The sequence below is a fragment of the Bombus pyrosoma genome, linkage group LG11 (genome assembly GCF_014825855.1).
Source record: "Bombus pyrosoma isolate SC7728 linkage group LG11, ASM1482585v1, whole genome shotgun sequence".
Lineage (NCBI taxonomy): Eukaryota > Metazoa > Arthropoda > Insecta > Hymenoptera > Apidae > Bombus > Bombus pyrosoma.
In genome coordinates, this window is record NC_057780.1 from 14,888,569 (window position 1) to 15,032,747 (window position 144,179).

At 41.3% G+C, this 144,179-nt stretch overlaps 4 protein-coding genes and 1 long non-coding RNA gene across 10 annotated transcripts; 2 read left to right on the forward strand and 3 right to left on the reverse strand.

Annotated features, from left to right (window-relative positions):
• Positions 1-9,474: 9,474 nt before the first annotated feature.
• On the forward strand, positions 9,475-94,392 carry LOC122572441 (one cut domain family member 2-like). Of its 4 annotated transcripts, XM_043737392.1 has the most exons (6): positions 9,475-12,211; positions 25,324-25,431; positions 59,689-59,761; positions 77,452-77,475; positions 78,152-78,261; positions 85,074-85,207. In XM_043737392.1, exons 1-5 carry the CDS (start codon positions 10,108-10,110, stop codon positions 78,258-78,260), a joined length of 2,418 nt encoding a protein of 805 aa, XP_043593327.1. In that variant the 5' UTR covers positions 9,475-10,107; the 3' UTR covers position 78,261; positions 85,074-85,207. The 4 variants fall into 4 exon arrangements, with proteins under 4 accessions (XP_043593327.1, XP_043593328.1, XP_043593325.1 ...); XM_043737393.1 differs by lacking the exon at positions 25,324-25,431 and having other exon boundaries at positions 9,477-12,211; XM_043737390.1 differs by lacking the exon at positions 59,689-59,761 and having other exon boundaries at positions 9,492-12,211; positions 85,074-94,392.
• Positions 94,393-94,706: 314 nt separating this feature from the next.
• LOC122572450 (glutaryl-CoA dehydrogenase, mitochondrial) lies at positions 94,707-98,293 on the reverse strand. The gene is made up of 8 exons (XM_043737408.1): positions 98,061-98,293; positions 97,867-97,899; positions 96,760-97,128; positions 96,336-96,465; positions 95,932-96,157; positions 95,337-95,566; positions 94,984-95,144; positions 94,707-94,884 (listed from the first exon to the last, which is right to left on the reverse strand). Exons 1-8 carry the CDS (start codon positions 98,131-98,133, stop codon positions 94,817-94,819), a joined length of 1,290 nt encoding a protein of 429 aa, XP_043593343.1. The 5' UTR covers positions 98,134-98,293; the 3' UTR covers positions 94,707-94,816.
• Positions 98,294-98,449: 156 nt separating this feature from the next.
• LOC122572455 (caveolin-3-like) lies at positions 98,450-102,933 on the reverse strand. Of its 3 annotated transcripts, none has more exons than XM_043737418.1 (3): positions 100,745-101,339; positions 99,698-99,877; positions 98,450-99,066 (listed from the first exon to the last, which is right to left on the reverse strand). In XM_043737418.1, the coding sequence occupies exons 1-3, from the start codon at positions 100,898-100,900 to the stop codon at positions 98,869-98,871; spliced, it is 534 nt and encodes a 177-aa protein (XP_043593353.1). In that variant the 5' UTR covers positions 100,901-101,339; the 3' UTR covers positions 98,450-98,868. The 3 variants fall into 3 exon arrangements, with proteins under 3 accessions (XP_043593353.1, XP_043593351.1, XP_043593350.1); XM_043737416.1 differs by lacking the exon at positions 98,450-99,066 and adding an exon at positions 102,259-102,933 and having other exon boundaries at positions 99,073-99,877; positions 100,745-100,833; XM_043737415.1 differs by lacking the exon at positions 98,450-99,066 and having other exon boundaries at positions 99,073-99,877.
• Positions 102,934-107,892: 4,959 nt separating this feature from the next.
• LOC122572396 (suppressor protein SRP40-like) lies at positions 107,893-108,824 on the forward strand. Its single transcript, XM_043737321.1, has 3 exons — positions 107,893-107,901; positions 108,113-108,479; positions 108,691-108,824. Exons 1-3 carry the CDS (start codon positions 107,893-107,895, stop codon positions 108,822-108,824), a joined length of 510 nt encoding a protein of 169 aa, XP_043593256.1.
• Positions 108,825-122,011: 13,187 nt separating this feature from the next.
• LOC122572457 lies at positions 122,012-125,597 on the reverse strand. The gene is made up of 4 exons (XR_006318459.1): positions 125,380-125,597; positions 124,879-125,162; positions 122,277-124,814; positions 122,012-122,147 (listed from the first exon to the last, which is right to left on the reverse strand). It is a non-coding gene; the product is annotated as an uncharacterized LOC122572457 (long non-coding RNA).
• Positions 125,598-144,179: the final 18,582 nt, after the last annotated feature.

The window sequence follows — 144,179 nt, forward strand, 5'->3', positions numbered from 1 at the left end:
AAATGTCAATATCGGGATATTCTGCGTATTTTAGCACGGTATTAGGTACACAAGTTCTAGACAAATTTTACGAATTCTTATTGTAAACTGCAGAACCGAGAACCAGGAAAGGTTGATTTCTATTTTAAATACAATCTAGGTCGCTGTGGATTGAGTTTTCTAAATGGAAGATCTGCAGAAATCGAACGAGATCATAACGCACGAAGCTATTTCGCACCGCGAGATGCGTCATTCAAGAAATGAAGTTTAAGGGGTGGGCGGAATGTTCTCGATATTCCATCAAAGGAAGCCAGGAATTTCAATAACAGCAAACAACTACGCCGAAAAAGTATGTTAAAAATAACCACAACCTTTTTTCCAACAACCACATTTTATCATTCTATCTCCTTTAAAAAACGAGAAAGAAACCGCTGTAAATTCGTAGAAGAAAGATGGAAAAGGCAACGCTAACACGAGTTATTTATTTAAAAACCGACGCCAGCTAGACACGAAAACATCCCGCGGACAATTCTAACAGGAAGATAGGTCGATAAACCGATCGAACTTTCGAGTTTTTGCGTGGTAGCAGCACGAGCGGTGTGATTCGCTGTTTGCGGCACAGTTTCAGAAAATTTCAATGGCCGTCGAGGGTGTAGGGCGCGTTCATAGTTCGCGATGACCACCGACCGACGGTTGCCTGTAATGGCCCGTATACGTGTGCCTAAGCGTACGTACGCGTTTCAATCCCCACCGTGCATCCCCTCGCAGCGTTGCCGGCCTCTCGGTCTCACCCGTTTGCGGCTATGTACAAATTTCACGTTAGGTACATATGGTTTCCCTGTTTGCGTCTTGCTTTCTCTCAATCAGCGACACCTACAAACGTGTTCTTCGGAGGTTCTCCCTTGTCCCTCGGCCCCTGTTGCCCTCTTCGTCGTTCCAGCCCCCCTCGCGTCCTTTCCGTCTCTCTGTCGTTCCATATACTTGTGGTCGCACATACTTGACGCGTATGTGTTAGCAACTATCTGCCTCCCTTTCCCTTCGTCGCTCTGCCATTCTCTTTCGAGGGACACGTACGGTTTCATAAGCGCGTCGGCGTTGCGCTCAACCCTCCTGCCAACCGTACACAAATTTCTGCCTTTCTTCTGTATCCCATCTTTGCATCCTTTTCGTGTTTTCACGTTCGCACATGAAATTCTTCTTCCATTTTAGCTTTTTTACGCGCTTGTACCTTGTTGAATTTATGGGCTGTATTTTTGTATGGCGTAGGGTATACGGAGTTATCCATTTTATTTCGTTTATTCTGTTCTCTTCTTCGTTTATCGCTCTTTTAAATGGTTAAGTGCAAATGTTATTTGAAAATGTTTCACATTATTTATTATCTTCCTCGCCCTTACGAAGTGAACTTTGCACGAGTATCTATCATGCAACGGACAAGCTTTTATTTTCCTCTCTTTCTCTCTCTCTCCTTCCCCCCCCCTCTCTTCCTCTCTCCCTTTCGCTTTAGAGAGGTGGGCACGTGGATTTTACTTTCACCTTTTGCCTGTTCGTTCGCACCACGGCGATACCCAACGCTCTCTCTCCGCACCCCCGCCGTTTTCACACATCGCCATGTTTATATGGAAAATCTGCACAGAGTTATTATTAGCCGGCCTTCGTTTCGTCGTTTGTATACCGATCTTACGCCCACGCTCGTCCCTTTTTCCCTCGTCCGTTCTACTGTTTCGTCATTAGAGACAAGGTAACTCTAAACTATCATTATTTGCCCACTATATTCACACCCTTATCTCTCTCTTAAGCCGGTATGCAAATTTTATGCTCGTGTGCTGCCTCTTGGTATATTTATCTTGAATATACTGACCATTTCTTCTTCTATCTTTATATTATGTATAATAGTCCGTGGTGGTGAAATAGCGAGGTCGTACATTATTGCATTAAGCGTTGGTATCGATCGATGTCGCAACAACATCGATTAATTCTGTTTTATCTGCTCAACATTTCTTAAGGCGCCATTTCAGCAATTTGTGGAAAGATTTGTAGTTTCGTGCTTGATTAATTTTACGACCTTTTTGTTTTTATCTTATATTCCTTCAATTCTCTATTTTCAAGGTCCATTAGTCGAAATCTACTAATTTACCGATGCTTGATATTCGATTTCGAACTACGTTCTATCAATTTCGAATCTACACTCTGACCAGACTTGTTCTATGATTGAACACATGAATTATCTATTCTCGTCTGTTATCCGTATGAAAAACTCTTTCTCGCTCTTTTTCATTTTATCGTCTTTCGATTCCTTGTTTCCGAGATGAATCAATCGAAATCAATGAATTTACCACTCGATATTTCCCATCCAATTCAAAACTACGTTACATCAATTTCGAATCTACCTACCTACCTACCTACTACGATCAGTGATTGTACTTTACGATTTCCACGCGAATTATTCGTCCTTGTTCGTAAAAGTGTTTTTACACCCTCGCAACCCTTCTTCGTTTTATTTTAATATTCCATTCTTCGTTTCCAAGATTCACCAATCGAAATACATGAATTGTCACGAGTTAATTAATCGATCAATCTAAATCTACGAATTCATCAATCTCTCACTCTTCTCACCCAATTCCAAACTACGTTCTATTAATTCCGAATCTGCCCCTTACTAACCCGTTTCTACGACTTCCGCGCGAATTATCCATTCTCGTTAGCCACGCATACGTACGCAAAACTCCTTGTCCACGTTCTCACCCTCGATTCACTACCCTCTGCCTCGTTTCCGTGTTTATGACAGCATGCGTTTACGTGCATAGGCCGGCCGCTCTTCCTCTTTCGCCCTCGCCACCTCACGTTCCTCTTCTCTGTCTCTCTATCACGGTTCGCGTGTAACCACACACATAGTGCCTGGTATATAGGAGTCAGCCTGCGCTCGTGTACCTCCTCTATGTACGTACGTATATAGTACGTAGGCGCTTGGTACATACATATCGGTCGTGCTATCGATTATTTTACCCATGTGGAACTTTCCCCTATCCTCCGGTCGCCCCACTAGGCGTCGCGACGCCCGGTATAGAGCGTGATATCGACGTTACATCGCTGCCTGCCCCTCTCCTGCCTCCCCTCCACTGGACTAGTCTCAGGAACGGCGAAACTGGACGATGCTATCGTGCCCTCGTTTCAAGATCGACCCTCGATTTTTCCACGTTTTTTTCTACTCGCTTCGTCGTTTACACGATAAAAGTTCTTTGATCGTTGTTATTATCAAATATTATTCGCGATTAGATATTATTTATTTATGACCAGACTATAGACTCTTTATGCAGATTCATACTTTTATGGGAACGATTGCGAAGAAGAAATCTAAGCAGAGATTTGTTTAACACTGAATATTCTAACGAGAAATTTACTTTGCGAATGTTATCTATCTTTGCGTATTACGTTGCATATTAGTTGTGATATTCCTTTTGAGAGCAGTGGATCGTAGGGGAAAGTTGGATTATGAAATTTTTTAGCTTTACCCTTCATAGAAAGCGTGGACTTTTTCAGAGGAACTTATTGTCACGCAAGGTAATTTATTAGTAATGACAACTTGTAATTTGTTACTTGTTAAACTTTACTAATGATATTCTAATCTGTTTAACCGTATAATAACTAATAATTTTCCAATAGAGGCTTTGAGATGAATTTTCCTTTTGACAATAAATAAATGTAAAATTTGATCAAATTTAAAAACAAATAGGACCTTACGTTCTAATACGATTTCATATTTATTTAAAACTAAATCAAAATTGCCCCTTACAGAACTGCAGGGAAACATAAGACAAGTGTACATTCTAATTAAACGAGCCAACCAATGAGAAATCGAGTCGAGATTCCTCGAGATTTCGCAAAAAGTGGCGTTTCCTTTCTCTAAAAATTGACTGCTACATCGAAGGGAAATCGAGCGGCGGCTCGCGAATCGTGTGGGGTTTCTCTCTGTCGGATTGCTGGGGCGCAACGCGTTTTTATTTCTCGCTGTTCGACTTGACTGGCCGATATCGATTTTATTCGGTCGCGAACGCCGATGGATTTCGTGCGGATTGTGTTCTCCTCGCGTGGCTCGAAATCGGTCACAGGTGTGTGACCATTTCGATTCCACCGATCGATTGGGTTACCTGTTCTGTCTCGTGCGCTAGTCCAGCTCTTCGCGCGGGAAAATATCCCAAAGTTCGCGCACGCTGCTTACGCTGCGGAAAAGTTCTGTCACAATTTTATCAGTAATTTTGCAATTAAAATATATTTTGTCAAAAGTAAGAAGAATATTTTTGAGCAATAGCGTAACATGTATTATTAATATTTCCTTTCTACACAAAATAATCGTCAGTATTGGCGATAAAGGATATTTATTTTCCAAATCGTTTATTTCGAGATTTTCGTTACTTTCGTAGAGGACTTGTATAGGATGTTTGACCGTGAGATTTATTGGACGAGATTGCTCGTTGTTGTAATTATAAATTAGTATACAGGCTATAGTCTCCTAGACGCTCGTACAGTGTATAAGTCGTAAAATAGGATCGCTAATGACTCGTTAGTTAGATCGATAATTCGTTGATAACTGGTTGATAACTGATCGACAACTGACTGTAACTCTTCCTTGCGATCGCGTCCGCTTATTTATATTGGTCGGGGGAGAGTCGGAAAATTTTAATTCGCCTTTGTTCGACGGTTGCACGTAGCGACGACATTGTTTTGCTCGGAGTTTATTTATTCTTTTATTACGTGTATCCATCAAAGTGGCAATAATGTGTAGTCATAAGTTGCAATAGTTTGTAGGCATAAGTTGCAATAGATTGTAGTCATTAGTTTTAGATGCTAGAGGTAAGAATATGCTGAGTGCAATACAAGAAATGTAAGGATTGTAAAATCGAAAGGTCGTCCAAAGCCGAGAGGCATCTTGATACTCCGAGGCAAAACAACAACATGATTTGAATTGTCCCCTAACTGATGTGCCGCTACACTTTATTATATCATCAGACAGTTAAAATACATAGCGCTATAGAGAACTGAATTGTAGAAGTTGGCTGATATATTGCAACAGGGTAATTATTATAAAATAAAATACGTTACATAACAGAGAGTTGACTTGTCGAAGGTTTGAATTGTAGAAATTAGTACATGTATCACTCATTACACGCTAATTACAGTCGGGTTAATTGATTCGAATCTACCTAAGCGTACAACGGTTTAGTTGCTTGTTAAATGAGATCTGCCCTTTAAGGAACAAAAATAGCCGGTTAACGTTTGCAGCGGTACAATAATTCACACGAAACGTGAATCTACAAAATGTCGAGCGACTGTCTTTTGTCGTAGAAACCAACCAAAACTTCAACAGCAACCGACTCGATATCAAAGATAACAATTCTAGCAATGAAAAAATATTGCTAGTGATTTTTCGGAGTTCTGTTACAATAATCGTTGTACATTCGTCGTATTACTTTAATTTTCGTTTTTCCTGTATCAACGCCTGCTTCTTCCTGTCCGCTATATATCCTTTGCCCTCCAAAACTTTACTCTCCTCACTCTTTTCTCTGATAATTGATTTCTTGATGTTCATATTACAGATACTTCCAGTTAATTGAAGCGCTTAAGGGAAATAAAAAAAAAGTGTATGTATATTTTGCAAAAACAATGGCTTTTTCTATTCAAACGCTCGCCACTACATTTCCGTGACAAAGTACACAACGAGAATAATAAGGACAACGAGATGACGAAAAATTTCATCAGATAGCGAAAGAAACCGTCGCGTCGTAATATTCAACAACAACGGATGAAAACTGCGCAACGGCTGCAAGAGGGCAGGTTTCCCTTGGATGAGCATTCCTTAGGCCGGGGGTACTAAGAACGGTCAGTCAGTCCCTGAGCCACCCCTTCGTAGCGTTTCGACCTCGTCCCGCTACCCCTTCCGACCCGTCCCTCCTCTAGACCCCTGCGTATCGAGTTCGTTACAGATCCCCGTCGCAAGATCTCCACCCCTCTTTGTTCCCCACCCGGTAGACCCCTTCTCGTCCACCTCCCCGCTGGCCCTGCTCGTCGCGAAGGACGCACGAAGCGGCTCGTCGGCACGTAGTAGTCGCGTTCGCGATTTGCGCAACTCCGTGCTCGCTTCCTCTTGTTCGAAAGCGAGCGGATTCCTCTCGCTCCCTCCGTACTGGGGTTGGAGCGCGCGCCGTTCTCTAAGCCGCGGCTAACACACTTGCGATTGTATCTGACATCGACTCGTTAATCAGCTAATAGTTGACTGCAGCAAGGATAATCGTAAAGGAAGGCAGAAGGTTGAAATATCTAAAAATTCTTTTTCGAGATCTCGAGGCGGAAGATCGTGTTGCCGCGAATTACCACGCAGTTTCTTTCCTTCTTAGTCCACCGTTGCAGGGGTGGCACTCGACGAAGGGAGGATAACAGACAGAAAGAGAGAGAGAGAGAGAGAGAGGGAGAGAGAGGGTGATAGGGAGAGAGAGAGAGGAGGTGGAGAAGGACGGTGAGAAAGTGTGACAGGTTCCGAAGGGGTGCGCGCACGCGTGCGCGTGAATGCGCACCAGCAACGGTACGGACAGGGATCGCGAGTCGAAGAGGATCACGGTCGGGGATGTTCGTTCCGCGTGCTTCCAATCGTCCACGATTCAACGATTCATCGACCGATAGGCTTTGCTCCCCACCGATACGGCATCATCGCGGTCGAAGCCGTTCCTCGACGGCTGGAATCGAACCGGGAGAGTAGAGAGTAGTACGTACGGTCGCGACGAAATCGATCCGCCGTCCGCGCGACGACGCCTCTTACCGCCACCCCCGCCATTGATCCGACCTATCGACGCGTTCTCTCCCCAGGGTCTGTCGCGATTGACACGCCGCTTCGACCGATCGCTTCGAACCGATCGCGTTCAGACTGGCTAGACCGTGAGCTTTGCCACACGCACAGGGGTCGCTCGCGTTCGAGAAGACTCCGGGAAGAGGACATCTCTGCTCCCTACCCTTGCAGGGACGGGGATGCGCGTTTCGATCGTGTAATTGCGTCGAAACCTGTGAACGAGACGCGCTGCTTGCGACAATCGCTTCGGCACACGTGGAGGAACGCTGATCGATAGACCGCTGCTGTACAGAGTGGTTCCGCGGTTCGATTGTCGATTGATCCGAAGATTCGGTTCGAGACTGCGAATTACGCTGTAGTGTACTGGTGGTTTTATCGGAGGATCGAAATACGTTCTGATCCAGATCATTGTTTCGCCGGGAAGTATATTTAAATCGAAGATTATCCGGAAAGACTAAAAAAATACGAGAAAACACCGTAAAGATTCTACAGAGTGGAACAGGTTGAAAGAAAGAAGAAAAATGTTTAGAAGATCACACGCAGAGACGTTCGTGTAATATCTGAAAGGAAGTAAGTACGACAGTGGCACCGATGAGCTTTGGTTTCGTGGAGAAAAGAAGATCGAGGTGGACACTCGATAATCGGATCGAGCTCGGAGACAAGGACGCGCTCATCGGTCGAGGATAGGTCGCCGGGTAGTCGATGTTTATGCTCGAAGTATCGGCGCATCGAGCAACGTTGGTCACGAGGTATCGGAAAATCGATAGAAAGCTGACTGACGCCAGAGCGGTAGCGGCGGCGGCGGCGGCGGCGGCGGCGGCGATGCTGGTGGTGGTGGTGGTAGTGGTGATGGTGGTGGTAGTGACAATGTCGACGGCGCGCACGTAGCGGTCCCTCGCATCCACGACGACGAATATGCCATCGTTGGCGACATAGACTCCGTTGGGGGTGGCTCCAGTCGCTTCTTTCTCGGCCGGGAGATCGAAATATTCCGCGGAGACAACTTCACACCGAAGACAATTTCACGCATCTTTGAGACTTTGCGTTCACGGAACACGGCGGACGCGTACTTTGGAGAAGCAACAAAGAGAGAAAGAGACCGAGAGAGACAACGTGTCGTGGAAGAGGAAAGAAACAGAAAGAGAGAGAGAGAGAGGACGAACAAAGGAAGGAAGGAAGGAGGATAAGAGAGGTCGCAGAATATGCGACTGCGTTCAGCTGGTTAGTCGAAAATCGGAAGAAAGATCGGCTCGAATCCCGCTCGTGCGAAAAGGGGGTTAGGTTTTCACGTGGTGATCCGCAGTGTCTCGGAGGAAGAGGGAATCGCGCAGGTACGCTCACCGGTGGCTCGCGAGAGACCGAGTGGTGGTGATGGTGGTGGTAGAACAGGGGTGTACACGTCGGTGGCGCGGATGTGCTCGTAAGCGCGAGATGAACTGAGGGACACGCGAATAGAGACGATCGGAGGGAGTCGGAGCGAAAGAGAGGGAGAGAGAGGAAGAGATCAGAGGGTGAAGAAGAGAGAGAAGGAAGGATATACGGAGTGGCACGAGTGGCGAGTCGCGAGGACGAAAAGAGGAGAGGATATAGTAGTACGGTACGAGTCGCACCTGGACCCGGAGGAATCGCGCTTAGAACGTAGCACGCGTCAGGATTGTCGCGCAGTGAATTCGTAAACCGAACTTACGAAAGACCGAACGAACGTGTATTAGCGCGAAAGAAAGAGAAAGAGAGAAAGAGAGAGAAATAGAGAGCGTGAAGAACGCACGAGCCCGCCGCTAAAAGCGTGTAGAGTGAACCAGGTGGTAAAACAGTGCTACTGGTGGTGGTAGTGGCTGGTGGTGGTGGTGGTGGTAGTTGTTGTTGATGGTGGTGGTGGTGGTGGTGGTGGTGGTGTTACTGGCAGTGGATCTGGTGGCGGCTTTGGAGTCAGAAGGGAAAGGGGCGGAGTGAAACGGAACGGAAGGGTCCCTTGGACAGCTCGGTATACCGGCGGCCACCTAGGGGGAGCGAGAGAGAAGAAGAGAGAAACTGACGGAGCGAGACGGATAACAAGACTCTCGTTCCTACCCCCCTTCTCTAGTCGGTTACCCGCGCTCGCTTTCTCTCTCTCTCCGTTTCGTATGCTCTTTTTCCCTGGCACTCTCTCTCCCTGTCGCTCGACACGAACTAACGTATTCACTCGAGCGCAGAGTGTGTGTTCTCACTCGCTCCGCGTATGTCATGGGCGCACGGTGGTCGCCGCCGCTGTGGTACCGGATCTCTATGCCGATCCGACGTGCTGAATGTGGTGGAGTAACAGTAACAGTAACAGTAACAGTAACAGTAACAGTAACAGTAACAGCAACAACAACAACGGCAACAACAACAACAACGTTTGATTCATCCACGTCGAAAGGAGTAGTGGCGGGAACAGTAACGGTAGTAACAACAGCAACTGGCAAGTCGACGGTGTCCTCGTGCACGAGAGACGTCGTCCTCAGTCGCGGTCACGGTGGCACGACGATTCTGATTCGCTCGAGGTATCCGAACACGAGGCAGTGCTCGTGCTGCTGTTGGAGGTTTGAATCTTTGTCCTCGTTGCTCACTCCACCTTTGTCTTCGTCCTCGTCGTTCTCGTTCTCGTCGTCGTCGTCGTCGTCGTCGTCGTTGTTGTCACCGTCTTCGTCGTCGTCGTCGTCGTCGTTGTCGTTGTCGTCGCCGTTGTCATTGTCATCGTTGTTGTCATCGTCTTCGTCGTCTTCGTCGTTGTATCGGTGTCCGCCGCGATCGTTCCTTCGGTGCTCGTGAGGTAACGCAATTCGCGACTAGTCTTCCGCTGAGTGACACGCCGAGACAGTTGTGCCAGACGCAGACCAGAATTGACAAAAGGGAGAGAGAGAAAGGACGAAGAAACGAGTGGTGGTGTGATAAAAACTGCGACGCGAGAGAATCGTGTTTCGTGTACGCGCGTGATTATTCTTACTATTACGAATATCGATAATGTCGTTATCGTACGGTTGATAATAGCAGTATCGCGGAGGACCGTGACAACCAACTGTAGAAAACGACCGATCGAAAACGAAAACGAAAACGGGAGTGGTGAAGAAGGAGATTTGTTGGCCGCAGGAATACGCGAAGAATACACGACACGGAGCTCGCGAAGGTGCACCGACGACGCACAGCGAAAGACAGAGAGGAAAGTGCGCGCGCGATATTCTCGCGGTGAAACGATCGTATCCCCCGGTGTGTGCACGCGGTGTGTCCGAGCACGGGAGAGCGAGTGCGCGACCACCCGAACTAGATGTGCGTAAATGGAAGGTATAGGGGACATAGCCGATCATCAATCGCATAGCGAGCAATTACTGGACTCGGTCGATTCCCCGGCGGCGATTTCTACGCATGGCCGGGGAACCAGTGGGGGTGGCTCGAATGGGAACTGCGCAGGTGGAGGAGGGAACGGAGGTGGTGGAGGTAGTAACAGTGGTGGTAGAGGAACGGTGGTCGGTGGGGGTAGGCATCACCATCATCACCACCACCATCATCACCACCATCACCACAATCAACAGCAACAGCAACATCAGCAACATCATCAACAGCAAGCAACGATTCGTCTTCATCCCCAGCATCATCATCATCATCATCAGCAGCAGCAGCAGCAGCAGCAGCAGCATCAACATCAGCAGCAACAACATCAGCATCAGCACGAAGGCAGCGGAGAAGGAACGGGAGGTAGACACATCCTTGTCGGTGGAAGTGGTAGCAACGGTGGAGGTGGTAACGCAGAGGGTATGTCGTCTTCCGCGTCGCAAAGTCCCGACATCGCGTGCGCGAGCTTGCCGCTGGAACTACTGGCGGCTGGCGCGCTCGGCGTCAAGGAGGAGCGAGAGCTCGTCTCCGCGGAGGATTTGTCGTCGTCCCAGGAGCCATCGGGAGGCAGCAGCAGCAGTAACGGAGACGCCGGTGGCGGTAGCAGCGGCACGAGTGGTGGTGGTGGTGGCGGCGGCGGTGGCGGTGGCGGTGGCGGTAACATTGGCGGCGGTGGTGGCGGCGTTGGCGGCGGCGGCGGCGGCGGTAGTAGTGGTGGTGGTGGTAGTGGTGGTAGTGGCGGCGGTGGTGGCGGTGGTAGCAGTGGTGGTAGCAGCAGCAGCAGCAGCAGCAGCATTAGCAGCAGCAGCAGTGGCGGCAGCGGCGGAGGTGCCGTCGGTGGCGCCGGTGGTGGCAACGGAAACGGCGGCGGCGGTGGCGGTGGCGGTGGTGGCGGCGGTGGCGGTGGTGGAGGTGGTGCCGGTGGTGGTAGTAGACAGAACGCGAGGGAGCCCCTGTCGGTGATCGTGCCACCTCAGGACGTGGACGTGGACTCGCGCGACGCCGACTCGGAGCTCCTCAGTCCGGGCAAGCTAACGCCGACGTCGGGGATAAGCGTCTCGGTCGCGAGTATGATCGACGCGACGGACTTCAGGGCGATGCAGCCGGAGCCGACCTATCAGACACTAACCTCGGTCGCGGAAAGGATGTCACCGCCTGGCTTCAGTCCGGGTTCCTCTTACGCGACCCTGACGCCGTTACAGCCGTTGCCGCCGATCTCGACGATGAGCGACAAGTTTGTATACAGTGCACACGCGGCTGGCGGCGTCACCGGTAGTTTCGCGGTCATGCAAAACAACGGCCTCGGTAACATCGGCCTCGGGATGGGTAGCTCGCCGTACGCGTACGACAAATTGCCTTCGATGAGCATGTCGCCGCCGCACAATTATCCTTCTCCGGGCGCGGGCCTCCAGCCGAGTCCTTTGTCGCCGCAGAGCGCCTACAGTCAGAGCGGATTGAACTCGCCGCACAAGTCCGCCAGTCCTCACTACGATCCGGCCTTTTTGCCGAGGTTGCAGCAGAGCCCAGCGGCGTTGAGTCCAGCTTCGCCGGCGACCGTCTCGGCGACGGCCACTTTCGCGCCTTCTCATCATTCCCCGCCCACGCATTCGGTGCCCGCTGCCTCGCCACCACCTATGCAGGCCCAGCTGCAGCAACAGCAACAACAGCAACAGCAACAGCAGCAGCAGCAGCAGCAGCAGCAACAGCAACAGTCGATGCCGCAACAGACGATATCGCACACGCAGCACGTGCAACACACCTCGGTCGTTATGAAGACCGTTCCGCCACCCGGCAACGGGGCCGGTGAGGTCGAGGAGATCAACACGAAGGAACTCGCGCAGAGGATCAGCGCCGAATTGAAGAGGTACAGCATACCGCAAGCGATATTCGCCCAGAGGGTTCTGTGCCGTAGCCAGGGCACGCTCAGCGATCTACTGCGCAATCCGAAGCCGTGGTCGAAGCTCAAGAGCGGCCGCGAGACCTTCCGACGGATGTGGAAATGGCTACAGGAGCCAGAGTTTCAGAGAATGTCAGCCTTGCGGCTAGCAGGTTAGTCCTTCAGTCGAAATATCTCCTATGATACAGCGACACACTCCTTTTCTCGTCACCTTTATCTTTGCTAACCTCTCTAACTGGAACAGTGTCTGCAAATATACTTATAATTATATATTATGTCTATATTCTAACCAAAAAGAAGAAACAAAATCGCGCTATCGTCTCGAGCGCGCGCGCGCGTCTAATCCGTGAACGCGGTCTAATCCCTGATTTACGGCTTTCACGCGTATATCGTTGTCGTTCCCCGCGACGCGACGGATCCAGCGTGTCGCTCGCTTCGGGAATCTTTTCGTTACGATTCCCGCCTCGAATTTCGCCTTCTTACTTGATCTTACCTTTGCCAATCGCGAATGCGAAATGCTTGCCAATCCGCTCAATAGATGTACATATACCACCTTCTCAAACAGTAGCTCTATAGCTCCACGTCGAGTCGCGTTTTGCTCGGATATTTCCAAGCTACCCAAAACCTCTCGAAGTACTACGTCTCCGTAGAAAGCTAGTTTATACTGTTCGACAGATTCTGTTCGACTCGTGTCATAATTCTATTCTCCCTTGATCCCTAAAACGTTCAGAAGATCCCAAGATCGAATGTCGATCGTTATTTATTCGTTATCGTTATTTTATATCGTTATTTGGAACGACGAATACGACAAAGGATAACTGTGATATACGCTGAAGGATGTCCGGGTGACAAGAGGACGTGGTGGCTTCGTGAAAATCACAGAAATCACGGACAGTCGGAGGACGGACGGATAAAGAGAGGAAGCAGGGCGGTCTCCGTGTTTTGGAGACGGCCAGACGAAATCGGACGAGCGCGTGCACGCGCGTAAGAGACGCGGGCGGAAGCGCACACGTGGCACCCACGTGGAGAGGCGTTCCCTTCCATATCATTCAGAGATAGACGCGCGGAATAACACTTTTCGAATTCAACATCCTTTGCCCCGGCACAACAGCGCGTACAGGTATTGATCGTGGTCACGCGGTGTTCGCGGCCAGGCGCAGACGCGACCTCGACGACGCCATGTTCGCCATGCCGCCGCCACGCTGTCCGCCATCCCTTCTCCCGCCTTTCGACAACCCTTGTCCCCTGTCCAACCGAGAAGCGTGTTATCTTCTGCTCTGTGTGATTTCGCGCCGGTGCGTGCGCCCTTCCGCCACTTCTTTCACACTTTTACTCGAACAAGTCACTCGATGACAGAATTATTTCTATCGTTTTAAGATCTTCCATTGGTCGTAAATGTCTCCTTTCAATGGTCTTCGATATCGAGATTTCACGATGATGCGTGAGAATTTTTTCTTTACTATTATTATTTCACAAAAGATTTCTTCCCTTCGTTTCGGTTAGGGTAAAATACTTGTAATTGCAATCTTGTATAGCGGCTATTGGAAATTCCGGTGGGATTTCAATAGGAGATGTTGACGCAGGGTATTGGTTTCTCGGTCTGTTTAGGTAACGAGGTTTAATGACCCGGCGAATCGTTGATTGATGATCTAAGTTTCAGCGGCTCATGGTTTTAGTTTGTACAATTCGAATAGGTTCTCTCTGACTTCTAATCATCTTCTTATAGTGGTATATATATATATATATATATATATATATATATATATATATATATACGAATATATATATATATATATACCATGTAGAAACCGTCATCTTCTGATTATAAGGGAATAGGAGATGAACAGAGAATAAACGATAGCAGTAACATCTGTTCCAACATATTGACCATTGTCTATCTTCTCTTTATAATTACAAGTATTTTACGATAACGTACGAAAACGAAAACAAAAACGTCATCAACTTTCGAATCAACAGCCACGATAGCAACATTACTTATTGTTATATAATAGACGCAACGCAACGTAAACGTTAGTAATAGCTGTGTTGTTATCGACTGAAATTTTCTCTATCCAGCTCCTAAATCTTTGACCCTATTTGCTATCAATCCCAATGACCAAAACGAGTCGCTATTTCAGACGAGAAATGACTTTTCTGATTCTAACTGTCGCGTATATAGCAAAGAAGGTCAAGACACAGAGATGGCAGGGGGTCAGAAATAAGAAAAGCAAACTCGCGTACAGGGACGACAAACATTTCTCCCAAGCAGCGGGCTCTATTCTCATCCTCTTTCCGTCGTTCCTTTTGTACGATGGCAAAGGCGTAAAGATAATGTCGAGGAGGGGCCAGTAACTATTCTGTAGCCAGTCGAAGCGCTTCCTCCATTCTCCCTTTCGCTCCTTAAAGCCTCGCATAAGGGTCGCGGAAAGGCCAGGAGCGGGGAGCCAGAAGAAAGCGTGGAAGAAAAGGTGGCAGTAGCAAAGGGTTCGTCGACGAAACAATGCTGGGAGAAGAAGGGTTCGATCCAATGCCCTTCAGATTAGAGTCCCCGCCATTGTTTCTCACGTTTCTTTTTCGCTCCGTTTCCAAGTGTCTTGGTGTCGTCTCATTAAAAACACGTTCGAAAGTGGCGCGCGCGCGAAACACAGGCGGTCACCCCCTTGGGAATCCTCAGGATCTCAGTCATCCCCTTTTCTAGGAAGACAACCCATGGTAAAGGTTATTCGATTCCTCGATCGATTCTTCTTGTCATTTTTCTTGCAGAATTTTGTGTGCAATAGAATTCTATTTCTATTTGTGATCTGTACGCATCGAGGCAACGGTTTATACAACTGGGCTTCATATAATACTGCCATTCTAAAATAAAATATTCTAGTTTCAAGATACATATTTCGAAATATTTCAAGTTTCTCGTGTTTTTCATCTGTTCTTAAGTAAGCTTATATTATATGTATAAGTTGTTGCAAACTAATGACCAATATTTTTAATTGTTTCTTCAGTTTCGGAGTGGTAGATAAAGACATTTTAATCAAGGAGGGCAGGACAATAGCAGTTCATGTTCTGATAAATAAATTCAACCGGCGGCTCATTTAATAGAACAATAACTAAATAATTTTATTCCAATAAATACACCGTAGATGATTAATGCATTTATGAGAAGCAGGTGCCAAAATATACAAAGTGCATATAATATCCAAAAAACGCATAAAATATTTAAAGTAAAATAATCTTTATAATATATAATAGGTGAAGTAAATCTCCCGTTTAGCCTCTATTTCCTTAGTTGCGTTCATAAAAATATAAAATTGTATAAATATTCGTATGTTTCCAATAAATGGAATTCCGATAAATTCAGTCACACTGTCAATTACCAGAATATTCTTCTTCTGTAAATACGAAAGTATCGTGTCAGAAAAATGTAACAAATATCAAATGGAAAGGTATAAATTTATCGAGAATTATTCGGGGCAGATATTTTGAAGTTTCCGTTAGTCCAAATTTTGGTCAGCTGATCCGACGGCATAAATATTTGACTTTGCTTCGCATTTTCATCAACGCGTAGTTTTCTCAGAACTAGGAGTTAAAATTTCCTCAAGGAAACTACGATTGTTACAAATGAAGAGGACGACTGTGATACCTAAGAACGCTTTCGTTTCGCGGCAACTCGTGCATAGCCGTTATGTATACGGCCTCGTAAATGATTCAGAGCGAGGATCGATGGGAAAGCGGTGCTAATTCCAGTCCCCGTATCTTCGGTTTGTACGCTTGCAATAATGGACGCGCGGCTGTAGTAATAGTCGTATCGATCGTGCCGCGAACTCCAAAGCAACAAACGTTTCGCATTCACCAGCTTTTTCCTTTTTCTCAACCGTACTCCAGTCGAACCTTCGACGCTGTGCCAACCGAATCTTCACGAGCGAATTCAATTTAGACTTTCGATCGGTCTAATTTCGATACGAAAATTCGGTCGAACATGGTTATAGAACGCGGTCGTATCTTTTTTCATCCAAAGACTCCGCTTTTTCCTAGCGTATCTCTTCGCGAATCCATAACGCGATGCAACGTTTAACGGGAGAAAAGGTATCGTTGACGACTCGTGCTAGCGCCAAGATCGATTGTTCTCTCGATTGTAAAAACACATTCGACGTGTTTTTTTCCTTCGTTTTCCGTGCTCGATCTATTCGTAGATCGCAGAAACGTCATCGGCGACCTCATTACCGTTCAGCCTGTAACCTTGAGGCGACTTTTTCCTGAAAGAAGCAAGCCCCTAATTTAAACTTCATTAACTATGCCTGTAACACGCGTGCTAGGAGGAAACAGCATCGACGAAAATAATAAATCATTTGGCGGTAGATGAAACCTCTACTAGGATTCCATTCCTTCAATATTCACAAGAATATAGTAAAATATACGAAATTGCATAAACGCCTATAATCTAATGCGATTTACGTAGGTGGGTTTTGGTTTCACGAACAAGTAGACGAATGAAAGGATCGCTGGAATTTATATTGGAAATTCGTTTTTATCGAAGTCGTGGCAGCTACTGATCGAAATTCATTCGATAATGACTGTCTCTGACTTGCCTCTGACTGTCATTTGCGCTTAATCGCGTTCACCGGTGTTATCGATCGTTAAAACGGGTCAGGTACATTAGTTACAGAGCCAGCGGGTCTCTCCTGTCCACGTATTTACTTTTCCCCACCCTGATGTGTCATTATCCGTCCTCGTAACTGCGTCTCTGATTTCGGTTTCCGTGATCGGTGCTCTTTCAGCTCGCGTGCCAACTTTCGCCCAGGGAAAATTGCCAGATTCGTCGTCTGAGCGGTTCCCGATTTTACAATTAACTTCGCTGTTTCAAGCATCGATATGCGACGGATTTCTAATTTGTTTAGATCTTTAGATTTTGGGTTTTTAGTTCGTTCAGATTTTGCGGTATCTTTGTGGTACAAAGTTTACAGCTTCGAGGTTACGTTTATTTGTTAGTATCTCTGTGATATGAATTTTTGCATATTTTCCTAACTTCGAGAACATCGAAATCTGGGTATTTCAATTGACTCAGCTAAAAGTCGGTCAAAATACTCAAGCTAAATGAATTCAGAATTTTTGTGCAACCAGTCGTCAAAGTTTCAAAGCCAAAAAATTTGATCGGGCTAGATTTACAAATTTGAGCTTACTTTCAAGCTTATTGTTAGATAGTCCTATGCCGATGATCATGCAGGCATGCCAGCAGATCCCAGCCGGTTCTAATCGCGGCTACGCGATGCTCGCGCGCGAAAGAAATTACAGATGCGAGTGACAGCTGGCTGGAAAGGTGTCGTTCGCAGGCCCGAAACGCAAGGAATAAAGAAATGGCGGCAAGAAACGAAGAGATATCGAGAATAGGAGGGGAAGGACGAAGGGGGAGAGAGAGAGAGAGAGAGAGAGAGAGAGAGAGAGACAGAGGAAACGGTCGTGTAAGCAGTAACTGCCGTAAGCAACGGGGACGAGTGACGTCACGGCCCCTCGTGGTACCCACATCATCTGTCGTCGTTGCTTCGAGAAGCGACAACGAAAAAGAAAAAAAAAGATAAAAAAGGAAAGGAAAAAATATTCAAGAGGTTTCGTCGCGATCGGCGCCTCGTTTCAAGGATGCGTTCTCGTACGCGTAAGGATCACTTCCTGTGAACCTCTCCTCACCCCTTCCTTTTGTCCTATTCTTTCGCGTATTTCTGTTTTCGTTCCCCGTTCACGATCTGCTCCATAAAATCGAAGGTGGATCCCTCGAGTCTCTCTCGTGCTCCCTTGTGACCTCGATTCCTCTGCTCCTGATAACGCCCTCGTGGCCGTTTGCTGGCAGCTGCTCCCGTTTTGATTCTATTCGATTTGGGCTGTTGCGAGTTTGCCACCGTAGTCCTGTCGAGAGATGGTAATTTACCGGTGAAACTTCTTCGCGTGGAAGGGATGTCCCGGTGTATAGATTTTAGGTAGTATTTACTCGGAGTTACGACACTGTGTCAAAGCCTCTACGATAGCATGGAAATTCTCGTCTCTTAAACAGAGACCTAATTGTTAGTCGCTGTGATCGATCGGAGGGCGATGGGAGATGCAGAAGGAGTTCTTTAAAGTGTTCTTTTAATTCTTGCGATTGAAAAAAAAATAGCGGGAAAAAGTGATATCGAGAGAAGATTCATCGTTGGCGTAGTGAAAAATCTCGTGGAAGCACGTGCGTTGGTGCTCGAAACGCGTTTCCTCTCGTCACGGACAATAAAGAGCAATCGATGCGGGCTTTTACGCGACGAAGAGGACGCGCAGCGTGGTGACCGCCGCGGTTTCCGGCCCGTAGTCACAGGACAATTATTTTCAACGTGCTGGCTCCCCTGTTCCCTCGCAAGATTCCTCCTTTTCCAAGTATAGAATGTCCCCTATGCGCATGGCGACCGCTTCGTTTATTAATAACAATCGAAGACGCCGAAACCCGACTATGCTGGGATTTTTCATAAAACTCAACTCTCTCCAGTATAGAAAATTTTTAAATCCAGTATAGAAATTTTTAAGTACACACATTTGAAGTATAATTCGAAGCATGTTGCACGTGGTCACGGTGAGACTTTTTATAGTCGAAAGTTTCGGAAGGAAAGCAATCCTTGTTCGCGTTTCTCTTCGTCTAAAAAAGCGAAAGAATCCTGTGATATCTTTAATCTCGCTGTGCCTTTTAGTAATTTCCGACGTGATCAAAAGATTGGAGAATGACGTAATAATTTAATCACTGATTCGCATAATCTAGTCCAAATTGGCATCGTTATTCGCTAACTTTGTCTGACCGGATTTATCTAATTTTCAAACGACTCTAGCCCGTGATAATATCGTTGGGATGAACATAGAGGTTGAACGAACACAGGAGGAAGATGGCAACGGGTTCCAGGTAGTCGTGATCGCAGCACGCGCCGAAACACGACACTGATCGCTCAAAGAGGCCATACATGCGCTCGCATGTGCGATTCGTACGTGACGCTGACGCATGGCCAGTGAATTCCGCGCGTCTTGAATTGCCTATAGGCCATCGTTTCCGTGGGATATCCTGCCTGGCTTCGCGCGAACTCCGTTTCCATTTTCTATCAGTAAAATTCAGGGCAGATGTTTGTTTCGCAAAAATTTAATTATTTTAACACGATATTTTCGAAATGCTCCATGCGAAAGAATATCGTTCATTCGCTAGGTATGTGACACGACCGAGAAGAATAAATTTCATGGGAAATCTGCCTAGAATGAAATGTTTGAAATGAAAAATTATTAACATCAGGAACGCAAATATTTTATCTCATTGTAATTTTCACTGGTGATTATTTTAGCTTCCTTGTTTATATCTACTTTTTAGTTAAATTATTTTCATTAGTTTCATTAACTATTTCTCGTTGAAGTACCGAATGTACTCTGCAAACGAATCATCTATTCGCTCGTGTTATACAGAATTTTTAACAATTGTATCGAGTACAATACCTTTCGAGTCTCGAGAGTTTCTTAAGCGTTAAAACAGCTGCCTTATATAAACATTACAATTTCATTATGTAATTACGACATTCCCATCTTAGTAAACATCTCATTTATAGAGTTAGTGTTTAAAGATTTCTAGAACGAACAATTTCAAAAGTGTATCACCTCCGTGGAAAACCGATGATATTGCCTTCAATTCTCTGTTTAACTCCGCACGAAGGATTATCCCGTTACACCATGAATTTTACCTCGATCTATATATCTATCAAAGCGATCCTTTTAAACAAAAGGTCAGAGGTATTCTTTCACAAAGCTCGGAGCTTCGATTTCTTCTCTGGAAACCTCTGTTTTTAACTATGGATATATCAAAAGATTGGAAACGCAATGATAATGTACTCTATTTTCGTTAATCAAAATTTGACCTTTTACAAAAAAAAAAAAAAAAGAAAAAAGAAACTCTAACCTCTTTGACTCAGTATATAGCTCAGTATATAGCTCAGAGAGTATCTTTTTTATCCATTTTACATTTCAAAACTATCGATCGGTGATTCTGCAATTCGAAGAAGCAACGTTATACATACATATAACATCGCGAGCACGAGGGCAGTCACGATTCAAAAGCGGCACGAAATCGATCGATGGAAACTGCCTAGACTACCGAGGGCATTAAACATCGATCCCCCTGGGAAAATCGATTTTTTCCAGAGCCGACAGTGCACGCGCCAGAATCGCGTCCCGGTCGAGCAAGTTTGTTTTCGGATAGCCGTCGACCGAAAGAAAAGGCTATTCGGTAAATAAGCGGTGAATGGCCGCCACAAGGGGAACCAAGGTGCAGATGTCACGTTGGGGAACACCTTTTCTGGAACAGCTGTTACGTCGATCTACGGCCTAGGAAAATCCTGACCTTCTCTCCTGACCACCTCTCGTTTCACCTTTTACGACTCTAACCGATTATTAAATCTAAGAATTCAATTCTGAAAGAGGAGCCGCTTGTAAACGTCGAATTCTCGGACATGTAGTTTGCTAGCTCGTAGTCTGACTACTTGATAGCTGGCAAAAACTGTAATTGCTCGTTTTGTCGGTTGATTGAATTTCTGAATCGTGCTGGAGCTTTTGTTTCGATCAGGGAATTCCTATGATTCTTCTGGTCTCGATTAGGGAATGTGATTTTCATTGTAATTGTGATATAACGAAGGTTAGATGTGCTTATGGCTTTTGTCGCAGTTCATGGCGCAGTGAAAAGATTTAAATTATCCGATTTCCATTAGGGAGTTTTAGCGGTTCTCGCGGCGATTCTGTTAAATGTTCTTTCAAATTTTGTCGCGATTTGCGATGAAATGAAAAAATTCCAATTTTGCCACAAATGTTTAAGATTTCTCCGATTATTTTATGTAAATAGCGTTGCGATGAAAGCGGAAGGCACGTGACAAAGTATAGACGGATAAAAAGACAAAATAGATTTGTCGACTTAGTCAGGTAGTAAATTATCGAACGAGTATCAAAAAATCGAGCATGTCCGATCATGGTCAAAGTAACTCTCTAAATATCGAAGAGGAAGAGCCTCGGTGTATTTGTTCCTGCTATGAACGTTGATTTTCACGTCGCGTTCTCGCGAAGGCATTGTCGCGGTCGCTGGAAGCGCGGCTCGAATTAAACTTCACTCAGGTCGTTGATAAACGAAAGGCGACACTGGTATGTTTTACGATAAGCCCGATCTCCTCGAACGACACGGCTCGGTAAACGTTAACAAGAATTCTTTCGCGTCGAACCAAGAAAAAACGAGTGCCATCGACTCCCGGTGATCGTCGCGAGTCACGACTCTCGTTCCGATGTTTCAGAAGCGACTCGCCTTGATCCAGAGCGAAAAACGTCGAGTCTTGCCCGTTGTTTACCAGAGCTCATTCGAATTTTCTTTCCGCGATAACTTTGAGCAATCCGCCTGACTTTTCGAAATATCGCCCTCGTATCATCTTCCCTCGAATTCGTAGGAAGATTTTAAGCTTCGAAAGTTCTTTGAAACCTGGAAAGCAACAAATTCCGACGATTACAAAATATCGTTCATCCCGTAGAATCTTCAATAATTTACATACGTACCTTCTACTCTGATAAAAATTTCAAAGATTTCTTCAACCTTCTGAAACTTTCAAAGGGACTCCATATACCCTGATTAAAGTTACCTAAAACGAAAATCTTCGACTTATCAACAAAAGAACAAATAAAAGGAGAAAAAGGAATAAAAACCTTAAAGTATCATCGAATCTGTTCAAAGAAGCTCGCTAACGAAGTCGATTTCGCGACGAACATCATCAAATCTCCTGTCAAGGGTTGGGCGTAGGAAAAAGAGAAAAAAAGGAGAAATATTTCCGGAAAGTTTCGTGATGAATTCTCCCTGAAACTGCCTTCCGCAAGCTGACTCATCCTCCACGTCATGCATGCGGTATATGTCTATGTACACCACACGGAACACGTATTACACAAAGTCTCTTTCTCTCTCTTCATCACATTTGCAACAGACACACACACACACATACACACACACACACACACACACACACACACACCGAAAAAGAGAGGGAAAAAGAGAGAGAGAGAGAGGAAGAGAGAGAAAACTAACACACGTACGCAGCCACGAGGTTGTAGCGGCCCTCCTTCCTCTCTCTTTCTTTCTTTCTCTCTTTCTCTCTGTCTCTCGCTTTCTACCCTCCTTTCCAGCATGTAGACGTAGCGTAACAGGGTTCTCAGTGGGAACCGGCTTACTGTTACGAGGCATACATGTCAGTTTGCTACTGTTACGTACGTGACTCGCGTATGTACAGGCTGGTACCACCAACGTGGAAGGGGGATGATTCTTCGCGAAGGGGCAGAAGGGAAGAAGGAGAGAGGAAGAGGGGTAACAATGAGAAGAGAAAGAGGAAAGGAAAGCTCGCGTCGGCCCTCGACTCTTTTTGCGGCACCGGCTCGTTCCCGTTCCGTTTCGTGTTAACACTCGCGCGCACGGTTAATGATTAGTTCGCGCCGCGTTTCGCCGGATCTACCAGCCGCTGATGGCTGTTATTCAACGTCGAGATCGGGACTCGAACTTGTCAGTCGTAACCCTCTCCACCCCTAGGCGACTCTCGTCGTATTCAGGTTTTCTTCGATTGAGTTCGAGTGCCTCGATGGAAATTGTTTATTGCGACATCGAAACGACAATTTCAAGTGGATTTCGTGATCGAACATTGGATTCTAGGGGTGAGTTTAGGATAGTCGCGTTTCTCAAGGGTCGTAGTTCGTTGTTTCGCGCCGATTAGCCGGCTCGTTCCTTAATAAACGATTTCTATAATTATAATAACGTTTCTGTAATAATATTTCTGATTAGAATCTGTGTGTTCTTCGAGACGTCAATCTCAATCATCACGAGACTAGTTTTATTGCCTTTGACTTTTGTCTCGTTTCTTTTGCTTGTTATTCTATTTAACTTCGATAGTTATCGATGAACTCAAAGAAAAAGGCGAGATGTTTCTTCATTCCGAGTTTTCAGCGCGAACACAGACTTGAGAACAATTTACAACTTTGTATAAACATTTTATCGTATATCCGGATGATTATTCAATACTGGTTGGTGAAATTGTTCGGGACGTTCGTTGAAGACACAGTGGGGGATGATCGAGCGTCTTTCAATTTCGTCTGAAACGAAGAAACTTACGAGGGGTGACTTGAGAACGCACTTCTTGAAGCGGTATAAATACTTCGTTTAGAGACTTATTTTTCGAATTTCGTTTAGTTGGATCCGAGTATCCTTGTCATCGATTACCATACTACTATAGATATTATCTGGTACGTGAAGAAACATCCCTTGGAGAAATATCTTCAACTTCCGCAACATGACAAACCCTTGTAAACAGGAGATTTATAGTCGAATTTCACCAATTAGAGTCGTATGTAACGCAGTTAAAAGCATCTCGGTCATTTCTATACAGTTGCCAAAAGCATCAGGAAATTGTAAAAAGATTTAAAAATGCAATTTATTTTCTTCGAGATGATCACTCGCCTTTCCTCCTTACATCCCATAAAATAAACCAACGAGAATCACTCGCGAATGCCCCCCGTCATCATTCGAAGATCGGAAGTCTACACGGAAGATCGCAGCGAGCTGGTCTCAGAAGAATCTGCAAAGCTAAAAAGAAAAGACAAAAAGAGAAAGGAAAAAGAAAGAAAAGACGAAATTGTAAAGAAACACGCCTGGTCTCGAGGCGTCAAGCGTGAAATCGATATCTCGTGGGGTTCATCGAGTCCCAAACAGCCGGAACACGTTTTTCCGAATACCTGTTCGTCTCGAGCCAGCCAAACAGATAGACAAAGACACGCACCACGAATCGATCTACGTTTCGCGATATCGGCAATTGCAATGGTTTCGTTCCGCGTTTCTTTCGCCGACTTTTCCTTTCAGTTTGCCCGCGAACACCTCCCTTCTCTTTCCCTTCGATCGCTCCCTCCGCTTCCGGTATCTTCGATGGAAATTCGTTTTCTACCCTTTGCTACCTTCTCCTTCTGGTTTTTTTTTTCTGTTCATTTCTCTTACCACTCTATTGTGTTCTGTTGCTTCTATTTCTTTTTTTCAGTTTTACAGTGAACTGTTTTTTGGAAAGTATAATGTCAACCGGATGGTGTCTTCGAAGTTGAGGTCGGTCATGAATCGCGATAAAGAGATGATATTTTATCGCGATGGCGATGACAAGTTAGTCAATCGATCTTTGGTATTGATAGAATCTTTAGAAGTTTTCGAGTAACGAATAGGACACGCGTGGAGATGGAAGAATCTTTTGCATAACGACGAGCCAAATGTAATATTTTTAGATCGATATTTTGCAACGACGAGCGTAGAACATGTTTGATTTTATAATTATAAGCCACCTTTTCGATAATGAAATAAGGATCGTGCTTCGAAGACGCCCTCAATCGGCCAACCTTTAGTTTGTATCGATAAGTTACCGAGTACCTCTTAAGCGAACGCGTGACATACCCCTGCTTTGTGTTTTATGATTTCTTTCTCGGCACGTTTTGTCTCTTTTCCCGATTTTCTTCAGTTTGTTCGAACAAGGAAACGGAGAACGAAGTCACGTACTACGGGAGAAAGAACGATCGGAGAAGAGAGAGAGAATCGAAACGGTCGCGCCGCACCGCTCTCGATGATTTTCGTCGTCTCACCCTTCCCTTAACTGTACCCCGGCGCGAAATAAATATCTGAATCGTTTCCTGGCGTCTCATTAGTTCTGCAATCTTTTCGTTCCTTTCTTGGAAGCTGAAGATTCGCCTCGTAAATTTGGTTCTTAAGCTTATTTAGAAAAGAACACTTAGAGAATTCGAAATTCCAAGTGTAATTTTGGAAATGTAAATACTTGGAATTTTTGAAAGTTGAAAAACTCGGAAATTTGAGAAGTGGAAACTTTGAAAATCGTATTTGAAATTATGGGAACTTGGGAATACGAAAATTTCGAAACTCGAAAATTCCAGCGTTAGATTTCCAATATTTGAAAATTTTAAACTTTGCACGTTGAAAAATTTGAAATTTCGAGTGTTCGATAATTTGAAAATTCAAAGAAAATTTGACTCGGTCTTTAACTTTGATGCAAAGAAATTCAACTTTCACGCATGAAACGAAGGGCAAGGGAGGCGTCGAAAATCAAAGCGCGGGTGTGAGCGAGACGCGAAAGAAATTATAAGGCGAGGGTATACCGCGCTATGACGGAACGTCACCAACGCAAACTGATTTGAAGTTTAAACGCAAGGTGTGTGTCTATCGGTTTGGTTTTAGCCCTGAGCAACTGCTCTGAAAGCGGAGGCGAGCCGGAAGCCATGCTGGATATCCACCACCCAGGAACCGGTCTCGAGTCTCATCACCAACAGTTTCACAACTCATATGGTAATATCAAAATACATCACTTTAATATTTTACTTAAATTACACATCTTCCATCGTCAAATAGATAGACAGACAAATAAAAATATAACTATGTAGATTATCCCAAAGAAACCTTCCCTCTTCGTCGAGGGTTCGATCTTTATATCGCAACAGAATATTCCCTTCACCGCCAATGAGCTGATGATAAAAGTAGAAATATGTTTTATTTAAATAATTGCAAAAAGGACGTAGGAATCATTTCTAATGTTTTTATAATAGCGCCTTAGAAGCTGAAAATTTCATAAAGAATAGATTATTGGTCGAAATCGCGAGAATTTTATTCTGATGTCCAATCACCTCTGAAACTTAGCAATTATTCACGAAATCTTGTCCTCCTAAATAGTTTTAATAAATCTAAAAGCTATATAAACGATTACATCCTTAGCGTAGCCATTTTAAAGCCCTTTTAGACTTATCATTCAGCCATCTTAATAGTAGATTCTCGCGAATGCTTGATCCAGCGTCTTATCGGCTATTGATATCTTACGTCGCGTCGCGTCGCGTGGAATCGTGGGTGAAAGCTTTTGGGGAACCAAGGCATATCGTTCTCATCCTTTATTTTTTTATTTTTATTGTCTTTCCTTTTTTACTCAACATATGTATCATTCATACAGATTTGTCGGTCTAATCGGTATTTCAAACGATCCTTGCCGCGTATAATCTCAGGGTAACCATTTAATAATTCGGCAGCTGATAAATTGGGTCGCGAATTTTCGTTCTCTGAAAAAAAGGGTAGGAATCAAACGAATGCTGTCCCGTTAGAAATTAATCAGTGTTATTTGGGTTTAGAACGAGCTGTCTGTTCGCTTTCCAATCAATTAAGGATACATAGATTTCTATATACTAAATTTTATAATGCATCTAACATTATTCATTTTTTCAATGAACTTATATTCCTTGTAATTCGTTTTAGCTATTGAAAATGTTAAGACTTTCTTTTCATCGTATCTCACGATAAATATAAATATTCCAAAAATTATACAGGGTTTAATATTCCGATAGTCTGTGCACGATAAAAGTGAAAATATATACAGATACAACCGTCGAAAAATGTTAGAATGGTCATTGTTTCGGCTTCCAAATGGGAAAAAATTAAATATATAATAAAGATACAAAGACATGGTTATTTGCACGATAAAGAAAGTATATATATACGCTTCTATTATATTAATGTTTTTATAAAAACATGCGTGCAATTAAAAATTCGCAACGTACGCGAAATGTCAAGGCACTACAGAAAAGGAGAACATTAAGATAAAGAGAAAACCAAACTTCTAATTTCGAAAATATTTAAAATGACGGATGAATGATATATAGCTTTCTTTTTTTTTTTTTTTTTTTTTAAAGGAAAGGCCATTATTTCATTTTCCTTATGAAATTATTTGTATCATTCACATTTTTATCATTATAGATGGAATCACTGTCAAAAATTATCGAAGTAACACGTCTTCGTTTCGTGAATCTAATAACGAGTTAGCTATAGGAAAAAATTGCACTTTTAACGTTCAAAATTTCCATAAATTTGCGACGAAAATTATATGATCGGCGAAAGGAAAGAAAGAAATCGAGATTATATTCCGTAGATTGAAATATGCGCCAAAAATTCAAATTCGGAGAGGGGCGCGCGCGATTTCAAGCGACAGAAGGAAAATCCGCGTTATCTGGCACAATTGAATTAATTAATCGGCCCCCGTTTTCCATCGATCTAGTCGTCATCGAGGCGTTGTGAATAATGCGAAGCTCCGTTGGGCGTGCAGTATTTTGATCCCGCGAATCGCTCGAGTTCTTCGGATCCTCTCTGAAAATATCGCAATCGATCATGCCCACTGAAAATTCTGACTGGTAGCTGCCATCGATCGATCTTCGATCAATCCTCTACCTATTAACTTACGACTTATCAACTTACGAAAAATTCCACCAAAAAGAATTCGACATACATTTTTACATTTACTATTAACAAATTTAACCCTGCTGTTATCCTCGAATTTTTATATGTCAGTTGCGTTCTCGTTTTGACAAAGGAAAAGATTTCAAGAAAATTTGAATACTTTTTTAGCATATAATTGAAACGAGGAATATCGTATATCGATGATGATTATAATATGATAACACTAAGCTAACGAAAGTTTTTAACGATGGAAACGTACAACTAGGTTAAAAGTGATGCAAAACGCACAGCAAGATTAACCCTCTATAGCACTATTTAACTTGCAATGTACATGCCTCCATCGATCTTCATATTGGAAATTTTATTTCATTTGTCCTTTATTTAATTAAAATCCGTTTTATTTATATGTTATTTACCGTTTTAATCAAAGTGAGAGCCTAAGATCCATCGTGATCTTTGTCTTTACAAGTAAGCAAAATTCCAGTTGTAGGGGGTTGTAAATCTCAATATGCGAATATTATCATCATCATTACCATCGCCATGGATTTAAATACCAATATTAAATCCATCTATACGATTCTTCACCTCCGCGTTTTGCAATCTAATCACCGATTCATCGTCTATGCCGTCATTTACTCCACTCGAAAATCCAAATTCAGCTCCGTGCAACGACCGGCAACTAGAGAAATCTCTCAAAAAAAGAGCATCGTTCCCTGACGACCAATTCGAACTTTCATTTTTCCTCTGTCGTTGTGATAGAGAACGATGCCAAAGAAAAGCACAGAGGAGGGCGACTCAGGTATGGGTAGAATAAAATCAGACTACCGGATACGGGCTCAAAAATCCAGCCTTCTCGTCGCAATTCGCGGAAGGAACGAGTCGGAGCTTGCTTCGATTCGGCTTGTAAGAAAGAGCCGAACGAATGAGAAAGTCTAACGTGCTCTTCTACCCTGCCGAAGTTTAATTAGGTGCGCCTGCTGCCTCTGTGTGCTTTTGTGTGTCTGTGTGTATATGTGTGTGTGTGTGTGTGTGTGTGTGTGTGTGTATTGCACGCGAGCCGATACACCACGGATTGCCAGTCTGTATCGAGGGAAATGGACGCTCGACCGGTGCGGTGGATACGCCGTCGGAAGAGGGTAGCCGGCTTAAAAGGACGGCTGTTGGGGGTGGCTCTCTCTGGCACACGTACGCACTGGTACATGTACATTACCGCGAAAAAGTTACTCGATGACACACAAGCTTCGTTTCGTCTCGGGCTCGATGGATCACCGGAGGTAGATTTGAAGTTTGTATTTTTAACACTATAGCTAACAGAGTGACCAAACTGAGCAGTTGATAATTGAAATTTGATAGATTTAGAAAGGTACATCTGGAGGGATTTGAATGATTTTTGAATAAATGTTTGTTTTCCTCCTTGAACTACGTACATTTTTAGTTTTACATTATTTTTCAAAAGCATCTGAACATTCGCTTATCGTAGACGAGATATATTTTAATTACAAGACCAGGGGTAAATCGAACTGCGATCTGTGCACATTTTTGTAACGATACAGTTCATACAAATGCATAAACGTCCTTAATCCAATTATTAATTAATAAATTATTATGAAAGAGAGCTGATTTCACTACATGCCAACATATCGTTCTTTCCAAACCACCTGCAAATCTTACCCGCTAAACAAGCCTCGCCCGTTTGCTTCGCATCCGATAACCTTTCCTCCATCGTACATGACCACCATAATCATCGTCGTCTCCCTATACGCGAACTTTTGGTCGGCAATGTACCAGCGCGCGTTCGAGTGGCTAGATTCAAATGGACTGGTGCACACGTGTGCATCGAGGATGTACGTGGGCGATGGGGTGGTCCGGAGGCGGAGGATCACAGAAATGGACCGTTGCCTCGAGCACGAGTCGCTGCTATGTCACGAGGAGGCGGAAGAGGAGGAGGAGGTGGGAGGCGGAAGAGGAGGAGGGGGTGAGAGGCAGCAGCGGGGACGGAAGGGCTCGACTTTTGTACACGTCAGATTGAAATTTAGCGTAGGATTTGAATGAGGCGGCCGAAGAGTAGCGAGATTACCTTCCTCGTCCCGCTGCTTCGACGTGCCTCCTCGACGTTTTTCGTCCGACTTAGCCGTCGTTTCGACGCCGATCGATCCCTTGCCTTATACCACTCTCCCGATTCTCTATTTTCTCCATTTTCCCTTTTTTTACAGCTTCTATCCGTGGCTGTCGTATTTTTTTTATTTATCTTGGTGGAACGTTGGATTAGAGACAAGTCGTCATTGGGAGCTGGAGATTCATTTCCTTTATTCGTCACCTTGTTGTTTCCGAGAATGGTGGAATTTTGTGAAACAGGGTATTTTGGTCAAGTTTGAGGTGGAAAGTTTTTTTTTTGCAACCGGCTTGTTAGGTGTTTTGTAGGGATAATTGGAGATATTTTATTTGGAAAATGGAATATCCCATGTAAAAAAGATTAAGTCTGAATGGTTAGTTATTATGTTAAGTGCCACGCTATTTTAATGATTTCCACTTGTTAACCTTTTATTTATGATAAATATGACGATGTGCAAGATCCATGTAAGATACACGCAACGTTAGGCATATTATCCAAGTATCTCATGTAAAATTCCAGCGTTTAACAGACCGAAAAATCTCCGTGTGTTCATTGAACTGTTCACCGTATCTTGGAAAATCGCGCTTCGTGCATTTCTCCTTTATTTATTTACCAATCTCGTCAGACCCAACAGAAATTCGGTCAAATTTTTTCACTTCCTTGACAGTCGCACAGAGATACTGTCAGCCGATCGTCAAGCCTTCCAATCGTAAGGTACCGGTAAATCATATCGGTAGCGCTCCTCGAAAATATTCGCTCTTGCTGATAATTAGTTGATTACTAATGAAGTTAATTGCTATCGCACGCGGTTGCTACCCAATCCGAGCTCGCTGCGAGATATCGTCGGACATCGTTGACTAGTGTCAAACGCACGCCGCGAGCTACCATATCGCGCGTTGCTCACCGTGCGACCGCGAAAATTCCAACCCCTTCCGCCCCTTTGTACCCTTTTTTGCCGGTATGGTGATGCGAATACACGCGGAACAAATTTTTGGCATTTAGATAAACCGTCGTACGTTGAAATTCTTGTCTTCTCTTTTCTGATCCGGTATTTTTCGATCGCTGAAGAGGAGTTAGTCTCAAAATGACAGTCCGCGCTCGAAGACGAGGACGCTGTGTACATAAAATATTTAAACATACATAAAAGATTGGTAATATTCTAACGTTAAAGTTCACCTTGCTTATCTTCGTCTAAATGAAAAGATTCGTGAGAATGCACTATGCAAGAGGATAAACGCTCTCTAAGCGGTGCGACCGAAGATCTCGAGAGTTTCCTAAACTTCCCACGAAATTTCATCGGTGTCGCGACTCTTTTAAACTGCGCCAATTAACGCGGTGTGTTTCGAGGCAAAGTTTCGTCGCCCGTGAGGGAAGAGAAGGGGTGGAAGTAAAGAGTTTAAGCGGCCCTTAATTCGCGGGGTCGATTGTACGAAGGACGACGTGGGAATCAGGACGGATGTCTGGCGAAAAGTTTCGGCGGAGGGACACTTGTCTAATCAGATCAATTTTTCGATAATGAAGCGTTGTTCCCTTTTGTGTCCGCCGGGGTGGACACTCTACGTGGGGTGGCGGATCGGAAATCCAGGTGGGACGCCTCGTCTCTGTTTTAAAATGTGTCTCGAAAGTCGTTAATGCCTTTAGAGCCTCTTCGTGTTTCCTAGATATCCGATGACCAATAGGGATGAGGTTTCTGACTAAGGGTAGCTCCCAGGATACGGGGTAGACGGAATTCCCTTTTGTCTTCTTCGTTTTCTAATTCTTACTAAATGCTGTAGAAACAGTTCTTTCATTTACCTTCGCAAATAAATGAAGATATATACTGTATCTATTTTCATGTAATCTCTCCTTGAAACTCGGTTGTAATTAGAGAGAGCGCAGTTTACACATTTTTATTAAACGCTTTATATCTCTTAAATATTAGGTTACAGCATATGAAGTGTTTGCTGTATCGATCTTTTATACCTCCTTTTTTATTAATATCTTTTTTTTTTTGCAACGATCAAGTCATGTTCTTAGTCAGATCGTAGTTCTGTTTCAATGTGATTTATACATTAACAAACATTTTTACAATATCGCAGTTTAGAAGACACGGTACAGATACCAGTAAAATATTGTATAAGATTGTCTCGATCCAAATCTTTCATACTTAAAAAACTTTCCACTTCAGAATCTTGTTTTTAGCTTAACGACTTCGAAAGTTTTCCCATTTTACAGATATTCTTCAAAGAACAAGCTTTCCTGTCTTAGTTTGACCATCAATGCCATCCTTACAAAAATTTCGACGAATTTTATTAAATTATGCTTGACGTAACATTTAAACTTTCTTCCTATATTTTTACCTTTCACTGGGACTGTAATCGCGGATGATTCCGTTCAATCGAAGAAAATAGCGGTATTCCCTCTCTCGGCGCGCGTCTCTCTATAATACGAGGAACAAACGTCCCAGGGAAGATATCAGTGATTTTTCACGCAAAGGGGAGGCGACTTACCTCGCGGCCCACTAAATAAATGCGGTGGAAGCTCTTCGAATCAATCTTAAACCGTGCTCGCGGATTGCTTCGACGACGTTCGAGGGTTTAAGTGAGTTTGAACGACGCCCCCTCCCCCCGAGTTCCCAACCCTTCCCTCGACTTTCGTAACCATGAACGTGGGTACGTGTGAAATATTATTGCGACATTTATCTCGCCGACACGGAGGCATTTCCGAGCAGAGATTCCAGGAGCGTAGAATTTTCTACGACGTGCCCCGGAATCTTCGATCAACTTCTTCGAGTATTTACGGAGATGGTAGTAACTCGAAAGGTGCACACGAAACGCATCTAGATTAAATCTATACGATATGCCCAACTTTTAAAGAAACATCTGTGGAAAAGATATTTTTTGATAATTCTTCGTTCGTCCGTGAAATTATAAGTTAAGTTAAGAACAGAAAGTGACAGAACGTAGTTAATTGTTTTCAAGATTGGATGGGACGTTTCGTAAACGTTCTTTTACAAGCTTCGCCTATGCGTCTAAATAGATTAGTCACAATTTCGTACTATCCTTAGTTAATTATAATAGAACTTCAAACAAAATTATCTTGCCGTGTTAGAAATCTGGTTATTTTGTTGCACGCGATCATTCATATTACAAGGAAGTGCTCCATTCAAACAGCCCGATACATTTCCCGCTATTTCGTCGGAACTTGGAAAATTGACAGTCGTTATTGGACACGTGGAAACGGGTACTCGATAGGCGAGCAGGGTCGGTCGAATTATTTAGTTACGTTGATTACAGAATGGCCGCGTTAAGGTCCGTCGAAAATGCGCGCTGATTAGACGGCTTTGTTATCGACGTTTCGAACGCTCGATTAACTGCGCTTCGACGCTCGAAAAGTTCGCATCGTGAAAATTGCACGACGCCCAATTGCCCAGCTGCCTTTTTAACACCCGGAGTATATCCCATGGAAACTTCTTTGTTTCTCTCTCCGTGTTCGATATAACACCTTTGCTACTTCTCTCTCTGTCTTCCTCGATCGTTTGACGGATCAGCGAATTCAAAAGGATGAGTTTAATTTATCGATCTGATTATCGGTACGATCATTCATTCAAGATCGATTTACTTCGTTCTATTATTTGATAATCACGAAATGAATTTCACTAAATTATGCACCACGCAGCAGCTTTTCGCGTGTCTTAATCATGAGCAGACGTCGATGTTGATTGACACTCTTGTTCTCTCGTCCGATTGATCAGTCTCGTGAATTCTCTATTTGGTTCTTCGAAGACCAAATGATAAAAGAACGATCGCTGTTGCTGTAAATTCGTTGGATTGGAAGGTTCCAAAGTGAAAAATTAATCGGAGCAGAAGATTCTACACGGAGATGTAAATATTTGAAATATAACTGAAACGAAGATAAGGTTTCCAAAGTAGGAAAGTTTGATTTTTATGGAGATCCTAAACTCACAAAATTTCAATTAACGTTGGTAGCAGAAACTTAATAGCTGAAATCAGACGAATCAACGCCACTGAAAATCGCCGCTCGAGGAACTTAAAGAGGCAAATGGAAGGCAGAAGGAAATGATTCGTGGAGGCAAAGCGAGTATCGCGAGCGTAGGGTAGAAAATTCCGTGTAAGTAGGTACAACCAAATAAGACAAAGTTGTAGAGGGCTGAGTGGGATGGTGTACGAGCTGGGGTGGACGGGGATGGTGCGATCTAACGGCGGCGACGTAGTTGCTTCTACCGAGTAGTTGTGTAACGGAGGCCACAGGGACGGCGACACGGAGGATCGGAGGGTGCTGGCGGGGGTGGTGGTGCCTTTGTAACGGCGCGGGGCACCGTGCATGTAACGAGTTTCCAATAATGGCTCAGCTGCGTTACGCCATTGGCCGCTAGTTTCGTTGCCGGCACACAAGTCGAACCAAGAAACCTTACCGTCCACCCTGTTCCCTCGACAACCCTCTCTGAATCTTCGATCTTTCGCGATTTCAGCACTTTGCACGACTTTTCGACCGTTTCCCCCTCCGTCTCTTTTATATTTTTCCTCCATATCATGGTTGTAGGTCGTACCACGGCCGATCTCACTCTCGTTGACTCTCTTCTTCGTTGCCCTCCCTTTGTCTGTTTATTAAATTTGTTTAAACGAGCCAAGAATTTCAAGGAGAGGTTTGCCGTTAAACGTTCGATTTAAAACATCGATTCGGTCTGATTGGTGTTTTTCAGCGCCGAAGCGGCGATTCCTTCCAATTAGGAGTTATAATTTTTGTTCTGCAGTCGAGTTCCAGGATCCCGAGCCACCAACCCCTCTTTTCATACTCGCTTCCTTTCAGACCTCGGCCACCCTCGACTCTTTCACCTGCCTTATTAGACGGCAGTCTTTTCTTTACTTGACGATTCTTCCCCGGCCGTTGCTTCTAACCGGCAATTTTCTTCCTGGATCTTTCAACCCCTTTTCGAACTAGCTTCGACGTAACTTCGGCGTCGATAGATCTTTTCCGCCCTCTCTCTCCTTCCTACCTTCATTTCACTGCCATTCCTCCGTCTTTTCCTTCATCGAATTCCGTGGTTCGATTCAATCCACTATTTTCGTTTGTTGGCAATCTTTTCTTTCAGGATATTTTTCTCTCTCTCTCTCTCCCTCTCTCTCCCTCTCTCTCTCTCTACGTTCTATTTCGATCTTGACGAATCGATCGTGTTCCTCTCGCGACTTAATTACTCCATTACTTTCTTTCTACCAAGGATTCTCGTATTGTATGAAATTTTTCCGTTTCGGCTCTTTGATCCTTTTGTGTGTTCGTTTCCTCCACCGCGACTTTCGTCGAGTTCCTCGACCAGACTCCGCGCTCTCACTTCCGTTCTCCAGTGCCTGCTAGTTTGGATCTAGACACGCGCCGCAGAGAGTTACGGTTGTTTAAATGGTTCCACCGCTCCTCGATCGATTTTGTGACTCGAGTGCAAGGTACACACGCTGCTCTCTTAGCTTGTAACAACTGGACGCAACGATGCGGCTAATTTTCGACAGCAGACCGGTCTTTGACTTCGACGTGAAATCGCCCTACACGGGTTGTTGTAATGTAGCGGTGTTTGAGTCGTTTATAATGACGTTGGTCGATTCTTACGTGGGATCATCGAAGGCGACTCCTTCGAAGTTGCTAAAGTATAACTTGTCGAGTAAATTCCGTAGTATTTTAACATAAAACTATTTTAATAGAGTTTTAATACAATAACAAACTTATTGACAAACTGTAGATTATGTAACTTTTCGTAAGATTGTAAAGGAACACTAGATTGTTCTAGCATGGGTTGGATGTAATATGGGTGGAAAGAAATTTGTATGGAATCGTCCGAGTAAAGTTCATCGAGTACAGAATTATAACGTATATCGAACATTACGAGAGAGATCTGGTCTACAGCTGTTCCAACGAATTGCAAGGGAATTACAAGGGCACGAATTAGAATTTTTTACCAAAATACGCTTCTTGAGCTTCGATTCTTCACAATTCCAATATCGAATCCAAAAAGTTCGCCTCAGAAAGCCATGCAATTGCATTACTGCATTTTCAAGCTAAGAGACCGCTAATAGTTCTCTTCTAGCTTCAAAATCCCTCCCGAACCCAGCTGCGTCCGATGGACCGAAACGAGACCGCTCCGTCTCGAACGGAGAACAATGTTCCTCCGGTTTCCGCGGCTAGGAGCCTCTACTTTGTCGCCGCGGAACGTTCGGTCATTGATTTACGATGTTGATTTATTAACCAACCGCCTCTCTATTCCCTCCATCCGTTGCTGCGTTCTTCCTTGCCCCCGCGTAGCCATCGTAGTCTCGATGCTGGAGATCCTCTGGTCTCGAAACGATCCTATCGTTTCGTTTCCTATCGGCGGTTAGCATTACGCTATTATTTCGTTCCGCGCGGTAATTGCACGGTCATCGTGCAACATTCGACCGGGCGAAATTATCGGTGCTCGCACAATAAAGAAGAGGCCGAGGAGAGGCAGCTATAGCAGTAGACAGACCGTAGCAGAGATTACACGGTGAATAGAAGCTATCTGCTATCGTTGCTCGTCGCTGCTCGTAGTGTCTCCAACGAATAATATGTATACATATATATGGTTGGAAAGGCAATTACCGATCGCACAATGCCTCGATTCGTTGGTAGCCGAATCGTATGCGGGAAAGAAGCCGATGCAACCTCTCCATATCTTCGACGGTTTCCACGTCGATGGCGAAACGGCCTCGACAGACCCCGCTCTGGAACAATTCGAGGAACGTCTCCAGGAAACGATGAAACGGATTATCGACTCTCATCGTTGGTGGGTGGGTACTTGTCGCACGAAGGCAACCGCACGCGACAACAATAACAACAAGAATAAGAGAGGAAAGGACGGAGCAGAGCAGAGAGCAGTCAGGACGAAACGAACCAAATTCATGCATCCCAGGCTTTTAACGAGTACCGAGTGCCGTGGCTCGCTACGTACGGGATTTCTTGGCCGACTTTCACGGCTATTATAAGCTCGAGTATTTTCATTATACATTTTTTTTCTTCCTCTTTCTCTACGGCCACTTCGCATTGATACGCCTCCCTCTCTGTTCGCCGCTCCATCCTCGATGGATCCCTTTTCCACCCTACCGATACAGCGTCGCGGATCGACGTAACGATCCACTTATGGAAAATGCCACGGCAGAAGAAGAAAAGCTCTTGTCGCTTCTACTCGGACATCAAGACCATCCCAATCACCTCCTCCTCTCTCTCTTTCTCTCTCTTTCTCCTTTTACCTCTCTGTTTCCTCTTTCTCTTCTCTTTCTCTCTCTCTCTCTCTCTCTCTCTCTCCTTCCATCTCCGTTGCATTCTCTCTATTCCGTCTTTTTTCGGAGAGAATCCTCTTAGTGTTCAGGTGGCTGGTCGTCCTCTATACTATCGAATATCGTCCCGGTTTATAAAATCGCGCCTGTCCTCTGCATTTACATAGATTGCCCACTTTGTCCTCCTTCTTCGGCTTCTTACACCCTGCTGGTTACTTTCGTTTCATTCCTTGATCGTGCTAATTTTTCTTTCCCTGGAAAATGGCGGAAATTTGAGAATATAGCAGATATTATTTGAACTAACGTAATAGCATTTGGAATCGGGAAATCGTATTAAGTTGAAATAAAATGGCGAGGGTGTCGTTTTAACGACATTCTTCGTTTTGCAACTACAAACTATCCTTCTCCGATACATTTTTCCATCGAAACATGATGTGTTGATTGAGAAAGATAAAGAGAGAGAGAGAGAGAGAGTTGGAGAGAGAAGCGAGGTAAAGAGAGACGGCAGCGTAGCCAGGCCGTCGTAACGGGAGCATCCGACCGCCAATTAATTAGCCAGTTAATTAAACATTTAGACGCCGCTGGCGGTCGCCTAAAATTTAATTCGGCCATTAATTAATGCAGCCGCGGCGCGCGGGCGGCGTTCGAACGGAGCAGCGACCAGCTCGACTGGGGTGTAAGGGGGTGGTAACGGTGGGCGGTTGGGGGGATGGGAGGAGGACAAGCTGGAAAATGCATTATTACCGAGGCTTGGTTCTCAGGTATTCATATTCGGACAAAACCGATAGAGAGCTCGCGCTTATCGGCGAATTTTTCTAGCTGGAACGCTTAACGAGGAAGGGAGAGCTTCGATAACACCGTGTATCGGACGAAGGCCTACATAGGGGGCCGGTACGCCGAAATGGGAAGGGTAGAAAAAAATATTAAGCGAATAAAAAGCAAAGGAAAAAAGAAAGGAAGAAAAGCGGGAAACAGGGAAAAAGAGTCAGAGAGTGGCAAACGAAAAAGAAGGAACTCATTAACGGGGTCCAAGCCGAGAGGGATTCGTTTCGTTTGGGGACGGTGGGTGGCAAGGGGCGGGGAGGTGGGGTGAAGGTGGAGGGGGCGACAAGCACATGTGCGCATAATGATCTCCGGCTATAGCCAGGTTATGTCGGCCGCGGGCCGAAAGGTTGCCTTTAATTAGCATAACTACCGCGTACCAACGTTAGCCAGAACGTAGCCTGGCCTAGCCAGCTGGTTGGCTGGCTCTGGCTCTCTGGCTCTGGTATGGTGGTAATATGCGCCCCGACTAGTCCTTGAGTTATTGCCTGATCAATAATCTATATGTAGCCAGCAACAGTAGCGTACACCGTACCGCTACACACCGTAGGGCGAACTACTACCGCCGCCACCGCCGTTTCTGTCCACGTAAAGCCGAGGCACCGTGCGCTCTCGCAGCCTCCGCGGCACTCTAAGCTTCTACCAATGAATATTGCAGCTGGGGTATCGCTCTTCGCCGATAAATCTTCCGCTCCTACCGTGCAAAACAAACGAACGGAATGAAAAAAATATATACATATTTGTATATATCTATATGTATATCTATATACGTATATTGTATTACATAATGTGCGTGTGCGCGCGCGCGTGTGTGTATGTGTGTGCGTGTGTGTGTGTGTTGGAGAATATATGTATACGCGGTGTATAATACCTAGAAACATGAAGGGATAGGAGGAAAGGAGAAAAAGGAGTCGGGTAAGGGTTAGAGGACCAACAGAGAGGGTGGCCAAAAACAGAACTGGGCTAACTTCCGGTCCGCGACTGGAATAAGCATTAAGAGGTAGTAGGGGTATACCGGCTCGTATCCGTGTATACATATTACTTCCTACCCGTTTTCGCTCCTGCGTTCGCAGTGGGGGCATAACAATGCTCTCTTTCTTTTTTCCTTTCTCTCTTCCTTTCTTTTTTCTTGCTGTTTTATTTCTGGCTCGGTTCCTCCCTTCCTCGCCTCTTGTCCTTCGTAGAAATGGAATGGAAAAATGCATCCAACCGCCACGCCGGTTGAATGTATCGCAGAATTTTTTCGGCCCGGTTATATCGGGACTCGCCGTCGATTTTTCTGCTCCTGGCAGCCTGCTCACTGGATGAAGATTACGTGCACTCGTAGGGGTGGGAGGGGATGGAAGAAGGTTTTCTGCTAGTTTACGTTCGGAACGGTTCGCGGAGACGGGTCGAATCGGTTGATGTTGCCGATTCTATTATGTATCAACACATCTTGTTAAGACTTTCTATCGCATTGTTTAAATATTTGTTTGTTTAAATATTCGTATATGCTTCCTATACTTTATTCACAGAACTCTTCAAATCGGTAAATTTTACTGATAATAAACTTTCGGGAAAGAATTTACAAGCATTTTATCGTGTCTGATTCAAGAATTTATTGGTATCGACAGGTATACATTTGTTTGCGTACAAATTATGTATGAAAAATAATAGAAAAATATTTTAACTAACTTATAAATCAAGGGAAAGCAAAAAGAAAAAAAGTGAAATTGAATCGAGTAAGTAACAACGTACAGTAGACGTATTTTAGCGTTAATAGTTAATGTATAACGTAAAATATTAATGTTAGTACTTTTCATATAAACTTTCCGCGATTGTATTCGAGTCAGGTTACTTGGAACGCGATAGAATCAGTAGAAACGATCTACCCTGTCGACGATCGAAATCGCGACGCGACGGTGTGTTACGCGGATTATGGTCTGACCTATATCGGCTATTTCTACTTCCACTTAGCCAGGCAGTTTCGATATTCGGACGCCTAACTCGTAACGAAATACTGCTCCACTGTGTACTTACGCGAATTATCGTTATTGTAGTATTAATTTCTAGAACGTCGTTAATATACTTCTACCGAGAAAGTCTAAACGAAGCTCGATACGCGGTGTAAACTTTTCATGTTTTCAGCCAAACGTAGTCGTACAATAAATAACAATTGTGTTTTTCGTTTTTCAAGATATTTGAATGAAAAGAGAAGGAAAGGAAAGTGGGGAGATTCAGAAGTAACGTCGATTTTCGTGTCACCCTAATTCGATATCGATTCGGGCAGGAGCCGTTTCGCGAGCAAGCTCGTCAATTCGGTGTTCGACGTCACTCGAGCTCGTCAATTCGCGTCACCGTCCGCCGAAATCGATTCCATCGAGTCCGCGAGCCTCTTAATTACCACAATAATCATAAATAATGATTGCGACGCGAGTTACCGCTACACCATTCACGTGCTACTCCGGTATTTCAGTATTGACGCACGAAATACTAAACAGAGAATCGTGAAGACTCTGGCGGACAATAAAATGGCAGAAAAATCTGGGCCACCGTTGAGAGGTTCGCACGAACCTCCAGTGGCCCCGAAACGTCGCGGTTAATCTGATTATGCGCTAATTACTCGTTACGCCATGAAACTTATCATTGGATTTACGTGACGGAGCGCGCACGTTGAATATTTCACAACAGGTCGGTCATAACGCAGTCGTTTTCAGGGATCGACTTCTCCACGGGTTTAAGCGGCAAACCCAAATCTCTAACGTCCGATTAGATAAAGAAATTTCGGTTGAACAGTTCTGATAACGTGTAACAAATTTCATATTGAAATGTTGCTTTATCAAATGAAACTTTAACAGTACATAGTCTTTTCAAAACAACGTACTATGTAGTTAATATAATAGTTTTCTAGTGATTCGATGCATTTTTTCATCGATTTCATTTCTACGAACTGTATTATTACAGGCTTGTAAGGGTTGCTGGTTCTAATAGAGTGCTTTCAAAATAATTTATGCATTAGTAAGTTATCTATTACATACTATTCACCAGATGCTAGATTTATATTCATAATTTTCACGGCATTTTTCCTAAATCTAAACTAATATTATCAATATTACATAAATATTTTAATTGTTCGTTAGTTGCTAATGAGATTTCGATATTTTTGATACAAACCTTTTTTACACTCGATATACGTAATTTAACTTTTTCAGAGGCGAATGTTTGGTGGGGTTGGGAAAAAGAATGGTTTCTTTGACAGTTATTGAAACACATTTTTCCTGATCTTATGTGCAAGGTAAAATGCACCGACATTTGGATCAGCTTTATCGAACACAAATACACTTTTCGATGAATTAGTTGATAAAATATTATAAAGTACACAATGTTGCTTATATGAGTGGAGATGATCGACGTTATCGCAAAATTTATTGTCTAATATTGGCCCGTCGAATTCTAATTTTTGGGAATCTAATACTTTGAACGAGAGTAGATTTAGCGTTGACGTGTTTCCGAAATTTTTATTTTTTAAAATTGCATCTCCTTCCCTTTTCTCTTTTTATTGTTACAGGTAATGGAACGGGGTAGTGCTCTTGCTATTCTTTCTATTAGAAATAATCGAACTCGGTAATTCCTCGGCATTCTTTCCGCCACGGGGAATCGATTTTGGCATTCACGGTATTGTTTCCATTAAGGGCACTCAAACTCGCTATCTCCACGGCGTTCCTTCGATATTCGCCTCGATAATCGCACACTGCCTCCCATTAGAAATGATCAAACCCACTGTTGCTTTCTCTGTACATTTTTTCTTCTTCCTTTTATATTAAAAACAATCAACTAACTCGACTGTAACGAGCTTTCTAGGAAAAAAGGTCTAGTCAACTGTTCGTTCCATCTATTTCGGGAGGAATGGGAAGCTGAGTATCAGCGAAACGGTTACAATTCGAATTTTCTAACGAAAAAGTAGAAACCGGAAGAGTGATGTCCTCCGGAAGAATTCGTGTGTTCCAAGGTTCACTCACCCTGGATCGACGCGTTATCGTCATCCTTCGATTCCTCACGTGTACGTGTAGTTGCAAGGCGGGGGTGAACAGCGAGGGGGTAGAAATGAGAGGAAAATAGAGACGGAAAAAGGGCGAAATAGGGGAAGGGACAACGATAACGAGGAGGACAGAAACGAAAGAATACGGAGTTTGAGTTGGGTATGGGTAAGGGTGAGATAGGGGAGGGGGGATTGGCGAATTGGGGTGCTATCGAGAATTCCTTGCATTTCGTAGCCAGAGTGTACCGGTGGCTACTAATTTCGAGGACGACCAGGTATAGAGAGACGTCGTGGTGGTCTGCGACGCGTTCGAGGAAAAAACGAATAGGTTGGGGGAGGGGACGAGCGATTGGAAGCGGATGGGGGTTTGGGGATGGGAAAGGCGCGGGAATGAGGCAGAGGGAGAAACGAACGAGACCGATTGCGCGAGAAGGCGAGAAAGAGGGAGGCGGAGAAACGAAGAAAGAAAGGGTGATAGGGCCAGAGGGGGGTGGAAGAAGCAAGAGGGAAAAAGAAAGCCACCGAGCGACCAGTCCGGTTCTGGTTCGACGCAGTTCGGTTCGGTTCCTAGCCAGTAAGCGGTAGATTAAAGAGAAATGGCTACACGTTCATATTGATTTTTGTCCTCAGTTCGCGGGTGGATACGAGAGAGGGTGAGGGTGGCTGGTCGAGGCTGACGGTGAAGCGAGCTCACTCAGGAAGAGGAGGAGGTGGAGAAAGAGGTAGAGGACGAGAAGGAAGGAGACGGAGGTGGTCTGTACGCGGGAGAAAGACAAACTCTATCCTCCGGTTGTCGTTCTCTTTCCCTTTCTCGTCTCTCCCTTTCCACCCTCTTCTTGTTCCTCTTTCTCTTCGTACCTCTACACATATCTCTCTGGCCTCTTTCTCTTTCTCTTCCCTCGTCCTTCCCCTGTTTCGTCGCTGTTCGTCGTCGTCGTCGTCGTCGTCGTTGTCTCTCTCTCTCTCTCTCTGTCTCTCTGTCTCTCTGTCTCCGTCTCTGTCTCTCTCTTCCCCTACTTGCCATCGCGTCTCACCCTCTGCAACCCGTGTTTCCCTTCATACACCCCTCGTCCTTCTCTCGATCGAGACTAGAGGTCTTTCTCTGTCGTTGGCGCGCGTCTCTCCCTCTCTCTCTCTCTCTCTCTCGCTTCTCTCGTGCCACCCTTCCCGCGGCTCTCCGGCTTCCTCCCTGGCCTCTTCCTCCTCCTCCCAGCGGCTTCTCATCCTACGCTCTTCAAGCCCCGTCGCCCCCGCGCTTGCCTGTCCGCCCCCGCGCGCCTCCCACGTCCCTCCAGCCGGCGCAGGCCGTGGTGCCCGCTATTCGAAGCCCTCCTTTTCTTTCTCGCCGCATTCACTGCTCCCGGACTCCATCCTTGTCCCCGTTCCATCCGACGCGGTCTGTCAGTCGGCGGAGGGTTGCCACCCCCGCCGGCTGAAAACTCGTCAAAAAATATACATTCCACGACGGCCGGCAATACGTCGATGCTTGTAACCGAACGCGTACCGAACGTCGACTGGAAACGGAGACGGATGGAGAGAGAGGGAAGACTAGCTGAGAACGAAAGAGAAAGAAAGAGATAGAAAGGGACACAGGGTACAGGGGTAGGGGTGAACAACGGAGAGGGAACCCGGAAGGATTGATAAAAAAGAGAGAAAAAACAAGAAATATAGGAAAGGAGGGAAGGGGAACGGACTGATAACGATGCAAATTTTCCAGGTATCTGCCTCCTAGGGAACACTGGGCTCGCGGTTATTCCGCTCGGGGGATGCGGCAAATGAAGTTGAGAACGTTCGCCGGTTGTCTAGTAGGGGGTGGTCGAACGAGAGGCCCGATTAGCCGCGTTGCCCGTGTGTCGTTCAATGGCATCGTTGCTTTCGTGGACACCATACGATCGTGATCAACTCGTTTTTCGAATATCATTAAAGAACGTTGGATAATAGGTCACGAGTGGAAAGAAGAACTCGTCCAAGAAGGTCGTTAAGAGTCTTTCTCAAAAGTTGTCGAAATTTCGTATTCTATCTGTAATTCTATCGGTCTCTAATCGAAGATCGCCTTCTTATTTCTGGAACCGTGTTCGTCGATGCTTGAGGGTAGTTTTCTTGTACCCTCATGAATTCCTTAATGAATCTTACCATAGTCGTGCTGAATTCTTAAAGTCGATCCGTTTTCTAGTCTGACGATCTTACCGCCCGGGTTTTCTATTTACGGAATCAGGTTGAGCGATCGGGGAGAGGGGGGGGGGGAGGAGGAGGAGGTGGTTTTTCATGTCCATGAGGTGCCACGAGATAAACAATTAACCGCGTGCGGCGAGCATCGTTAGCTTCCTCCGTTCGCGATCTCATTGTATTTTCCCAGCTGTTGAACGATCGCAACGCCTGAAACGACGCCTCGAGGGGGATTAGAATCCGGCCGCTCGCCCATTGCATTTTTTCACCCTCCGACTTCGCCATTCGATATGCTTATCAAGAAAAGGAAAAGGTGTCTTCTTAGATGCACGTTAATCCTCGCGTTCAAAGCGTTAGTTTTTCTTCTCTTCTCTTTATAGAGGTAACTCTGACGTAAATAGACTTCAAGGCACATCGCAGATTAGAAAGTGTTTTCTCTTATAGATTTAATTAAACGATCGCTTGCTGTCAACCTCATTGTTTTCGAAATTATTCGTATTATGTTTGACAATCGATATTTCTGAAGAAAGTTCTGCTCCATCAGCATCTTTTCAATATTTACAACTAACTGACAATCGAGGTTGATATATCGTGGCTTTAAAACATATTCAGAGACGATTATCGCATTCTGCGGCACGGTAATTTCGTAATATAGCATTTGTTATACAAATTACAAAAATGTTTGGTCATTTGGTTCCTTTTTGAAGTTAAAATATTAAACGGCTTGAACAGAAAGTTGTGAATGAGCTGCCGGTGACCCACGTGGTATTAGCGAAGAGTATTTTGGACATATGGTTAGATTTTCGATAGATTTTATTATCCAACGATAGAACGAGTATCATTGTGTCGAGATATGCGAACAACTCGAATCGATTTACGCCTAGCAGCGAGTTCTGTCGCCCATAAATACAATTCGACCGACCTTGCGGTTTGCATTCTAACTCCGGCCGCGGCTGCGGCTAACGTAATTATTGCATCGACTCGGAAATTGCACGTATGGAAAATCAGGTTTAGATTCGGTCCATCCAACAATTCATCGTCATCCGGTCGAAATCGTTCTTCACTCTTGCGTTTGATTTTTCCTTCTCGCTAATTTTATGCTTCATCCACGTTTACTTCGATCGAGGAATGAAAAGAGTGAAGTAGTTAGCAGATCATGAAGCGTACACGGTGTTAGTGAAGTGCACAAGATCGACGTGTACGAAGAGTAGAAATTCGTTCATCACCCATCGAACGTTTGAATTCGAAAGAATCCCCGGGAAAATCGTTGCAGGAGGAAACGGTGTTTGAGGATCGCCGATAGGAGCTCGCGAGAGAGAAGCACGAATCTACCGACCAACCAACCGACCGACCCAACGTACAGACGAACGAACGAACGAATGAACGAACAAATGGAAATAAAAAAAGAAGAGGAAGAAGAAAAAAAGAAAATATCACACGAATATAATTCTACCGGGCTGAAAGAGAACTGGGAGGTAGGCAGTAGGGTTGGGCGAGGCTGCGGGGCAGAAATAATTTCTTCCTTCGACGCAACTTCGACGGGGACGAACGGACGAAGAGAAGAGGGCTGGCAGTCTCCTCTGGCGGAACTTGACAAATTTTCAATAAGATCGCTAATTGGCCGGTTATTTCATCCTCCGCGAAAAAGAATTCAGTGACGCCGGACTTGGTCTCCTCGCCACCCCCTCCTGGCCAACCCACCAACGTCCTCCACCTCCAGCACCCACCGCCTCTTCCTCTTTCCTTTTTCTACTCCCTTCAGCCCGCTCCCGCCGCCGCTGGCCCGATATTCCCGCTCATATCCCCCGGCTATCAATGTATAGCCGCGTTATCGATCGGGTCCGGCTTTCATTTTTTGCTTATTTGACTTTTCGGCCCGGGCTTTCGTCCGTTCGTTAGCTCTTCTTCGAGGGCCATCGAACGACGCCCCACCGCAAATAATTTTCCAGATAAGCCCGCGCGAGCCGTTGCGAGCCGCGCCGGGCCCGGCCGGAAATTTTTTTGATCCTTCCCGCCTTCAGCGTTCGGAGACGGCTCCACTAGCGTAGCTTTATTTCCAAATTTTCTGCTTATGACAATTGCCTTTGGCTTTTCAATATTCTTCGCAAGAATGTGCATGTAGTTTAGGGTTTAGTTAATTGGTTGGGAATGGTCAATCCCCTATGTTATTTCCATTAAAACCTATATCCTTAATTAACCCCAATTAATATTTTTAAATTATATCTCACAAGACCTGTTTAAATTACAAACATTCAGTTACATTTTATTCCAAACAGTAATTGATACCTTTGGATCACGTGTGTCAGAGGGTCGGAATTTCCGACGCCTCAAGCTGTATAGTAATTATGAGTAATGATAGATAGTGAATTTGATGAAACGAGCATATCAGTTCTAATATCATCAATATCATGTGACAATTATAACCGATTAATTGCATTCGCAAATTTTCCGCGCAACAAAAATGTCTCATCCGTAAATATTCGTTCGAGTGTATTCCAAATTCTCGAAGCTGCCGATCTAAATTACTCGCACATACCGAAAAGGACCCAATCTCGCAATCTCGAAATCGAAAAACCATCGCCGAACCGACACCAAAATTATTCACCGTCGAAGTGTGCCTTCGAGTCCGCGTGGAAAAATCCGAAATGAAAAATTCCCGGATAGAAATAACGCGTTTCTCCGGCGTGTACATCGGCCAAGTTCATCGATTCCTCGATCGATTGCGCGGCTTACAATTACCTCGGCCACCCCCGTGGCCACCCTCGGGCGCGTTACAAGCGAGCGAAGCACCGCAGCCTTCGGAAGTCCGCCGGTATTCCGGCGTATTATTAATAAAATATTGTAGAACGCTTTATAAAAAAGTGGCTGGCCAACTAGAAACAGAGAGAATGATAGAACGAGAAAGAGTTGATAGAGAGAGAGAGAGAGAGAGAAATGGAGAGGGAGAGAGAGAGAGAGAGAGGGTTGAGTCAGGGGTGCGGTTCGAGGCAGAGGCTCGAATAAACCACAGATACCCGCGCTATAGAGAGCTCGCGCGCTGCCTGAAAGAGAGAGGACCCTGCCAGGAGAGCGGAGAGGCAGAGGGGGCGGCCTGCAGGGGGTTGGAAGGGTGAAAGGTGTGCGCTGCGGGGGACGGGGCTTGGTGAGAGAGAGTTCTGGAGTTCGAGCGATATATTGCGACTAAACCAAACTGACGGAATGCCAAAACTTTTTTGTAATTAAATTTTTCACCGCGGTAGAAAAGCCTGCAGGTTAGGGAGGGGGTTTGGCGGAGGAGCAGAGGGTGGCAGCCACTATGCACACGCCGTCGTTGCACGGCTTTTTCGTCGACGACGCGCCGCGGTCCCAGCGCAGATTTTTTCTTTCCTGCCTGTGCCCTCGCTTTTTTTCTTCTCCATCTCTCTTTCTCTCTTTTTCGTATTTTCTTCTTTTTTTCGGTTCTATCCTTTTCCTTCTTTTCGGTTGGCTCTCATCGCTCATCAATCCCCTGGCCAGCTACGGCGGCCTTTGTTAATGGGTTACAGGGACCAGACGCGTCCTTCCCAGGGAAAAATAATAATAGTTCGGCCAGCTATGTTGCGTACGGCTACGTTCTGTTCGTTGCTTTTCGAGTTTCTCTTTTGTTGGTTTGCTTTTTGTGGCGAGCCGGTTCATTCTGCGGAACGATGGGGTGAGGAAGGTTGATTGGGTGTACGATGCACATTCGTGGGATGAGTGTTCAGGCACGTCTTGGGATTTCAGGTATTTGGAGATTGATCGTGTTAGCTTTAATCAAGACGTTCTGTCTTTGGATATCGTAGAATACGTCGAATTGAATACGAATCGTAGATTATGGAATCGTAGAATATCTACGAAATTATATCCTACGACGTCCTTCGATTATCATAATCTTAATTGTTGTTTTTAGTCTCTCTTTTTCGTCTTGGAATTTAACCTATTTCCAGATTAATCGTATTATATCTAAGTAGAAACTCAGCCCTTAGATATTGTGCAATACCTATTTTGTTGCGTGATAGAAGATTAATTATCGTAATTCTAATGCTTACTCTTATAATCACCATAGTGATTACGTGGTATACCATATTATTCTTCTTTGTTCTTCTTTCTCCAAGCAATCAAACGTTTCGCCTTTGTATCCACTTCAATTTCTAATTATCTCCACTCTTAAACAAAGCGAGTCACGCCAAACTTCGATGAAGTACCCCTAGCCTCGAACCTTCTACCCCCAAAACACTCTTCGAAAGCAAGAACGTAGATTCGTGCCGATCGATTTTCTAGCCAACTGTTCGCCTTAAACTAGCAAACAGTAAACTCAAGGCAATGTCGTTCTCTCCGTCCGGAAATTTAGGAAATTAATAAAAGGTAGGGACCGATCACGGGGCTAAAAATTCTTGGGTAGAAGCAGAAGGGTAACGGGGGTGAAATTTACGCGGACGCTCGCGCACGTGCCCGGCCAAGGAGGCCGAGTAAATTACACTGCGAGTAATTACGTTGTCAGAATTTTATGCCCGGCATCTCCGACCGACCGAGTTCCTCGAACAAACGATTCTACGACAGTTCGAAAAATGCCATCCCCTTCTCTTTCACGTAAATAATTCACGAGAGAATGAGAATTAACTCCATTGCCGGACAAGGGGTTCTCTACGCGACCACGCCGTTCCTTTCCTACATGGATGTTGAAGTTCGTGAAAGCTTCGTTGATGAGACGAGAAAAAATGTTTTATCATACCGAAGAATCGTCATGTTCTCGCGAGGAATATATTAGCATTTGAAGTGATTAGAGAAAAATATTAGGTTTTAATGTATGGAATGTCAGTCTGAACGTTTTACATCCTTTAATTTCTAATTGTATTAAGACATTGTATTAAGTGTGTTTGCTTACAGTTTGATTTAGATGAGATCGAATGTCCATTTATGCTCTTTCGTTACGCGTATCTAAAATAGCGTGCTTATAAGGTTTGAATAATCACAACATAAAATGTTGTAGATAAATAGGAATTTTATATAGCGTTTCATGTAGTCATTTCCGTTTTGGAAAAAATGCATTTGTCTTAATGAACTTAACATAATTTGAAGCATATCCCTTTAGCATTAATTTCTTTTTCTATAGCGATCCATTCATGTAACCGTGAGGGGTTGAAGTTGAAATTGAAATAGTACGAAGTTTGGGATATTAAGTACAAAATGTGTGGAGCGAATTTTTCCTTAGAAACAAATGGAATCTTCAGATTGTCCACTAGTTTCGAAAATCAACATACCACGTAACGCAATTATTCTAGCTACTATATTTCACCGGCTACCTCGCCCCGCCAGCCATCCTCTAAAATCACCCTTATAATTAAATAACAAGCACCGACCAATCCGTACCTCTCAAAAAAATACTCCAATTACTATTATCCAATTAACCACCACCGATATACTCGCACATACGTATCACACGAAAATCAGGGAAAATCCCTTTCATTTCTGTCTAACCGGACCCTTCGAATCGCGAATATCCAGCTTGGAAGCCGCGATCGATCAAAGCAGAAAGAAAATTTCATGGAAAAAACGAGCTCGAAAAAGGAAAACGAGGCAAAAATGAGGAGAAACGAAACGGACCTGCGGTGGGGTGGTCAAAGGGGTGTAGGAGAGGTAGTCAGTTCCTGCGGGCACGATCGTTCGTTGGCCCACGGAACCAGTCCTTCCGCCCGGTGGATGAAAAATGTGTAATTTTTATTAATTGTACCTTTATTAATTTTCACCGGCGAGTCCTCGCCACCGAACGGGGGTTGGCGGTAAGAGGGTGGAGACGGGTGGCATGGAACGCGGCACGGAAAGCGTTACATGCATGTACGGCACGTGTGCGCGTATATACGGTCTCTGGCTGTAATAATGGCCCCTCGGCGCGGCGTCGACTCCATTTTCCTCGATCGGTTCGTGTTCCGTCTCGATGCCCCTGACAAAATTGTTTCGTACCGATGCTTCTGATAAAACGGACGAGCCAGCTGCCGGTCTAACTCGCGCCCTCCCTCTCTTGGCATCACAGCTGAATTTACCGTTTCGTCGCTGCTTTTTCCTTCTTTTCGATTTTGGAGAATTTTGAAGCTTTTGTTGCGAAGAGTTTTCAATCGTAATAAGGACTTTGTTGAACGGCTGACGTTATTGAGATTCTTTGGAGTGCAAGGTTAATCGAGTCGACGAATGGAACACGCGGGAAGATTTTGGCTTCGACGGATCGGTGAGCGAAGTTTGCCCAAGGATCGAATTTAAGAGATGGGCTTTTGCTTTCGGATTCGTTAGAAGATTAGAAGGTCCTCGCTCTCCTCGTCGAAAGCTTTGGCCACTTCGATCTTCGTCTTTCTTCTTCGTTCGACATTGCCATACACGTGTCTGAAAAGTCGATGTTCATCTTATCAAGAGCAATGATCTCTTTTTTCTCCTATCCTCGTGTAACGATCTACGTCCGAAGCAGCGTGGATCGTGGATCGTGCAAAGCGCGGTACAGTCTGCAGCCGCGAATTCGATTAAGAAATTTCACACGGCGGCCTGAATTCGAAAACGCCGTCCAACCCGCTATCGAATTAGTCCCGAGGGGAGAGTGAAAGAGAGAGAGAGAGAGAGAGAGAGAAAGCGGGTACGTTCCTTTGTCGTGCCGCATGTCCGCTGTACCAATTATTCTCCTCTTTTGTGCCATGCTGTGAGCGGACGCCTGGTATGGAAGTAGCTGTATAACGTTACCGGTAACTCAATAACGATCGGAAGGGCCACCGGTAACCGAAACCGGAAGCGCACGCGGATAAGGAAACCCTATAGCAGCCGCGAAGCTCCGTGCCCTAGTGCGCTGCTCTCTGTTATCTGTGTAGTATGCTTGGGCCTAGAACGCACTCGATACGGATTCAAGGTAACGTAAAAAGAGACAGAGGATAGTGGGTAGGGAATTTTGGTGGAAGTTACGGATCGGTGGATTGAAAGGCTTCGAATTCGAAATTTATTCAATTAAGGATTAAGTAATTACATAATGCGCGATATTATTGAGAAACGTATATAAAATAATTTACATATTGTCCTTCCAAGAGGCAACGAATTTATCAGAATAACAAATCGAAATTAAGAAAGATTTCTATGATTTAAAAATGTCAACGTCGATAGGTACTTCGATCCTTCTGTAATTCATAAATAAATCTATTCAAGATATATAATAATGTATAGAAACACGTGATATATTCACAGAAAATTTCTATAAGTATCGTAATACCTTCGCGGGCCACCGTCTATAAAACTAGGGATCCATTTATAGACTTTTATTTCGTGTATCATTTGTTTGAAATAGCGTATAAACTTTATCATTATTCTGTTTGCAATAGTACCCTATAATGAATATGCACGAAATTCCAGTTTATGAGTTTATATCCAGTTACTGCGTGGTCAAATATTAATATTGTTTTCGAACAAGATGCTACCAACCCATCTATCGTTGGTCCTCCATGTTCAGTTTTACCAATACCAGATTTAGAAACGAATAACGGGGCAGACTTACTCACATACGTATTGCGATATGATTGTTTAATGCTAAATTAAATTGATTAATGCAACCTAATCACATAATCCCAAGGGCTATCGATATTATTATATATTATCAAATCTTGATACGATCTGTTTGGAGATCTAAATGTATGAACAACCATGCTATAGTTCTCGAATTTTTATATCACTGTTTTTCTCCCGTTTCAATAAACAAAACGACATTAAACGTTTTAAGAAAAACCCTTAGTATAAATTAACGAACGAGAAGCTACGCTCATGAAGAATAATTTGAAGAATAATCTTGCATCTTTTTTAAACTTAAGAAGCTTTGCTACAATTTGCGATTCGAAAATAATCCATTGAAGCAATAGGTTGGATCTATTCTATCGTACGAAGTATAGAAGCAAATATTAATATTGTCAAATTCATTAATTCCTAAAAATTCTTTTTTACGCGCAACCCCTCCACAGGGAAGGTTAAACAGGACACTAGTCCAAGGTCCTGTCGAAGTCGGAATTTATCGACGTTTCACTTTCCTTACGACCCGGATAATCGGCGTACCTGTGACGTGCACGATCCACGCCCCCGCGATAGGATCTTCCTCTTGGGACTGCACTAGCGGAAGCACCGCTTTAATGCTGATTAATCGTCTCTCAGTCACCTTTCAAAATATCTTCGAACCACTTCTCGAGTTGCTTGTTTCTTAAACTTCTTCTTCGCCAAATATTTTTCTACAATTTCCATTATTTGACTAAAGGAAAAAAGCAGATAATACAAAATATTTCAAAGGAGACTCGTTTCCGTTTTCGCGAACGGAACGCGTTGGAACATTCGAGATACGTCGAAAGATGCCCGGGAAAAATACCACGAGGCCGATATTCGAGGGTGGAACGGTTCCGGTTCTCCTGGATCGCGACGGTCGATCTAGATGCTCGAAGTCGTCGATCCTCGACGTCAGCCGGTAGCGCCGCTCGTTTTCAATGCATATTAATCACACGGGGATCGCTGGCTTCGCGATCGCGGCCATTCATCAAACCGGGAGATTCCGAAATCTGCTACGCAGCAAACTGCAGGCCCGCCTCCTCGACAAGCGTCACCGTGAACGAAATGCGTTCCTGCGACAAAAAAAGGAAAAAAAAAGAAAAAAGAAAGGGAAGAAAATCCACCGGATCCTTCCTCGATGCAGTGCAGAGGAAAATTCGAAAGGCGCGTTGATTGCCGCTGATATTTTCTTGCGTTTGTCATTCGTAGAAGTAAGAGGTGTGGTGGTGTGTTTTGAGAATTAAGGACGGAGAATGATAATTTAATATTGCTATTTGCACAGGTGGTGCTATTTATTAATTACGTTAACCCAAGTTTTCCTCGTTGACAAAGAAATATATATAGATGTAAAATGACAATTTACAGAGATGATCCATTCTTTATTATTTTTTGTTATTGACGGAGTTATTAACGAGAATGTAACATCGCAATTTGCATAAGAAACACGACAAAGACTTTTCTTTATCAGTTAATTATATTAAACAACATTTTAGTTAACCAATTAGATGTGCAAGAATAGCGATCTGTCTTCGATTCTTCTAGAACAGTCCGAACTATTAACTAGGCTCTGATTCCTCTGTAATATTGTTCAGGACACCCTCGCCGAATTGCCAGAATCACAAACATTCTCATTCTCATAGCAACACATTTCCTCGAACAATCTCTCTTACGCTCCGTACGCCTCCATTTTAAAAATCAACCCGACAAATAATCCGCATCTCCGCTCCTCAACACCCATCTACACGGCACAAGAACGTTACCTCCTCAAATGGTTAATTAACCCGCGCTCCTCGTACAGAAAAAATAATTCAGCCCCATTAACAGCCAACAATCTCCGCTCGATCGAATAGCTGTACTTTCGTATTAATTACGATCCTCGTGCAACGCTCCGCCCTCGCCAATTCTCTGTCGTTTACTTTCATAGATTCAGGCAGTGGGCCAGGAAAATCCCAAATTTCTCCGTGCATACGTCCTCCTCCGTGTAACGCACACACGTATGCGCTCGCACATGCTTAGATATTTAAGCGCACGTACACAGCGGCATGCACAGGCGCGCGTTTATCGTCCCGGTTTACCGCGGAGGGTGTATTTTTATTCGCATAATTAGATACCCATCAATCCTGCCGATGGCAGTTCGCCCCGTCTGCTTCCCTTGCATTTATAATATACCGTGGCTGGACGGGGGTGAAAAATGTGAGAAGAAATATTCTAGAAGCTCCGTCGTATATAAATGTAGATATATAGATACACACACATGTATAAGTATATACGTATAATGTAGAGTCGAAAGGGGTGAGAGAAAAAATCGTTGGGGCGATTTTTCCGTGGATTCGCGGGAAAATTATAAATTATAAACGCGTATCGAATAGACTGGAGCAATCAGTTTCCAAGTTTAGCCAGGAGCGGCTCGATTCGAGCTTTCTCTACGTTCCGCAGCTAGGGGTGCAATAGGAACGAGAATATGGGGGACACCTGCCGGACAGATATTAGGCATTCTTCGGATACTCGGCATGGAAAATTGCGCGGGAACAGAGGAAACTATTATTGTCGGAATATTTAGTCTCTTATTGTTTAGGGATAATCGATGAGTTCACGGATAAAACGCGAGAGGCGAAAGCCTCGCGGTTCCAGTTATCATACTGTACTCACGTGGAACCAAATTTTTCCCTATTTCGAAATGTTATTAACTTCCGAACCAGGTCGATCAAACATCATCTGCATACAAAAACCGCGACAAAGCGGATGCTCCAACTTTCTCGATGATGTCATAGACCAACAGACCACAGAACTCGTCCCGAAATGCGGATCGATCGGAAATTATTTGAAAAGTCACAAGTCTGCCCGATGGCGAGTAACCGCCGCATCGCGTCGCGTCTCGTCGCGTCAGGAAATATCTAAAAATTCGAAGCAAACAAAACAAGGCAAACAAAAAGGAAAAACAAGAAAATAAAGAACAAAAGCCAACGAAAAATAAATTTCAACCGTTAGGAGAAACTAGCACAGCCCGGTAATGGCTTAATATCGCCTTAATAAAAGTCGAGGCAGCGGTATACCTGGTTTGGATTAGTTCATGTCGATGGAGATATCCCGGTCGCTAGACGCTGCCACCCTCTCTGGCTGTCGCCCACTTCGGAACCAGCGTTGTTAGCCGGATATAAAATATACACGTCGCTAGATATCCCGGCTATAGTTCGAATATGTGTGCACATTGGCATATTAAGAGCGTTTCGTTCGACTCTGTGTCCGAGCGTACACATGTGTGTCTGTGCGCGGTTGCGCGCTCGTTCGCGTACCAACCTCGAAAACCAGCGACTAGGGGGTAGGTATTGTGTTTATATGCATATCGGGGGAAGCCTCCGAGTCTCTCTTGTACTCGAACTCGGCGTTTTCCAATATTCCAGCCGAAACTCTCGACCGAAAAGCTCGGCCTTCGAATTCGTGTGCCTGCCCAACCCTTCCTACCGCCCCCATCGCCCAGCCACCCACACCGCCCGCCTCTGGCCAGTGTACATCGAACCGTCATATTTGGACAAAATCGAACGTATCCTATCTAAACGTTTCCCCCTCATCCCCGTGCCTCAGCGCATCCTAGGAACCATATGTACGTTTTTTAACAGCCCTCTTCTTTTTCGACTCGACGGGGGTTGCTCGTCGAAGCTCCTATCTGTAGCTCTTCGTTCAGTTCTCTTCTGAATTTAGGCTTCTTTTCTCTCTCTCTCTTTCTCTGTCTCTGTCTCTTTCTCTTTCTCTCTTATTCTGGTCAAAGTTGAGCCGTAACGTGCAGTTTTTGGGAAGCTTCGATCGCTATCCGTAGTTCGGATTCGTACACTCGAGATGTCAGCTATTTTGAGGACCGAAATGGTCTGGTATTGTCGAGTAATTAGAAGATCAAAAAATCCGGATAGTAGAGTTTTTTTAGTACGATCGGTGGAAGCGATGTAACGAGGTCAGAAAATTGGTTAGAAGATAAAGTTTACAAGTTTCAATGCTTGATTCGATTGTATTATAAAAGATCCTCACCAGTTCTTGGAACTGACTTAACGGACTGAGTATCTGATGCTAGCTGTAGCCACAATTGCGGCTAGATCAATTAGCGTGTCTACGTAACGCTTTAATTTGTAACCACACTGTATCTTTTCCATCAAGAATATATGTATGTGACTTGCACTTTAACCACTTAGAAGACATATTAGTGAAATTCATAGATTGAAAAAATAGGAAAATTTGACGATGTTACAAATATCTTTAACATTTTATATTTTGGAATTTACGAATATTTATTTGTAAGAAATAAATTTACAAAATTAAGTCAGTTTTTGTAAGAAATTGAGCACTAATCACGTATCCAGATAATCGAATTACGAAATTTACAGAAATTGAAATTGATCAGTGTGGCTTTATGATATTTGGAAAATAACGCTAGAAATATAATTGGCCAAACAAGTTCCCCACTTGTGGCCAATTAAGCCACCATTACATCATCGTTGCAACCATCAGTACAAATTTTTCATCGAGAATTCTCAAAAGGAACTTGATATTACTACTTCTTCCCTCAGGAATTTCAAGTTCAATTAATTCCTGCTTCTGACTTCGACAAATTTGACCTAGTTTCCTCGACCCTTAACAACCGCACCCTATTTTCAACAACACCTCGACCCTTTCCCTGATTCTCGTCATTATCTCGGAACTTGTCGTGCACCATCTCACGGCCGAATCATTGAAGGGGGCAGCAAACACGGTGAAAGGCAACAATGCACGCGGCGAAGATCAATCGACAATCGTTAAAACCCCGAAACGGACGCTGAGATCCAAAGATATCCGTCGGGAAAAAACGCAGTTACGTCCGCCTGTCGTTGGATTGGTCTGCTGGGGGTTGGGGGCGAAAGTATTCCCGAGCCGAAGCGGTAGAAAAGATAGACGGACGCGCGTGCATACAAAGAGAAACAGCGTTGGAGGGTGAGGATGAGCGAGAACAGAATGATAAAAGGAGAGAAGGACAGAGAGATATCTGGGGTACTGGAGGGAGGATTGGAAAGAAAAATCGGTCCGCTCGGCACGGCGCGGCAAAGGATTTATCCGCGGCCTCTCGACTAGGATTGAAATAGTAATATGTTATTGGTAAGCTCTCCTTTTACATCGGCAGCGCCAATAAACGCTGCAGACAGGTTAACGAACCGTTCAGCAAGCGTGCCGCGAGATAAAGACAGGGAGAAAAAGAGAGTCGGAGAGAGCCGTCAGAGTGGTCCGCGAGAGGAAAAGACAGACAGCCGGACGAGGCTGGCTGGGTGCAGCGGCAAACGGCGAAAGGGAGACGACGGAGGAGAAAGAGTATCAGAGAGAAAAAAAAAATAGAAGTGACCGTGGATGAAGAGAGCTAGAGCGGGGAAGGAAGGGTAGTTGGGCTGGATGGAGATAGAGCTGGCAGATGTGTAGATTGAAAAGGGTGGGAGGGTGAAAGGTGGGAAGGACGGGAATAGAGAGAGAGGTCTGTAGAGGTGGCATCGCTAAACTGTCGACTTCAAGCTTTTAATTCGCGATCAAAGGCCTGTAACGATCCGTCGGAAACCCTTTCGCGGCGCTCTTGCCGACGTCAAAATTACTTTTAAATTCGCCGGGCCCTGCCACCCCCCATCCCCCCTCTATAGCTGACCTCTCTTCCGTCGAGTCGATCGCCAACCACCCCGTTCACGATCCCTAACCCCCCTCGATGGCCTTCGCTGCTCGTCCACTTTCCCGCTTTTTATAGGGCGGTCTATGGCCGGATACCGAATTCGGCCCGCTAGGTAACGAGAGAAAAACGACACGAACAGGTGGTTCTGTCAAAGGTAATCGACTCCCTTTGTGGTGGATCGAATTTGGAGAATCGTTCCTCCTGTCCAGTTCTTCGAGAATTGTCTGGGTATCTCCTGACGATCGTGCGAAGTAACTTCCGCCAGCTGGATTACAGTTGTAGGGATGTACGAGATGGAAATAAGTGTTGATGATGCTTAAGATTCACGAGTACACAGAGTAGCAGAGTAGAGAGGTGCAAAAGGAACGAGCGTAAGGGGATAACTTTGTAAGAGATTGAATCCTTTATAGAAAGGAAGTCGGAGTTTCATTTTTGATGAGCAAAGATTGCTGAAATTTCTGTAGTTATTCCATAGTTGAAAGGATGTTCGACGAAAATATTATTTTTTTTTTTTGAATTAGTCAATACCTGTCGAATTTTTCAATGAAAACTCAATGGATTTGGGTAGTTTGGAGCGATATACACATAACGAGTATATTTGACGAAATCGAAGATCTTAAATCTTTTCTTATCGTGGAGCTAACATAATATTTTATAAACTGTTCGTGTTTGATCCGTTGCATAAAATTCTTTTCACAGTATTTCGAACGTTATTCTAACTCGAGCGACGCGTCAACGACAACGATATGCCTCTTTGTTCCCCCGCAGCAACTAATCTTCTTTTCAGATATCTGGAACCTTGGCGTCATTATGGACATCCGGATATCTTAACTTCATATTGTATCGAAATTAAATATCGATCGGTGTATACATTTTGCATGTTTTAATCGCATTTATAGAAGAAAGAGATTTCATAGTGCGCCAAGGATCTGTAAGGACTTTCACCGAGAGTCGAGCGCCTGGATCGAGCAAGTCCGAAAGAACGCGAACGCGAAGAGACAGACCGCCGAGAGAGTGAGAAGAGAAAGATAAGCAGGGAGAAACCGCGCGGATTGTCCCTTTCGATCGGGACGCGTGCTCTCTGTTTCTAAAAATTTACAAGCAAAATAAAAAACACTTACTTCAAATTTTTATCGAATTGAAAAGAAAGCGAGTCAAAATAGAAAAAAAGTATAATCGAAACAGAGAGTGAGAGAGTGAGAGGGAGAGAGAGAGAGAGAGAGAGAAGAAAAGGAGCCAAAAACGAAACAGATGATCGAAATCGAGACGAGCAAAGAGTACAAGAGAATCACGAGAAGCGGTCGTTTCGCAGGGGATCCGTCGCCACCCCCTACAGATTCTCCTGATCTTCTTTATCGTTCTAGCGCCGCGCGAATATTCACCCCGTTCCTTTCGTTTCGAATTTAGAGTGGACTTCTGCTCGCAAGTCGGCACCCTCTCGTTACACGGCGACCGACTGACAGGCCGCGCGACTACTCGACGATCCGTGTGCGCAATTCTACACGTCGCCGAGAAAAGAAAAAAAGGCAAACGAGTTACCTATTTCATTCGACTGGCGATCACGCGCCCCCTCTCGCGGCTCCCCTGTTCCGCTTTCCGTCATCCTCGAAAGTCGATTCCGGATGGACTTGCGTGACAGTACGAGAATTCTTCTCCGAGAATCAGTTTTAATACTTCTATAATATCTAAAATTTCCATTATTTATGATTTTCTGTGACGCGCAATGTGAGTCTTGAAATTCATGTAATACAATTCTACCAAGTATTCGTTTGCTTATTTAGTTAAAGAAGTGATTTAGAAGCAGATTGTTGTCTTTGATATTGATAATTTAATTATGGAAAGTTTCGTGAACGATAATCGGAGCGTTCTCGTGTTGCCACAAGCATCACTTCCGAGACGATCGACGATTTTTACCCGCGAATTGGCTCGACGCTTCCATAGTCAAGGAACGACGGGGTAAGCGCTACGTTCCCGTCGGAATTCGAGGGATTGAACTCGGTGCGGCGTCGACATACCCCAGGCACCCTGTGAACCCTGCACTGAAAAGAACGTGAAAACTCTGTGACCCGAGAGATGTCATGGAAAGCAAACTTCGCGAAATCGAAATATCTCTTATATACAGAAACAGGAAAAAGAGAAAGAGAGAGAGAGAGAGAGAAAGAGAGAAAAAAAAGAAAAGAAAGCAAATCGAATTAGGAAGAAGGGCTGCTTTGGGAGCCGACCGCGGTGACCGACTTCAACCCCCCTGGCGTGGAAACGAGCACGGAGAACACAGACGACGGCTTGCGACGGGGGTGCAAACTCGTTGACAGTAGAGAGGGTTTCAATCGAAAGTAAAAGAGAGGCAAAAAAGAATCGAATGGGGGTTAGTAGCTCGCACCGCCCCTCACCTAAGAGACAGAGATTATAGCGTGAGAGATAGAGACCAACTCGATGCAGAGTAATAAAGAAACAGCGCAGTAGAGACCGATAGAGAGACAGATAGAGAAAGAGCGAGAGAGAGACAGAGCCGACCACCTGGTGAATGAACGACAAGAATTAACTGAAAAAAAAAATCGAATAAAATTAAAGAAAGTCTATATGTATTCGCTCGTGTTTTTTGTCAACAAAAAAGACATTGTTGAAATCTGAGAAAAAAAAGTTGCTTTTCGTTTCTCGTCACCTCGAAAGGCCGTCGTCCGTCCCTGACCCTACCAAAGTGTGTTTTGCATTGCAGACTACCAGATGCGCAATGTTAACGTGAGATCGGTCAACTCTAAACGAAGGAAAACACCCTCCTCTTCCTGCTTGTGAGTCTCTCAGTTTCGGTGTTTCGTAACTAATTCCACCTATGATAACTACACTGTTCTCTATAAACCAGATTATATTGTTATTATATTATTATATTATATTATCTTATATATATATATATATATGACGTTGTTGTAATGGATCGAGACGTACGTTGACCTTTGACCTTGCCTTTATATATACATATATATCCATATATATATACAGACATATATTCTCTCTATACGTTACATACAACTTACATACAGACATTCTGTGTGATCACACACGATACACATTAACATATACCACCGCGTGTCTCGCATACTTCGTCAATTACGCAACTGATACGTGCGGGACCGATGGGAATTCCTGACCGAGCCGAGAGATATTCCAAAAATTCTGTGGTTTTTTTCATTGAACGGAATAGAGATCACTTCTTCCATGAAATGATAATGCTTCGGATTTGAAAAGAATTCTATCGCGCATCGGCAGTGATTACAATAAACGAGCTTATTGGAGGAGCCATTAATTGGAGAAACGGCTCAAAATTCCCGCGAAACTGCAATCTTCGCTCTTTAGAGTCAAATCGAGGATACGCATTAATGTAGAAAATATTTTTTGCAGAAAAAATCTACTTTCAAAAGAAATATCCAACGTTCAGCTATCTCGATTTCATCGTCTACTCTTACGAATGAGGAGAAGGGATCTAATCAATGAAAAACGACCCTCTTTTTGATATTTCCTGCTCGCCAGCCAAGTTACCAGCGGAACCCTGCGCGGACCGGAAGCAGCGCGACACCGCTCTCGCCTTTCCTTCTTTTCGTTCAGGCCCGATCTGCCTCAATATTGATTTTCGATTCGAACGACCCGACGGATCGATCGATCGATTCCCCGCGGTTTTTATCAGTTATTTTCGTTTTGCCATCGCGAGCGCTCATAACAGGCTTCTTCCTCTTCTGTTCACAAGCCCCCAGTCTCAACCCCTGCGCATTCTTTCTTTCTTGTTTCATTTCCATGATGACCCATGCAGTCGCAATGATTTTGCATCGCTCTCGAATCGTAATGACGGCCCGTGCAGCTCTCGCGATTCTTTCCTACCTTTGAAATAACGATTTCGTCTTGTTAATTAAATACTATATTAATCCATGGAAGGAGAACAACTCCACAGAGTATAAAAGCTTATTAGGAAAGGGACTTAAGTTTGATCATTTTTACAAGTACACGATGCTTATCCTTTCTGAAGAGCAGTAATTTTCGATTACGAATTTGTGGTTAAAACGAATGTGCAAGTTTCAATAAATAAAAAAAATTGATTTTCTAACCTAATAAATCCTTCGTTCGCGAGATCTGCACGAAACAATACCTCGACTTTTCGTCGTGCAAAAATTTCTCCAGAGAAATAATTACATTCTCAGAAATATAAATTAAAAATATAATAGAGACTGTGGAAGTTTAAAAAATTGGGTCTCTTGCCCATTTTATTCTTCGATCCACTCGAACAGAAAAAAATTAAAAAAGTTAAAAGTTCACCAGCGCGGTTCGTCGTCGTAGATATTTCCGAAATTATTTGGATTGCCATTGGTTGCTTTCGTATTTTTCTTTCATTGTCGATTTCGCGGTTTCTTGAAGGAAGTTCGGTATCATTTTCCGAGGGAGGATTGCGAGCGCCGGGCGATCACGCAGACGTACGCTGCGTGGTTCGCTCGAGCAATGTTTCGTCTCACTCCTGATGATTGATCCTCATGATCGATCCACTTCCTTGACGGCTAGGTTCTCGCTACTCGGTCGCGTCAGAAGCTACGGATGTCCTGCGATTGCAGGCCTCGATCACAGGATGTCTTGGCTCTGGCGCGTCGCGACGCCTGTTCCTCGTCGTCGGAATCAATTCATCGCGTAAAATCGACGTTGATTAGCCGTTTTTCTGTTTTGAATTTTTATAGTTATATTTTTATGTTTCAAAGACCGAAGATCGGGCGACTATTTTTGTTACGATCCATTTTGTGATAATGGATATTTTTGAAATCTCTTTTGTAAAATGGCAAGGACTTTTGATAGAATCGATTTTTTAAAGATTAAGCACTATCGAACATCGAAGCTTTCTTCTAGATCAGACTTGTTTCTTTGTCAAAACATTTTTTCCCGTCTGCAGCGCGCGAAAAATTGGAGAGATAGGAACTCTCTTTTCTAGTTAGAAATTTAAATAAACTGAAAGAGTTTTTTTTTTTTTTTGATAATTTTCCTATTTACATGAAAATGGCGGAAATATCCAGCGGAAACCGCGCTGTCGCGGAACCAATCTTCGAAGCGTAAAATCCCCCTCAGAGGGTCCGACTGCATCCGTTTGCATCCGTTTGCATCAACTTTCGTTTCCTTCGTTTTGCCGCCAAAATAGCAGAGCACCGTTACAAACAGACGCGTCCAGACACTTTCGTACACGTCCAAATACACCGATGTATCACGATCGAGTGAGAGGAAACTCACAACGACACAGTGCAGAGAACAGTAAACAGAACAGTACGATTCCATGCACGTTCGCTATACCTGTATGAACCGTAATATTATTTATAATCCGTACACGTGACTATGTATACTCACACATATTTGTACACACATGAGACGCACACACTCGCAGATACACGTGTCTGTACACCGTATTTTTGCTGCTGCTTCTTTGAACGTAAGCTTTAGATTGGAAAGAGAACAGCGACCAGTCAAACACGAACAAAAGACATCCACTTGTACTCACGTATATCTAGTACAGGCATACATACATGTACATGTTCAAACACAAGACACGATCAAACAGATTGGGTAAAAAAGAGAAAGAAAATCACACGACGACCAATCACCATTCTCACGTATGTATATTTTTCGAGAGCAAAGAGAAAACAAGAAAGTACAAAGCCTGACAAGTGACACGTACGGAGGCATTTTATTGAGAAGCCGCTCGAGAGTCGCGGTTGTCGAGGTGATAATACCGAAAGAGACAAGAGAAAAAGAAATAAATGGGGGAAAAGCGAAAGAATATACCGAGAGAACGCGACGGACAGAGAAAACGAGAGAGAGAGAGAGAGAGAGAGAGAGAGAGAGAGAGAGAGAGAAAGGTGATAAATTGAAAGGAACAGATAGATGGAGTAAGACAGAGGGAAGAAGAGATGTTAATAGGCGTAAAGAGAACGTACGAACGAAGGGAGGGAGAAACGAGTAGGAAGGCGGGAAAAACCCGACGACGAGCCCTCAACTACTCGAAATCGCGCGAACCAGCTACAGGAAAGTTGCTCGAGGAGGATCCGAGATTCAGGGGTTGATTTCGCAACGATTAATTTCATTACTTGCTCTTGAACTTTCTCATCGATTCTACACACGTGCATTTATCTTGAAATTCAACCCTCTATAATTAGAATTTTGTGCCCTTATGAGGAAAAAAGGTTACATATTCGTTGAAATTTTTCACTTTGCTACGAGATCGAGGAAATGATGATTTTTACAAAGAAATTGTTTGTTTTTGAAAGAGATTCGAAGTGACGGGCATATAAACAGGTAAAGTTCTTAGACGAAATTCGATCTAATTTAATTTTTAATTATTTATATTTAGATATTTACTCGCTATATTTATAGTGCTTCGAAGTACAAGAACAACAAAGAGAATAAAATGTAGAAAATATAGAGGGCGTAATTTTGTAATTTTAAAGCCAAGCATAATATTATAGAGGGTTAACTTTTCCCGCGAAGTTCCTAACTAGTGCTCCATAAAGACTAGTCTTTTTCGTTGTTAACTTTGAGACACGTTAACGTTCTGCATTTCTCATATTTCTTTATAGCATTTCACTTTTCTAGTTTGCTTTTTAACACTATTGAAGACGTGATTATCCTAGTCTCAGTTCATGTTACATTGGATATCGTGGTCCTATAGATATTTCGCGATATATAGATAATCGCGATAGAGAAGAAAATTCGTTTGTACGTAAGTCCGAGCGAAGCAAATGGTGAGAGGCCGATGCGGTCGCCACGATCGATCGATCTCGCAGTGTTAAAATGCCCCGACCTTGACCCCATTGCGATCAAAATGGAGGACAACCCCGGTCTCTGATTCTCTCCTCGAGCCGTTTCCTGTTTTACGCGATTCCCGTGCTGCGCCGCGCTTGAACCTTCTCTCTCGAACGCATCAGGAGATCCTGATGTATCGATCGGCGACCACGCAGTTACACGATTTAATCGAGGCTACTTAAATTCTAAATTCACTGCCAGAAATTTATTCCAAGCTTCTACAAGGATGGTTATTTAAATACTTTCGCGAATCACTGTGGATATATAATAAATCTGTCTCGTAGGATCACGCAGCAAATTTGTAAATTACGATTAACTTGTCTCTCCCCTTTTCAAAAGCATATTACATCACATATTATCATTACGAAGAAAAAGTCCTCTCCGAAAGGCTCGATGTAATAGTTCTTAACTGAAAACAAGATTGACATTCCAAAAAATGACTGCATCGTTTCTGATTTTAACCAATTTTGAATATTGCTAATCGTATTCGTCCGATTTTCAAGAATTCCCCAGCGGAGCAATATAAGCAGAATCGTATAAAGTAATGCTTGAAACGTGTTCGATTCGCTAGGAATCTCGATCGATATTCGAATTAAGTAACACGACGAGGCACGCGCGTGAGTCGTCGATAAGCTTCGTGGATGACGGTTCGAGAGGCTGGTGCACGAGGAATCGCGGAAACGGGCTAGATCGACGAGGCCTCGTCTATTCTAATTGGCTTCGAATATTACCTCGAAGTCGAGGGACGAACGATCGACCACCACGAACCAGCTAACGCGACTCTCACACGCGAAAAAGTACATGCTACGCCAATGACCCAGAAACCGGCTACAACGTATCGCTAATGTAGGCGGGCCTACATCTACTGCGCGTTTCAAAAGATTTATTTCTTTCTGCTTTTTTGAGAATTCCGTGAATTGCTTTCCTTTTGTTGTGTACAGGGTAATACCAAACTTTGCTGAATACAGATTATATTCATAAAATTTCGACAAAATTGTATTTATATAATTTTATTATAATATTTGGTTTCTTTATAGATTAAAAAAAAAAAAAAAAAAAAAAAAAAATGGTAAAGGAACTATAGCTTCGTAAAAGTGTTCGAAATGAATTCTTTTGTTTTTGAATACAGATAGATAATTAGGAATCAACCTATAGAAACTTCTCAACCCTTCTTAGAAAGATGAATCGGTCCTTCAAAGGAATCAAACGGATTAGCTGTTATCGGGATAGGTTTGAAAACAGCATGCGTGTCGAAAGTTTTAAGGGAATACAACTTATTTAGGATTCGTCTGACCGTAGACGGTCCACTACCACTGAAACATTTCATCTTTCCTTATTTAAATATCGATCCGTTCCTTTCCTTTAAGAAAGAAAAAAAATGTTTAGTTTATCATTATACTGAAATCATAATTTATTGATTTGATCAACGATATGATCATTTATTCATCTTATTAGGGAGGATTGAAAAGTTATTGTAGAGTGAAGTGGACAGAAAGTCGACGAAACGAGGCACGAAAGTCAGAGAAAGAAGGAGAGAAAGGGGAATCGATCGACGAAATGTCGTGTTCTGGGGTGCCGTTCGTTGTACTTAGATCGGGGTACCGAAATCACCAGCCAAGTAGCCACACTCTAAATTCGAAACCAGTTGCCAATCGGCTAATAAAATTATACCCGACAAATTGGACAGCCGGATTAACCGGATTTAAGCGCGGAGGCCTCGGCGCAGACGTCAGTATCAGTACTCTAAAACGCATTCGATTTATCCCGAAATTACTTCTCGCGAATCGAACCTTCCTAATTAACATTCTGCGTCGTGAAAATGTCGAATTTTGCGCTTATACACAAATATGTTATTACATTATGGTAACTTTAATTATTCAATAATTATTCAATAATTACGAGTGCGAAATAATTGCTTGAAAGTATAAAGATAAAATGATATTTTCGCAAAACTAGATATTATCGTAAAAAGAAAATTACATATTACAAGAACAATTCGAATAAATTTCACAAAGCTGTGAGAATTGTCAAAAATTGAAAAGTAATATTTCCAAATCGTGAAAAGACATTCGGAAATAAAAGAGGAAAAGATTGAAATATCGGGCAAGCTCGAATAAACCGAGTTCTGAACAACAATGAGTCCTTCGAAAGAGTGGTGTTCCGAACAAAATTATTTTCAAATTCTCGCGAGTCACGAAAGCGGTGGAGGGGTACGGGGATGTTTCGTTATACAAGAGAGTACTGGCCCTTTCGCAATCTCTTGCCACGGTTTCGGCAAATTTAAGCCGACGTATTGTGCTCCGACCTCGCTGGTGACACGAGTCATCCTCTCGACTGGCACTTCAGTGTACGAGCCATCCTTTTCAAAGCCACGTAGGCAAGGGGTTGGATTTTTTTAACACTGCTATCTTCCATTCTGCAACGAGACCTTAGAGCCTACGTCTTTTGGCATTGCCTGACTTCTAGATTTTCCTTCTTTTCAAAGGCGATAAGAATCCTAGTTGAAATTTTAATTCCATCCTCATTGATACTCTGAGCGACGATGCTTTGAACCTGCCTCTGAATACAAAATTCAATTATATCACGAAAATATGAAATTAATAGAAGAATTGTTTGCGAAGGAATTATTCGGAAATTTTCCTTAAATTTCCTCTTTTTCATTTTTCTTGGAATTATTGAATTTATAATTTCATTGAAATTAATTCGATCGCGTTTCGGAGAGAAAATGTGGAAGAAAAATAACACGATAAAAATACTACGGAGTTTCAGTTAGGAAGAGCGAATTGATTAACATAGAGGTTACCTTTTTGTCGATTATTCTTTTTCCTTCAAACGAAAGCGGTAGGCTCGATCGTTGTTTTAACGCAGAATGGAGGATGCGAGAACTCGATAGTTGATCGCGTTTCGAACAGTCGTATTCCACGAGGCCGGCGACGTCGCGAACCTTCGTCGATGATTCTCCTCTGACCCTTTTTTTCTCTCCCCTTCCGCTGCGAATTTTTCGCTACTTGCGTCTTCGTAAGTGGAGCGAGGATCGTCACGATCAAACATTCGAAGAAAGTGGTGGTCGCTTCGATTTTCGAGACAAAATTTATGGAAATTAAGTATTATCGAGAGGGTTGGTAGATAATTGGGTGTTTCCGTTGGGAATAGAGCGTGCTTTTGTGAACAAAATTATCGAGTTTGCTAGTGATTCCAAATCTTTTTAATGGCTCCTTTTTCTCATAAAATCACTTCCCCCTTTTTACATAAAGCTATTGAATATAAAAGTTTGATCAATTCCTTGCATTCTATCTGCAACTATGTTCTGTGTACTATACCTTGCCGAGAAATTTTAGAACATTAACAAGTAAAACAGAAAAAGTTTAAGGCTTTACCCTTACCAAGCATCCAGCTTGATCCGGAATATACAAAGAATAGCTGTCTACCCGTGCAAAGGGTCATTGCAGGAAGATGTTCGCGTGAGAAAGAGGAGCTAAAACTTTCAATCTCACCGAACGCATTGGCGAAAGAACTGAGGATAGAGAGACAAATAGGAATGAACACCACAGAGACACCCTTTTTGTCTATACTTTTGATCACGAGCCGAAATAAGAAATCGACAGATAAAGAAGGAACGTGCATAGAAGAGCTCATGAAATTCGAAACAATATCGAGATCCTCCTGATGATAATATGAGAACGAAAGACGAATAAAACGAAAAAAAAGAACGAACGAGAGGAAGCATTTAGAGAACGAGAGAGTTTAAAGCAAAAAGAGGGGGGATGATACACACACGGTGTGCCGGCAAATCGTTCAGAGGAAGATAGAAACAGAGAAAGAGAAATAGAAAAACAGAAAAGAGAGAAAGAGAGAAATTTCTCAATAAAACGCCACCGAGCTATCTCAAGTCTCTATATATACATATATATATGTACAGTAGCATTATTGCATGGCCAACATATATATATATTCTATATGATATAATTATTATTATTTTTATTATTATTATTATTATTACTATTATTATTATTATTATTAATATCATTATCATCATCATCACCACCACCATCATCATCATCATCATCATTATTATTATTATTGCTCTTAATTATTATTCATTATTATTATTCACTATTGTAAAACACGAAACTATGTTGACAAAACGAATTTCCCTTCCGTTCTGCGTCTTCGAGTCTGTTCTCCGGCGCCCCAAAAACCGTTTCCGGGAACATCTCACGCGGACGTTCCTGAACGTAACCGGGGCGCCGTTCGGAGCGTAAAACTTTGAGGAACAGGGTAGTAGTCGAGAATGGTGCGAGATTATTTGAAGACGGTGCTGGGCGGAAAACATGAAAAATGGGTACATATTGAATAAACGGGAGGTAATTTCCTTTCATCTCGAATGTCGAGCTCGTCACTGTAACTTTGTCGACATCTTACAAATTGATTTCTCCAATTCGGATAATTCGGATCAGATCCCCAGCATCGAACGAATGGAAAGAACAGAAACAATCTCGCCACGTGGGTCATACATAGGGTGTCCCCGAATTCTCTCATGCTTCTCACCCTCGAGACCAATAGTGACAACAAAAAAAAAAAAAAAAAAAAAAGAAAAAATTCAAATCGAAGAAAGAGGAAAAATTGAGATAAAATTAAGGAACGTGAATAAGCGAAAAACGAAAGGAAAGAGCCACGAAACCGGTGTCGATATTGCCCGCGGATCATGATCGTCGCGCGAATCGTCGACGATCGACGTGAAAGAGAGGGGACGAGAAGAGAACGGAACGAAAGGAAGGAAAGGACACCCTAGTAAAACACGGCGATCCTTTCGTACAAATTCGACGACGACAGACGAAAGTTTGCTTGCTTGCTTGCTTGCTCAATTCCCAGGCATGGAAACGGGGACGATAATGATATATATGTATACATATATATTATATCTGTCGTATATGTATATGTATGTACATAGTCAAAAACATTAATACGCCCCCGTTTCCGGTGCCCATCTCTGTCTCTCGCGTCTTTGTCCTTAGAATACGACACGAAGACGTACACGGGGAAAGAAATGAATGATGTTTAGACGATCTGTTGTTACGGAAGCCGGTGAAACTTTTACGTATCATCGATCGATCGAGTTTATCTAAATATTTTATATCTATCTATATATCCATTTATAATAAGTAAAAAATGCGGAATAGCCGTTATTTAACCCCTTCGGGGAATTTAACTAATGCCAAGAAAAAAATAGAATTAACTTTTATTGCCCTATTGTATTTATGCACACGATATGCCTATGGTATTTTTTAGATATTTTAATATCCTTCAAGAGATTAATTCAGACTTTTGAAAGATTACCGAATACCGAGATTATCAGGATCTTTCATTTCTAAATTTTTTATACAAAATCCACCCTAAAGAGACTTAGCGAAACGAATACAAAATCCATTCGTTTGGTTTTTCTCGGAAAGCCATGGGGCCGATATCGATCGACGTCGCGAAAAAGTTTTCGCCAGCTTCCGCGCCTCGAATGCTGTCTTACATTGAACGTGAGCATTTTGTTGCGAGTCGACCATCCCCCGCCAGATAAATCCCAGTTTCTCTTAGAAATCCACCGTAATGCAGAGAGTGCCCTTTATCATTAGCTGTTAATTTGAGGTCCTTTGCGCAGGTAGTGTTTGCCCCCCTCGCCCTTATTCAACCAGATACCATGTATTGTTAGTCGATACCCTGTAAGACAAAGCATGAATGTTCAAGCCCGTTGGAAAAAAGAAGTCGCACATTTACAGGCCGTCAGCCACATGTCGACGCTGACACTCGACGCGTTCGCCGACCTGTCTTCGCGTTTCAATCTTCGACGATCATTTCTATGCTTATTCTTTAGCCTTTTGATTTTATTTCGTATAGTTAGAAATAAAATGTTGCAGTTCAAGTATTTCGAACACATTTCAAAGTTCGAAAGAAAATATTGCAATTTATGGATTTTATCGAATAGGTGATTTAAGAGAGTTCGTGGAAATTTGCCGTATTTAATTCGTAATTCTTTTGGATAAAAACGCGTCGAGGGTTAGTGGACAAGAAACAACAGGGGTACACGATACAACAATTCGAAACGATCGTCTCGCTAGGCGTGGCGACTGATCGGAAATTCGATCGATTTCCGGTTACCTTTCGATTGTCTGGAACGAAATTTCAGGGAACTAAAATATGTTACAAATTGGTTATTTTTGACGAATCAAAACGAGTTTAAATCGATCGTGATTGAATCTCGGACCATTGAGAGAATACGGAGTCTATATCATTTATTAAGAGAACTTTGTTTCACGTTTCGAGAAACCATGCATATAACGTTGCTGCATCAAAAATATCGCCATTTAAATTTCAGTTTAATTTTCTTTCAAAAGGGAAAATAGGAGCGGTTTTAGTAAACGCTAGACTAACTGGCTTCCTCGAAATGGAATCGTAACTCCGCCATTTCGACAGTTTCCCGTCGAACAGATCGATAAGGAGCTTCGGACAACCAGTCGGTTATGCCGCATTTGGTTTCGCAATTAAACGTGTAACGAGAAAATCGCTAATTATTATACGATGAATAATACGAGAAAAAATTAGGAAAACAAACTGATTAAATCGATCCATCTCGTCCATCCGTCCAAGAAACTTCGCGAAGCTTCCGTGTATTTCAGAGAGGTCTGAGTAGTTCTGTGCTCCCCTCCTTGAAACTTGCATGTCGAACCTCGGTAAATTTATCGAATATTGCTACAAATTGGTGGAATTCGGTATGGAGATTAACAAAGTCGAGTGAAAAACAGATTAGGTTCTATTTCGATGCTGGCGCAGCTCGGCTAGAAGAAATTCAAAGAAATTCGATTTTGTAAGTGGAAAGCAGGTGTGCTAGTATATCATAGACAGTTTGCGAACTTGTCACCGTTGACGTCTACTAGGAAGACTCGATAGGACGCTATACGATAATCCAAGTTAATGTACTCGTCGCTGTATATTAAGAAACAAAGAGTGATTGCTGATTTTTCACTTCAAAAAACATTTGTAGATCGTTCTTCGATATTCGCTATATTTCTAATAGCTAGGATGGTTCGTAGATGCTGCTTGAGATAGTAAGGAAAAAAAATTAGATTAAAAAAAGGTGAAATTTGATTAAATTGCTGTGGATCGAAGACAAGTAGCAAGTGAATCGCATCAGAAATATTCGCGAATGGGTTCCTCCAACTCACCCATGATTATAGTAATCATAGGGATGTCAGTCTACAAACACTACTTGAGTTAATGAAAAAAGATATTACGACAGCACGAGTAGACACGAGTGGACAAAAGTAGACTCTGACCAAATTGAGTTTGGATCGACGAAAGATAATGGCGATTTTTCATTTTACAAAATGCTCATTATCGCTTCCTTGGTCTTTCTTACGATTCTAGCGACCATAAGTGATTTATCAACATCGTTTGGACTACCGAAAGAAAAGTATTGAATTACACGCGAATGAGCAAAAGTGAACATTCTCAAAGTTACACGTGGATCTATAAAAATGGCCAGCGATGATCAAGAGACAAGTGGATAGAGTCCATGAAAATTAACCATCGCTGGAAGCTGGTCATTCATTGGGAACGAGAACAATGTTGGTGGACAGAGAACTCTCTTATCGCAGAGGGGGAACTTTGGAAGAAACTGTACGTGCTGGTGTAAGAAGAGAGGGAAGGTGGTGAGTTCCTCTGGGGGTGGCGCAGAACACCACGAATATCGGCGAGTTCAAGCAATAAGCGATAAAATCGAATTGCCTTCATAAATCTGCGTGCGAAGCGAGAAAATCCAAGGAAGGAAACCGGCGTGGGTGTTCTGACTCCATTGGAATGCGAGCCTATCAGGCAAAAACGGGAGAGGCCCGCTACGGAGACCAAGTTCTCTTGCACGAAGTCGCCCTTCTACAGGGTGTGTGTAAAAATATGAACAACAGGAAAATATCAAGATACACGAAGAAGGTGAAAAAAATTGGAAAGTGAAACGAGCATCGTAGCAGGCGGAGCAGAGGAGAAGCTAAAAATTACGGTCAAATTGTGAGAGATATGTGTATTAAAAGCATTAAATAGCGGATTACAAGGTTAATTATGAAAAAAAAGGGAAAACAGAAAAAAAAATTAAATAGAACGCAGAAAAACCACCTTTGTAAACGGAAAAAGAGTGCGGAGAAAAGATGAAAAAATAGATACAAAGAGTAAAATAAAAAGGGGATACAGAGCATAAAAAGTAGATAAAATTGTAAACAATGAAAAGAGTTGAAAAAAAGAAGGGAGTAAAGGAAAATGGTAAAAGGAATAAATAGGAGCGATATAAAAAGAGCCAATGAGAAAATCCATAGGGAAAAGCAATACGATTAACCAGGAGTATTGTAACGAATGTAAATTCTCCGATTCCTCCTAGAAAAGCCCTTGGTGGTACTCTCTTTCAAGTTTTCATGCAACCCTCCGAGCGTTAGTGCTCGTTCAAGCGGTAACTGCATTAAAAATAGAGGGGACGAAGCGTCCGGCGTTCAATCGCGTTAGACAAACTTCAAAATCAAGATAATACGTGCAATTGCGGCGGATGGATTAACGGAAATGAAGCGGAATTCAATTTCCGGCTTGCTTGGAAATTTCCCTAAAAACGGCAAGATCCAGTTTCGCTGTATCGGCGACGCCATGAAATATAAAACATTACCTCGAAACCAGCTTAAATTCAGCGCCAACTACCTGTGACCCAACAAATTTCTGTTCGTATGAGAAATAAGTTAACTTTGTCTCTGCGAAGAAGAAGTAGGAGATTAAGAAAGAGTTCATTTTCCATATTCCGATGAGATACGTGTTTTACCTTAAGTCCATTGGAAACTAAGTTCACTGCTTCTTCTTGACAACGATGTTCGAAGAAATTAAAGAGAAAGGATTCAGAAAAGTGTTCGAGACGAACAACCAGTCGACGAATCCCCATTGTGGAAGTGGTCTCGGCGACACACCCGGTGTATCGATGGAATGGGGTGGAAGAAAGGTCGGAGACCAGAGACAGAGAGTATCGGGATCACGTGGGCCATGTAAATGCGCGGCCGCCTTCTCTGCGTGTATTATTTTATTATATAGCAGAAGCTATTGGTGCCACGTGACGCCAGCGGGCTCCTCGCTCGAAACGCAATCATTCTTGAGTTATTCGGGAAAGGGGGTGGCGGCTGCGATGGAATACGGGCCGGCCCGTCTCTACCTATATGAAGAAGACGTCTACGTGCCTTGCTCGTGTCTCTGACAAACTTCCTTTTGATTGGTCCTGGCCATCGGTTACGAGCAGATCGTACGTGAATTCGATTCCGACTCGCGGTCGCTTTAATGGAGATCCGTGCTTTATGATCTCTCGTAGTCTTACTCCATTTTGGGGTGTGCTGAGTCTGTGATTCAGCAATCGAGTAGACTTCATTCTCCTCCCACGTGATTTCACTCTACAGTTTCCGATGATGTTTGAAAATCTAGTGCTCTCGAATTTCGGAAAAAGTAACAATATCGTATCCGTTTTCTTCCACGAAGAAATTCACGCTTGGAAATTTATTTCTATCCTCACGATCGTTTGCCTTCCCTTTAAAAATTCACGATGCCCGACTAAATGTTCCATTATCCGGTTGTTTTCCGGCGCGGCACAGAGCGGCCACGGGGTCGGTTCGAACATCTCAATACACGCTAGATCGGCCAGGCGAGCCGATCAAATTTTTCCGCGCGACCTGATCCTCTTCGGGACGCTCGTCAAAGTGGCTGGCCGGCTTTTCACTCGGCGCACAAAGTGTCAGCCATGGATTATTTTCCGAAAAGTTCGCGGCACCCGACCACGTCAGAGATTTTCTGCACTTTAGAAGAGGGAGATGGAAAAAGAGCAGTATGATACAGAATATGAAAGAGAAAGACAGAGAGGGAGAGGGAGAGAGAGAGAGAGAGAGCGAGAGCGAGAAAGAGCTCTCGTTAATGCTTTATCGCGCCGTGCGCCCGACTGGATTTGGCCCACTTAGCCGTTTCTGGAATCCTTCGATCGATCCGCTCGTGACATCCGGTTCTTGCTTGCATCCATTTCGAGTTCTGCTCTCGCAACGATGGATACAAACCTGACAACGCGATCGTTCTTCCGCCTGACAATTTTAACATACCCTCCCTGCCCGCATGGCCCGACTGAACCCCTCGTCCGAATCTAACTGTCATCGGTTTGTCCTTTCCCATTGATATTACCATTCGTGGTAAGAATAGATTTTTAGTACCCAGAGGACAGAAACGAGAGTTCGTATATTTTCCACTTCACGTTACATCGTTGATTTTCTGTTAGTTTTGTTAGTCGATGGAAGATTTAGATTTACGAAGAAGGTGTCGAGTTTATCATGCCATCTATATCAATTTTATATTTCGATTTTGTTACATCGAAGCAAGATCGATTTACGAAACTTCGACTTACAAAGCCGTTAACTCCATTTCTTTAGTCGCGGCGAAACTTCTTATCCTTCCTATTGATGATCCACCTAACCGATCATTCTGATACTCTCTCGGAACTCGATTTATCCTCCCGAAGAATTCCAATTACCTTTGGAAAAAGAACAAACTCCCTATCCCCTATGTCAGATGACATAGAGAGGCAAGGAAGGGGTGACAGGGTGAAAAATCAAACGGTGCCGGCAGGTAGCCGTGTCCGCGAGTCGATTGTCGCAACGATCATGCCTTTTCCCTGCTTCTACCGTGGTAATAACGAACGCGTCAATTTTTCGTCTCTGTCCGGCTGTCCATCCTTGCGAGCAATCCGCCACACTCCCCAGTCAGTTTTTCCTGTTCCTAGTGGCATTTTTTTCGCCAGTCTCCTTTCACTCGTTATCGGGTGGTTGCTAATGGCACATGATTGCCTTTCCACCCTCGTCTACGATGTTTTCGCCATCCTCTCGTACACCAGTCGCTGCCACTTCATTTTCACGGATCGTTCGTGGGACGGAAGGCTCTTCCACGAAGAAATTTCAATCGGGAAAACCACGTTCAACCGCGATCTTTCAATTCGAGAGGTTGGATTTTAAGATAGTTCCTTCGGATGGCAGATTAATCGGAACCGAAGGCTACTGCCCATAGATCGATGTTATTCGTTGAGTTTTTTAGTTGGACAGAGTGGAGCGGACGTATTAAATGTTTTTCGGGGCGGGCTTGTCATTGGCAGGTTTAGCGATCGAGAAATCGACGCGATCCAGAGTATTCTATCCAACGAATCAGCTCTTCGACCAATTTTTCGTTTTGTTTCGGCTATTAGGATGTTCCTTTGGAAAGGTATCCGTTTTTAATCCACTGACATGCGCAGTCAGACGAGCTAAAGCATTGTGCCTGTTTCTTATTAATTTAAGGGTATTATCGATTGCCATTCTTCCTAAACTTTTGCACTTAGCAAATAATGAAACCCTAAACGAGAACCGGACACTTGAAAAAATTGCTGCAATTTAACGTGAACAACATTTAACGTGAAAATGATAATATGTCAACGGGTTAATAAATGATCTTGCATGATCGACACTTGGACTAACGATAGATAGAATATCCTTGCTAATTTCGGAGAAAAATTTACGATACCCGTTTATTATCCAGATTAGGAGAAAGATCTATAATCGCCAGGCATCGAGTATAATTCTCTAAAATCGCCAGCTGATTCTTGATTTTACGAGTACAACGGTTCAAGACGCTAATTTGCAGGGTTAAATTCCGTTCGGGATGGACGAGATCTTTTTCGGTTGTCCAACCGATTTGCTTCTACCTGCCGAAAAGGTGGCCTATTATCGGGAAATTTCAACGATTTCCAAGTTTCTAGGTATAGATCGAAGCTGGACAAAGAGAAAATTGACGAGTTATTTAATCTAATATCGGCTGCTCGATCGGAATTCGTACGCGGGAAAACCATGTACGCGTGTAAACGTTATTTTTCCCATTCTGTTCCTTCTTCCCTCTTCGTTCTCTGTCTCCCTTTATTTTTCTTTCCCTCTTTCTCTCTCTCTGTCTCTGGCACTCTTTTTTTCCTTTCTCGTCCCCTATTCTCGTTCGCAATTATGCGCCATAACGTTGCGAGCGTCACAAAGAGCCGGCAGTGATTACGCGACAATTTCGAGCTAATATCGCGATCGTTATTATTTCAGAGAACCTGTCGATCGAGGGACTGTGCGTTAAAATCGCTCTAAGCCGCGGCTCGATCGTTTTACAAGAGCTCGGACGAAACTCGCGATGGGAAAGCGTTTTCATGCGAACCGATTTACAGTAGCCTTAATTCACCATTTATGCATCCGACTCGTTATATATCTATCTATTCGAACGTATTTATGATATTCGTAGGTTTCCAACGACGACGAACAAATTTAGGTACTGCTCGGAATCATTGGATTCTTGAAACGTGAATAACTTCCTGCTCTTATGAATTAGTACGGAGATGGGGAAACTGGCGAATTTCCTGCTTAGAAAATTCCCAAGTCGTACGATCTCTAATTAGAAAGCCCGGAAATCGGTTACTTTTTAATTAATAAGTCTCGCTCATCTGTAAAACTATCAATTAATCGATTAATTACGAATGACGGATGATCGAGAAATTTACTAAATCGCCGATTTCTTAATCGAAATACCGTGACTATGAACATATTTAATAGAACGCGCGCGATGTTCCAAAACTCTTCTGCAGTCTTTTGGGCTCTCGGATCTAAATCCGCGGAAGAGTCGGTGCAAATTTTGCCGGGTCTAAATCAGCTCTCTCTCGTTGGTTGGACGCGAGCCAACGAGAAAAAAGTAAAAAAGAACGGAACAAAAAAAAAAAGGGAGGGAAAAAGGAGAAGAACGAGGAAAACGTGTGCTCGACGAGACATAATACCACTCAGATTCGAAACAAGGCATACATATCACTCACTCGAGACACGAAACGTACTACACGGACACTGAAAACTCGCTTTTCCAAGGAAAATGCATCTCTCTTGACACTCTTGCATCGTCTCACATGTACACACAAAATTATATATATATATATACATATACAATATATTTATATGTATATATAGATTATATGTGTCCGCCCCCTCGCCCTTGTGCCCTTTTGGAACCCTTTAGTGAGATGTTTATCAGCTGTAGTACTATCAGTTTGAGATATTCGTGTTATGCAAGCGAATCCCTAAACCCCTTTTTTTCTCTCCACTGACTTGTTGTACGTGTTTTTACTTCTATGCCCTTGACAATCTTTTCTCAATGTTAATGTAATATATATATATACAACATTCCGTATGTATTTATGTATACATATAACAAGTCGAGATTACTTTTTTTGTTTGGCTGCGAGAACGTACTTTGCAAAAAGAGTAATTTTGCTCGTGAACGGCAAGCTAGCGTTCCAAATAAAAGATATGAATAATGATTGCTAAAAAAAGATTATACGTAAAGAATAAGTATTATAGAAACAAGAAGATATATGTATGTAAGAAACACACATAACAGAGATAAAACAGAACAGGAATGAAACATTATACACACTTGACAACGACATTTATAATCGACGACCCGGTAGTAGAAAAACAAACAAAAAAGACAAAGAACAAAAAAAAAAAATAAAAAGTCGGGTCGTCAAACTAAACGAGTTCACCATTGATTCACATTCGTCTCTTTTTTCTGCTTTCAGCTGCACAGATTCCACAACGCGCAGGTAAGTACGATCAAATTACGTTGAAAATCGTTTCCCTTCCGTTTCTTCCATCGTCTTAATTGAGCCGATCGTCAATTAGACGCACGTCACTGTGTGCTCGCGAACCGTGTCTACTTGAACGGAAGAAAAAATCTTCATACTCGTGTCCATCCTTTTTCTTCTTTCATTTCTTCCGTTCCTTCTTCCTCTTTCAATACTAGTTCGCCTCAAAAGAGAAAATCTTGAGGTGTTTCATAATGGTTACGTATGGAAAGGGGATAGCTGGAACTGGGCACACAATCGATTCGCCGCGTTCTCCATCTCATTCGCGCGGCTTTCTTTTCATCCACTAATTACCAATTAGTTCGTGTGTTTTCGCGGTAATGTAACTGTGGCACTATTACTTCTCTGGTAGTGTCTTTGTAGAAACTTTGATTTTATTTTCACCACATTCATCGAATTTTTCCATCTTAATTTCCATCTTAACCGATAACATTAGGTTTCTACAAAAAATTAATATTATTTCGAAGGCGCGTGAATCCAAATTTTCAAAAGGGATTTCAAGCTAATTCGTTTTATCGTTCGTTTTATTTTATTTTTCGTTATCATTGTTCTCTTACACGGGTAAAATCGGTTAGCAATTTTTTGTAATGATCCTTCAAGGGATAGATCGACTAAAGGATCGTTTGAATTTTAGCATGCAAGAGGAAAGACGAGATGGCGAACCAGGGAGAACAGCCCGCCCCCAAGAAACCGCGCCTGGTTTTCACAGACCTTCAGCGCCGTACTCTACAGGCTATTTTTAAAGTAAGTCTTGTATAACTTAACTTGCGTTTTGATCGATACCTCCACCCCGTTCTCGATTGTCCCAGGCGAATGGATGCTCAAAGACACTATGGCGAATTCAGTCCTTGTTCCTAAGAGCGTCCTTTGCCCTACCACTATCTAGTTCTTTTTATTATTTCACCTTTCCGTTTCTAATTTATCTATTAGCGTAATAATATGTTAGGTAACTATTAGATTACATAGGTATATCTAAGGTAGTACTGAGTATATCCAAATATTTTCTTATTCTATAACAGATTTAAGAAAAGGTCATTCGCGAAGTTACATTAAACGTTAAGCAACCCATGTCTTAGGAATTGTATAAAATGATATAATTGTCATGAAATAATTAAATTTGAACGAGCGAATTAAACTGAAATAATTAAATAAAACGAATAACGAAGAACGACGGAATCAATTCAAAAATCTTTTTAAAAATTTATAAATCCGATTTCAAATGATGAAAATCTACTTCCATAGGGTGTATATACTGATAACAGAGTACCCCTCGTATAAACGCTCACGACCGGCCGAGTTTTGCATGCGTTAATGGAAACGCTCTCAACAAATCCTCACTTAACAAAATTACTACGCCGTCAGTAAATTATCTGGATAGACACCACGTGTATCCCGCATTCTATTGGTGCACCATAATAACAGCGCACGTAGGGCATCGCCGAGTCGTGGCCATTTTGGCCCTTCGAATCTTTTTAAGCCGATTTAATACTCGTCCGGCAACTCGATTCAGTTCTTTGATATTTCACCTGTATCACTGTGATCACTACTTACATCGTATTTGAGATACCTAAATTATATTTTTATAAACGTAACTGAAACTCGGATATTTTTTCAATTTCAAAAATTGCATTGTGATCAAATTCATGTATTTTTTTCCCTTTATATTTTTCAATATTTTAATTGGTTCTATTTGTACTTTGTGGAATGCGGATAGTCTATGGTGATGTGAATGAGACCGTGATACCAGTGCGAGTATTTTAGTTACTATTAACCCTTTGCAGACGACGAACCCATATATGCGTTCAGTGTAAGTTATCCGCATAGCCGATGAACTCACATATGCGCCAGGCGAAAACAATCGACACGGCCGATGCGCTCGTGTTATGTATGCGTTCAGTGTGCCTTTACCCGATGCTCTCGATACAAGCGCAAAAATGATAAATGTTTGCGATGGATAAGTGCGTCGAGAGTTATCACTCAGCACTCCTAACAATCTTTATTTCATACGTTTCAATAAATGTATTTTCTGTTGCTCGAGGTACAATTCGTTCTCCTGCATCGAACTTGATGTCACGGTATTTTAACTTCGAAATGTTTTTTTTTTTTTTTTTGCGAAGAGATCGAAAAATAAACAAATATATTTTTATTTTTGAGATACGATATCGCAGAAAAATCTCGGAGCAAAGTTCTGTTCAGCAAAAACGATTTTTCTGAATGAATATAAAGATCTTTTACTTACTCGGTTTCTTCCCATAGTTTATCGTAAATTGTTCTATGTTTTATTTTTAGACAATTTATTAAGATACCTACTCATACCGTATACCGTAGTGTCTTACAAAATATACGTCTGCATCTTCTATATACATTTTTAGATTTTGGATTTTAAACTGTGCTAATGTAACCACGATAGCCAAGTATGATAATCAAATTTGAAAATGTTTCATACAACGTACACAATGTATTCATAAAAGGTTTCTACGTGTGCTTAGATACTTTCGCGAGCCGCTATAATTACGGCAAAATAAAAGATGGAAAGAAACGAAATAAAAAAGAAAAAAAATAAGCATTGTTAAAAATGCGTGGGTTGCATGGACGATATCTATTCTGGTTTTCGAGCGTGTGGTTGCGATCATGGTGGCGATCGACGCGTGTGACCAAGGAATCGGCCGCGAAATTATTCAACATGGATCGATAGAGGCGGCTTTACGCGCGACAGGGCTGAAACTAACCCAGCACCCTCGTCCTCCGCGTCGTCACGCTGTCCCTACGTTTTTCTCCGCGTGCACGCGAGAAATCAGCCTCCCTTTATTAATGCATGCGCGCTGAGAACGCTTCGACGGAGAGAAAAAGGGAATCGAGTGATTTCCAACGAAGGATATCGCTCGTAGTAAAGGGAATCCTACAGAATATTATAGATGAATTACGGATGTTTATGTAAATTTATGCTCCTACTGATGCTCGCAAAGAAACGTAACTCGAATAAAAGTGTGAATTTTCTTTTGAACGATGTGACATACATTTTGCTGTTGACATTTTACATGTACTCGGAGACTTGCTTATTTCTAAGAAAATTTCTACTAACGTCAGAATCGCAGATAAGTCGAACTAAAATGTGACATTATTTTTCATAATAATCGTAGCCAAGTATAGCGAAATATTACCAAAAGATTATATTAAAGATAAACTTTCAAAAATTACAACAGATTAATATGCTCGCTAATTAAGATTGATAACGTCATGAATTAATAGGGAACTACGCCAAATGTTCGCCATAAAGATACATAAATACCCGTCGTTATTAGAAAAGGCGAAGAAAGAAGTCGTCGATGACGTCGTGGAATTCGCGTTCGCGGCTGCTCACTCGATACCTTGCTCGTCGAACCGTCGATATCGCGGCCATTCGACTCCGCGGTCTAATATTCTACAATCCTCGAAAGGCACACAACTGCTACCAAGTTAGCGTTTGAATTAATCAGAAAGGAAGAACGAAGGTGTTCAATGAACGTGTAAGAAATTCATGCGGAGAGTTTAGCTCCTTTTCGGAATTAAGCTACTTTGACTTTTTAGTAAAATATAAAGTCAGACTCGAGTCTGATCCATTCTATACTCGATTAAGTCGCCTCGATTCGTTTTTGATCCGGGTATTGCTTGGTTGGATTCAGTTCGGTGTTCGGGTTAAGTCTGGATTTTAATCAAACGAGGTTTACATGAGAGTTAATCAGGGTTTGATTACGGTTTCTACACTACTATAATCCTAATCTACGTTTTATTTGATCAAGCTTTAAATTACTTAACTTAATTTTCGATTTGGCTTCCATGCTTTGCGAAACTCAAATTTCATCGAACTTTGTATTTAATTTAAATTAAATCCCTCAGGGTTTAACGCTTTTACGTCTTTAGAAAACTTTTCCTTCTTTATCGATAATTACTGAGGAAGAACCTATTGTTTCATGCTTTTTCATAGTGAGACATGTATGATATAAATAATAATATTAGTTGAATCGTATAAGAGAAATTTGGTTGTACTATATAAAGTTTTCAACAAGATTTCGTTCTATCACCCTTAAATTCGAACCTGCCACGGGTGAAGCTTAAGCTAATTTCGGGGTCAGTTTGAACAAGGCGCAGTTTGAGATACGATCGCGGGACAACTATGAAAATAATGTAGATGTTCCGTTGGAAAAGGGAAAAGCGCTGGTTCGGCCGGGCTCTTTGGAAGTATGCCAAATAGTTGGCGAATTGACCTTAGCCCAGTTAACGCTTCTGCTCGATCTTTCTCGCATTCCGCTTCTATTTTCCGCTCGATTATACGATTCTTAAACTTTCTTGATCCCCTCAATTCGTCTAACAAAGCTATCAGGGACGCATGTTCGATCTGCTATCGATAAAAGCTCCCAAATGAAAACGATCAACCCTTATTATCTTAAAATTTTCTCGAATTTAAACTTTGAAATGTTGTCAATCACTTTTATATTATCAAAACTAGTACTTACATTTGCTGAAACTAATTTCAACGAGATTAAATATTGTTTTAACTCCTTGTCAAAAATAGCTTTTCACCCGCTCGAAGTTGGAGAAATAGGATCGTCGCATTAATTAATCTCCCCGACCCTGTATAAAGTTCTTTTACTCTGCGATTAAATATTTAGTTTACCACTTAACAATTACTTATTTCATTCCGTAGATTAGGCCTAAGTTGCCATTTATCTACTTAGATGAATACAAATTTTGCTAGGAAACAGTCCTAAATTGTATGTACCTTGAAAAATGTTAAAAATTAGCAAACTAATAGAAACTTCAATAATAGGGGGTTCATTAATTAAAAATCATAATTATTGTAATTAAATTTAGTAAAACTGTTCTTCGCACAAATAAGTGAAATTCCAATTACGAAATAGAACAAAAAAATCAATCAGAAATATTCTAGCAGGCAGATACAGAGAGATCAAAGTTTCGAGTTAAAAATATATTGAAATACTTAACATGCTTTTTAATATCGCAGTACTTACATAAGAGATGCTAGCTTGTCGGAGTATAAACAGCAAAGAATTTTAGACATGGTTCTTCGTCGTTTTCGAGATCCAATGTGCACCCCTCACCCCATGACACGTATACAACCCCCCCCCCGTCTCTCTTTCTCTCTCACATACGGTTTCTCAGGCGCGCACAGTAGCTGTCAAGGAATAATCACGATCCTCGCGCCGATAGTGTCCCGTATTTCCAACAATTGATACGCCTCTCTCTATACCGAACTGCTATCCCGTAGACTGTAGACAGAGGCGACAGACCTTCGTTTCGTTGCGTTACACGCGCTGAATTACAGCCAGACAGGATATCAATACAGTTCCTTAAACGTCTACCTTGTTTCCAAGTAAATGCAAGTAATTCCTTGCTCAGTCGCTTTTTCACTAAAATTTTAGCCACCCCTTTAGGAATCTACATTTTCCTCCCTCAATTTATCACCATGTTTTTGTGATCACGTGTATTAAGTATAATTATGATAGTATAATAGATAAGTATATTTATAAGTTTAAATGGGATCGTCGATTCCGTCGTTTCATTCAAAATGGAATCAACGCTATTAAATTCTATTGCTCCGGCCCCAAACGAATGTCGAAACCCTCGTGGGATAAACACACGAAACGATTAACCCCGATTAATCCCTCTTCGGCGAAAACGAGGCATCCTGTCCCCAAAAATCCTGGCACGCGAGACTCAATCAAACGAATCAACCTTCTTCATTAAATTATCGTCCCCGCTTCGCTTCCCTCGCGCTATTTCCTTTCTATAGCCATTAAAGAAGAGGGGGAGAGGGTTAAGTCGACACGAGGGAGCAGGCTTGTAATTCGTGTTGGATCGAGCATCCTAATTTGATCGGTTTTACCAGGCTAAACGATTGCACTTCGCACATAACGCGTTAATTATTGCGTTCTGCTGCACGCGCATCGGGCCATCGGTTTGTAATAATTGTTCCTTCGAGCAATCGATACTCTCCCTCCTTTTCTCTCTCTCTCTCTCTCTCTCTCTCTCTCTCTCGGTACTCCGTTCGTGTTATTGATCGACCTACGTCGAGTAAGAAACGTCGCATGGGAAGAAAGCGTACCAGCCCGTTTACCACATGTACAGAAATGTTTACCATTCGTCGAGTCCGTGATCGGGCCGCGGATTTCTTGTTTGATTCTTCCGGTTCCGGCATCGTGGCCCGCTTTGCGGAACAAAAATAAGTGCTGGGAGACTGGGAGACAGCGTTTGACTTCTCAATTCAGAGTGGAGAATTGTAGGTTGAGATGCGCCGAGAGAAGGAAAGGGATGAATATTAATTTAGCGGAGGAAGAAGTCAAAGAAAAAAGGGGAGTGCTTCGAGCACAAAGGTTCCTATTTGATGCGTTTCTTCGGCGAAAGATTCGTCGAGGACGTAGCACGGGTGCTCCAGCTTTTTCCATCGATATTTATTTATAAGATTCGGCTTTTTCCAAGTTCGAAGCGAGCTTCGAGAAACGGCGACGGCGAGTTCTTTTATCGGCAACTATCTTTGCTTCAACGATTATTGTTAAGTCTGAATTAGCACTAGGTTCCTTCAAACGATTGGATAGCGGTTTATCTAAGCTATTATAGAATAGTTAGCTTTATTATGGGTTTGCTAGAAATTTATAGAATTTTAGAGACCGAAAGTCACTCTTAGATCATTGACGAATCTCAGCAGCTGCAACGAATTTTCATTGATCCGGAGACTGTTCCATAAATAACGTACTTTGGAGTCTGATTCATTAATCGGTCAGTTCAAATTCTTAAATCTGGCTGATTCCTTAAAATACTTACACTCCTCTGAAATAGTCAAAATAGATTCTTTAATTTAGTAAGCCAATCGTATCGTTCGTAAGTCGATTGAGATTATATCGACGATGCATGATCTTTTGACCCGCGGTTCATTTATTCATACATCGAGAATATTCAAGAAAGTTAGCTTTTCGATCACCAATGAATAAATTATATTAGAGGAGAAATATATAAATATATATATATATTTATTTATTTATTTACATCTATAATTTATTGAACTCTATATGTCACGTGGTTGTGGTAAATAAACATGCAGTAATAATTGTTATTTTATCACAATATTCGTCCATTTTTAATTATTTTAAATCGCATCAATTACCGGGGTTAGTAGCGAATGGTACAATGGGTTTTTGTTACTGTAAACGTGAGGGGCAGTGACGAACCATCAGTTTTTCAGAACCATCCAAAACATCTGCTCGTAAATACACTTTACATTAATTATACTACTAGCGTGTATATCATTTGTTTTTATTGTGCAGTGAAATATTTTAATAACTCAAAATGTAATTACTGTAAAGTATGCAAAGTGAAGTAGTGGGTATAATATTTATCCGGTGGAACGAATCTCTATCTAGACCACGTTTCTCTTTGTTAGTTCTTTAATACGTTCGTAGAAACCCGTATCTTCTTAAACGTTTCCGGTTGAATAATAATAAAATTAACAAAATACATATTTCATGTCAAACTATCTGCTCACGAATACCGACGCATTTCAGGAGACCAAGAGGCCGTCGAAAGAGATGCAGGTGACAATCGCTAGACAACTGGGCCTGGAGCCGACGACGGTCGGGAACTTCTTCATGAACGCTCGACGCCGCTCCATGGACAAATGGAAGGACGAGGACCCGAAGACCGTCGCAGTTGAGGAGGGACAGCTATCACCGACGATAGGTATCGTGCAACGGGAACCAGGCGACGTTTTGTGACATACGTCCGACCACGAGGAGTACCAGGACGAGTCGCCCGAGGAAGATCTGTCCTTCTCGTAAGGGCGGCGATCTCTTAACGCGACGCGACGTTCGCGATATCACTCGAGACGCTCGACTGACCTGGAACGTCAGTTTTCAACAATCTCCGAATTGTTCGGGCCGCTCGCCTGCTAGAAGATTCGTTTCGACGACGTAGCGGGGACCGTAGGCCCGATTAGATGAATTTTCGGAAGGCGGCCCTTTGTGCCGCGCAACCTAGCTAAATACACACATGATTACGTTCGAAGAATTCGACGAATTCTCGAACGCGTAGAATGGAAAAGTATTTACATCGCAGAATCTTGTCAGACACAATGTGCGTAGAACTGTGGAATATCTAAGTCTGAGAGAGGTTGTAGATCGAGCGAAAAGCAAGGAACATAGAATGTAGGGTTTTTCTGAGAATAATTATTCGATCGATTCAATTTGTAGTAAGCGATCGATCGTTTGACTCATTGAGGACTAAGTAGTGAGGATGAAGCAGGAAAATTTCCTGACATTATTGAAAAACGTACGTAAAGTAATTCGTATATTTTTTTATTGACATACAGGAAATATAATAAAAACGTTACAAAAGCACATCATACGAACCAGAGACATAAAATCAATATCCGTCATTCAAACGTAGCAATTTTATTATGAAGTCATAAATATCTCAATCTCTTCAAAATCCACAAAATTACAGAATGTAAGTAGAAGACATAATAACGAAGAAAGTATGGATCAAACGTTTTGAAAATTCCCTTTCACAACCATAATTAAAAAAAAAAAAAGAAAACAGAATTTAATAACATAAAAATTGATCTATCGAAAAACAAATTTGCAAATATTTGCGTTAACACCACGTTGGTCTTCAATGGGTTAAACAGAATACGTATAATAGTGAAATATTTAGGTTCGAGAAATTTCAGAAACGATGAATATCGTAAGGAACGTGGAACACGGAGTTTTCGTGAGGATAATTATTCGATCGAATCGGTTCGCGATAATCGATCGCGTTTAATGTGTTCGAAGTTTCATAATCTGCTGTCGAGCAGGGCGCAATATTTTCAAGCATTTTAAGAAAAGAGGGGGGAAAAAGGCAAGCAGGTTTGAGAGCTGCTGAGGAATCGTGCACACTGGCGTCATTATCTTATAGCCAAGCTCCGGGAAGCACGGTCACTGTGATAATTTTTTAACGACAGAAACGGGTGGCAGCCTTGTTCGTGAATATTGCAGTTCAACCTCGCTACGTCCCGCGAAATGACGCATATTTCCCTCAATGTTCGAAACACCGTTTGCAACTCGATTAATTTTTCAAAATTCTATCGTTGATCCACGAAACTCTGATTGTACATTCAAGAAAGGGAAGAAGGAAAAGAAAAGAGGAAGAAATTATTGCAGAAAACCACGTTCCAGGGTGTGAAATCGAGCATCGTGGAGTCGCGTCGAAAGAAATCGTATGGATTATCGATCTTTAATGGCGAGAACGTTCTCTCCCTATTCGTTTCGCTCGAACGATTTGATTTTTGTTCGAGAATCTGATTCTCCGGGAACTTGGTGCCATAATTTGCCATATTAGAGTAAGATATCTCGATTCAGAGCATTTTCTAGTCCCACGCGTGTTGGCGTGGTCCTCGACGGATCGGCCAATTCTTTTATCTAGTCAAAATTGCAAGAAGTGAGCCTCAAGTTCTCCCGAAGAACACGTGTTCGAGGTTGTCAGCCTTCCTCGAGAATCAGAGCTGAATTCTGGCGCGTTCAACTCCTCATACCCTTGTGAAGTTTATTCCTACCTTAGCGTATTTAGATACTCGTTGTTTTTCCACTGAGGGTTGAACGCGTTAATCCCTTATGGATTAAGAAATACCTCACACAGATCGTGTTAGCATTTGTTTGATCATTTCGAAGAACCGCAGGGTGCAGGTAATTCCCCGTGGCATGTTTCATACGAGACAAAAGAAATCGCAAAGGATTTCGGAGAATATGTTCAGAAACAGTCTATAATTTATATTTAAAAAGAAGAAGAAAGAACCTTTCTAATGATCTAGGAAGACTCTCACAACGTTGTACGTCGCTGTTTTAAACCATCCTCGCAATGATAGAGAAGCTATTCTTTTCGATCTCCTCACCGACAAGAAATAAAGCTCCGTATAACCAAACCTTCTTTCTCAAAGATTCCTAAATATTTTTATTCACGAAACAGCGACGTCCGTAACCTCGAATAGTGTTCGAAAATTCTTAGAAAAACGGAGAAATGTAGAATTGAATAGAAAGGGAGAGAGAGAATCATGCGAAGGATCGATGATCAAAAAGGGTGAATCAGGACTCGTCGTGTCCTCGTTGGTCGCTAAAGGAATACACATCGAACCCATGAAATTTACCAAAACAAAAAAAAAAAAAGGACGCGAAAGAACAGCTTCGTTTCTTAATACACGCTCACATTAATCCACACCTACACACATACATATATAAACACTATAACACTGAGACACCGAAACTAATTTAATGCGAGATAAAAAAAAAAAAGGAGAAAAACAAATGTGGCATCGTGTCGAGGGTGCACGTGCCAAGTGATATATTCTACGTACGTTAAATGAACATTGTATATCAGAGTGGACGCTGTTTTGTGCGAATCGGCGAAGAAGAGGAGTAGACGGGACACGGGAGCTGATCGTTCATGAGAACTAGCGGTCTCGATATTCGACGACATGCGAAATTGCAGGGATGCGGATGAATGTGGCGCGCGCGCGCGCGCGTGCGTGTGTGAAATAGAGTGAACTACGAAGACAAGAGATAAACGAGTAAGAGAGAGAGAGAGAAAGAGAGAATGAGAGAGAAATTGAAAAATAGAGAGAAAGAGAGAGAGAGAGAGAGAGAGAAACTTTGCGTACCGCACTAGATACTGTACTGCAATTGTGCTGTGCTATTGTACATAGTAGTGAGTGGGAAAGAGCGAGAGAGACTTTCGCGATTCAGAAAGGCGGTGATGGAAGAGGAATGAAGAGGAACCAAGTTCCAGGGCGGAAGAGGCTAGTTTTCGCGTTTTCCGATTGCACGCCAGCCATTCCTCTTATTTTGCGTTTGATGGAGGTTTGGTTAACTGCGTGTGATTTCGCCATGTGATTTTGTAGGGATCCATTGCAAGAAACGTTGCATCCTTTTTGCTTCGCGAGATTTTTAAAATCCTCGAGGCAGTGGGAAATTGTATGAAAATTTATCTAATGATATTTAAGGGTTGGAAAGGAAAAGGGTAATATATTTAGTACTCTAATTAAATCGAGTGTGCAACGATTCGTCTGCAAAGATTCCACCGCGTAATAAACGATTCTGTACTAGTCTATACAACTATTTCTTGATTAACAGCGTGCGAATTGTAGCGAAATTAGAAAAAAGCGACATTTTGCCCCACGTTCTTTCGGTTCCTCGTGATCGACGTTCAATTTCTTTACCGTTTCCATAGAGAAAGCTTCGACCCTGGCCAGCATGCAACGAAACGAGGAAAAGCGAATGATAGAATGCTATAGGGATCTGGAAATAGGGTTGATCGTTAATGAGTCACCGCGTACGACGGAAAGGCGAGAGTTCTAGAAAACTAATCGTACCAAAAAAAGAAAAAATAACACAGATAAAATAAGAAGAAACGGAAGCGTGCGTCGCGGCCGTCGATTATAAGATCATATATAGTACAAAGTAAACATATATTATTGTAATAACGGTTTAATTAACTATAAGGGGAGCGTCGCTGTTTCACAAACCAACTCTGAAGAATGTTGCGCGAAATCGTGATACACGTGGAGAAACGTTTGATTCTTCGGGTTTCGATCAAGTGCTATTGTCTTTGGTAGCGTGTGCGCATCATCAGGCGTTGAAAGACCAGGATGATTGCGAAGGTTACAGTGGATAGGAGCGTCGAATTCTCATGGAAGTTTCCTCGTCCGCCACGATTTGTCGGACGTGACCACGACACCGCGATCGAAATTCTTGAGGTAGAAGAATGTTGAAAGAGAAGGTATTCGCGCGAACGATGCGTCAAAATTTATGAAATGAAACGTGATTAGATATTGTTGAATGTGAGCAGAACTGGAAATGTCGTTCGAGAGACTTGGTTCGATGCTAAGAATCCTGAATTACGAAAAATATTGATTCAACTCGTACAGTAGACAATAAGATACTATTTATAAATGCTAAGGATGAGACAGAAATTATGTAAATGATGAGGTTTTACGAAATTGAAATTATGGACTTGATTAGATGAACGAAAACAGAGGCACATTTGTAACAACTGTTACAACTGTTAATATGTATTAAAAATAAGGAAAATGTAAGAGCAGGAATTCTAAGAAATGGCAAATTCTGAAAATTTCATTTCACACCAGCAATAGTCGATTTAATAGTGAACATAAAGAACAACCATCTTTGGAAAGAAACCAGAGATCAAAGGATTACAGGAGATTAGGAATCAACTTTCTAGGCACGAATTCACAAAGAATACCTCACAAAGAAACAGCTACCAATATCGATCTTAAAGTGTCGTAAAATCCAGTATAAAACCAGAATTGTAAAGAAATGGTGTCGCATCGTTGAAAAAAAAGAACATTCGCGTAGTTCGAGAACTTGGAAATGGAGGCGATGAGGAAAGTAACCGGAAGCGGAGGAGAGGAAATCGGAATTGTAAGATTGTTGTGGCTCACTCGGGGGTGATACATGTAGGAAAATTTTAGGGATACGGATGGGGATCACGGGAAGGGGATGAAAGAAGGTGATAAGGCAACTGTCTGTACGATAAATCTGTAAATACGAGTTTAATTGCGATTATTAATTAATTGTGCTCGCGATTGCGAACGATGAACATTATTACTATTATTATTATTATTATCACGAGAATCATCATTGGCATTACCACAATCATCTTCGTCACTGTCGTTATTATTGCTATTACTATTATCATAATTATTACAATTATTTATATTACTTTCATTCCTATTATTACTATTGCGATTTTTATCACTGTAACGAGAGACAGATATAATTGATTATTAATATAAATGTATTGTAAACGCATTATTTGTTGAACAAGATGTGTGTGAAAGGGAAAGGGAAAGAGTGAGAATGAGAATGAGACTGAGAGGGATGAGAGAGAGAGGTTTCAATTAACTTAGAAAGAGAAACTATTCGACTTTCCGAACGAAGAGAGCCGACGTGTCGTTAAGAAAGAGAAGGAAGAAAAGAAAATACGTCGCGTTTAAATCAGAAAACGACTAAAAACAACGGGAAAATTCAAGAATAGAGAGTGGGCTAGTGAAGGGGTGGGTTATCGTAGGAAAATGGGATATCGATGGGGGACACACAAACGCTAAGGTTACATAGGCGCGAAATAAAATGAAGAACAACAAGTTAATAAAAAAAAAAAATACAGAACCCGCTAAACGTAAAGCAAGAATATAGTATATAATTATATATATACTATACATAAGAATATAAATATATATAAATATATAAATATAAATATGAATATAAATATAAATATAAATGAATGATATATTATATATATATAAAAATATATATATATATAAATGCCATTTTCAGGCAGCCGGGGTTAGTTAGGATCGGGGTGGGGCGGGGTTGGGCTTCGGGGAGGGATGTATAATTTAATACAGAGAAAAAAACCCTAGCAATCAAGGGGGCTCGATCGTCGATCGATCCCACGGTTTCGATCGATCGACGATTGTCGTACGCATTAAGTCGCGACAAGAGCGGGCCGCGGAACGACACACGGAGAAAGAACACAAAAGGGGGTGAGAAACAATACGAGCATGAGACGAAGATAAATGTCTGTAAATCAATGATCTATTTATGTAACGCGTTCGCGGTGCGTAATACCTCGTCTTGAATCGACGATCGACGGCGGAAACGAGTGGCAAGAAAGAAAATAAAAAAAAAAAAAAAATGGTGGAATTACATGTAAACACCGCAAACTGTAAAAGAAGAGAGAAAACCAAACGAGATCGCTGAATGACTATAACGCGGATTATAGGGGGAAGAATTACTTCGACGAGCATTAGCAACCCTTCGAACGAACGAAAGGTTTAGGGAGCGATGAAACGGAACGGGAGGCGGCGCGCATAAAGCTCGAGACGTAGGCGAATGAACATATTATATATAAATATAAATATATAAATATATAAATATATATATTAAAAGGCAGAAATAATAATAACGATAAAGAAGGGAATAAGAAAAAGAAAATGACAACCGTAGAGACTAAGAGAATCTATTTCGGGTCCGTGTGTGTATACGCGTTTTTTTATATTGCAACGACGCAAGTCGGGCGCGCGAGTTTTAAATCGATAGAAAAGAAAGGACGAAAGGGGAAAGAAAGAGGAGGAGGGAGGGAAGTTGGAGGAAGATGGAGGAGGGTGAAAGAATAGAACGAGCGTAGCCGTAAAAAGTTAGTCCTTGGACAGGGGTGGAATTGTTTTGGGGATTGACGTTGGACAAATGTTAAGTAATATATTATATTATTATATAGTACGCGTCAAGATGACGAATGGTTCAGGGAGGGGGCTGGTTTTTGCTCTTTACTCGACTAGTATTCGCTCCATCGAACGAGACTCCCTTTTTTTCTAGAATAATTTTTTTCGTTACGTTCGCTTGTGTTTATTGTTTTTTTTTTTTTTTGAAATCTGTTTAACACTGTTTTGCATGACTTTATTTATGTATTATTATTTATTGTTATTTAGATATTACTTTATGTATAACATAATTTATTACCGATCGATTATTTTACAAAAATTCAAACTATAATACTTTATCGTTATGGAATTAACGAACATATAATCTACTTCAATTAATTTCATAATCATTTCAGTCTTCATATAATACATATCCTGCAGATTAGAACGATGTCAATTGACGTACTATTTAATTATCATAAACGACGCTATACTATAAATATCGACAAAATCTAAGAAAAAGAAATCTCCTGATCACGTTAAAGGAATATCAATTCAGAGTAATATTAACAATTAGTCGATCGTATTAATCATCGCGACATCTTATCTCTAATCTCCATGAGCCAATTATAGTATGAGTAGCGAGCAAACCGGAGAGCAGAAACGTAAAATCTAGGGATGAAGTCCGAGGACCTGTGGCCGCGTTTCAAAGCCGTTCATGAACTATTTATCTGTTGATTGGAGCTGAGAATTCTGAGCGAATGGTCGGGGATAAGACACATAACCATCAGTAAAAGCGAAGAAAAAAAGAAGTCTAGGAAAGAAGGTATGAATGGGATAAAGAGAACAGGTGAACGGTTCGTACGACAATAAGGTATCGATTAGTTAATCAGAGATGAAATAATGTAAATTACAAGTGCAAAAGCAAGTATACATTATTATATTTATTATAATACGAGGGTTCATCGTGTCGGTATCCAGGTTAGGGAGGGGGACGGGGGTTTGATTCGAGAATTCGAGAAGCAGGGAATATCTTCGAAATCGTAGAACGAACGTATTCTCTTTTTCAGTGGAAAATTGAAAGGGAAAGTTTGAAAGGGCAGAAGGAAAAGAGAAAGATGAGGGAAGAATGACGCGACGGAGGAGGGGATTTTCACGGGGCGAGGCTCCTTTTTAGAGTTTTTAAACGCGAAAATGCGCTGCGCTGTGAGAAAACGTATCGCTACGTACGGTCGCGGAACGTTGGTCGAGGAGGGAAGAGAGTGGCGACCAGACGTGGAGCTGCACGATTAGAGAAATGATCGATGGGAAAGTGGAAAGATAAGGAAAAGGAGAAACGGAAGAGACGAAAGGTGTGTAGAAAGTAGCTGGAACGAGGGGATCGAGGGGTTATCGACCTCGATCCCTCGCTTTAGCGGCGTCCTTTCCTTTTTTCTTGCTGACGAAAGGACGACCGGCTGAATCGATGACCGCGGATCGATTTCGATCGCCGCGTGAACATACCAAAGGATCGTAGATTTTACGCGAGTAAAGATGAAAAAAAAACATTATTTATTGTTTACACTTATGTATTCATTAGTGAATGACACACAGACACACGTATACACGAATACACGAATACGGGATGAATGGAGAGTGAATGCGAGAGTGAGACATACGCAGAGCGTGGTTCATGAACCTAATCGAGAACAGCGGTGTGTCGTTGATTTTGCAAACAAATTTTCGAAATAACGGAAACGAATGTGTGAATAAATGAGAGAGACAAAGAGGGAGAGAGAGAGAGAGAGAGTGTGTATGTGTGTGTGTAAGAGAGAGAAAGAGAGGGAGAGAGAGAGAGAAAGAGGTAATTTGTAAATGATGGAATCGAAGTTTCCCGTAGTATCGAGTGGACCGATCCGTCGGGGAGATCGACGAGAGGCTAGTTTTTTCTTGTAAGTGACCAGTTTGTTAGCAACCGCTCGTCGATCGACCGATCCAGAGATCGAGAATCCAATGGAATCGATGCTACCGTAATTGTTAAACAAACTTACGAAAAGTTCGATCTTTTCATTTGCTATTGATTAAATATAGGAAAGATAGACGAAAGAAATAGCAGACAACGCGAAAGAGGGGGGAGGGGGAATGGAGATCGAACGATCGAGCGGGAAATTCGATTGCAGCATGCGAAATCGTGTAACTATGTAATAGAGACACACAAGTTCTGGCGGGTCGGAGGGCGATTGTAAACTACTGTAAACTACGATGTTACTAAGTTTTACCAAGAGCTTATTGTAGTCGAGAACCATTTAAAGAGAAAAAGAGAAAAGTACCGTACACACAGTGATACAGGGACATAAGTACACGCATACACAGACATAGAAGGATGGGAAAAAATGGAGGAAAGAGGTAAAAAAAACCATATATCGAGGCGAGAGTCAAACCAATCCAAACCAAACCAAATAAACCAAAACAAACAAGATAAAGATAAAAAATACAAAAAAAAAAATAAAAAAAATGGTAATTGAGTGTAGCACGAAAAAGAAACTTCTTTACACTTTTGCACGAGACGTGTGTTGTACTTAAATTAATTATCATTGACATATGTAATTAACGTTTTATTACTTAGCAATTAAACTTAATTTATTTATGATTAATCGGAGTCGCTTGTGTTGTGGCACGCCCTTGTTGAACAACCGATCTTTAGGTGAAGCTCGTTTGTTGTTTTACGCTCCCTTTTGACTATCGAACAGAAGAACGAGGAGGATGAATAATGTGCAATTCGATAGCGTCGAAATAAAAATTAAGAGAAACCTAAAACCAAACTTCACTAAAACAATTCGAATCATCTTCGATCTTTTAAGTTCTTCTTACTAACTCAATCGTCCTCTGTTTCGTTTAATTTTCTTTCTCTTCTTTTAATAATCCTTTTTGTCCTTGTTCTTTTAGCAAATTTTATTTAAAAAAATTGTTATTAAAACATTAAATATGTAATTTGTGTAAAAAGAGTGTAATTATATAATGAATGAACATTTTTTTGGTTGATTCACTGTTCTGGATTCACTGTTCTGGATTCACTGTTCACGCAGAGAAGGCTTGTATACCAGTAATAGCTTTGCCAAGTATCAAAGCATGGATATCGTTCGTACCTGCGACAAACGGTATTAAACAATAGTCTTTTATCCCTTGTCAAAGGATGTAATATTATACAAATATTACTTTCAAATAGTCCTCTCTCCTTTACATACCTTCGTAGGTAATAACGCTTTCTAAATTTATTACATGTCTAATAACATGATACTCGTCCGATATTCCATTGCCACCTAATATCTCTCTGGCAACTCTCGCGATTTCCAGGGACTTCGCAGCAGAATTCTTCTTTATCATAGAGATCATTTCCGGTGTCGCTCTAGCATACATAATTATATTTATAAAAATATAGTCAAGCGATCTAACGCTAATTAGTTGACAGACTTCTTCACTTTTCTTCTGAACTAATAATTTATTCATTAATTATGTATCAGCGACCTGATCCGCACTCTACCAATTGACGTTCAGAACTTGCACCCTATTTGATGAAAAATTATCACACAGCCCTTACTTGCCCTCGTCCTTCAACCTGCCCACCCTCAGGCAAGCCTGAAGACTGAACGCAATGTCGCACATCATGTCGGCCAGTTTTTTTTGCACTAATTGGTTGGCAGCTAGCGGCCTGTTAAATTGCTTCCTTTCCAGAGTATACGATCTGACGGTGTTCAAGCAGGTTTCAGCAGCACCCAAAGCTCCCCACCCGATTCCGTATCGAGCATTGTTCAGACAAACGAACGGTCCCTATATGAATATTTCTTCATAAGTGATGTCTACGTCTTAAGTCGATTTCTTTTTACCCTATATAATATCAAAATAGAGATAGCCTCTACCTTTGCTTGACGAGCTTAACATATTTTTCTCGTTTCTAGCACTTTACATTCTTCTATATAAGAATTAAACTTAATGACTCAATCCAAACTGATTCAGTCGATATTTCGAAAACTACCGAGATAAATTCAATCATTGACACAGTAATTTATACTGTAGGTTCTCTATTTTATCTTTCATATTCATTGTGGTATGTTCATTTGTGTATCACTAGCGATGCATATGTATTATGAAAGTGTAAATTCTTCTTTACTGATATCTTCTTCTGTCAGACCTACTTTGAGACCCTGGGCATTTGGAAGTAGATTCTCTGCAGGCACCTCCAGGTTGTCCATCAGGATCATACCAGTGACGGAGGCTCTTAACGAGAATTTGCCTTCGATTTTTGGAGTGGACAGTCGGCCCTTGTCGTTGCCCTTCCTCTCGACGATGAACCCCCTAATGACACCATCTTCGCATTTGGCCCAGATGATTAGTATATCGGCGATCGGAGAGTTTGTGATCCTAAATTTAATGAAATTAATTAAGAAGAATACTTCTAAAAGTTTGGAAGTTGGTTTTCTGGCAAACAGCACCTCCCTTGTATCGCAATAAAATTTATTAACTTTGTTTTTGAAAAGCAACTGAAAACATATGGAAATTCAGTTCTAGATTATTCTGCGAACAATTGACCAAGACTGACCATGTTTTACTTCCACTGAGTTTATAGACCTTCCTATCGGAATCATACGTTGCCTTGGTCTCCATGGAGCCTGGATCGCTACCATGATTGGGCTCGGTTAACCCGAAACAACCGATGAATTCACCAGACACTGAAAGTAATCAGCAAACTCGGCTATTTCATTGGAAAAGACACTTCCGTTTACGGTACTTCAATAATCATAGATACTCTTCTCGATCATAGAAACGATTCTACAAAGAGTCGCTTAACATAGACAATCAAGAAACGAAAGATTTTTAACATCCTCGCATTCTCAGCGGCATCCATCATTATTCCTATGAGACATTGTTTCCATTCAAAATCCACAAAGCAGCAGTTTTCATCATTCACATCGCTCATTTTCATACTTAATCCTAATTTTTTTATTCCTTAATCTCAAACGTACCCAATTTTGGCAAAAACCGTTGCTTCTGCGCCTCATCCCCATGCTCATAAATAGCGCCAGCAACTAAAGAAGATTGTACCGACAGAGCAGATCTATATCCGCTATCCACAGCCTCGACTTCCCTTGCTAAGAGACCATAGGCTACGGAGGAAACGCCAGCAGCGCCGTACCCTTTCATAGTACAGCCCAGTGCGCCCAATTCACCCATTTCCCTTATGATCTCTTTGTGAAAGATTTCCTTGCGATTTGCCTCGAGTACACGAGGCAATAGTTTTTCACGGCAATAAGATCGAAACTGATCTCTCACCAGAATCTCATCCTGCGTGAGCTGAGATTCGAGATCGAATGGATCTTGCCAATTGAAAGTGGCTGTTCCGTTTTATGAAATAGGAAATAGTAATGAAAATTAATCGCTTGAATCATTTACAATTTCAAATTATTATATAAGATAGTAAATTTGTCGATAGATTAAGAGCATTAACTCTTTTATTTACAAATCTAACATTTTATCCCATTTGGATAAACAATGTTTTGGATTTCTTAAAGTTTTATATACGTGGAATATCGTATCAAATATGTCCGACAAAATTTGAATTTTTGATGAAGTTTTAATGAGCAGCAACTTTGACAGAAAAATGTTTTACGTTTTTACATTTTCTTCGACACTGTCTTCAGACCTGTCTGCAACGAATTTTCGAAATTTTGATCGAATATTTTGCATAATGTATTTTGCAATGTAGCATAGGTGTTTTTTGATGACTTAATCAATAAAAGATATTCTACATTTTATTGAAGATTCTAGTTTATGAATTAAAAGATGTTCTTTTTTTATTGTGAGCTTCTTGTTAGAATATGAATGCGAGTTATTGTTTCTATTTTCAGAATAGATAAAGAATAATGTATTTTCTTATGTTTAGTAGATATTTTTTTCCGTATTCAAATGTATATGTACATATTTCCGTCGGACAATATGATATCTCTATTTTCGACGCGTGCTGCCACCTGGTAACTAACTACGAAATTTCCAGACTGCAAAGGCGATCGACGAGACACGAATAAAAGTAAAAACAAAGTGAAAATGGCAAAATAATAAAAAAGAAGACTTACGCTTTCCTTTGACTGCAAACGACACTGAAATCTCTGATAAGTTGAATCGTTTATTAAGAATAATAACAGTAAACAACACAAACGATATACGTGATAAAGAATAGAACGTTTCCATTGAAGAAAAAATTGTAGATAATTATTTTCCCTCACTGTCACTGGCGTAATTGTACTTGCATAAAATAAAGAAAGGATACGTCTCGAAGGAGTTGTACAAGAAAATCGACAGCATCTCGATAAAAATAAAAAGCTTCGCGTGAAGCCTGCCATATTCCTAGTCGACTCAGAGAAAACTAACTTGTTTACCTCAGCGAGTAGCTTGAACTAACAAGCTTATCTCTGACATTAACTCGACCTTACTTAAAGATACCAAATTAATCACACTCATCCTTCGCTTTTGTTCATTCTGTTAAATTTTTTATCGAAACGTTGTTTATTAATATAAAATAACAATAACAAGCTGATTTGTAATCTTGATAATATGATTAGTAAGAATGACCACCGCTGTTTGGCGGGAAATTTAAATTTAAAATCGGCGTAACCGTGAAAATTTCTCAATACGAATTTTAAAGTTTTGAAAAAATGTGATTTTATTATTTATAATCGACAACGAACAGTTTTTCGTACAGATTAAAAAGAAATTCGGTTCTGAATTGGCTAAACGATTGATTTTATTGTTGATTGATTGATTGACTTCCAACAGGTGTTCCTCATAGAGTATATTTTATTTATAAAACTTTATAACAATAGATATATAGATCTAATGATCAAATATTAACGAGAATCGCGCTACTGACAATTCTACACCGTAAACAATTAAAACTGCGATCACGAAGTGGAAACATGAGAAACGATTGCAGGTTGGAAAACAAAGAAGGGACTGACGGAGAACGTTAAGAGAAGCGATTTGTTTTGTAGAATGTTTTATCCTGATTGTTGCTGATTGATTTAAAAGGCACTTCGATGATTTGCGAATGCAAAATTTTATCGTTTTATGATCCGATTTTATACAACGAGAATATCGTCTTTTTGTGCTGAACCATCCGGTAACTTCTGATTATACACCCGAATATTGTGAAACAGATAGCCTAGGGATTCCATAACTGGTTTCACGATGGCGTGTGTCACAGCACTGAGAAAATTCCTCGTCGCCGCGCAGCTGATCTTCCAAACGCGGAGGCATGGCGCCAGACACCATATATGCTAAAAATTTCCTTCTATTAATCTCTTTTCTTGCAACTAAATGTTATTTCTATAATTTAGTGGCAAATTGTTAGTGACAAGCGGGCAATAATACAAATTATCAAAATATATACTCCCGTTCATAAGCATTAGGATACTTACGAAAAATAAGATATGTACGTCTAAAACGTTGTTAAAAACACCATTAAAATCTTATTTATCCTTTGCACTCGGGACACATTCCAATATCTCTACCCATTAACTGAGAAATTAAAAACCGAATTGTGCAAAGAAATTTTCGATTGCCTTGTACATTTATTGTGATTACAAAATAATAGTTTTCATGATCCGTACATCAATGTATTGATATATTAAGTGTTGTATAAACGTGTGCTTGAAAGAAAAAAAAGAATGAAGTTTCCAAGAAAAGGAACTTCCAAGAAATATTTATACAAAATAATATAGAAAGAAAGAAATTCTTCCACTGAAAATCGATAGTAAAGCGACGACCTACATTTCCAATAGGCTGAGAAACAAAAATAATCGTAAGCATCGCGATAATGTTCGTATAATGGTAGTATTGTGTAGAGAGGGTAAGAACGGTGGGTAGCACTGATCGATCAGAAAATAGAGAAAAAGGTCGACGACTCACCTGAAACGCGAGGCAGGCAAACGTAAAACCGAAGCAAAGGGCGAGTAAAGGAGATACGAGGACCGAGAGGAACACGTAACAGCAGCTTCTGGACAACCGGAAACAGTGACCGCTTAGACGCCACGCGCACTCCGGACTGCGTATTCCTTCCGGTTCCCCGATCACATCATCCCACATCACCTGTATTATAACAATGATCGTCACAATTAATGTTTTCTTAACGACATGTATTCCAAATTTTAAGCTAGAATTTCATTTTACTGTTTTTCTGGCTCTTTCACTTTTCCCTGCTTTTTACCGCTTCGTTCATTTAGAATTCGTTGAACGATATTTTTAAAAGTTCTAGAGTAAGTCGAGATGTTCTACAAACTACGACAAGCAGCTTTTTTTAAATGCCAAGGTTACTGTATCTATACGTACTTTCCCGTACTCAAGTTCGCGTGTTTAATTCGTAATCACGACACTTATCTCGATAAAAAAAACGTATTCTTTTCATAAATAAATTATCAGATCTTTCTATCTTTCTACTCTTTCGATTCCCCAATACGACACTCATAAATAAACTAACCTTTTAACCCTAAAACTTAAAACACCCTAAGAAGAGCAATTACAGTCCGTTTATTTTAACTTATTCGAAAATAAATAGTTTATATGACTGGAGTTCATATGATAGGAGTTCATCAATTTTCTCTACTGTTTGCTAGCTTTTGTTCGCATAATAAGCCCAAATTTATATGCGAGAAAAATTTGTAATGAAACATTTATAATTTGATCTTTATAGCTATGTCGGGCATCTTTATGAGTATAAAAACTATTTAAATATTTAGTAGGCAAAAAAGTGTCTATTTAAAATCTATTTCTCTAGTAAATAAAATGCTGACAATTTATTTGTAAATATCACTAGTAAATAAGAAACAAAAATTTTGAATAAAAATGTAAAAATTTCTTCCAGTGTTTTATTCCCCAATCCTTCTCCCACAGAACCAATGTAAATATCATGATAAGAATAAAAGAAGCACAATAAATGATGTTTTATCGACAACGTACCTGAAGGTGTTTGTTCAAGCTGTTGGGGTCCCGGTCCTCCAGCTCGGTATTGCTATCGTCCTCGTTGGAGGACTCTGCCTTCTCCATCCCTGGAAAGTGGAAATTGCGACACGTTGGCAGGGAACACTTGAACACGCGCCTGAATCTCGCTAGCATCTTGTCTATTGCAAGTCTGTTTCAGGATTCGTGAGTTCAGGATCAACGTTGCCTTCACGCGGTGTTCCAGGTTGCTGGTCGAATAGTCGTGGTGAAGTGCGTCGCCATCGCGAAAACACTACGCGCCATCGCGGAAAACCACCGTCCAGCCGATCCATAAGACGCCATTGATCTACCGCGCGTTAAATAATACACGGTGCCTCCAGAGACGGAGAGTCAATGCCAGGATCGTCGGTCTTGAGCACACTCGAGGGACTTGTTGCGGCCTCGACACGATCCCTCGAGAATGTGCACGTTTAGGATGGACGTTACGGGTCGGCATGAGTTTCGTGAACGTCATAATATCTACTCTACTGCGACCCGGTACGTTTACGCGACTCGATAATTTACCACATTCCTAACGTTTCCCACTTTCCTAAACAGGGGTGGCGCGGTTGGAGCGGGTTGGCTCGAGGAAGTTGACAGTAAAAGGTTCTCAGGAAAGTTTCCACGATAGGAGTTGTGACTATTGACATTCTCTGAGTGATTCTGCGAAAACCAGCAGCAATTGGAAATTGATCAAATTTTCAAGAATAATAAACAGCATAAGCCTGTATGGCCAGAATGTTTTAATAACATGTATGCTAAGCATATATATCTTTTACATTTATCGGCTCGTAAAAACATACGTTAGGTACAAATACTTTTATATTCTTCAGGACATATTAATAGCAGTTAGGGTTCCTAAAAACAGTATTTTTAAGGAAATTTCGATACCAAAGTTCAGTTCAATTTCGATTCAGTTCAAAGCAATGTTTTTATAAAAACGATAGTTTGGACTTTAGGGTACCTTCAAGACGTAAAGGGTAAACGATTTCAACTTTTGCATACTATGAATTGGAAACTAATACAAACTACGAAGAATTTTTAATGAAATACAGGGGTAACGAAAAGTCATTCGTAACTATCGATCGATAACTTCCGATTGTCACGAAGATCGCCGCAAACTATTAATTATGCAGCGAGCTTCTGATTCCGTGTATTGAACACCTGCTCGTTCGTTTCTTTCCATTTAACCTACATTGTGATTCGTAACTTTGTTTCCCACCCTTAAATCGACATTTCTGAATGATGGAAAGATATAGTACTATGTAAATTAAATATTCTCGCCATGTTATGTCCAATCAAGAATATTTACCAGCTTTAATTAACATTTGGAGGATATAAACTTCAAGCTAAATAACCAATATATTAATATTAATATTAATTCACCAATCGTTTGCATTAACAATTGTAATAATTATTCCTAACTTCTTTTTCATCGCAACAGTTCGTTGGTTCGGTATACTTGGTTGAAAGTGGGCGGATGTATTACTCACTGGACTCCCCGTTTGCAACTCGTGATCCCCTTATCTTGTTTGATTGTCTTTTCCAGCAGGTTCACCAGACTGCAACTCTCCCTCTTTTTCGTTCACACCGCTGTCTTGCTCCTCACGATCGTGCAGGTGCGAGGATAATCCGCGATCTAGCGGCCGGACAACGGTCAGCGCGGCTGCGCCAGCCGCTTCAACCCTCTCCGCGTCGCGCGACGCATCGTGCAACCACCCCGACGAAACGAAAGTGAATGGCCCGTAGCGTGTACGATCAAAACGCGACACCGCGTTCGATAATAGCGACTATTGGGGAAGAAATGTCCAGCGTATAATTATTCAAGATCGATTACTTGGATTCTTGTTTCTTTTTTTTTTTTTTATAATAATGGATGTTGTCATTTTGAGTATTTTCAATGGCATTTTTTCTTCACGACGCATACCGAGATATTTGCATCGATATGTCGGAAAGAATTATTTTTGTACGAAAATCATATTGAATTGAAGTGAATTTTTATTTTGGTGCAGGATAAACAGACGAGATAACTACCTAATAAAAGAATGTAGCTATATTTTGAAATCATTAATTTTGTATACACCATTGTATACCATATATCCTTGAAGATAATTTTTATGTTTCACTAGATTGTGTAACAAATTCATTCGCATATAATCCATTTCATAATCCACTTCCAATCAGCAACGCATATCTTCTTTTATTTTATTATCCTTTGCTTAAGAGAAAGATTGCAAGGGAAATGTAAAAGTTACAAATTGCGAATATATATTTGTTACTGTGTGTTGTATATACATATCATAGTTGTTTCGATTTCATTTCCTATTTCTTTCTTTTCCTTTTTATTGGCTGTATTGATTTTTAAAGATTGCTACATGTGAAGCACCTGTGGATTGAAACAATAAATACTTACGTGGACTATCATTGACATCGAAACGTATGTTCTCATACACGCGACATACATGTTCTCATATTCCAAGAAAGATTTTTTGGCAGCACTTAAGTCCTTCTTTCTAAAAATGTTTTCAGTTCCGTTGATTCATTAGCGGGTAAAACGTGTTACGTACATCGATTACGATAATTCTTCTGTACAGTTATGTAATATTGATAAAAAATGTAATTCTCGCCGAGCATGTTTGTCGCTCTCAGAGATAAAACCTTATATAAATAATGTTGCTTAATAATGATACAAGTTCTTCGATAAGAAAACGAAATGTTACCGCATCGAAGGGAGTCCCGTATACGTCGACAGATGGAGCAAGAATGAACTCAAGAATAAACTTACCGATCGTGTAAACACTCTAATCTACGAATAATGCAAGTAGGAATAATGCAAATGAGCTTGCTCCATTCTGAGTTCTGTCTTTCACCTTTGTTATCGACTAACACCTACACTTTCTTAATCCCAAACGAACAATTTTTGTGGTTAAAAATTCCTTGAATTTTTCGTAAAATGGAAATTTCATCGGCTCCGGGTTAAATGAAATTTAATCCTGAAGTACGCATCTTCATTTCGACGATGGAATATCTCGTGTAATTGCGTACCACCGGACTTGTAAAATATTTTATAAAATATCATGCAACTGAAATTAAGTTGAGTTTAATTCTAGAACACAGATTCTGCAGGTGGGCCGAACTTTCCGAAGAGACTGATTGAAAGAAGGAAAATAAATCGTCTGGGTGGCGAAGATCCGAAAGAAGCGACAACGACGCGAGGGACGTGGTAGAAACGAAAGGAATGAGGACGATGATGGAAGAGAAGGAACGACAGGGAACGAATGAAAAGAGCGACCGGATGCATGAGCGTCTGCCGGAGATAAAGATAGCTCGCGTTTTCTTGTTGCACCGCCCGTCTCATAAACGTCATCTTCCTATTACCGAGTTCCACGTAAACGCATAAGAAAGTCCTTTGATGCTCAGCCACTTCTCAAAGGACTCCGTTCACCAGGAATCCAGCATGGATTCGGTTCGGTTCGAACCGAAAAATCCTCAGGCGAAAAACAGTTCTCGTTAATCGGACTCTGACGGGATCATTCAATCGACCGTGAAAGCGTCTTCGTTGGTTTTGGGAAATTCTACTTCCCCGAACACCAATGAGTCTCGGATTGTGAACACGTTAACGAAGATGTAAATGGGCGGATTGCCGTGCTCGTGAAACGAAGGATAAAGTTGAAATTAAAGTTGAATGTCGTTTGATACATTCGCCGTTATTAACGTACGTGTTGCATTATCCAAAACTACAAGTATTTTTATAATATAAAGTCATTTTTATTTCTATTCCTATGCATCGTATCACGATTAATTGCACGACAATTTTTGAGTTAACGAGTATATATTCTTCCTGTTGACAGAACCAGCGTTGATTCGTATACCGAAAACGCTTTTAGTTTCGAGAATATTAACGACGAAGTTAACTCATGAAATTCACTTTTTTCGTTTGTATACTTCTCATACTTTATACTTATTCTTCGTTACTGGAACCTTCATTTTCATATGCTTGCGTCTTCGTTATTGCTACAGTTTTCCTTCTTAATGTCTGGACGCTGACCTTTTCATCCTTGGAATTCATTATTTACTGTGCTTACGTTATTTGTATCGCCGAAACTCTTCTCATTGCTCGAATAGTCGAGTCGAAAATTTATTTGTTGCCCTTGCATGCAATTCAGTTTAATACTACATCAAAATGGAAGAAGTAAGCAGTTGGATCGAACGAAAGAGGACAGTTCTACGAATGAGTGTCCTCGCCCTCTACGCTGCCCCCACTTGTTCCGGACACTTTGCGGAATGCCGGCCTGGAATGTCCATTATAATGGCACGCGACGTCCATTCATACATACATCCGTGGCTGTCATTCGCAGAGACGCGATCGCTTTGTCTCGCGTTTTGACGTCCGCGCCGCGTGACAGATTGAAGATCGATGCGACAATGGCCCGATATTTCCATTATCCGTTAACCTGTCCTAGCTAATTCCATTGTACCTGTTCACCGGCGACAGAGTGTACTGCCACACGCTTTCGTTCTCTGTTCACCATCGGGAAACGAAATCGTTCACAATCGGCCGGAGACTCATGGGGATTCTCGATGCTTAGTGACATCGAGTTTCTCCATTTAGTATCGCGTTTCTCTTTGAAAGGCGAATGAAACGCTGGTCCAAGTATTAGATAACATATGAAGATCACAGCAGAATGGATAAGCACATTTCTGTTGATTTGCCACTTTGACTTTTAAAGTTTCATCCCTTGTTAGAAGGCGTAACTTTTCTGGCAACGTTAATTTTACGAGCGTTCATAATAAATATAGTGGCGTGCGAATACTTTTTATAGCCATCGTGTGTAGGGAAATCGATCTTTTAAAAGTTCTACACTGTAGACTCTTGAATATCTTAATGCCTCCACGCTTGGTTAGGAAATTGGAACGAGAGCAAGAGTGAACAACGTGCTGGTAAATGAAAGCAACGACAGGCAAAATGTCACACGAAGACGGATCGGTTCCCTTTCACATCGAATTCATTCTCAGAGGTAAAGTTTTATGTAAATCTGGTTGCCGGTTATTGTAGCAAGTTAAGAAACTGACTCAGGGCGTATTCCCAAATCAGCATATGCTCGAGTGCGGCTCGAAACCGGAAAAGGTTTTTAAAGATACGAGTTTGCGGGATATTCTCCTGATCCCCTTTTGGTCCCGTACTTTCTTACGTCATCCTCGAGGCTGAGTCACGTCATTCCCCTCATCCATAAACTTCTAACACCCTCGTTCACGCGCCTTAAGGAGGTCGAGTCACCCCTCGGCTATCCCACTAAAGTACACCTCAACTTTGTTTCCCATTTCCATGTGTATGTGACTATTCCTAGCGGAATTATCGAACTTTGCGCCTTGTTTGTTTAACTATTTAGCAGAGATTAGAGCACCAGAAACCTTAGAGGTTTCATTATGGATATTGTTACGGACTTTATACAAAATATAGTATTCGTTATAATATTTAATACATAAAACAATTGACTATCTAGGTTCTATTTTTTATATTACATTGAGAAAAATATAAGTTTGCATAAATTTGTATATCCAATCTATCGTATAATCGTTATAATAGTTCCCGCAGGTTGCACATAATAAGTTTCTGTTCGAAAATTGAGTAGAATTGTCACAATGTGATATACACCATAACTCGGTACCATATCGTGTTTTCAGTATCATAAACCGAGTGGAGCAAGGCCAGACCGGTTATCGATAGAAACGAAGAAATTAACGTGACGGTGCAGTGGTCGCCCTTTCAGCTCCTCTAGCCGCGTATAAAGCGTGTAATTCAAGATTTCCCAGGGATCGGTTCGGTAACGAGCGCGATCGGATCAGAATTGCGTCATTGTTCGCTTGCATAGCTAAGTACAAGCACGTTTTCCACATGACCGGGACTTTTGCACTAACTGTACCGATCTTCGATCATTTCACCTTACGTGATAACTTACGTCGATCGACGATTGATATCTAATTGCAATGAACTTCGAGGAGAAACATTTGAAAATTTCCAAAAGGTCAAACAGAGAGTTTGATTAATTTTAAAAATGCAGATAACCTTCGTATGGCGCAGACATTACACGCAATAGTTCACGCGTAAATCATTTTTTAATCCATTATTACTTTCATTATTGTATTCTTCTTTTCATTTAAATATTTAATCGAAAGCAAATATCGGATGTGTTTGAAATTTGAATATACCGTGAATGTATTGCCTAGATATATATATATATATATATATATATATATATATATATATATATAAAAAGTACATGGCTTGAGTAAGGTGAGAATTGTGTACATAAGAATCGAAACAGTTTGTAACGGAAATCATTCGAGTGTCGGAATAGAAAGAAAGAGTATCATTACCGCTTATTGATTTGCCTTATTTCAGTTCTGACACGTATTACAATTATAATATACTAGATAATATACTATATATAATATACTATAGAATAATAACAATATATAAAATAATAATAATAAATAATAAATAAATAAACATAGTAAGTGGGTGTTTGTGATAATATTTTAAGGTCCTAATTCGACGTCGGATTTAATTATTATCGGTTTTACAACTTCATTAACATAATAAATATAAAATGAGGTGAGAGATGTTCAATAAATAATATAAATCCTAACTTTTTGTTGTCCGTATTCATTTTTACGTTATAATCGTATTGTACTCTTGTACAATTCTGACCATAAATCTTAGAATAGCCGCTGATATTTAGTACAATGTAACGCTTCCTGCTTCTTTTATTTTGTACTTAATCTATTATAAATCACATCTAAATAATTCCATCCGCATTTCTAGAGCTCTCTTATGGTATAAAATACTAAATGAGAAAGTTTTGTTAGAATTTTCCGATTTTAACAAGCAGCGTGTATGTTGATTATTTAGTTGTATGCAATTATTTTTAAATATTTTACAATATTTTATGTTCGATTTTTGAAATTTTTAACAAACATTTTCTGCTAAATCCTCCAACAGTGAACGTTACTCTATTTTGCCCCATCGTCCTTCTACTCGTAAGAAACTCATCAACAAATAGGAAAAATGTTTACGTCACAACGACAGCGGATTTAACAGAGCTACCGTCCTAAATATTTGAAACATGAATAAAGTTTGTGAAATGTTCACGTAACTTAACAAACAATATTTTTTTTATCTTTAGACCTTCCATTTAATTAACAAAATTATCTTCATATTTATAAATTATACATATATATTTCAACGGATATTTTATTCCACGATATTTTGCTCCATAACATTTTCGGCAAATAATTAATAAATTTTCAGTAATTAGAGGTTCAGTAACGAAGGGATAAAAGAAGTTGCGAAACAGTTGCAGAAACTCGGGTCCAAAGAAGAAATTAAGCTGCGCATCGAATTCAAGCTGTTGCTGTAAGATCACCAGGTTGGCGGACAGCACAGAACTCTCGACTTCTTTCTCCTCTTCGACATCATCATCTTCCTCAGACTCCGAATGTTCATGTTGCAGTTTAAGTTACGATCATCGAAATTGCGATCATTCAAGGCGTGATCGTTCAAATCATGATTATTCAAGTTGTAGTCGCCATGCCTGTAAAAATACACCCAAAGAACGAAAAAGTAAGACAAAAGCAAAGAGACAACTGACATTGTTATGCAAGTCGTCATCGAAGAGCAATACTTCAAAGAAAAAGTCTCGACGTAAGAAAAGTAAGTTTTCTTAATATTGATACCTGTATCTTCTTTATAAAAAAAAAGCTTTTCTTAAAATTACATCTACAACATCTTATTTGATTTTCATTCTTCAATCAGGCAAGTCAATGATTTTTGCTCTTAACGAATTACTATTTGTATTTGAATTCTCACGAATCGATCAGCATCTATTTGCACAAGATTGATTGGAAAATCGTGACTGTTTCAGGACGTTCGTCACCATCTCTGTGCTCGTGTTCGGGTTGCGATTGTTCGGAGAACTCGAACGACAGCGACGATGAGTGCGCCGTTACCTCATCGAGCAAAGGAAGGACTAGATCACGTCGTAGATCAAAAGCATAATGGAACCGCATTACGCTCGCCCTGATAAAACCAATTCATTTGGTCATCAATCTTGATTTTAATATTTTTGTACATGACAATGATTTATTTATTAACTTTCTCGTATTTATTAAATTATACGGATAATTAGAAATGTCATTTTACATAGTTGAAACATTATATTCCTTTATAACTTGTTATTATATGAATAGAAATTTAATCAAAAATGATAAAAAGAAAGTGTATAAATATTGTTGCTTTAACAAAGAAATATATAATATTGCGTGAACAATAAAGGAAAACGTTTGTATGGTACCGAGGCAACTTCTTGCTCAACTTTTCTGCTGGCTTGAGTCATACGCGCGCCCTATGTTAGACTAATTGCGCGCACGTGTGCCTCAACAGCACTCTTGCCTGCAGTCGGGCGTATCATCTGAACCGTGAACGATTTTACGAACCGAAATCCCCATTTTGCTGCTATACAACCGAATGTCTTTCGCGAAATTCCTATCTGATCGATAGTGCATTGCGTTGGAAATTGGGAAACTTCGTTTCAAAAGAAATACGTGAAAGTACTATAGATTGGTAGAGAATAGAAAGATCGTATTACGATTTTCCAAAAATTACAAAATTTGTGTACATTTAAATATGGATAAACTTTAGTGTAAATGGAAATATTTAAAAATTGTTTAAAGATTTTCTTGAAAGGTACTTTCCGAAAATCGGTACCCGAAATATGTGAAAATATGAAAAATATCTCTTTACAAATATCGAAAAAGAAGCTCTTTAAAGAAAAGCATAGCAAAGATTGAAAGGAAAATTTTGTATAAATTTATAAACCTGAAAACTGTATCGTGGTTTTCTAAAGGTTATAAAACTCGTGTCAATGTAAAGATTAGAAATATATCAGAAAGAAGTGCAAGGAAAGTTTCGTTACTGCATTTTTATTCCAATGCAAATGACAAGATTTAATAGAAATAAAATTTTAACAACTCTTCAAAGATAGGCAAATGTAAATAAGAAAGAAAAAAAGAAAAAGAACAACATCCTCGTCAATCATGTTAACTCAATCTCACATCGAACTTTTCCCTTTTTTGCTCCTATTAAACTCAACAGACTCTCGATGCTAACATTACGAAGCAACGTAGCGAAACGAAAATCCATCGCGTGAAATTGAATCGAACTCCAACGCAAAGTTCGACGTCGTGTAGTGGTATAGAAACGTATTTCGTGCCACGAAACAGATACGAAACAAATTCTGACGGCATCTAGTCCCACAGGGGTACGAGTCACGATTATTTATCGCGCTCGAGCCGAAGGGTACGTTGTTAATTGGATTTAAGGGTCGCAGACATCGTGGTCCCTCGGCGGGGTCAGGAGATTTCCCTGCTTTTCCTGCTTCGTATTCAGTCGTCCTGAACGTTTAATCGCCGTGCCTGATATTATTGCTCGACGTTGGAAGAAGAAAGCGAGACTAACGGAATTCGATTACGCAAGCTGATGGAGGCGGGAAACTGATCCACCTTGGCGGATTGCGACGATTCATTGGTATTTAGATAAGATTATTCGCCAATACATGCTACGAGATACCTTCGCTATCGATAGTGAGATTTTATTGCTACCTGCGGTTGGGCTAATACGCATGCACGGATTGAATTATAGTTACAGTTTGCACATAGGTTCAGAAAAGTATCGAAACACGTGTGGAAAACTCTGATCATACATACCGTATGTGTTAAAAATGTGTTAAAACGTATAATATGTGCTGTACAATATTAAATACTTAGCATTATCGCGATCGAGTCTCAGTATCGTAAACAGCTGACAGTCTCTCTACGCGAATTATGCGACAAGATCCTGCTCCAAATTGCGGAAAAGTCGATGAATAAAGCAGAAACGTGGAACAGCGATCGTGCGTGACGAGGAAAATCGATCGGAAGGCAAGGAAAGAAGGAACGTAGAAAAGGCTGCACTCGCAGAACCAGTCACGTGCGACCATGCAACGTGCTGACTGCACTTAGGTTCATGGTCTGTCTGTACCTTGCCACTGCAACTAGGAGTTGTGACATAATAGGCTCTCGCCACTTCACAGGCTATGCCATTCGTGTTAACTGCTGTAGCACTGAGAAATCGCAAAATACGCTACGAAATTCCCGATATTTCAGCTTCTTTGATAAAACTGTTCTTTTTTTTGCATTTGAAGATACGAAAATATTTAAGAGTCGAACACATGCGATCAGATTTCAATTCCTATAAATTATGTATAAATATTTACGGAGTTTATATGGAAACACTTGCCATGCGCACGTCATCGTTTCCATCGGATCGTCAAATTTATATAAATATTTATTTCGTACCTATGGTCTCCGCCTCGGTTCTGTTCTTAGTTGGACGATTTTGATTTAATATGGAATATCCAATTCTTTTTTTACGCCACTTGACTCGATCTGACATACTTCAAACGGTGTCTTTTTAGCATATCCTATACACAAGAACAAGCATAAATACATGCTTAAAAGCATCTTTCATTCATCGTTCTGCGAATATCGACAGTAAACGACATTACAATGCTATTAAACGAAATTGGGCGATATCCGGGGACCCGTTAGGATGCATCGGGGACAAGCGTGTTAATACATACTAGATCCCGAACATACAGAGCTAAATAACTTCTTGTCTTATAATTTACCGTTAACGACAATTCAGCTCATTCATTGGATTACAACATGGACGGGCAGCTGCGTTGAGCAACGAAAACTCTGTTAAAGGTCCCAATCCAAACGCATTGTGTACGGAATCTAGGTAGGAGTAGTTATGGTTAGATAATGGCAACGCTTTCAGCATATAATTATCGTCTTAGCTACGCCGTATAATATATCGTTCTTTGCTCCGCATTCGCATGTCGTGAGCGCAATCGAACATTTCTCTCGACATGATCCCGTTTCAACATATCCACAACCCGTTCCCTCTCCGCGATATTTCTACATTCGTTGTTCCACAATCGTAGATTCGATCGCCAGATTGGATCGACGGTAGAATTACTATAATACACTAGAATTATTATAATAGCCAAAATCATGAAAATCTTCTCCCTCGTTGTATCATATAAGATATTTTTCTATTTCTTACTCTTACTTCAGGTAAAGTACAAAGGAATCTTCAGAACAGGTTCCCGAACTTTTCTTTCATATCCTAATTCCATAAATCTGAAGCTCGAAACCTCGAAACCTCGGCACCAACCACTCCATTGCAAATAAAAATGAAACTTTCGTTCCTACAAAACATACCGAAATACCACGATACCATTGCATCGCTCTAAATACATACGTACTTCTGCTCTCTCAATCGTTGCTTGTTACAAACTCCTGCCGGGCTTTACAATTTGCAAATGTAACTGCACGTTAAATTACAGTTAGGACGTAATAGACAGTACGATAATAGAAAATATTGAAGAAAAGAAGAAAAAATACCCGGCAATCCAAAAGTGATGTTCACGTGTCGGTCATCGTGGCCTCTACGGGTCCGACAGGTTTTGTCGTTACGAGCTTACGCGGCTACGTAAGAATAATTCCATTTTCAGTGATATTGGCCAACGTAACGTGACCAATGTCCACGTGGTCGCAAGCACGTGCATAGGACGCGGGACTGTTGCATAAGCGGCGAAGCTAGCCGAACTGAGCCGAGAGAGATGACGAACTACATACTGTTCCTTCGAGCACCCACGCTTTCCCTGATTTACGTACCCTTTTTTATAAAATTTTTTTCTCTACTAAAAATATTACTTACGTGTCTAATCTTGCCCCCCTTGGCAGTGTCCTATCGTTAATGGATCATCAAGATTCTATTATCGAAATATTAGACTATTATGATATGGTTAAATGGTATGGTTTTTAAAAACCAATATGCAATGATAAAATCGACGTATTTAAAAAATTAACTTAAAACTACAAACATTATCTCAAGGAGTGATATCTAAAACCAACGAGTTCATTAATGTGATGGTAGGAAAAGATATACTATGTGATATTATATACCATATAATATACCATTGTTAAGATTTTAAATTAATATTATCTGTCAATTCCATAAAAAGGTGGTAAATACTGCTTCCACTTTTTAATTTACTATCAATGTGTATTATAATAAAAAATTCATATACTATTACACTCATGAATAGTAGCGTATACTATACATGTATGTCGCTATAATATCGTTGAATGAATAGATTATTGAGGACCACGAAGGAATCTCCATTGAGACTTCGAAAAAGGATCGGAGTGGAAAGCAATTTTCTCGACGTCTCGCGACTAGCACGCTCGCGGGAAATATTATGTTACGATGTTGCACAACGCTAAAACAAGCCGCCGATACACGCGAAACGGGACCTCGCGTAATGAATCTTCATTCCTATAAATAGGCATGTATCAAACTGTCCGGATTCCTCGACACACTTCCAAGACACTCGCGCGACTCTTTAACAATGCAGAAACTCCGCGGCGAAGTTGTTTTCGTCGATATGCTGGAAAATGAGTTGAAGATGATTCAATCTCTAGGCAGACTCAGTCAGTAAACAAATAAACGACTTTCTACCACATTGCTCTAAGAAAAAAAAGATATGAACGAATGGAAAAAGAATTTAAAAATGGGAATTAAGTTTGTAAATCAATATTTTTGAAATGTCCAAAACACGTATTTTAATTCTAAAATCGAATAAAAAGATGTAGTTTTAATAAAACGAAAAATGTTACTCGATCATGTTTTTCTCTCGCAATGCGATGTCATGTTTGTTTGTTACACGATGCTCCATGTTTAACAGACCGTAATATCTGACCGTAGCAATCGAGTTCACACTTAGTACACATCAGTTACAATGTTACGTTTACATATATAGCCACCTACGACTACAGTGGCAATTATATTGTCTCTTTTGGAACAGAAATTTGAGAAGACAAGTAACTTGCTTATTGACTGACCTATGTAAGTCGCTATGTTAGATAACCATTTTCATTTCGAAATGTATAAAGTAAAGAGAAGTTTACCATGGAACAGTTTGAGTAATATAACATTGAATTCGAACGGGAGCCAGTGCAACTTTGTCGAATGGCGTCCGTTCGAGTGGTACCGTTCAATGTACTACATTTCCCGGACCGCGGTGCGGCGCGGCGCTAAAGAGACGAATCGGTTGACACTGTTGGTCCAAGTAACGGGACGACGGAAGCTGTCTGAGCAACTTGCTCTCGGGAATCGTATACCTGGACAATCTGACACAATTGAATTATTACAAATTCATATGATACCAGACGAGAACCACACTATGAATCATATCTGCTATTTTTTTTAAAGGAAAGCAGTTTTAAGATTCCGTATGTTGTCAATCAATTCCGTATGTACATTGCCAATATCGTCTTTTCATTTAGTTTAATTTTATTTGGAGCTAAACGCGTGCTTCTTCGTCTTCTTCAAAATTTCAAAAGTAATGTACTCGTCATATTATTAAAACATTGCTTGTCTTAATAATTACATCTTTGAGTTCCACAAAATTTCGTCGACTTATCAAAAGTCTTACCTACGTCTTTTAACCTAATAAACCGATGAGTTATGTTACTGAAAACATGTAAACTAAATCATAATGCTGAATTGCGATGGCATCTCTGTTACATGTACATCATATTGTAGTTATTATAGTTAGGTAGTTTTATTTTACAGTTGTTGGTTAAAATCATAAAACACGATCGTGAAGATCTTTTAAAAATTGTTTAATTACCTCCCGGATTAAAATACGTCCAAGAAGCCGAGTAACCTACTGAAGACTAAAGGAAGCTTGGTGCCGCGTGCAAGAGGAGAAGAGGGTCGAAGAAGGGCAGCGGCGCGAATAACGAGCGCCTTTACGAAGCCTAATTCCGTCTCTGAAATTGGCCGGTTCCGTAGGGTACGTGGCCTGGTTCGTGTCGGCGCCGCGCGTTTCTAGGGTGCGACCAGCGATGGCTCGGGGGTTGCATCGGGGTCGTTGCAAAAGGAACGGAATAAACAAAAAGCTTCTGGCCGGACCAGAAATAGCGAGACTAAGCGGCAACAACGGGACAAAGGCTGCGCGGCGTGAGATTCGCCACGACGCGACGTACTGCCCTACTTGCTCTCTCGAGGATGGGACGGGAACGGGACGTTTCTACGGTAAAAAAATCCACTTGAACTTCGCGGAATTGTTATTCCAATGGTTGGACCGGTTGCAAGTTCATTTTCCTATGAAAAAGATTTTTGTGATATTCCTACTATTGTATTAGGTTGTCCGGAAAATTTCTTTCGTTTTATAAGGAAATAATAGACGCACAATGTTTTTTGTTTTGTATCAGTTTATTGAATTATGCACCAACATAATAATACAAATATAACGAAACGGATCATACCTAATTCAATAAAATAATACGAAACAGAAATTGTTGTTCATCTATTATCACCTTATGAAACGAAAGAAACTTTTCGCACAACCTGATACATACATTTGTACGCTTGTTCCTATATCTGTACATTCATAACGACTTTTCTACTTTTTATATTGTACATTTACTCTTTACTAAAAAAGATTTGCAAGGCTCGTGTTCTTTGCTACAAGTTCCAAAGACGCTATAAACTACTTCTAAAACGAAAAGAGAGAAAATTCTCGAAAAATTACAAATCGGAAACGGATTCAGGAGCGGAATCTCCCGCTGCTAAGAAAAATTCTACGTAATTCTCTGTCCATTTTGCATTCGGTAGCGAGTAAATCCTGGGAAGAGAGGAGGAGGTTCAGTGCGAAAGCGGCACGCTGTGCTGGCCGGGCCGGTTGACGTAATATAACGCACGGAGCGCCTCGTGACTCGTGATTCGTGACACGTAAGAAGACAGCCGAGAAAACGGAGGCTGGCATTGCCACCGGTGGCACGAAAAAGTAGGTTTCTGGAGCAAACCGAGAGCACGGCCGACAACCGTGTCGTCGAAACTGCATCGCGGAATAGAGTCCGCGACGCGAACTGTAACGCGAATCCGCGGACCGAGAATTTCGCAAGGGCAGTCGAGCACTGTTCGATCGCAGGGGAAAATCGGCCAAGGGGAACGAAGAATGGTCGACCTTTTGCACGCTGACTGCCGCCCCGCATCGTCGCTGTAGCGTTTAGCGTACGACGTTTTCTTGCATACGAAACCAGAAACGATCCTTTTAGAATTACTGTTATAATAAAGAATAAGTCGTCTCATCTTTGAAAGTCTAAAGTAATTTGTGATAAAACGAACAGTGTCATTTTGGAGTTTTGCAGTGCGATGGTGTACGGGGTATTGGAAAGAGCTGAAAAGGTTTCCGTCTAAAGTTCACGATAATTAATTTGTATGTCGCGCGTGAATTAGCATCACGTGCATCGTTTTTCTATTCTCAAAATAGTTCTTGTGCAGGGAAATATAATAGAATTCATATATATGATTTTTCTTTTCAATTTTATACGAAAGTTTTTCTTAAAACGTTTATTTGTATTTGAAACAAGTATGCTTGTTCGTACATTAAGATTCAAAGATCTTAGCAAACGATAAATACTGTTTAGATAAATTTCCCCATAATATACCTTCAAATAAAAATGTATAATATCATGCATATATCGAATTATGTCAACAGTTAGCCTAATATTTATTCGTCACGCGGCTTAATCGCGAACATCACGATCGAATTCATGCCTCGGTGAGAACGTTTTTCCCTCGATCACCGCTAATGGATCGCTACCGGTAAATAATCCATGTTTCGTGCAGTGCACGCGAGCGCTTAATATGTAACACAAACGTATTCATATAGCAGCGCAAGGTAAGTTGTTGCAATCGAGCAGTTATGCTATTACATAAGAACCGCGCAAGCGTGATGCAAAGACGAGGTGCAAAAGAACGAAGGGAGATAGAGGTTGGGAAATCGACGAATCGAATACATTGTACCTTGACCTCGCAACTGAATCGCAGTTGAAAAGCAGCTGAAAAATCAACCAACCACCGCCGTTTCTGCATTAGATCGCAACCGTTGCTCTGAATCATCCCGCTCTGGCATCAAACTTCTGTAATTTATTCGCTGTGTTAAGTAACGTGTTAAGGTTATTAAGTAAGTGTGCCAGGACTGCCACCATTGCTTCTGTTTTATGAGAATCGTGCTCACTCGTTGGGAAATAGGATACGAACGAAGCGATGCAGGCGAATCGTATAGTTTACTCGAGTAGATAGTCGGACAAGTGTCACGTGTGTTGAGAAACCGTCACGTGTCTTCATTGTAAAATTCGAGTTCTGTTATCTAAACGCGTTATTAACTGGCCAGTAGAATACTCGTGCCTGTACATTGCACATACATTGTCCAGCATATACATTATACGTACGTGTTAGCGACTGCATATTGCGAAGTCGATGACGAAAACGATCATTGTGTTTTCGACCGGACAAGATGTTTATGAGATGAAGCGATGGCAACGATGATCGAAAATTACCCGGCAGTCGTTAGAACTAGCTTAAAAAATAGGAATTTCATTCCTGAGGATCCTGGCCATGAAATGAAAACGATAGAACAGCTCGTAGCAAGACAACCGTAAGAGACGGTACTTAATCTAGAGTCGTCTATAGGGTGTGATACGAGAACTTGTTTTTAACGTATATATCAAGGTCATTGTATAAGTACATAATGTCTATACATCTGTAGGTTTGAACCTAAGAATCTTATCGTATTTATTAATGGATGATATATAAAGACTGTAGGGAACAGTACGATAAGTCACAACTCCTACTTTTGAAAGGAAAGCAGTTTTAAAATTCAGTATGTAATTAGAGATAAATATGTAGCCATTTGAAGCCGATAAAAATATTCGGTTTTGCTGTGCAGCAGCTAACCGTATCGAGTGCGTTAAAAACTTCATCGACAACGAAGAAGATCGTTTTTCATTCTGTCGCTGCAAATCGACGAAACAAAGATAACCGTTGTATCTGTGCTTTCCCAACGGGCTTTGCACCCTTGCCACTGGTATCGACGAGATATTTCAAGCGACGCCATTTATTAGAGTCTTCGCTATCGACACTCGACACAACGACTTCCTTGCTGGCGAGGCTCGTCATCGTACAACCTCGACTGTCACGGCCCCGGTTTTCCGATGAAAACATCTAGCAAAACGTTTCGGTTTCTTCATCAACGTTCACTTTCCCGTCTTTTTCTTCTCGCGCCGCCAAATGATCGTGATCCTTAAACGTTATTTCTAGCGGTTATTGTGACGCGGAGATTACGAGATAACCGAGAATTCGTCGAGCTAAATTTTCAGCGAACCAAGCGATTAAGCGTAACACGATTTTCGCCATTAGACGCCTCCTCTATCTGCTGACATCGTCGAGTTAAGTTTCGAAAAAGATACCGATGCCATTACATCGAAGGAGGTGATTTAAAATTCACCTACATTTAGATGAATTTTACACGGATACGTACATTTTTCAGAGTCCACCGGAGTCTACAAAATTCGTGAAAACTAAAAACGATTTTTGATCTGTTCAAGATTCGCTAAAATCCATTGGCTCGTGTCAAGAGTCTTTCTATTAAACAAATGATCGAATTCTCGATACCAACTTATATTTCGTGAGAACTCGACATGTTTTCGCAGAAAACCGATTAACGGCGAGTGCGCGCTACTCTAGGATTTCCTAAGCGCGCTCTAGCCAGGGGAATGGTAAAAGTTCGCGGCGCGTATGCGCGCTGACACCCGCGTATTATGTCAGATTTCAAGCTTGTTACGTAACCCGTCCCATAAGCGAGTTAACGAGCGAGCGGCGCGTTCCAGGGCCATGCCTATCGCCTCCTCCTTCACCTCCTCCTTTTCCCCTCTTTCGTCCATCTGAATTTCCTTGCCTCTCCACGTTCACCAATGATCATTGGGATCGTTGAATAAATCTGGGTTAGAGGAGCTATAGTTTATAAACTATACACGAGTTTCATCGTAACAGTACAATATAATAGTTGGTAACGCGCGATCTATGTAGAACGGGCGTTTTTACCTATAGTTCTCGAATGTCAAGTGGCTTTGACACCATGTCACCTGGTCAAATGATCCATGATTTTCGTCTAATTGTCACGAGACACTTCAAGGATCTTTGACTTGCAGATGTACGACAATATTTAGCCCTTCAATTCCTCGAAATGCCAGTAGCTGCCATTTTTACTTACTTCATAATACAAGCAAACTGTTAGTTTATAAGCTCTAATATATTCTAAAGACGAGTTTAATATCTATTTCAGTATATCCAATTAACACCTTTGGTTTCATTTATTTCTCGATTATTATCCAATTTTTTGCCACCCATCAAAATAGTGAAATTTGTAACTTTTAAGGAAATTAATTTCTTAGAATCCGTTGTTTTGTCGATCGATGGAGGTAAAAATTAGAAAAATTTTGCGTATCGCGTCATAATCTGAGAGAATCATTCTTAATATGAACACATTTCGTTCTTTATCACGTTAACCGTAACATGTAAGATGTGGAAATTTTTAGATGTTTTGACAGTTATAAGATACAGTGTATATGTACAGACATACAAGTTACCACGAGAGCATTTGATACATATTATTTAGCTTTGTTTGCACAGACGTAACTATGAACTTTGAACCGTCTTTACCAGTAATTTTCCACTGAGAATTATCGTACATGCTAACGTGATTTCGCCCGTTAGATGTATTCTGTCTGTTGTTCGTGCGGTCGGCATTGATTCATTCACCCTCACCACGAACCTCGTATATAGTTAATTGGAAGAGGAAAATTAGAAAAATCAGCGTATGACATCCATGTATGACAGTACTTATTCGATGATTCACCATCGCTGAATAGAAACAACAAAAACGTTTTGCGGAGTGACTAGTTTCTTGCGAAACGTTTGGACAGCTTGGGATCTCGCAGTGTTATTGACGTATTCTGCGACGTGCAACGAACATACCGGACGATGCTTCGATAACAAAATCAACCTCTTCGCGGGATGCAAAAAACAATTTAATGAACGCTAGCGATCTGCTGCTGCCATTTCCGACCCCTTTCGCGACAATACCAATTCGATGACGATTGCGAGAAATGGTCTTCTTCTTTCTGGTTATTGAATAACGTAACAACGTCCACTTTTTATTAGGTTGTTTTAAGAGCAAAAGATGTCACGATCAAATTTTTCGATTTTCATTTCAGATTTTCACACGAGATTTTCACATCTTCACTTGGTTTTTATATACCGCGTAAATATGTAGATATAGTAGAGAGAACTAGCTATTATTCGTTTAAATTAGTTCTTGATCTCCAAGTCAAATGGATTTTAACAGAAAGATTGAGATTAATCGATAGAGGCGAATCAGGATGCAGTGTGGACAGATGAGCCAAGGTACTGGAAACTCACGTGCTCTAACGCACCGTTACGACCGAATCTTTTTTCATATCGCCTCTGTCTTTGTCAGTGGAATGAAAAAATAAGATCGACCTCAAACGTGGGAGGACGGATAACCTCGATGTGACGTTAAGTTAGGTCAGGTCTACGAATTTAGCGTATTGCATCAGCGACATATCGCCCAGAGTCAGTCGACAAAAGTTTACAATCGGAACTTTTCGAATTCGGGAATGTCGAATCTTATTCTCGTAACAAGTGTATTGTCCACAGCCTTATAATTACAAAGGACGTAAATATCAAATAATTTCAGCGAAACTTTTTTCTCCTTCTGCTTCCTTCTTTTCAATATTTGAATCAAATATTGCATATTTTTTTTAAATAAAATTCGACCGATCAAACAATCTTCATGAAATTTAATTAATTTTCCTTATCGAAGGACATTTAATGATAACGTTAACATAAGCAGATGTATTTAAACTTGAATCGACCCGGTTTCGAGGACTTGATTGTTTTGCACCAACCTATGAGTACGCGTGTGTTCTTCTTCGATCCGCTACGAGTGCAACGATAACCGACCACGCCATTTATTGACGCACTTTCGAAGCGCCTAAATACGTCTCGATTTTATACCGCATACTACTGAATGATAAAGCTACATTTCGTATTTTTATCGTGTCATTGTTATTCGCAATCGACCGATATTTCATATCTTTTGTTTGTTGCTTGTCGACATTCGTCTGTGGCAGCCACCATTATAGCGTGTTGCATTTGGAAAATCTCGACAAAATTGATAGCAATTATTTCCATTCCTTTTTATAGTAATCGTTAACAACGACGAATAATTCACGCAGAGAATTACGCATAGATGTAAAAAAATTTATCTTGATCATCGGATCGATGATATCGAAGATTACTTAGAATCCTAAAAGAAGAGTTGGAAATTTATTGTTTCACCATTGGAGCGGTTTAAAAAAAGGAAAGGAGAAAAAAGAATGTAGAACAGTTACGCAATCGATACCGTGCAGCAAGGTCAGTTACATCGGCTCGCATCGAAAATATCGAAACGAGTAAAAAGTGGCAGCGTCATTGGCTCATTGTACATAATACGCGCGTTGCGCAATCGGTATCGATCGAATTTGCGAACATAACAGAGGATAATTATTTCTTACGCTGTCACGGTACGTCGCGTAAACAACTCTCCGATGCTGAAAATAATTTAAAAAGTCGTTGTTCCTATCTTTTTCTGTAAAACTATTCTCTGTCTCAAAAAAAAAAAAAAGAAAAAAAAAAGAAGAAGAAGAAGAAGAAGGTAAAGAAGAAAACATTTTAAGAGAAACAACGTTTTATATACCTGGATAAAGCGATATCAGAAATATGGATGACAAAGGCCATCGACGATGTAAAATCGTATAAAGCAGTAAACGCAACGTTTTATCGAATGAATGCGTTGCTGTTCGTAACATGTAAATATGTAATAAATTAATTAAGTGACGCGCGATCAATTACTGGCCTGAGAAATTAAAGGAGAGAGGAAAGAGATGGACGAAAAGAGGACAAGATGATGTTAAATGGAATATGATAAACGAGCGTGTTTTGGAAAACGTCTTACCACGGTCTTCTTGCTTTGCGCCTTAATGAGATACACCCTTGAAGCATATATATATGTATATATGTAATTAACGAGCATGTTGCGTGTCCTCTTACTCTTGTTTATCATTATTGGCCTCGAACGCTCTACGTAGCACACACTCGCTGTTTATTTCTTTTTCTTGGCATATTCCTCGTCTGGTAAATATTTATGTTTCATATTTTTTGTGAAATTTAGTCATTTAATGTATGTACATTCGGTATTTCAATTACTTATATATATTAATTATTTATATTTCTAGTTAGATAATGTTGGATAACATTTGATGGTATCTTGTTATATTAAACGATATCGATATACGTTTCCTACGGAATGCATAATATATACATAAAAATGTTCTATGGTAAGTATCCCGGTACTTTCATAAACTTTCATAAAACCTTCAATGTATTTTTATATTTGTTCTTAAAGACATATCATTTAAATTTACTGACCGGTTGAAGATATACACGTACTTATAGTATTATAATATATTACATCGATGACACAGTTTCCAATTTCGTTTCTCTATTGCACAGCGATTCGCATGATATGATGTAATCACGCGGAACAATCGAGCGAACGATTATAACGAAGGCGAGTAATTCGTATGTAATTCGTGGATCGGCCATTTTATTCACTCTACGAGGAAATCGGTCTACAAGAATTACGCATCAATTTATCGTGCGTTACTCACCAAGCCGTTACGTTAGATGAGCCGACAGATGCCTCGAGATCCTCTCCTCGGATCTATCGAACGTACAACTTGTTGAAATCAGCGAACCAAGAACACTTACGATTCTATTTCGACCGATAGCAGATCCACGATGCGTGGGTGGAGCCACATTCGAGCGTTCGAGCTCGGATCGGGCTCGCTGTAACAACCTCGAACATTTTAGGACCTGTCGTAGCTAAATATACGCGAATCTGTTACAATATAGGCGTTTAGCTAATGGACTGCAGCTAATGGAACAACGTGGCAAAGGCGACAAATTCGTAGGAATTTTTTTGGCAAAGTTAGAACGTTCGAATATTTGTTTGAGAGTGAGTAGCGTTGAGATGAGAGAGAAAATAGTTGGAAATCTCGAACTCTGAATCCGAATCTAAAACAAACGAAATTGAGCGTAGATGAGCCGAGCGGGAAAATTCGCGAAGCGGGTGGATTAAACACGACGAGCAGAGAAGCGACGCGAAAAAGGGGGCGCAAACGAGGCGAATGCAGGAAGGACAGATATAGATTAAACAACAACAGGCATGGCAACCTCGGCTGCATTTAAGAACGCAAACATATTTGCAGACATCATCCGGGACTTGATAACGCGTTATCAACGGCGGTTACGGTGCAGCTGATTGTCATATAGCTCGTTTATCACGAGCGCGAGCTGTAAGCGTGAACTTCGCGAATTTGCTATTTTAATCGGTGCCGTGATGTAATTGTATGCATAATAGTGGTTGCAGTTAAATATAGTCGGGAAATAGTAGGCATCGATCAACGAACACGCATGTGCAAACTGAGATCGATCGCTAAGATCAAATTTTATTTGATTCTTTATTTAAAAAAGTAAGATTTTTTCATTTTCACCCTTTGTGATTTTACGCGAGCTTTAAAACACCAACGATATTTCATATCGTTCCATTTTTATATTGTTAATTATAGTATTATATTCATACTATTGTATTATATCGAAGAATGAATTATACATTGCGATTTGATATTTTCGTTAAGTATATTTTTAAAGCATTTTCATTCCTAGAATACATTTTGCGGAAAATATCTCGTGCAATCTCTATCTGTAAAATAGATTTTTTCGTATCAAAACTTAATTTGATAGAAATACGAATATCGATGTATATGTGATTGTCATTGCTTGAATCTTTCACGATCGAATACTTTCTGATGTACGAAAATCATCTTTCTTTTACTAGTCTATTATAATTTCGCGAGGAGAAACAGGGAGGGATAGGTTGTAACGCGCGTCTCTCAATCGCACAATCGCACCGATGACGCAAAGCAAAGAGAACTATCCGCGGTAATGATATCTGGCCGAGAGGTGCAGTTAGCGCGGTAATAGCTGCGCTTACGTAATCGCGCGCCAGGTAAAAGCGGTAATTTATTCCTAACTAGTTAATTGGCCGAGCGTAATTCCAACCAGGGTATCCTAATTACACGCGCGAGTCCTTCGAGAACGGGAGAATGCTCGCATCTACGATCGATGGGAGACAATGTCGATGGAACTGTCGTAGAAAGCGTGGGTAGAATCGATGACAGTCGACATCGGGTGCAGTGAACCGTGGGGAAAGGTTGTGACTGCTGGAACACGACTACGACATGGATTTCCCAATGATTTCTTTTTATCCGTTCGAATTAGTGAACATAGGACGTGTAACCTATATTTATTTATTAGTCGTATAAATAACGTTTGTAAAATGTTTGAAGAATAGTAAAATTTAAGTTAACCCCTTGCCTTACGATATCGAACTGCGTTTCACGTATAAAGAAAGTTGCTTGGGTTCACACAAATATCGACGAGAAGGGGAAATTCTTCGGAAATTAGTCGCTTTTATAGCAGTACGGATCGAATGGATGGTTCTTTTTTAATATCGATAGCAGTCGGTTGTTGCGTCGACGTGTTTGTTTAACAAAAGTCTAGACTGCGGCAACGCGAAAATATCCGCCGATGTTTTGATAAGAGGATACACGCAGCGCCGGGTCGTCGAACCAGCCTTGTGCGAGGTGTTAAACAATGCCTACGCGTCGAACGGAAACCACAGATTCGCTGGCGATGCGATCTTCAAGATGTTATGCGATTTTGAACTTCGTATGGATGTGAAAATGGAAAATCGAAAAATATTCCATCCATATCGATGGTTTATAGAATATTGTAATAAATACACGATATATGCGTATACAATTCTTCAAATCATAGGAAAATAGTATTTTAATTACTAAGCGATCCAAACACCATAGCAAAAGACTTGTTCGGTTAATCTGCCTGAAAGAAAACCATAGAAAAAGCACCCAATAAACTTATTTTGGCCTGATAAGAAAATACTTACGAATGTTTAGAAGAATAAGTTGCAAGATATATCTAACAGGAAGCAAAAGAATGAATTTGTTATTAGATCCGACGGATTAATATTATAAGCCCCGAACCCTAATTGTTATGTATTTATTTTTGTATGCAATGTATTTTTATATATGAATTTTTTCATCCGCTGTCATGCCAACTTTGACGAAAATAGTCTCAATCAGTGTGGGACTCGTTACGTTATTTCCACGGAGAAATGTTGTGATGAACTCCAATCACCGGAGGTTACCATCGTTCGTTATATTTATATTTCTGCAACCAAAGGGGATAAGAAAGGAAGAGAATACGAAAACCGTGGACGAGCTATACCGCAAACACTTTCTGTACTTAAAAGCTTATACTGATATTATTGCTAATGGAAAGTGTAAACAACGATTGCGCAACGTGACGCAATTCGTTATCGGACAGGAGAAGCGCAGAAATGATTTTAATTCGCTGATTAAGCTATGAACAATCGTTCGATACTCACATAATTGATATATAATTGGTCTGGCGCGACATCGTTTTGCCAAACAAATGTTGCGATTACATCGATATCATTTTCAGCGTTTTACAAAGAAACTTGGCGACCTAGTCTGCTGCATAGTATTTATATACATACATAGATAACAGCTATCTAATTGAGGAAAAGTCATAGTTGTGCTCTGTGACGTAAAACGACACGACGGTCCAGCCGACGATCGACGAATGGATAGGCTCCAGGGCACGAAAATATTTGTATTTTCGCAGCAATCCGGCTGACGACGTTATTTTTCTTCATGGCCACTATCGAGCAAGCAAACGAAAATATGGTAATCTCTGCGAAGGATAACATTTGCATGCCGTTCGTTACACGGAATCTCGTGCAAACCGATTGCACGTGATTGTGCAACGGTGCTGTGCCTTGAAAATAATTAGAAAAATCTTGTAACGGAGGCAATTTTTCTTTTTCAAGTACCATTTTTCGTTGACTTCCTTTCGATGGAAAGATAAAGAATGATACGTGATTTGTATAAGGTTGTTTGACGCGAGATGAAAACGGTCTGACGAGTTTGGAATTCAAAGATTAATTGCAATGTACAATCTCCAACGTGATCTCGATGATTCGTCGGGCTGCAATCAATGGGAATTCCGGGAAAGGTAGAGGAAAAAACAACGCATAAACGAACATTGGCTAATATCCAATGTACGTAAATCTTGACGTCGTCTCTTGTATCTTATGAATAATTTCACGATCCTAGAACTAGAATTACATAGTGATGTGTCTATTACTAACAGAGGAAATCTGAGAACGTGTGATCTGGAAAATCGCAGTAATAACGTGAATTAAAAGGATAATTGTAAATTGGAATTTCTGTAAATCGTATTTCCTGCCAGGAATTCTACTACGTAATCTTCCTAATACGTTATCGATACCTTTATTACACTTTGTTGCGGATGATGATTTTCTTTAAATTGTTCTTTAAAATCATTTAAACGAACCAAAATATGATGCCAAAATTTATGGATATGGATATATATCAACGCGGTTTTAATTGTTGTTTCTACATTGTTTTTATTTGGCGTTATTCGAATTATATATTATTCGAGGCATTTTGAGATACTAAGTTAGATAAAGAAGATTCCTTTTTTACTATCGCAAAGATATCTTCACGTGATCGATTCATGTAAACTATTGTAAACATTACAGACATTCTATTTAGAAAGAAACAAAGCGTGAAATATGAAAATGATATGACGACAAAGGCTCGAATAATCAGCGGCTTATCTTGACTTTATCAATAAACAATTCATAAAACATTTTATTCTAGAAGACAATTTATCAATGTTCTAAACAAAGCAACGGTTCAAAAGAATGAATTTTTTTTTTTCGCAATTATTGTTTCGAAAAGGAAAGAAAATCGGTGACCATATTGGCAACAGATTAAGATAGAAAGTTTAATGCGACAGAGATTTGTAAAATGTATCAAAAATGTGATAGAAATTTACAAAAGGAAGAGAAGAATTTGAAAGTACCTATTCGGAAAAAATTTTACGTGGATCTACATAGAAGAATAAAGTTAGATGGTCAGAAATAAAGACCAATCGATGCAGGTTTGCCACGGTGAAGCGAACTCGATTTTTATCGCGGTGCAGGGCGCATTACTCGCCCCATTTGCGAAGCGCTTTTTGCGCTTGTAACTGGCTAATTATACCCTGCTCGCCCTTCCCATCGATTTCTTCTAAGAGACAGAAATAGTGTCTGATAGGTGTTCGTGGTTGGATCTTGCACGGGAGAAGTAGTTTTCTCTCGTCTCTAATTTCGATAAAACAAATTTCTTAACCTTTCTCGCTTTCTTACATTTCAGCGATTACGACGCGCCGTAACAGCGATGATGCATCGCTGATAGCCTGACCCGATCGTCTGATTTACTTCCTACGTCCTTAACACATTCTGCGTCTCATTCACAATTTTATTTCATTTGCTTAATCGCCAATGAAAATTCATACATTTCGATTTCAAATTTAAGAATGACTCGATTTGATAAATTTGCTATAACTGGGAGACTACTCAATATTTCGGACTGGAATTTTAGTAACATATCAAGCTACATTTCTACAATTACGTAGAATATTGACACTCTTTTAAATATTTTCAGCAGCGTTTACTGTAATATGCCAACTGCAAATACTTCAATTTTCATTTCTAAGAACGTTATATAATTTGATACGACGAGGAATTGCATTCAATGCTGACATTTTAGCATTGAACTGAAAATTCAAAATATTTTTGTAACATTGAAAAAAATGTATGACATTGTCTAAAAAATAAGTAGAAAAAATATAAGATATACATGAATGAAAAACAGAAGAATTACATGATTGGCTAAAAATTTGTTTAACTAATTGCCACCGATAACATTGTGAATATTACGAGTAATTCTGATTACTTGAAATGCTATCTAAGCTTCTGAAATTATCGATACTCCGTTTCTAATCTAATAAGAAATCAAGAATAATCTGGATTCTTATAACAACATTCTCGCTGATATTATCACTGTTATAAGATAAAGATAATGATTCGAACTATCTAAAATCCAGATTAAGCTATTCGAATCGTCCTTTACCTGATCTTCGAAATCATGAAATAAATAATCGTAAAATATACGGTGTCACACGCGTATAAGAATTGACGATACGTGTGAAACTAGATTGAAATCCCATATATATATACAGTTATAGTGTCACCCTGTGATATGAGGTAAATCAAGCAGGAATCCAGGGACATCGGAATTCGATAGAAAATCGGCCAAAGACTGAATCTTTTAGTCGGAAAATTCGCGATTTGTTAGGTCAAGCTTTGAGAAAAGAATTTCGCAACGGCTCGCGTGATTCGGGATGATTCAATCGACTTGATGCGCGATTGCGTATTATTGGCGGTCACGAGGACAAGAAGCGCGGTCGTTTCGACCGAAAGCGGTCGACACGGTCACGTGCCGCTAATTCAAACGGCGAATCTTCGTTATCGCGTTCTTTTCCCGGCTGGAACGTGACAACGTGCTGGTTATGCGAGCTTTACGCAACGTTCCAATCCGTAATACACCAACGTTTTTATACCCGACACTCGTTGATAATCCAACGGTCACGTGTTGCCAAGACGTTCTTGTGATTCACGCTGACGTACATTTCTTCGTCAGGAAATACATATTATTTTTCTCCTCCTCAGTCGATCTTCTGTACCAACTATTAACGATTTTTATCTATTCAATTATTTAGCGAAGAGTGCTAATTCCTTGAAGCAATACGAAAAGTAAACAAGATAATGACGATTTACAAGGGAAAAAAGAGGAGATGAATTATTTAAGTGACTAGAGCCTGATCGTGAATCGGGTGTGGTAATCTGTGTGATTCAAACTGGCGTGTATTTCTTCACACGAATTTTTGTTACCTACATTTTTAGTACCTACAGCCCTAAACTATATATGTCTACGTACCATTTTTTCTTATTTATACCAGTAGAACATACTGGAGAACTTTGACTGAAAGAATATCCAGCATACCTGTACGTGATTAAGAAAGAATATCGAAAATGATAATATACATGTTTACGTTAAATATTCTGAGTATTTATATTATTTTATTTTCAATTTGGTTTCCAACCTTAAAATATCTTCCTTGATACTTCTTCTTGATAATATTGTAGTAATCTCTAATAGCCGAATTAAGTCAGTCGATATCGATAGATACTTATTATTCAGCATTATCTGTTTAGAGAACAATGATTCAATTAATCCTTCACTCGCAGTTTCTCTATTTTTATTGTTTTGCGATAAAGATATTCGTGATCTCAAAATTTTCCATTCCATAATATTCACCTAAAACCAACATTGTCTACAAATAACAATATTTTCGAAGATAGATATACCAGATATCTATGCATCGGATGAAAATTCTATTTTTCCATTCTACGCTATAACTCTTTTGACACGACTTTTTTTTACATCTTTTTTCAGAAACCTGTGTACTCGAATAAAAACAGAACCAGTGTACATTCAAATGTCCCATAAAAGCATAAACATACACAGTCTATTATGTATTCGAATAGCGAGACTGAATAACTGACAAAAGATAGAGTTAATTAGTCTGGCTTCCGAGAAGCTGGAATACCTAATCGATCAAGTTTTTCATGTCAAACGTGAATAAACGTGGGAATAATTATCACACGCACACGCGTAACACCACAGTCGGCCGCGATAATTGCAGTCGCTGCAAGTGATTACAGGTACGCTGGCACGTGAGCACTGTGTTACACAATCACGCACGAAGATTATGTCGAGCCACCGACAGATGCTGCCCACGATCGAACCCATCGCTCATTTGAGATATCGACTATCGCTGCAGTTTGCGCTAAGCGTGCCAACTTTTTTGAAGTTTTCTTCAAAAATGTTTTTTTTATTTTTTTAAATTTTCTTCAAAAATATCGTTTGGAATTTTGTCTTTATCGGAAATTTTTTAACCCTAAACTGTTCCGCCGATCAATGATTTGAAAGTTGAAAAATGTACGACTTTCTTTACTTAAAATCTTTGTAACGTATGAATTAGTCAGGATAAGCGAGTCTATTTTAAACACCCCTTTGAGGGGTGGCTCTCGGTCGAATCGACAGCTGGTACGTCTCGAGTAAACTATGTGATCATTATACAACACTCAATATTATGCCACAGCCACTGATACGATCGCCTCTTACGTATAAATAGGGCTGTAAATGAATTTCCCGCCGCGTTTTGTAGATCTCTGCTCGGCCAGCTATCCGCCTATTCGTCGAGCAACTATCGAATAAATCTCGACATGTCGGTGATGGCTGCCTATTGCCGACCTACGACAACTCGCTAACATACTCGCTCATATTCCGCACGTGACACGAGCTGGAAGTCGCCTCGCAAGGCCGCGTTCTTGTATTCGGCACCGTTGCTGCCGCGTGATACTTCCTCTTTACCGATCCGTCTCCAATGATTATTTCTTTCACGATTTCTTACTTCAATCTCCGTGCCTCCAACCTATTGTTTGATTTTTCTTCGCTGAAAGATTCAAGAATAAACTGAAGATGTTTATGTAATTTCATAGTTTTCTGAATATGACTAAAGTAATGAAACCTAGATAGAGATTTGTTGCAGCTACTAGACTCAGCTGTTGTAACGAGTTTAGTAGAGTCTTTTGCATCCGAATTAATAGGCAAAGATATTCGGTTAACGAAATTTTCGAATAACAAAACAATCACATTTATGGTATTAGATTGCATTTATTGAAATACAGACGAAGGAAATTCTTAGTCCAGTTCGATATTTAAATGTCAAAGATTATCTGGCAACATTAAAAATGTTTAAAATAAAGTACAATAAATGTTTCCTTATTCGAAGCTGCCTTATGAGAAAAAAGACAAGAAATTTTTCATGCTGAAATTAATATCGATCTAATTAAAATATACAATTAATAGGTTTATAGTTGATTACTATAAGTTAAATTCGGATAATTGGTCACGGACACTGACATGTTTAGAGAAATTTTGAAAGGTGAGAAGGAAAGATCTGCGCTAAATAATATATTTGAAAGGAATAGTAGTCCTTGCTAGACATAGATTTTATAATTTAACACGATGAATGTACTTATGAAGATAGATTTCAAAGCAGTTAAGTATCCACAGCGATTAACCTTGGAGAAGCTTGGCCTTGAATGGCGGATTCAATCTGAATATGGAGTACTTCGTATATTCTTTGTACATTGTAGTATCGATCGATGTTCTTGTGCTACGATAATAAAAATCGAACAGCGAATACTTTCGAATAGAATATGAAATGTCGCTTATTTATCATGAAATCTTCCAATCTTTGTTTATTAGGTTATAAAATTCGAAATAAAAAGTCGAAAATCAAAGAATGCACTTAAAGATATTGTTCTTTGTGCTGTCATTCTAAAAAATTTCAATTGATCGTAAAAAGAATGATGGCGATCGTGGAAGGTTAATGTATGTATATCTATATAAAAATACATAATCCGTTCGTAAATCGAGCGCGGATAAGTCAATCGTAAACAATCGCGGGATTCAGGATACGCGAATTATCGACGATGGCTGGCGTAAATTATGGTCAAGTTCGGGCCAGACGGAAAAAATCGACGGCCCTGGCGATTGGTTCAGGACGAAGGACATCTAGCTGCGCTCGCAGTCCCGACTCCCGAGCGCGTCTTTTATTTTGCGCGCGGAAACCTTGCCTCGTCGATCTTGGTCGTTCTCTGCGATTGACGACTCTCGAGCATCAGGCGTCGATATTAACATCGTATTTACTTTAATCCTGCGTGGATATTTTTTGAGAAAAAAAAGGAAAACACCAGAGAAATTGAAGCTTTCATAACGAAAACAACCTCTATCTATTTCTCGAACTTTTTAGATAATAAATAATATTCTGTTAGTGTATACGCAATACCCTTCTTCAAATGAAACTTCAATCGCACGTAATTTCTTCAAAATATCATATTATTATATTTGCAATCAAAGTAATTTTCACACAATCTCAATGACATCAATTGAGAACAAAAAAAGGAAAAGAAAAATAAGTAGGACCGAATATTTTGAATACAGTTGATCCGTAAGACTTAAACTTAAGCGATCCGTTGCGGGATACAGTACCTGATAGAGGGGAGATGCTTGGCTGACTTGGCAAAATTGATCGTGACTTTTCAATAAAGATGGAACGTAGAAAATATCGGATCCTTGAATCGTTTCCGACGTAATTTATCCGCGGTAACAAGCCACGTTTTATCGATGGAAAAGGCCAGTTCCTTATAGGCGGATCTCGATTATTCTTGGACGATTATCATCGAGTGAGATTAGTAGCCACGCGTATCAACTTATTCGCATGATCTTGCGGATCTCGTGGATCGCGCGAGCAAAATACAATCACCGCTTCGATCGTGTCACGAGAAATCTTCGTCGCGATTTTTCATCGTGTCAAGCCAAATACGATGATTGCACTTCGATCTCTGGACGAGAAAATAATCGTCCAACGATTTATCGACGTCAAATAGTACTCCGCCCGATGGTTTGTAGAAATTTCATCTTGTTCACCGTGAAATGCACATATCTCTGCGATTTGCTCATCAATTATAACCATATAACACGAATCACACGAATCCTTTAAAAAGCTGTAGGTATTACTCTGTTGTTTTACTGTCTCGATCGTTTCAGATGAAATTGGCTAATTCGGATATGCTTATCATTAGACTGCAGAAATTTACGTAAATGCCTGTTTTCATGAATACAACTGAATGAATGGAAGCTAAATAGAGATTCCTTTTACTCCCACATTCTGTACATTTTTGTACGATTGAATTTGTAGAAATAAATGTATAAACGTCCACAGTTTACTTATCAGAGTGTTTGTTGAAGCAACAGCAACGCGACGCGAAGCACAGTTGCCGCAACTTTTGTTATAAAATCAAGGTTGCAGGCTTTCACTCGACGCAACACGACACGTCGAGATGCGAAATCGGCGTGGAGGAGCGGCCCTTTCGAAATGTCGCGTCGAAACAAGAGACTGAAAGAGGACGAAAAAAAGCCGCTGGAACGGAGGGAAATGACCGTATCTTCTGACAGGAATAAAATCCCCGAAAATAGTCACGAGCCGCGAACCACTCGTTGCAAGAGCCTCGCAAATTCCGCTCCGTGTTATCCAATCGTTCTATTCACCGACGTTTTTCATCTAAAACGACATTTCGCTTGCTATATCACCGATTAGGATCCTGCGTGACAAGAACGTGATCGTGCACTCATCCCTCTACTTGCTCCTGTACTTACATTTTGCTCATTAATACAGGATCGCGGGGGTGTTCGGGGAACCGAGGCAGCTCGCAAAAGCGTTGAAAGAGTCAAAAGTGTCTCGCGACATAGCGAAAGGGGAGCGTCCAGGAGAGTCTCGGTTAGCCCTCCGGAGCACTCTTTTACGATTTTTGTCTGCTCCCGGACGATACGATGGCTGCTCGGGACTTAGCTCCGCTGTGATTTATCCGTCCGTCTGTCGCGTCTCTTAAACGACCGACCATCTCTCGCCCCCCTTCTTCCACAATCCTTATTTTCGTCGCCAGTTAATGATGCTCGTGAAGCATTATTTTTACCATGGCCGGCCTTTTTCCTGCGTTTCTTGTACGTAGCGCGAGTTACGCTTTTTAAGCCGCCTGATCCGTGCGCGGCCACGACCAAACGAACCAGCCGGATTCTGATGATGTACAACAAGCAAATGCGCCGTCAACTACACGACGACGTTCCGAAAAGACGTCGTTCTCGTCCCTTCGTTGAAACGAACCTTCCCTACCTCGGCAGGAATCCGCGGTGCTCTTCTCATTTTGTTCTGTTTGTCGCGTCCCCTTAAACTTGCCACAAAAAAAAACCACGTTTCGCGTCATCATCCCGTTACCAAGTGTGGATGACGAGACTTTGCGAGTGTATGGGGATTTAAAGTATACAAGGCGTAACTTTTTGCACCGGCGAAAGTCTGCAACATTTAAAACTAGTTCTCGATGACGTACAATGTGTAAACGCGTCATCGAGTTTAAAAACATTCCTCCGACTCGTTTTTACTCGACTCTTTCTCATCCCCTTCAAACGTTTGCTGCGAAACAAGTTGAATTTTTGCTGCGATTATCCAATCGAAACGCGGATCATCGGATATGCATGAACGTTCTAATCGATACAAATTGCAGCGTGAATGAAGGAAACTATCGCGTTACGTGTGTCGAAGGATCGGAACGAAGCCGTGAACACGAACACGACCACGCGACTCCCGAGTTGTTAACGTTTTTCCACGATCATTATCGTAATACATAATACTGTCCTTCTGCGCGCAAAGACAGCCATGGCTAACTACCGCCTCTGTTTATGTAAAATTATTCGTATTCAATTACCGGTTACGTAACATTCTCATCGGCGACGATTACAGACGTTTTCGTAATAACGCGTCCGAAATAGCCATCGAACGTGCGGTTATCTTGTTCGCCTAGTTAACTATTTGTTCATCTACTTATTTTCTTCATTTTAGGGAAGAAACACCGTTATTAATGAAATGCCCAAGATCCGACCGATTTTGTAAACAGTTTTCCTTAATTATTGTGTATTTCTTTGAAACATATGCTCTATTTTACATTGATATACATAATCGCAAAATAAATTGCAGATATGCGCGTTATTCGTGCAATTACTGATATTTATAGACCATTTACATTTCATATTCATAGTACATGCTTGTATAATCATAAAATCTTATTAGATACTCGAACCTAATTGGTATTACGTAAATGTAATAAATACAATGATATGCGAATACTATTTGTATCCACTGTATATATAGATTTTCCATATGCAATATTTGCCAATGAATAAAGCATCCCCGAAACAGAAAAGGATCCACGACTCAGAGAGAAGCGCAAGTGTGAATTGCGCAACGTGCGCGTAATCAGCGTAGCAAGAATAACGAATGTCTTTGAATAAACTGCAGAAGGCTGGGAGGCCTAGACACAGATAGGCAACGTCCGTGTGATGCAAATAGCAAGAGATTTCGTAATACGGTATTAATTGACGTTGCCGCGTACCATCGCGTATTATGCAAACCGCGCGAAGTTTCAGCTACTCGTCGATCTGATCGTTGAATTCCGAATCCTTTATTACATTTACGCCTTGCAATTGCGTAGACGCGTTTAGACAAGTCGCTACTGAATCGTATCCAAGGTGGGTAAACCGGAAATGGACTCGGATATACACGTATTTTACTCGAATGTATTTGACACGACCGACCTGGTTGACGCTAATGGGATTAAGATCGATATATAGTTACAAATTCGAGCGGAGTCCGATATTTAAAATCCTTTGCAACGTTCGAAAGGTTAAATCGAACGATTACAACGAAACAAATTACACAAGCTTGTCCGACAACGAATAAACGTGATCATCGTTGAAACGTCTTGTCTGGACGAGCAATAAAGCTGCCGTGGCTAAGGACTTAATTCGCGGGTCTCAGAAATCGCGATAGTTCGAGAATCGTCATCGATAGCCGTGGGGCCGAACGAGAGAGGAGCAATTACGGACCGATCTTGGTGCTATTGTTGTTGTCTGGGCCAGCGTAACGGGCTATATTTTACCGTTACCGATCACGACTCGTTCTGATTCATTACAGATCTGCTGGTACCGATCGATAACTCACCTACACGAATCTAACGCCGACCACGGTGTTTCGGTATACGGTCCGTTAACGATCGACAAAATCTTTCGTCTAACGGTGTCCTGGTGTCGGCTTCTAAGCACGTTACGCAATCGGTCTTGCAATACCGTGGCCGCCCAATCGCGAAACCGCGATCGACCTTCGCGATCGTCGTGTCAAATTCACGCTCTGAATGCAGATACTGATATAATGGCGATGGTATCGATGTCCAAGAACGTTCCTGAAGTTTCTATATAGAACCACAAGATGAGACGATAAAGCATATTGCGCGATGATAAAAGTGATAAAAGGATACAGACGTATGAAATAACAAATCATTAATAATACTTAACGCGTTCGCTATCATAAGAGATAATTGAGCTTGTTGATTTACATTGAATTTAATTCTTAACCCATCGTCGATTTTTGATGCATCGTCGTGCTCGTTCTGGCCCGGATACGCTCACCGGCGACTGGCGGCGACCCACATTACGTGGCACGATGCGCACCGCGATGCGATGCGATGTGGAGCAAAGGTGAGACCTCTTTTTAGAGAGCAGTCTCGCCAGAATCATGAGGAGACCAGCCGAGAGCCGGACGGCTCCCTTGTACAGGCATTACCGTTAAGATACGCATCGATAACCCGCCTGAAGCCAGCCGTCCATTCAGAAGATCGACGGCCCACCGGCTGGCTATTTTTGGACCGCGACTCCTCTTTCTTTTTTTTTTTTTTTTTTTACCTCTTTTTCTTCCTTTCTTTGCGTGGTATCTGCTTTGCGACGCTGGTCGAAGGAAGCCTCTGGAATCGGATTCGTTGTTCCGCTTTCGTGCCCTCCTCAATTGGCTGCTTGAACCGAGCGCATCAATATCGAGTAGCCTGGATGACTGTGTTAAATTTTCAGATCTATTCAAATTTAAACGATCGTAAGAGGTTTATCGGTGTTTATTAGATATTCTGTTTTAGGCTGCTGGAGTGATTCTGTCGGACATGTAAAACGATTCGCGTGGATTCGGAACGGTCAGAGACCGCTCTCGTTCAGTTACGCAACAAACGAGAACGAGCACGACAACGTAGACGAGGACGAAAGACGACGACGACGACGACGACGACGACGTAACGCCAATGGAAGTCCGGCAATTAGTTAAGAAGACGAGCAATCGACTTCCTGCAGCTCTTTCATCGACGTTGATAGGGTGACCGTCGACGATGAGGCAACCGGCTAACGGAACACAGGCTGTTAGGCAACCGGGGACATCGTGCTCGAGACTCTGTTCTCTCTACCGTCTCTGACAATTGTTGCACTGTTCTCGTGCGGATATAGATGATGCAGAAGTTTGGAATTCTAATTCCTTTGTATCGTGATCTTACCATTGGTTACGTGTGTCCGAAGTAGTTGACTGGATGTAGGAATCGATCGATGTGTGATAAACACGGAACGTTTAAACGTGTACAGCGCACGGAAAGGTAGTGCTTCAAACTCCTCCAGGCAGTTTTGAAATTGATTGAGATAGGAGAATAGTTGTTACTTCGTATTTTTAAAGCTAATTGTGCCAATACGGGATTGCAAGGCAAAGGCTTAGATTTAAATTGGTAACTTTTCTTCTCGGAATTTGCGTACATTTCGTTAAAAAGTTTAAGGTCTGTTGATCCTTGTCGCCCGTTAAGATTGTTCCATACTATTGTTTAAGGTAGGATCGAAGTTAAGTACGTATCTAGAGTTTGATTGGTTCACAGTAACGGTACATAAATAATAGTGAAACTTGAAAAGTATTAACAAACTACCGGAGAACAACGATACGTATCGCCTTCTTAAGAAATCAATATATTACGATGTTGAAATAAATGTCAAAATATTTAGAAACTAAATTACCTTACTTTCTTTAAACAACTAAGCATTTATATGTGCATATGTGTTTAACAGTCACAAACGTCAAAACGTTCAATTCGTTCAATTTAAACAGATTCGAGATATTTTCTGAAGAAAATAAGTGCAACACACCGGCTGATTAACGTCAATTAACGCTCTCTTTCTCCTGGCAATTATTTGCCACGGTTCAATTAACATTCTCCAAGCGGTCGAGGCGCGGCGATCTCGCTTAGCGTTCTTCAAAAGTTTCGAATGATTCGAGGAGAGGCGAGTCCTTGCCACAGGAATGCGCATTCCTTGTTCGACTCAGACCCAAGGCTGCCTTCTCGTCGTCTTCCTTTTCGATTTCGTTCCAGGAAAGCGCGAAACCTGGCAGAAAATGAGCGCGCCCGGTCGATTCGTGATAATTTCGCCAATCTTCACGGCTGGAAACCAGGAAACGCGGCACAAACGTTTATTTATATTCTCAATGCCATATGCGTCGCGTATTCTTATGGGCGAATTGTTGCTGTCGTCGTTGCCCATCGCTTCCTGTTGCTTGTGTAACAGTTACGGGCTATCATGGAGAACGTGGAAATGAACTGGCATGAATATAAAGAAGCCACGAGTTTCGTCGAGTAATCGTTATTAAATATAATATGTAATAACCAACCCTAGTTAGCGATTGCAAGTGTCATACGAAATGTGAATTCGAAATTTTACGCTACAAGGTTTCGATACGACGCAGCATTACAAAGATTTGGATCAACAAAAGTTCCCTGGCGATCGAGCACATGCGAAGATAGGCATTCAGGAAATACGAAGAAATCGATGGATCGGTTCACGGTAAAAAAAAAAAGAAAGAAAATAGGTAAGCTGAGAGGAAAAAAACACAAGGACAGAAGTGTTAAGGAAATGCGGAGGTGCGTTTGCACGCAAGCGCGCAAGAGCACGCGGGAAACTTTGTGACCCATTGGCCCAGATAGCGAAAGCAGTGACGCCTTGCTCGATCCACATCAGAACCCGGCTGTTGCATTCCCGTCTTCGATTGGGTTTGCATATATTCGAATTTCAACTATTACCAGTCTTTTAACTTACCTGTAAACGTCATCGATGGACGTTATCGAACAACCCATTTTAGTCCCTCGCATTTGGAAGGTCAGTTGTAATAAATAAAGTACGATTTGTTGTTTGTCCAACAGATGGAACGAATAGAGGTCTTAATACTTATGACCGTGTACAGTAAGAAAAGTAAACGTTTTAGTTATAAGCAATAACTTTAACAAGTCTTCGATACTATCAGATCAAAAGACTCTCGAATAAAGACCTAGTCATTTAATTTTCGCAACGTCGATTAAACTATCGGATTAGGCAAACAAAGACAAACGTCTCGATGAAATCCACGGTGTCATATAAATATTCGTTAGGATCAGAATACGTTTAATTGGAACGCAGGAAGAGAACGTTGTCCCTGATATTTGCTCACCTCTGACCGGTATCAGATCGCACGGATAGAGGCTTGTTACCAATGCACGCCGCGTTTCATGGTCAGAATTTCCATAGAGAAGCCAGGGTTATCGCTTGAGCGCGGCATTTTCCGGGATTACGTAAGCATCCAGTTGTCGCTTGCCAACGCGAAAAAAGGATTACGTTTGTCGAGATCCCAACGATTTAGCGTTTCCGTTTCTTTTTCGAATCATCGATTCACGTACACGGACGTCTTCCAGAAATCAACGATTCTCGAGAATGCAATTACGTCGTCAAAAGGGACGCGGATCATGGAATTTTCGTTTCTTTAGGATAGCGTCTTCGCAGCTAGAAGCTTTTTTTAAATTCGATTCTGACAAACACGAGGAATACTAATCCCAGTGAAGCATTTTGATACTCAAGATTCTTAATTTCGCGTGCGGTTCGAGTATACTCAAGGTCGATTCGTGTTACGTAATCCATAAGTATCCATTTGAGACCTTGCGCTTGTAAAAGAAAAGACGCGATTGTTTGCGTATATGTTCGTGAATGTTACGTGTATCATTAAATATAGGGCAGTATATAGCAAATATATAGCGGTCCACGTGCTCCTAATCGATTCTTCTCGGTATACTCTATGAATATGAATAGAAAAAATGTTACATGAATATAATTTGGTTAGAACTTTAGTAAGTTTATAACGAACATACGAAATGAGGAACAATAATCGACTTGAAATTTCCTGTAATCTGACGCACGAAACGCGTGGACGAATGGCGCGTGTCGTCACGATCGATCCTATGTAGAGCGGAGGACCGTTAGAATTGTTCTCCTTATTATGCAAACGACTCTCCATCGTTTCCTTCAACCGTGCACTAAGTTTTTACTTTGAGGTCCCCTCGAATCAATGTACCTACGTTGAGTCACGATCGATGCCTATCGTCAAACCATCGACATGAGATTTCTTTCCTTTGTCGATGGATTATCAAAGTATCAGGAAACGATCGACGAATCGTTTCTCGTGTCAGAATGTTGAAACAGAATTCTAGATCCTATGAATACGACGATTGTATCAGAGAATAAATGTAATAAGGCGATTACTTAACGTGATGATTGATAAAAGACTCTTGAAACAGGAGTCGTATGGAGAATACAATACATCCAATGCTACTGACGCGTATGTCGCGTGTGCATGAATAAAGGGCGCCCAATCGTAAACCAACTAGAGGTGACCATTTCACCCATATCATATTTTAAACATAATTGGCATGATTCTATAAATTATTGATGAGAGATACATATATCTCTCTTATTTTGTTTAAAAACGATTTAAGGAGAAAAATTTCTTTTAAGACAGCCTGCATTTGGTAGCGAAATAATAATTAAGCGGATAGAATCCAACAAAGAAAGGAAAAGGTATCAAAGTAAAAGCCAAAAGTGAAACGAGGGAAAAACAAAAGAAACAGTAGTGTCGATCAGAGTCGACCGTGATATATCCTTGACAATCTGACAAGGACTGGCAGCCTTCCGCTCGATAGGCTCCACGGAACAAAGCACAACAGCGGGGAAAAAAGGCTATGGCAGAGAACGTGCGGGCTGGTGCAGGCCGAGGATTTACCTGGCGCGATAAATTCAGGTACGCAAGGCCGCGGAAGCCGTACACGTAACGCTTATAACGCGTTGCATGGCTCGAGTCGTTTGTTCTTTCGCTCGTTCCTTCGTGTTCGCATTGAACCACACGAACGAGAGATGTTTCTCCTAGTTCGAGGTCCTTTGGTTATGTAAATTTAGCGGAAAACGATTAACGTGAAGTTCGCGAAACGTTCACATTCCATGAAATGTAACGTGAAAAAGAATTCGATATATTCCCTATCGTGCATTATATGAGTCGTTTAGTGCTATACCGACGTACGAAAGTATTCGAATACTTGTACCCAGGCACATTTATGAATGTATTACGTGTATAATACGAAACATTGTGAAATTTCACTAGCGATGTTACGAGGCTATACTGTCATGATTATATCGATAAAGTTTGAGCCAAATCTGAAAATATGTGTAGAAATTACAAGACACGTATTTAGTATATTTATTACATATATACATTTCGTCGCGCTTAAAGTGGCTATTCATACTTTATACTGATATTTTACTAAATAATATATCCACGATAGACAGTTTGTAGTTATCGTATATACTTTCAAATTGGTTTTAAATTTTACCAATGCAATTATGGTCGTGTCTCATTAGGACGAAATGATCGTTACTAACATGAAAAAAATATTACGTAGAAAGATGCGCGTTTCAATTTTTGGTACAATAAATAGATGAAGCCTTGTTTGCATTTGGCAGAGATGCTTCGGTATACTACGTCTTCATTTTGTCACAACTATGTCTATCACATTTAAAGATCAGAATATTGCGTATTAAAGAAATATTCTATTCTTTGCGTGTTTAATTTTAAATTGCTTACAGAATTTTTGTTACACTCTGCGGGAAGAGAAGGAACATTTGGTAATGTAGATTTAGGTTTGATGGAAGTGGTTAAGTAGGTAAGAGGTGAATTCTTCAGGTATACATATGTACATCGCAAAGATTACGTTTGCTTAGGAACTCGAGGGTTCTGAGAACGCATTGCGTCATCTTAATTCGCGAAAATATAGTCAAATGTAGTCCAAGAAACGTAAACTGCCTCTTTAGAGCCGACGATAAAGGTGCAACAACACCTACTCGAGATTCTCCGAATATTGCAAGGAATCGTTTCCGGCTAGAAGTTCCAGTAATTAGAAACTATACTCTATCGCAATGATTCATCGAACGAAATTCCAAACATCCTATATTATTCTAGCAAAATGATACGAAAATCTACTCGATCGTTGGCCCAAGGTAATCAATCGCTTAATACGACGTAAAGTGCCTTTACGATTACTCGGCTTCCAACCGCATTAAGCATTTCCTCTCGAGTCAAAACACTGGTTATTTCAGGCCCAAGGAATCGAGAATAGGGTTGGGGCCAGCTGCATCTGGACGAATCGGGGCTGGCAGGTGATGGCCCGTTATCAGAGTTCTCCGTCTGCACCAAACGAACTGCTGGCCTGTGAACGCGTGTACCGACCTGTACACGCTTATTATGTAACGATGTTAACTGTAAATATTTACCGGACCAGGCCCCCACCCACGGTGGATAGTCACTGGCTCGTACTCGCGCGAGCAGGCTACAGAAAAGTAGACCGAAAGAAGTGGACGTGGCTTGGTGGAAGTGGGGTGGCTAGATGGGTTCGCGGCCACGAGGGACGGACCGGAAGGGCGGCGAGAGGAGAGGACCGTTTAAAAATACCAAAGTGGAGCACTCCGCTACGCTCCTGGAATCGATTAGCAGCGAGGGGCCTGCGTGGCTACGCCACTGTTCCAACGAGCACGATGTATGGAAATTTTGAAATACAGTCTCCCGATTACTTTAAAATAGGGATAGAGATATTTTGGTTGGAAGAGGATTGAGATCAATTGTAGTTGAAATTCAGTTATCGATGTATCCTAAAATATTCGCTGCTATCGTACAATGGTCGTCGATATAATGGAAAGATATATTGTCAAATATTATTGCTAAAAATAATAAATTGAAATTTCTATATACATAGTAATAATACTTGAAAATATATCCTTCAATGTATGTATATTTTCACAAATAACAAAGTAGTGTATAGGCTGTACCGTTTCTTTCTATTCATCGCGTATTAAATTGCTACGAAGAACGTCCAGGAATTAAATTTTCTCCTTGATAATGAGTTTTAATCGATCTTTCTTCCTGCTTTGATTTTTATGGTCCGTAGTTTGTCTCGGAAAGATCTGTTTAGATTCCTTTAGTTGAGATACAAAGCAAATTACTCACGATCGACCTAACGTCATCTGACTAAAGTTTGTCAGATAGTAAGACGGTAGATTTGCTCCTCGAATTTACAGAGGAAATCGAATATCCATTAGCACGACGCACACTGAAATTGCTTTTCAACCGTTGCGTTCGCAGTGCATATTACGATCGTGGAAGAAGCGATCCAAGACGTAATTTATTCTTCCTTTTCCTAGCAATTTGTTTTTCTGATCGTAAGTTAACTGTCTTTGCCATCCCGTTGGCATTCAAAACTTCGGAATCGACACTGGCATTGAGGAAAACTTCCGGAAAACAGTCACGTCCAAACAGATGTCCTCGCGCTGACTTCTCTTCGTCCATTTTAAATAGAAAAACTCAGATCCAGGGAGCAGTCGTACGGAAATTCTATTGTTTCTTAATCTCGACTGATATTTTAATTATCAGTAGATAATGAAGATTAAGCAAATTTATTTGCCCCTAGGTGTAGAAACTATGATCGTTTCACCATTTGGCTTGATCATGTATTTGCAACTTCCTAAAAAGATCATTTAAAAATTATTGTAGACACTTTTATACCTAAAACAAACGTGCCATAAAGTTTTAAATGCTTAATTATAAAAAAAAAAAATAGAACTTTGTTTCGATTAGGAGGATACGGAAGCGTAGTTAGCGTCCGTGCCAATGTTTCTGGTTTCGTATGGCCGCTATATACCGTATGTTATTTAAACGCGGTATTCAGACTTTTGTGCTCGAGCGGAAACATTTCGTTGGTTATACAACACACGTTAGATCGTGTCTAAGTGGTATCGAGAACTTAACCGTGTTTGTACTTCCATTAAGATGTCTGTTTGTCCTATTCCGAAGATGGAGCGAGTTTTACTTTAGAAATGTAATTCAGAAATCTACAATCGCAAAAGCCAAAAGCAAAAAGAAAGCATCGACAGAAAGAAAGTCGAACGAAACTGATCGATATAGACGATAGATCCACGTTTCAACGACAATGTGAACAATCGCACGCTCCTGTATGATCCTATCGATACCAATTTCCATTCCGCTAGCATTGTAACCGAGGCAGGATTTTAAAGACGGCTGAACGTGACCTTCCGAGCGGAATCCAAACGATCGCGGTAGCGCAATGGCCAATGTCATTGACATTAACGAAATCTCGGGACTTGACGAACCTTTTAGAACAGCCTGTACGTTACGTTGGGACCGTGGTTTGTCATGTAAGTGTTACATGTGCACTTTCTTCCAAGGAGCGCGAGCGAGGCGATTGGCAGCGCAGAGAAAGAAGGAGAGGACGATCGCGTGAAAGTTGCGGCTTGAGCAGGAGGATTATGGCGGTCGGCGCCTCCGCCGCGCCGGATCCAGGTAACAGCCACCTTCCTA

Bases quoted from the DNA above. Each gene is read 5' to 3' on its own strand.
- LOC122572455 (XM_043737415.1), bottom strand. From the start codon at position 100,900: ATGCTAGCGAGATTCAGGCGCGTGTTCAAGTGTTCCCTGCCAACGTGT. The intron at 99,878-100,744 runs GTACGTTGTCGA...GTTATAATACAG, and splicing joins GCTTGAACAAACACCTTCAG to GTGATGTGGGATGATGTGAT.
- LOC122572396 (XM_043737321.1), top strand. The intron at 108,480-108,690 runs GTAAGTTTTCTT...TGACTGTTTCAG, and splicing joins AAAGTCTCGACGTAAGAAAA to GACGTTCGTCACCATCTCTG.
- LOC122572450 (XM_043737408.1), bottom strand. From the start codon at position 98,133: ATGGCAGGCTTCACGCGAAGCTTTTTATTTTTATCGAGATGCTGTCGA. The intron at 95,567-95,931 runs GTAGGTCTGACA...ATATTCATATAG, and splicing joins CAAATGCCCAGGGTCTCAAA to GGACCGTTCGTTTGTCTGAA. The intron at 95,145-95,336 runs GTAAGGGCTGTG...TATGTATGCTAG, and splicing joins AGGTTGAAGGACGAGGGCAA to AGCGACACCGGAAATGATCT.
- LOC122572441 (XM_043737390.1), top strand. From the start codon at position 10,108: ATGGAAGGTATAGGGGACATAGCCGATCATCAATCGCATAGCGAGCAA. The intron at 25,432-77,451 runs GTAATATCAAAA...TTCTGCTTTCAG, and splicing joins ACAGTTTCACAACTCATATG to CTGCACAGATTCCACAACGC. The intron at 78,262-85,073 runs GTAAGTCTTGTA...GACGCATTTCAG, and splicing joins CTCTACAGGCTATTTTTAAA to GAGACCAAGAGGCCGTCGAA.